The sequence below is a fragment of the Lepus europaeus genome, chromosome X, assembly GCF_033115175.1.
Source record: "Lepus europaeus isolate LE1 chromosome X, mLepTim1.pri, whole genome shotgun sequence".
In the NCBI taxonomy this organism is placed as follows: Eukaryota; Metazoa; Chordata; class Mammalia; order Lagomorpha; family Leporidae; genus Lepus; species Lepus europaeus.
Genome location: NC_084850.1, coordinates 101,224,471 through 101,347,962, shown reverse-complemented (window position 1 = coordinate 101,347,962; position 123,492 = coordinate 101,224,471). Strand labels below are relative to the sequence as shown.

At 50.9% G+C, this 123,492-nt stretch overlaps 5 protein-coding genes and 1 pseudogene across 9 annotated transcripts; all 6 read left to right on the top strand.

The window, feature by feature from the left end:
• The first annotated feature begins 21,968 nt into the window (after positions 1-21,968).
• On the top strand, positions 21,969-33,702 carry PORCN (porcupine O-acyltransferase). 2 transcript variants are annotated; one of them, XM_062183862.1, is made up of 13 exons: positions 21,969-22,069; positions 22,780-22,952; positions 24,160-24,352; positions 24,746-24,789; positions 25,153-25,334; positions 25,425-25,555; positions 27,016-27,141; positions 27,303-27,403; positions 28,442-28,518; positions 28,628-28,691; positions 28,817-28,902; positions 30,483-30,593; positions 33,289-33,702. In XM_062183862.1, the coding sequence occupies exons 2-13, from the start codon at positions 22,817-22,819 to the stop codon at positions 33,388-33,390; spliced, it is 1,353 nt and encodes a 450-aa protein (XP_062039846.1). In that variant the 5' UTR covers positions 21,969-22,069; positions 22,780-22,816; the 3' UTR covers positions 33,391-33,702. The 2 variants fall into 2 exon arrangements, with proteins under 2 accessions (XP_062039846.1, XP_062039847.1); XM_062183863.1 differs by lacking the exon at positions 21,969-22,069 and having other exon boundaries at positions 22,870-22,952; positions 24,231-24,352.
• Positions 33,703-34,585: 883 nt separating this feature from the next.
• EBP (EBP cholestenol delta-isomerase) lies at positions 34,586-40,077 on the top strand. The gene is made up of 5 exons (XM_062182945.1): positions 34,586-34,693; positions 35,790-36,154; positions 38,652-38,688; positions 38,813-38,943; positions 39,590-40,077. The coding sequence occupies exons 2-5, from the start codon at positions 35,851-35,853 to the stop codon at positions 39,811-39,813; spliced, it is 696 nt and encodes a 231-aa protein (XP_062038929.1). The 5' UTR covers positions 34,586-34,693; positions 35,790-35,850; the 3' UTR covers positions 39,814-40,077.
• Positions 40,078-48,281: 8,204 nt separating this feature from the next.
• TBC1D25 (TBC1 domain family member 25) lies at positions 48,282-70,215 on the top strand. The gene is made up of 6 exons (XM_062184076.1): positions 48,282-48,539; positions 50,776-50,885; positions 52,469-52,623; positions 68,053-68,180; positions 68,309-68,497; positions 68,733-70,215. The coding sequence occupies exons 1-6, from the start codon at positions 48,417-48,419 to the stop codon at positions 70,113-70,115; spliced, it is 2,088 nt and encodes a 695-aa protein (XP_062040060.1). The 5' UTR covers positions 48,282-48,416; the 3' UTR covers positions 70,116-70,215.
• Positions 70,216-79,030: 8,815 nt separating this feature from the next.
• Positions 79,031-81,988, top strand: RBM3 (RNA binding motif protein 3). 2 transcript variants are annotated; one of them, XM_062183886.1, is made up of 7 exons: positions 79,031-79,139; positions 79,694-79,813; positions 80,026-80,132; positions 80,779-80,884; positions 80,984-81,077; positions 81,476-81,558; positions 81,887-81,988. In XM_062183886.1, the coding sequence occupies exons 2-6, from the start codon at positions 79,711-79,713 to the stop codon at positions 81,531-81,533; spliced, it is 468 nt and encodes a 155-aa protein (XP_062039870.1). In that variant the 5' UTR covers positions 79,031-79,139; positions 79,694-79,710; the 3' UTR covers positions 81,534-81,558; positions 81,887-81,988. The 2 variants fall into 2 exon arrangements, with proteins under 2 accessions (XP_062039870.1, XP_062039869.1); XM_062183885.1 differs by having other exon boundaries at positions 81,473-81,558.
• Positions 81,989-102,418: 20,430 nt separating this feature from the next.
• WDR13 (WD repeat domain 13) lies at positions 102,419-113,347 on the top strand. Of its 3 annotated transcripts, none has more exons than XM_062182991.1 (10): positions 102,419-102,548; positions 102,893-102,972; positions 103,567-103,807; positions 104,788-104,897; positions 105,020-105,150; positions 105,780-106,087; positions 106,867-107,047; positions 107,128-107,269; positions 108,785-108,903; positions 109,200-113,347. In XM_062182991.1, exons 2-10 carry the CDS (start codon positions 102,932-102,934, stop codon positions 109,382-109,384), a joined length of 1,458 nt encoding a protein of 485 aa, XP_062038975.1. In that variant the 5' UTR covers positions 102,419-102,548; positions 102,893-102,931; the 3' UTR covers positions 109,385-113,347. The 3 variants fall into 3 exon arrangements, with proteins under 3 accessions (XP_062038975.1, XP_062038974.1, XP_062038976.1); XM_062182990.1 differs by lacking the exon at positions 102,419-102,548 and adding an exon at positions 102,740-102,758; XM_062182992.1 differs by lacking the exon at positions 102,419-102,548 and having other exon boundaries at positions 102,765-102,972; positions 103,601-103,807.
• LOC133753913 (small nucleolar RNA SNORA51) lies at positions 108,142-108,265 on the top strand (annotated as a pseudogene).
• Positions 113,348-123,492: the final 10,145 nt, after the last annotated feature.

Below are 123,492 nucleotides of genomic sequence, written 5' to 3'. Positions count from 1 at the left end.
GGAGACCCAGATGGAGTTCTGGGCTCCTGGCTTCCGCCTGGCCCAGCCCTGGCTGTTGTGGGCATGTGGGGAGTGAACCAGAGGCTAGAAGATCTTTCTCTGTGTCTTTGCCTATGAAATACATTTTTTGAAACAAGTTTTACAAAAAAGTGAGAAAGTGAGAGTTAGAGAGAGAGAGATGGAGAGAGAGAGAGAGAATCTTCTATCTGCTGGTTCACTTCCCCGGATGGCCACAACGCCTAGGACTGGGCCAGATGGAAGCCAGGAGCCAGGAACTTCATCAGGGTCTCCCACGTGGGTGGCAGTGGCCCAAACACTTTGGTCATTTTCCTCTGCTTTTCCCAGGCCATTAGCAGAGAGATGGATGGAAGAAGAGCAGCTGGGACACAAACTGGTGCCCTTATGAGATGTCAGCATCACAGGCGGCAGCTTTACCAGCTATGCTAAAATCCTGGCCCCCGTTTAAAAGAAGAATTTAAAGATGTTCTGGGAGCAACACTGTAGCACAGTGGGTTAGGCTGCAACTTGGGCTGCCTACGACCCCTATCAGAGTGCCTGAGATCAAGGCCTGCCTCCATTTCAGATCCAGAGCCCTGCTAATGCACATCCGGGGAGGCAGCAGATGATGGCCCAAGTATTTGGGTTTCTGCCACCCATGTGAGAGTCTCCCACTGAGTACCTGACTCCTGGCTTTGGCCTGGCCCAGTCCAGAGAGAGTCGTCTCAGGCACACACCTGAGCAAGAGGAGCTATACCATCCTGCCACTTCTCCGTGTAACTGTTCTTTGTTCCGGACCGAGTTGTGAATTTGTTTATATTCAAATGTTGGAGCCTTCACCTCCACTGTGACTCACAGCTGTCCCTTGGTGTCCTCAGGAGGTTGGCTCCAGGACCCCTCCCCCTTGGATGCCAAAATCCACAGATGTTCAAGTCCTTTCTATTACGTGGTGTCATATTTGCACAGAATCATGTATAGCCTCCCCTATACTTTAAAACCTGTCAATGAGGCCAGAACTGTGGCAATAATGTGTTAAGCCGCCGCCTGCAGTGCCAGCATCCCATATGGGCACAGGTTCAAGTCCTGGCTACTCCACTTCCGATCCAGCTCTCTGCTATGGCCTGGGAAAGCAGTGGAAGATGACCCAAGTCTTTGGGCCCCTGCACCCATGTGGGAGACCTGTAAGAAGCTCCTGGATCCTGGCTTTGAATTGGTACAGCTCCAGGCATAGCAGCCAACTGGGGAGTGAATCAGCAGATGAAAGACTCTCTCTCTCTCTCTCTCTCTCTCTCTCTCTCTCTCTCCCTCTCCCTCTCCCTCTCCCTCTCCCTCTCCCTCTCCCTCTCCCTCTCCTTCTCTCTCTGTGTAACTCTTTCAAATAAATAAATAAATCTTTAAAAAAACTGTCAAGATTACTTGTAATACCTAGTACCAGGTAAATGCTGTTTAAATAGTAGTCATACTGCATAGTTTAGAGGAAAAGACAAGGCGGGGTAGGGAGGAGGGGAAGCTGCCTGTAACATATTCGGTACAGGTGCAATTTTCTTTTTCTATTTTTGAAATATTTGTAGTCTTGGGGCCAGCACTGTGGCATAGTAGGTTAAGCCTCCGCCTTTGGTGCTGACATCCCATATGGCTACTTGTTCGAGTCCTGGCAGCTCCACTTCCAATCCAGCTCTCTGCTAATGACCTGGGAAAGCAGTGGAATATGGCCCAGGTGCTTGGGCCCCTGCACCCAAGTAGGAGACTCAAACGAAGTTTGCAGCTCCTGGCTTCGGATTGGCCCAGCTCCGGCCATTGCGGCCATTTGGGGAGTGAACCAAAGCATGAAAGACCTCTCCCTCTGTCTCTCCTTCTCTGTCTGTAATTCTGCCTCACAAATAAATAAACAAATCTTTTAAAAGAAAAAATATTTACAGTCTGTGGCTGGTTGAATCCACAGACATGGGACCAGCCAATAAAGAGGGCTGGCTATTGGATATAGGGCCTTTAGGGAGATAATTAAGGTTAAATGAGATCATAAGGGTAGGATCCTAACATGATAGGACTAGTGTCCTTATAAGAAGAGAAAGGGACACCTGAGCTTGCTTTCTCCACACACATGCACAGAGAAAAGACCATGTGAGGACACAACAAGAAGGCCACCATCACAAGTCACAAAAAGAGCCCTTACCAGAAACCAACCCTGTAGGCACCTTGACCTTGAACTTCCAACCTCCAGACCATGAGAAAATACGTGTCTGTTGTTGAGGGCACCCAGTCTGTGGTATTTAGTGACAGGAGCATGAGCAACTAATACTTGTATGCATAGATTTCACGATTATGTTTGGTGCCAAAAGAAGCATCCTTTAATTCCATTTGCCATGAACTTTTTGAAGCACCCTTATTCATTGCCTCTGTGTTTCGGGGTTGATTTCAGCAGGCTCATGTTGACCATGTGTGAGGGGAGACGGCGCATGCACAGTGAAAGAAGGCCAATTTAGCACACACCCCTTTTCAAGTTGAAGGTGGCTCTGGAACTAAGGCAGGGCATAAGTATCCCAGGGAAAGCCAGAGATGAAATCTACCAAGCAGCCACTGCTTGGTATGCCAGCATCCCATATTGGGTTTGAGTCATGGCTGCTCTGCTTCCGAGCAGGCTTCTGGCTAATGCATCCTGGAAAGCAGCAGAGGATGGCTCAAGTCCTTGGGCCCCTGCTATCAACGTGGGAGACCTGGATGGAGTTCCTGGCTCCCTGCTTCAGCATGGTCCAGACCTGGCTGTTTGGGGCATTTGGGAAGTGAATCAGCAGATGGAAGATCTTTCAAGAGATGAAAATAATAAACAAATAAACATGAAAGAAAGAAAGAAAGAAAGAAAGAAAGAAAGAAAGAAAGAAAGAAAGAAAGAAAGAAAGACAGACCATGGAGCTGTGCCCATGGATCATGCTTAGCCACGTTGCAGGATGAGTAATACTGGCTTGGGGAGCTTCCAGAACTGCCCTGACTCTCCCTCTAATGCTTCACCCCACCCTGGTTTTCAGGCCAGGCTCTTCGCCCACAGAACACATGTGCAGGAAGAGCCATAGAGGCCTTTGTTCAGAAGAGTGGGTGGGGTGGGGTGATCTCAAGCCCAGGGGCAGCCCCAGGTTTTGAAAGGGGGAGTGCCTGACTCTCTCTAGATGACACAGGGGCTGGGGGAAGCTCAGATGAATCATGGGTCACAGCCTGTGCCACAAAATTTCCACCAGATGCAGGAGAAAGGAGTCATTACCAGCCAGGCAAGGCTGGTGGATGGGAACCTCAAAGGATGATGAAAGGTGGGGCCAGTGTTGTGGTACAGCAGGTTAAGCCGCCGCCTAAGATGCTGGCATCTCATATGAACACCAGTTCAAGCCCTGGCTGCTCCACTTCCCATCCAGCTCCCTGCTAATGCACCTGGGAAGGCAGCTGAAGATGGCCCAAGTACTTGGACCCCTGTACCCCCTACCCACGTAGGGGACCAGATGGCGTTCCAGGTTCATGGCTTCTGCACGGCCCAGCCCTGATCATTGCAGCCATTTGGGGAGTGAACCAGTGGATGGAAGCGCTCTCTCTCTCTCTCTCTCTCAAATAAAATAAATCTTTTTTAAAAAGATGATGGGTACACACAGAGGTGTGTGCACAAACACGTGCATCCCAGCATATGTGTGTTACATGCGTTCATTCGCGGTATGCTGATGCCTGTGTGTGTGCAACACTGACGATGTTTTTGCACATGCATACATGGTGCAATTGTGTATGTTCAGATTTTGCTGTTTGAGATGCAGGCAGGATCGAATGTGCAAGTGTGTTACACAAGCACAAGTATGAGATGCCGGAGTGCAGATGTGCCCAGCAGGCACGTGGGGGCTCTTTATGAGACTCTTTATGAATCTGCATGAGGGTGTGCTGATGTGTGGGATTCCATGTGCAAATCCCTATGGCCATGGAAGCTAGCCTGTTTGTGGCTGTGTGTGTACATGTGTGTACCAGGGTGCACACACAAGGTTGTGTACGTGTGCATAGGTGCAGGGAAGCCCATTGGCCTGGGCTGATGTGTCTGCTGTCTATGCATGCATGTTCTTGGGCACCCGTGCCTGTGCAAGTGTGAGTGATTTCCATCAACCTGGGCCTGTGTGCCTGTGCATTTGGACCCTGAGGTGCCCATAAATATATGTGTGTGTGTGCGCGTGTGCCCCCAAGAGTCTGGCCTGTGGTGTCCTGGCGTGTGTGCCTCTGGGCACCATGCATATATGTACACATGAGTGCAGATGCACCCATGGATTCAGGTCTAGGTGTCTGGATACATGTATCCCATGGTACCCATAAGCGTGAGTCAGTGTGTGTGCATGGGTGCATATTTGTCTATAGGCCTGGGTCTGGGTGGGTGTGCACACACACCCTGTGTGAATGTGCATATGTGTGGGAATGTCAGCAGGTGTGCCATGGACCCTTGGGGTCTGTACACAGGTACTTCTGGGTGCTTATGCGTGTGTGTGTACACTAATGCAGATGTACCCAGAGGTCTAGGCCTGTGTGTGTCTGCATGTGTAACTCTAGGGGCCATGCATGTGTGTGCGTATAGTTTCACATATGGCCCTGGGCCTGGGTCTGTACATATGTGTTCGTGTACCCCTAGGGACCCATGCATGGGTACACTTTGTGTGTTCAGCTATGCCCATAGCTTGGATCTTGATATCTGAACATGTGCACCCTGGGGGGCCCACACATGGTACTTGTGCATGCATGTGTGGCCTAAACCTGGCTTGGGATCATAAAGGAAACCAAGGAGTGAGCTTCCTCTAGGAATTGAGGTGTCAGCAGAGCCTAGGGGGGTAAAATTCAGAACCGTTTGGCTTTTCTCAAACCTTGTTACTTAGGACAAAGCTGGTGCTCAGAAAATACCATTTCACTCTCTTCCCCTTGAGTTGGGCACTAGCTGAGCTCTCTGGCAACCCAGGGACAATGTGGCTGGACTCCAGAGGGCTAGGAAGACGTCAAAGGCCTGAGATGGGGATAGCAGCTATAATCTGGCTCTCTCATCCCTTGCAGCATCTGGGCCTGGGAGGAGCCTAGAGATGGACGGGAGTTTGTAGGAAGGGCTTCTATCTGCCCCTGGAACCACTTAGGCGTAAAGAGCTGCCCAGGATTCCACATGCTGCTGGGTCCTAGGATCAGCAGCCTGCCTTTCTGGGCCTCAGTATTGCCCACTGTCAAATGCCCTGTCTGTCTGCAGCCCCAGCCCAGCCTGCAAGAGCAGCCCACGTGCAGGGAGCAGGTGAGATTGGGCCCAGCATCTGCTCCTCTGTCACGTCCAAGTCCTTACACCCTGCCCCAGCAACAAAGCTTGGAATTGGGCTAAGGGGGCCAAGCCCCCAGGCCTGTCAGAATGGAGGAAGCCAGGACTGGTGGGGCTGCAACCCTTGGTGGACAGGGCCACCTCCACCGCCAGCCCTGGTCCCTCATCCACCCACCTGGGCATGGCAGAGGACACACAGGGACCCCTAGCCCTCCTCCTGGCCCTGGCTGGGGAAGGGCGACTGTTGTTGAAATCCACACCTGGCTCAGATGTAGAGCAAGTTTAGAGAAGGCAGAGGACTCTCCCCTTCTAGTCTCAGCACCCCAGCCCTAGCCAGCTTCCCCCCAAAACAGCTGTCAAGTGTAATGTCAAGAATTTCCAGGGGCTGACACTGTGGCATAGTGGGTAAAGCCATCATCTGTGACGCCAGCATCCCATATGGATTTGAGTCCTGGCTGCTCTACTTCAGATCCAGCTCCCTGCTGGTGGCCTGGGAAAGCAGAAGAGGATGACCCAAATGTTTAGGCCCCTGTACCCACTTGGGAGACCAGGATGAAGCTTCTGGGTCCTGGCTTTGGCCCTGGCCACTGCAGCCATTTGGGGAATAAACCAGTGGATAGAAGATTCTCATATTCTCTCTCTCTCTCTCCCTCTCTCCCTCTCTCCCTCTCTCCCTCTCTCCCTCTCTTCCTCCCTCTGTAACTCAGCCTTTCAATAAATTTTTAAAAAATAATTTCCTGTGTCCCCACCTCAACCTCAGCCACTGGCTTTCCTCTGGCTCTTCCAGGGGGTCGGACAGCAGCCAGCCAGTGTGCACAGTTGGGCAGGCTCTGCCCCCACCAAGGACCCCTAGGCAAGCAAGAATGTGGGGATGGAAATGTAGCCCAGACTCCTCTAGCACTCCTGGGTCCTGGCTTGGAGCAGACTCCATCAGGAGGAAGGGACGTCCTTTGCTAAAGTTCCCAAAGGCACTCCATGAGCTAGTGGTGTCCTTCAGCATCCAGATCCTTAAAGACAAAGGAAGTGTGGAAATGAGGCCGATGTGGACACAGCCAGAGGGCAGAGTCGTCCTCAGCCCGGAGGGTGTCTGGAAATCAGAACGATGCTCAGCCGTTGCCTGCCGCAGCCCTGTGTGCCGTCAGAAGAAAACATGCAAAGCTTTTCAATGGGGAAAATCACCACCAAGTGTCCTTTCAATGGAACACAGAGGGTTGGCCAGCAGATCCCTGGTGCTTATCTGATTTTATAGGGGCTACACCTTTGTCCGTGGCCAGTTCTAAACCACCTGCCCAGGAGCAAGGTGAGTTGTGTGTGGGTGTTGGTCAGATGTTCCACACTGTAGCAAAGTAGCCATGACAAGCTATTTGGGGGAAGAAAGGAGGTTTAATTTTGGCTCCTGGGTTTGGAAGTTTGCAGTCCAAGATTGGGTAGGATGCAGTGTTTCAGCCCTCTAGTGAGGCCAGAGGATGGCAATGGTGGGAAGTGTGTGGAGGAGCCCAGCAAAAAGAGATGGTAGCCAGCCTGATTCAGGCTTACTTGACCAATTCTGTCGTGAGAGCTACCCCCACTGACCTAAGGACCTCCTGCTAGGCCCATCTCCCAGATGCCATGACTGGATCAAGTCTCCATTCTCAATCTATTAACCATTAACATAGGACATTGGGTACTGAGCCTTTAACACGTGGGCCTTTGGAGGCACCTGAATGTATATAAACCATAGCAGTGTCATCAAGAGAAAATGCAAGTACGTGGTGCAGCAGTGTGGTGCAGCAGGTTAAGTCACTGCCTACGACTCTGGCATCCTATATGAGCGCTGGTTTGAGACCTGGCTGCTCCACTTCCCAGTGTCCACTTCCGAGTGCCTTCACTTCCGAGTGCTAGTTTGAGTCCCAGCTACTCTGAGACTTCCTATTAATGCATTCTGGAAGGTAGTACATGATGACCTAAGTGCTTGGGCCCCTGCAACCCATGATGGAGACTCTGATCGAGTTCCTGGCTCTTTGCTCCAGCCTGGCCCACCCTGACTGTTGCAGGCATTTGGGGAGTGAAATAGTAGATGGAAGATATTCTCTCTCTCTCTCTCTCTCTCTCTCTCTCTCTCTCTCTGAAACTCTGCTTTTCAAAAATAAATAGATAAATATTTTTAAAAAGAAAAAAAGGGGGTCAGTGCTGTGGCATAGCAGGTAAAGCTGCTGCCTGCAGTGCCAGCATCCCATATGTCTACTCACTCCAGTCCCGGCTGCTCCACTTCTAATCCAGCTCTCTGCTATGGCCTGGGATAGCAGTAGAAGATGGCCCAAGTCCTTGGGCCCCTGCACCCATGTGGGAGACCCAGAAGAAGCTCCTGGCTCCTGGCTTCGGATCGGCTCAGCTCCAGTCATTGCAGCCATTTAGGGAGTGAACCAAAGATGGAAGACTTTTCTCTCTCTACTTGCCTCTGCCTCTCTGTAACTCTGCCTTTCAAATAAATACATAGGGTCCGGCACTCTGGCGTAGCAGGTAAAGTCACCGCCTGCAGTGCCGGCATTCCATATGGGTGCTGGTTTGAGACCTGGCTGCTCCACTTCCGATCCAGTTCTCTGTTATGGCCTGGGAAAGCAGTGGAAGATGGCCCAAGTCCTTGGGCCCCTGCACCAGCATGAGAGACCTGGAGGAAGCTCCTGGCTCCTGGCTTCAGATCACCACAGCTCTGGCCGTTGTGGCCATTTGGGGGAGTGAACCAGTGGATGGAAGAATCTCTCTCTCTCTCTCTCTCTCTCTCTCTCTCTCTCTCTCTCTCTCTGCCTCTCCTTCTCTCTGTGTGTAACTCTGACTTTCAAATAAATAAATATTTTAAAAAATAAATAAATACATAAATCTTAAGAAGAAGGAGGGGTCGGCGCCTTGGCTCACTTCGTTAATCCTCCGCCTGCAGCGCCAGCATACCATATGGGTGCCGGTTCTGCCCCAGTTGCTCCTCTTCCAGTCCAGCTCTCTGCTGTGGCCCGGGAAGGCAGTGGAGGATGGCCCAAGTCCTTGAGCGCCTGCACCCGCATGGGAGACCAGGAGGAAGCACCTGGTTCCTGGCTTCAGATCAGCGCAGCTCTGGCCATGGCGGCCATTTGGGGAGTGAACCCACGGAAGGAAGACCTTTCTCTGTCTCTCTCTCTCTCTTCCTGTCTATAACTTTACCTGTCAAATAAATTTAAAAAATAAAAAATAGAAAGAAGAAGAAGAAGAAGAAGGAGAAGGAGAAGGAGAAGGAGAAGAGGAAGAAGAAAATGGAGAGTGGGTATTTGGGGCAGTGGTTCAGATTTGGCTTGGGGTGCCCACATCCCATTTGGAATCAGTGGGTTTCAGTTCTGGCTCCATCCCAGAACTGCTACTGCACACCCTGGGAGGCAGCAGATGACGGCTCAAGTACTTGGATCTCTGAGACCCACACTGGAAACTTGATTGGAGTTCCAGGCTCCTGGCTTCCACCTGTCCCAGTCCTGGCTATTGCAGGCATTTGGTGAGTAAAGCAGTAGATGGAGAATGTTTCTCTCTCTCTCTCTCTCTCTCTCTCTCTCTCTCTCTCTCTCTCTCTCTCTCCTAAATAAAAATTTTGAAAAAGAAAATGGAAGGTGGCATTTAATAGAAGAGGGAAGGAGTATAGAGTTACTAAAAAGAAAGGTAGGCGAACCCTGAGTCCTGGGGTAAAACCACAGACAGCCTTAGTCCCTCTCTGTTCACCATTTGGAGGTCCTCTGGTTTATGGAGTAGAGTTACCTCATCTCTCTTAGCCACCAGAAATTCCGCACCACCCCCGCCACCATGGCGTATTGAACGGTCACTTATCCTCAGATTTCTATGACTCCCAGAGGCTGTCGAACATGTTGGTGGCAGAGGCTGTCTGGAGAAGGAGAAGCCTCACTGGAAATGACTTAGTCTTCTGGTGGAATTGTGGGCATGGTGGCGAAAGGAAGGGGGAAGGACACTTGCTTCCCTTATCAGAACGCCAAGTCCAAGTCCCGGTTCCACTCCTGACCCCAGCTTCCTGCTAATGCACACCCTGGGGGGTAGCAGGTGATGGCTCAAGTATTTGGGTCCCTGCCATCCACATACATGGGAGACCCAGATGGAGTTCTTGACCCCTGACCTTGGCCTGGCTCAGCCCTAGTCATTGTGGGCATTTGGGAGATCTCTTTCTGCCTCTCTGCCTCTCAAATAAATGGAATAAATAAAGCGTTTTTTTTTTTTTTCAGGATGCAGGAAATCTCTGGGGAGGCTTCCAAGTACTCAACAGATCCAGCAGCTCAGAGGGGAGAGCCCAAGAGGGGCGAGCAGCCTCCTTCCTGTCCTGCGTCTCCACTCGCAGCAGATGGCCCTCCTTCCTCTGAGGGATCTCTCTGTCCCCCGTCAGCCGCTCAGTTCCGCTCAGCTCCCAAGCTGTTGTGTAGGTGTGTGCTCATCAAACATCAGCTTCTAACATTGCTTTTTTTCTTTGGAAGGGAGGGCGGGTCTGTTCTTTTGGCCCATTAAAGATGTGTGAGAGAGTTGGAGGGAAGGGTGGGGAAGCAGATGGCACAGCCAAGAACATTGGAAGAGTCATTAGCCCCCTCGCCCTCTCTTCCTTCCATCCACAATCCATGTACGCAACCATTCACTTAACCTTGCACCCACTCCTCCACCCATCATTCACTCATCTACCCACCATTCATTCATTGCCCTATCAACCCAGCCACACACAGGTGCACCCCCATAACTCATGACTACCAGGGAGCCAGCCTTAGGCTGGGCATGGGGAGCAGCGAGGTGAGTCATTGCCTCTCCCTACCCTTGTAGTCCTCACTCTAGCTGGATAAACAGCCACAGGCACACCTCACCACAGGATCCCATGATGGATGCTGTAAATAGCCCCAAGGAGGACTTGATGATGACAGCGACATCTTAACTGAGTGCTGACGGATATGTTGGTGTTTGCTGGGAGATGGGGCAGGGAAAGAAGGGCATTCCTGGAAGCGGAACAGCATGAGTAAGCCCTGGGAGATGTAAGAAAGCACGTGTGGGGTAAAAGCATAGGATGCACAGAGGAATAGAATGGAAGACACTGGGAAGCTCAGCAGTTGTCTTTAATTCCTGGCCCTGGGGAGCCATGGGTGGTTTTTCAACAACAGAATCAGCATCCAGAGAGTGTGACCAGAGACCCAGGATGGCCAGCCACTCTTGCTCCAGGCCCCAAGGAGACACAGGAAACAACCTGGAAAGGCAACAGATGGTGGACTGGGTACTTGGGCCCCTGCCACCCATTTAGCAGACCTGGGTGGAGTTCCTGGTCCCTGGCTTCTGCCTGGCCCAGCCCTAGCTCTTGGTGGAAATTTTGGGGACTGAACCAGTGGATGGAACTTACCTCTCTCTTGCTCTCTCTCTTTCTGTCTCTTCCTCTCTCTCTGTCACTCCACCCTACAAATAAATACATAGATGCAACTTTTTATTTAAAAGAATTTCCTTGAGGGCAGTGACTTCCAAATTTTGCTGAGTTTTTATTCTAGGAAACCATCCTAGGCCTGTGTCAGGAGCGCCGGGCACCATTAGCACTGTTGCAAGGAGTTCTTTCCCAGGGAGCAGGAGTTGGGAGGACAGTTGCTGCAGTCAGATTTGGAGAGTCAGAGGGACCCGGGACAGGAGACAGTGCTGCCAGAGGTCCTGGCATGCCAGGTCCTGCGGAGAGGGACCAGCTGGCTGTGGAGGGAAGGGGAATAGCAGCCTGCTGGTGAGGTGAGACAGAAAGCCAAGGGCAGGGGCTGGCGCTGTGGTGCAGCGGGTTAAAGCCCCAGCCTGCCGCGCCAGCATCCTATATGGGCACCAGTTCGAGTCTCGGCTGCTCCTCTTCCGATCCAGCTCTCTGCTATGGCCTGGGAAAGCAATGGAAGATGGCCCAAGTCCTTGGGCCCCTGCACCCATGTGGGAGACTGGGAAGAAGCTCCTGGCTCCTGGCTTCGGATCAGTGCAGCTCCGGCCACTGCGGCCATCTGGGGAGTGAACCATCAGAGGGAAGACCTCTCTCTCTCTCTGTCTCTGCCTCTCTGTAACTCTGTCCTTCAAATAAATCAAAATAAATTGTATGAAAAGAAATGAAAAGAAAGCTAAGGGCAATAAGCTGCAGGGTGAGGAGGGGCCTCAGTGCCCACCTCCAAAGCCAGGGAGTTCCGTAGCAGCCCCATTGCAAGCACTTGCCAAGGATGGGGAGGCCAGTAGCACCCACCCAGGCCCCACCCCTGCCGGTCAGCTGATTGATGGAGTCCTGTGATCAACAGTTGCCCGACATCACCTGGACGCCCAGTCCAGAGGTGGTTACTGCCTAGTGGGGAGACAGACACACTGCTATGTGATAAAGTCTGCAAGCCATGTCTGGGGCAAGGGGGTGGGGACTTGGAAGAAGTCAAAGAATCTGTCTAGATTTCACTTTGTCCATCTGTTTAGTGGCCCCTCTGATTGCTGTAAGTGCCAGACCACTTCATTAGGAGTCTGGGGACTAGGGAAATTCATATATGGGGTTCCAAAGAGCCCTTGAACTTGCCTGTGCCGTGAAAGCCCACAAGGCATAAAACACACCTGTGGTTGAATCACACTGTGAAAGGCGGACGTTTGGCATAGCAGTTAAGCTGCCTGCTGGAGCACCCACATGACAGATCAGAGTGCCTGGGTTCGAATCCCAGCTCCGCTCTCCATTCTGTCTTCCTGCTAAGGTACATCCTGCAAGGCACTTGTGATGGTTGAAGTGGTTGGTTCCCTGTCACCCACATGGGAGACCCAGGCAGAGTTCCTGGCTCCCAACTTTGTCCTGGAAAGCATTTGGGGAGTGAACTAGGGATGGGAGATCTCTCTGCATCTGTCTCTGTCTTTCATATTAAACAAATATATATATATATATATATATTCTTTTTTTACAAAGGGTGCTAGAAAGAACTATAGGGGGCCAGCAACGTGGCACAGTAGGTTAATCCTCCACAAGCAGTGTCGGCATCCCATATGGGTGCCGGTTCTAGTCCCAGCTGTCCCTCTTCCAATCCAGCTTTCTGCTATGGCCTGAGAAAAGCAGTAGAAGATGGCCCAAGTCCTTAGACCCCTGCACCTGCATGGGAGACCAGGAGGAAGCACCTGGCTCCTGGCTTCAGATTGGCACAGCTCTGACTGTTGTGGCCATCTGGGGAGTGAACCAATGGATGGAAGATCTCTCTCTCTCTCTCTGTCTCTCCCTCTCGCTGTCTGTAATTCAACCTCTCAAATAAATAAAATCTTAAAAAGAAAGAAAGAACGAACGAACTATAGGATTTTGGACCTCTGTTGTACATTGGAGGAGGATTTAAGGAAGCAGAGCATGACTCTGGAGAGGAAGTTGGAGGTAAGTGCAGCCCTGGGTGTCTCAATAAATCTTATCTAAAAGGATGGCATTTCAGAGTGGAGGTTAAAGCTGCAGTTGCTGAATCAGCAGCATTTTAGCCAGGTTATGGGGAAGATTTGGTCATTTTTGTGGCTTGGACAATGGTCATGTGCTTGGGCACAGAGAAGATTACAGACTGATCTTGGTTTTGTGTTGATCCATGTTGGTCACTGAGTGGCCATATCTGGTGTTCAAGTTCAACAGGACACCAAGGCCTTGCTGGTATGTGCCAGGCCAGCCTCCCGACGTCAGGGGTTACGGTTCTCTTTCTCGGTGACTGTTCCTAAGGAGAGGGCTCTAGTCTTGCATCGCATTTTTCTAGGAGATCTAGGACTCCCACAGGGAAACAAATGTGTCATCTCTAAAACTTCCCAGGCAGGCTATGGGGTCAGATGTCTGTCCGCAGATGCCCCGCTTGGGTTGCTTAGGACATCTTAGTCTCAGTTGCTGCCTCTGTAAAATGGGCAGCTCCCACAGCAGCTTGCAGTCCAATGTGAGAGGGTGTAGCTACCAGCAGAGACTCCAGTGATGGTGAAACGAAATCCCTCTGTAAAAACCAGTCTTTGTGAAATTAAATCCCTCAATCTTAAAACCAACACAGACTATCGGGTGGCAGCAAGAAAGACTGTTTGGTTTCTTTTATGAAAAGGAGCTTTTCTTTCTTCTTTGTGCTTTTTGAAAAGTCCTTTGTACAATCCCGATGGAGAGGGATTTTGCATCTAACAAAAATGCCATGTTTCTCTTTTGTCCTATCAATCCCACTTCCAGCAATTTACCCTGAAGATACACTTCCAAGGATATGAAAACACATATCCACAGGTTATTATTGTCTGGTTCATCTTTGGAAAATATTGGAAACCATATCAATTCCTAAAGCTAGGCAGAGACTGAGTAAACTGGTATATTCTCATGATGGAGTGCTGTGCAGCTATAAAATGATTGAGGACGCGCTCTATAGACTGCTGAGGAGTGATTTCCAGGACACCCTGTTGAGTGAACAAGGCAAAGCACCAAAAAGGATGTATACTACGGAAGCCTTTATGTAAGAAGTAAGATGATAGAAGAAAGCACTCGAAGAGCGCTCCCAAGTGTCATGCCAAGTGTGCATTAGGAAAAAAATCATGCATGCATTTCAAATATTTTGGCACTAAAATAAAACCAATCTTTTCAGCCTATTTCCCCCCCAATAACTGGGTAAAGCCCCCTCATGCACATTTTTGCTTAGCTTTACAACAAGAAACAGAGGAAAGCAAAATCAAAAGCTATTGAGATTAGTTGTCTAGAAGGAGCTGGTGGGTGCAGGGATAGAGAGAAGAAGAAAGGGATAGAGAAAAGTGACAAATTTCTGAAAATTCTTTCTGGTCTAGTTCTGACTTTTGAAGCTATCTTAATCTTGCACACACTTTTTTTTAAAGATTTATTTATTTATTTGAAAGTCAGAGTTACACAGAGGGAGGAGAGGCAGAGAGAGAGAGAGAGGTCTTCCATCTGATGGTTCACTCCCCAATTAACCGCAACAGCTGGAGCTGCGCTGATCTGAAGCCAGGAGCTTCTTCCGGGTCTCCCACGCAGGTGCAGTGGCCCAAGGACTTGGACCATTTTCCACTGCTTTCCCAGGCCACAGCAGGGAGCTGGATCAGAAGTGGAGCAGCTGAGTCTTGAACAGGCGTCTGTATGGGATGCCAGCGCTTCAGGCCAGGGCATTAACCCGCTGCGCCACAGCACTGGCCCCTTGCACATACTTATGAAGCAAATATAATTAACAAGGATGGGAGAAAGTCACTATTAAGGGGGATAGAATATGGTACAACAGTTGTGGGAAACAGTACGGACCTTCCTCCCAAAATTAAAAAACAGAGAGACCATATGATCCAGCCAACCCCCACTGGGTAAACATCCAAAAGAATTGAAAAAGCAGGGTCTCAAAGAGGTATTTGCAAAGCCACATTCATAGCAGCATGGTTCACAACAGCCAAAAGATGTAAGCAACCACTTGTGTCCCTGATGGATGAATGGAAAAGCAAAATGCAGCTTATACATACAGCGCAATGTTATTCAGCCTTGAAAAGAAAAAACAGGGGGAAGTGCTGTGGCATAGTGGGTAAAGCTGCCTGTGGTGCCAGCATCCCATATGGGTGCCGGTTCGAGACCTGGCTGCTCCTCTTCCGACCCAGCTCTCTGCTGTGGCCTGGGATAGCAGTAGAAGATGGCCCAAGTCCTTGGGCCCCTGCACCCATGTGGGAGACCTGGAAGAAACTCCTGGCTCCTGGTTTTGGATTGGCACAGCTCCAGCTGTTTTGGCCACCTGAGGAGTGAACCAGAGGATGGAAGACCTCTCTCCCTCTCTTCCTCTTTCTCTCTGTAGCTCTGCCTTTCAAATAAATAAATCTTGAAAGAGAGAGAGAAAGAGAGGGAGGGAGGGAGGAAAAGACAACACTGCAAGATAGACGAGCCTTCCATCACACTATAGAAAATACACCAATCTCCAAAGTACAAATACAAGATGATTCCAACTTATTCGGGGGTACTCAGAATAGTCAGATTCTTCGAGACAGAAAGTAGAATTGGGATTGCCAGGAGTTAGGGGGAGGTGGAAAAGCGGTATTAATGTTTAACGGATGTGGCGTTTCAGTAGGGGAAGATGAAAAGCAGTTCCAGAGATGGATGCTGGTGTTGGTTGCACAACAATGTAATTGTGCTTAATACCACTGAACTAGGTCCTTAAAAATGGCTAAGATGGCAATTTCACAGTACGTGTATTGCACTACAATTGAAAAAAAATTCTGGGCTGGCGCCGCGGCTCACTAGGCTAATCCTCCGCCTTGCGGCACCGGCACACCGGGTTCTAGTCCCGGTCGGGGCACCGATCCTGTCCCGGTTGCCCCTCTTCCAGGCCAGCTCTCTGCTGTGGCCAGGGAGTGCAGTGGAGGATGGCCCAAGTCATTGGGCCCTGCACCCCATGGGAGACCAGGAGAAGCACCCGGCTCCTGCCATCGGATCAGCGCGGTGCGCCGGCCGCAGCGCGCCTACCGCGGCGGCCATTGGAGGGTGAACCAACGGCAAAAGGAAGACCTTTCTCTCTGTCTCTCTCTCACTGTCCACTCTGCCTGTCAAAAAAAAATTCTGCTCAGTGAGAGAAAAAAAGACACAAAAGATCACATATTGTGTGATTCCATTTATAGGAAATGTCCAGAATAAGTAAATCTCTAGAGACACAAAGCCATTAGTGGTTGCTGGGAGCTACCACAGGGAAATGGGACTGACTGCTCAAGGGCATGAGTTTTCCTTTGTGGGTGATAGGAATGTCCTTTTGAGGTTGTGCTGAATTTTACAAGAGTCTGTAAATACACTAGCTACCATTGCATTGTGCGCCTAGCATGGATTTTAATCTGTAAATCAAAATCCGCGAGTCCCATACAGAAGGAGGAAGGAAGGAAGGGATGAAGGAAGGAGGGAGGGAGACAGAGGATAGAAGAAAAGAAAGAAACAGGGAAAGCTCTTCTTCACAGTAAAATCCCAGCTCTATGTGTAAAGTAAAATCATCATTTAGGGGTGGACATTTGGCCTAATGGTTAAGACCCCGTCTCCCATATCATGATGCCTAGTTTGTTTGTTTGTTTTTTTAAAAGATTTATTTGTTTATTTGAAAGAGTTACACAGAGAGAGAAGGAGGGGCAGATAAAGAGAGAAAGAGAGAGAGAGAGAGAGAGAGAGAGAGAGGTCTTCCATCTGCTGGTTCACTCCCCAGTTGGCTGCAATGGCCAGAGCTGGGCTGATCTGAAGCCAGGAGCTTCTTCCAAGTCTCCCACGTGGGTGCAGGGGCCCAAGGACTTGGGCCATCTTCTTACTGCTTCCCCAGGCCATAGCAGAGAGCTGGATTGGAAGTGAAGCAGCTGGGACTCAAATCGGCGCCCTTATGGGATGCCAGCACTGCAGGTGGCAGCTTTACCCGCTCCGCCACAGCGCTGTCCCCGAGTGCCTAGGTTTGATACTCAGCTCTGACTCCTGATTCTAGGTTCCTGCTAATGTAGACCATGGGAGGCAGTAGTGATGGCTCCCGTAGTTGGGCTCCTGCCACTCCCATGGGAGACCTGGGTTGAGTTCCCAGCTTCTGACTCTGGCCAGGCCCAGCTCCAGCCATCATGGACATTTGAGGAATAAATCAACTGTGCAAATGGGTATATGTGTGTGTGTGTGTCTGCCTCTCAAATAAAAATCAGAGCAAAAAAGTTTTTAAACAAGTAATATTAAAAATATGTACTGTTATTTGATTTCAAGAAGAGTAGTAATTGCTTCAGACAAGAATCACCAATGGAGGGGACAGCATTGTGGTACAGGGTATTAAGCCGCTACCCGTGACACCAGCATCGTATGTGGGCACCAGTTTGACACATGGCTGCTCCACTCCCTATGTGGCTCCCTGCTAATGGGCCTGGGAAAGCAACAGAAGATGGTCCAAGTCCTTGGATGCCTGCTACCCATGTGGGAGACCCGTATGGAGTTCCAGACTCCTAGCTTTGGTCTGGTCCACTCTGGCTGTTGCAACCATTTGAGGAGTGAAACAGCAGATGAAAGCGCTCTCTCTCTCTCTCTCTCTCTCTCTCTCTGTAACTCTGCATTTCAAATAAATAAATATTTTTTAAAAAAATCACCGGGGCACTGCACTGTGGTGCAGCAGGTTAAAGCCCTGGCCTGAAGTGCCGGCATCCCATATGGGCACCGGTTCTAGTCCTGGCTGCTCCTCTTCCCATCCAGCTCTTTGCTATGGCCTGGGAAAGCAGTGGAAGATGGCCCAAGTCCTTGGGCCCCTGCACCCACGTGGGAGACCCGGAAGAAGCTCCTGGCTTCGGATTGGTGCAGCTCCGGCCGTTGCGGCCATCTGGGGAGTGAATCAGTAAATGAAAGACCCCTCTATTTGTCTCTATCTCTCTCTCTGTAACTCTGTCTTTCAAATAAATAAATCTTTAAAAATAAATAAAGAAAGAATTACCATTGCATGCTAACTTGTGAGTGAAAGTTTGAAAAGAAAACAGAGTTGCATAGTCTCAAAGTATGGAAATAGTTCAAAAAGTTCATAGACAGATGCAAATAAAATGTTTATTTTGGTGCAAAAATTTGAAATCCATACAAAGTTGTTTCATAGTTTGCCTTTTCCATGGGCATTTTGAAGACCAATAATGTACATGGATTTCAAAATTTTTATTTTTTAATTTTTAAAATATTTATTTATTACTTATTTGAAAGGCATAGTTAAAGAGAGAGAGAGAGAGAGACAGAGAGACAGAGAGAGAGAGAGAGAGAGATTATCCACCTACCTGCTGGCTCACTCCCCAAAAGGCCACAACAGCCAGCACTGTGCCAGGCCAAAGCCAGGAGCTTGGAGCTTCTTCTGGATCTCCCACGTGGGTGGCAAGGGTCCAGGCTCTTGCACCATCTTCCATTGGTTTCCCAAGTGCATTAGCAGAGAGCTGGATCGGAAGTGGAGCAGCTGGCACCACAAACAGTAGCTTAACCTACTATGCCACAGCACCAGCCCCTCGAATTTTTTTTTTTTTTGCACCAAAGTAAACTTCTCTTTTAATTCCATGTTTCCACAAACTTTGCAAAATACCCTCCTATCTCTCTACAAGATACATATGATTTAAAAGGGGAAAATAGTCAACGTGGAGGTCCAAGCAATCCCTTTGCCTCTGGATACGTGAGAAATGCACAGCATCACTTCTGTGGAATTCCTGCCAAGAATGCACAATACAATCCTAATCATGAGGAGACATCAGACAAGCCCAAAGTGAAGGGCATTCTTCCAAAGAACAGGCCTGTGCTTTTAAATAAAAATCAAGATCATGAAAGTTAAGGGAAAACTGAGACTTTGTTTCAGATGGAAAGAGATGGAAAAGAACTGATAGCACAGGGTACCTCCCGACCTAGGCTTTCCTCTACCTGCAGAAGGGCACCGCTGATACGCACACAGGGTTGACACGCACACAGGGCTGGCTGCGGTGAAGAAGTGGCTAACACACACGAGGGAGGAAGTGGAGAAATTGGAACCCTCATGCTGTGCCGGTAGGACTGTAAGAAAATGTCTGTGTTCTTAGGAAATCCACAGCCCAGGGCTTAGCTCAAAGTGTGTCATGTCTGTAGCCACCATCAAGTCATTCAAAAGAAAAAAATTCGTATGTATGTGAAACTGTATGCTGGAGAGGATTCAAAGAACTCGTGGGAAATTTGCATTATCTTTTAATTGCATTTTGAAAGCTTTGTGTATGTGTGTGTGTGTGTGTGTGAGAGAGAGAGAGAGAGAGAGAGAGAGAGAGAGAGAGAGAGAGAGAGAGAGAGAGAGAGAGGCTCAGCACTTTTTGTTGCCAGTCCCATAAGTAACATATGATATCTCATTGCTTTAATTTGCATTTAGGAGAGACAGGGGCCGACACTGTGGTGCAGCAGGTTAAAGTCCTGGCCTGGAGCGCCAGCATCCCATATGGGCACCGGTTCTAGTCCTGGCTGCTCCTCTTCCCATCCAGCTCTTTGCTATGGCCTGGGAAAGCAGTGGAAGATGGTGCAAGTGCTTGGGCCCCTGCACCCGTGTGGGAGACCCAGAAGAAGCACCTGGCTCCTGGCTTCAGATCGGCTCAGCATTGGCCATTGTGGCCATTTGGGGAGTGAACCATCGGATGGAAGACCTCTCTCTCTGTATCTACCTCTCTCTGTAACTCTTTCAAATAAATAAAATAAATCTTTTTAAAAAAAGAGAGAGAGAGAGAGACAAAAATGCTCCCAGAAACCATAACCCAGAATGATCATAATGGCTATAAAATTTGACATTTATTGAGTGCCCATTCTCTATTAAGCTCCAGGTATAAAAATATGAAACACCACATCTGGGAGATGTGAAACAGTGTCTCACTGTTGTCTTAATTTTGCATTTCCCTGTTAACTAAAGAGACTGGATACCTTTTCATATATTACACACATTGGCCATTTCAGACACCTTCAGCTGTGATTATCTATTTGTATACCTGCTGTCCATGGCTAGTGTATTGTTTGTCTGTTTCTTCTTAACTCATAAATGTTCTGTTTATGTCCTACAATCTAAATACTAGTCCTATGTCACACACAGCAAAAGCTTAGATAAAAACAATCAAATTCATAAGGCTAAGAGCACACATAGTGAAGATCTTCTAGTTGGTTTTTTTTTTAAGGATTTATTTATTTGGAAGAGTTACAGAGACAGGGAGAGACAGAGAGAGGTCTTCCATCTGCTGGCTCACTCCCCAAGTGGCTGCAACAGCCAGGGCTCAGCCAAGGGGAAGCCAGGAGCTTTATCTGGGTCTCCCACACGGGTGCAGGGGCCCAAGCACTTGCACCATCTTCCATTGCTTTCCCCAGGCCATTAGTAGGGAGCTGGATTGGAAGTGTAGCAGCAGGGACATGAACCAGTGCCCATAAAGAATGCCGGTGACGCAGGTGGCGACTTTAGCCACAATGCCAGCCTCTAGTTGTTTATTTGTTTTTTTTGTTTTGTTTTTTTTTAAGTTTCGTCAGATAACTCTTTCGTTTTTGGAGGGAGAGACTAGGGGAGGCAGAAAGACAGATCCAGCTCCCACGTCCTGGTTCACTCCCAAAAGGTCCACAAAGATAAAGATTGGGGCAGGTCAAAGGTGAGAGCCAGGAACTCAATCTAGGTCTCCTATGCAGGTGGCAGGGACCCAACTACTTGAGCCATCATCTGCCCCTCCCAGCATATATTAGCAGGAAGCTGGAATCTGAAATGGAGCCCGGACTGGGACCCAGGCATTCTGACATGGAACACAGGTGTCCCAACTGGCAGCTTCACCACTGGATCAAATACCCAACTCTGAATCACCCACTTTTAAATGCCTGGTGGTGCAGCTAAGGGAACTCCTTCTGGTCGAGGTCGATTCTACTTGAGTGTGTTTGAAAACTGCACGAAGAATTAAAATGAAATCTAATTCATAAAGCCTGTGACCTGTACTGGGCTGTTACGGAAGGGAACGAGGATTTGTGTATCTAGCCTGTGTAATTACATTTTCTAAGATCGGTATTTTTCATATGTAACACACGCATATTAAACTAAAACTCCGATTAACTTCACGTTAACAATTGGTCTTAAAAAAGCGAGGTCTGCCTTTCAAATAAACATATAAATCTTTAAATAAAAAAAAAAAAGCGAGGCCAAGGTACATTTCCCTTGCATTGCATTGCACAGAGCCGCTAATCCCATTCTTTTGTTTAGCAGCCCAGGCCACGAAGGCAGGTGTTTATCTGATCAGAACCCCGTTTTCCTTTGCTCCCTAGGTCAGGGTGTAAGTCCACCTCCATCTGGGTTTGCGTCTGCCTTCCACGTCTTAGCTAAGCGTGCAGTAAGCGTCTAATAAGCGTACCTTTGGAAAAAAACAAGCCGTTTACCAGGCTAGGAACAAAGTAGAGTTGCCCTGAAGCTGCAGGGTTGGGTGAGACAGTAGGTGCTGCGTAAATCGTTAGTGTTGGTGCAGATCCAGCTCAACGAAACACTGCATTGGGGCCACGGGAAGTGCTTTATAAACGCTCCGTCTTTAAATGTTCCTTACAAACCTCCTCCTGGCTCACTGCAACACTTCACTAATTGTCGGGGTCACCTTCATTGCAGGGTCGAGTCCGTTGGGGGATTAAGCCGGTAAATCAGTTCAAGATAAGCCAAGTGCTCAGAGCTATCCCCCAGGGGAAGCGTAGGCGCCTAATTTTGGTCCTAGGTGACACATCATTGCCTATACATGTTCCTGGCCCCTCCCTGGGGTGTGGAGGGTTGAAAATTCCTTCAGTTCCCTGAAAGGATGGCAAAGGAGAGACCTCCGTTTATTTTCCGATCTGTGAAACGGAGACACAACCGTGTGGAAGGGGACGTGCTCGGGGGAGCCTTTGGAGGCTCCGAGGCTTGCCCCTATCCTCCCCATCCCGGCGTCCGAGGAGTAACAATTTGGGCATTCGGAAGTTTGTTCTGGAGCAGACAGCAAACCTCCCGACACCGACGTTCGGGGGCACTGGAAGGGTAACAGGCCGGAAAAGTGCGGGCGCGAGCGCTGCGCGCGCCGACGTCCTCCCGCGCCCCGCGCCCCTCAACCCGGCCGCTCCTCCTCCCCTCGTTCCTCACGCTCCCCTCCTCCCGGACCCCGCCCAGCTCCCGCTTTCCCATTGGCAGAGCCTGCTGCCCGGCCGCCCCGGGATTTAAAGGGCCCGCTCGCCGCGCCGCCCTGGGAGCCGCTGCTGGTCCCGGCCTTGCGGCCTGCGGGGGAGGCTGCCCGGAGGAGGCGGCGACGGTGGCAGCGGCGGCGCATCCCAGGCCCCCAAGAGCACGACTGCCTTTCTGCCAGGTAAGGCGCCAGGAGTGTGCGCACACGACTCCCTGGCTCCCGTCCCTTAGCCGGCCTCCCCGCGCGGACCTGAAGCGAGTGTCCTGGGACCCCGTCCCCATCACCTTTCTGACTCTCCCATGCTGTGTCCCCTGCCACCACCTCCACTTCCCTGCAGTCCCCCGGCCTGGGCCGGGCTTTGTTGGCGGCTTTTCGCCGGGTGGGGGTGTGATGGGGAGCGCGGGGGATACAGGACACCCCCCATATCCATACAAGGAGAGATGCACACGGCCCCCAAGTGTCACAGAATCCCTCTGTGTGCCCTCCTCACAGAGCTACTCTACCTTGGAAACCAGGAAGGCCCCCCCCTCGTATCCCACCCCCAGCCCCATCTGCTCTAGGGGCCTAGAATGTACACCATGGGATCATCATCGGACTGGACTGTTCACAGCATTCCCGAGACACAGGTCCCGCATTCACTGCAAGTCACAGCTGTGTGTGTGCGCGCGCGCGTGTGTGTGTGTGCATCCAGAGCCACCCCCCACCCCCACACACACCCACGCACAGCTGGTGGCTCCGTCTGATGCACCTGACGCTCACATCTTCCCCCAGACCCCCCAGCACCATCTGTGGGTTCCGCACCCGCAAACTGAAATCTTAAGCGCTCAAGTTCAGCCCTTGAGCAGGATCCTCGTGGACATCCTGTTCCCTCCGTGTTCCATCTTTGGCAGATCTATCCATCTGGCCATCCAGCCGCGGGGGTCCGCAATGGCTACCTTCAGCCGCCAGGAATTTTTCCAGCAGCTACTGCAGGGCTGTCTCCTGCCTACCGCCCAGCAGGGCCTTGATCAGATCTGGCTGCTCCTTGCCATCTGCCTCGCCTGCCGCCTCCTCTGGAGGCTTGGTAAGTGCCAGCCACCCCATGTGCCACCAGGCTAGACCATGCCACACCTGCCACATTCATCCATACCAAGCCACACCTTACCCTGCCACGTCCAACCATACCAAATGAGGTCCCAACATGTCTGGCCCTACCACATCCCACCAAGCCCTGTTCCAACACTCCACATCCTACTCTCTGCAGCCACCCCATTGCCACAGCACGCCAAGCCACATCCTGCCATAGCAGGCCATGCCCTTCAGTGTTCCTGGGGTCTTGGATTCTGAGAAGTTGAAGTCCTTGGATCTTGGGATCCTGAAATACCTCCATCTCCCATGGTGTAAGATTCCATAACAGGGTGATGGAGTCCCAAGGTACCCTGACCGTGTTGGGAGTTTCTGACAAACTGCAATTCTCACATTTTTGGCTTCCAGGATGTTGGCAATCTAGATTTCTGTAATCAGGGCATGATGAAATTTCTAGATTCTCGGATGTTTCGGCAATCATAAGCAGGCCTGTATCCAAATAAGATTTCAAGTCCCTGAGGTTCCTTCAGGATGCTGCAATTTCTGGAAATCTGAGATTCAAAGGTTCTATAGTTTGTTTTTATTTCATTTTAAATGGATGTTTTATTTTTTCCCAGGTCTATTATTTTGAAATATTTCAAAGCTACTGAAAAGTTGAAAAGTAGTATACTGACTACCCATATATGCATGACCAGATTCTCCAACTGTCAACATCTTGTCACAATAGCTCGTTCTTTCTGTCTGTCTGTCTGTCTAGCTATCTGTCTTCTTCCCGAATCACTTGAATAACCTGCTGACATCAACACTGCACCCCAAATCCTTCAGTGTGTGGCTCCCAAGACCAAGGACACCCTCCCCCACGACCACAGCCCCAGCTGTCACCCCCTAAGAAACGTCCTCTGAATGCAATAATGCTATCTGATGAAACTGACAGTTGTCTTTTTCCCATGGTTCCCTCAAATGTCTTTTAGAGAAGCCCAGACGCCCTCTGCAGCTCCCCACCCGCACTGCTCTGGGCCCCCCACCAGCCGCACCACGTCCGCACCACTAGGGCTTTGCCCCGGCTGTGCCCTATGCCCAGGCCATCCTCCCCTTCCTACCAGCCCACCAACCTTCCCTTTCTTGTTCTCTCTCTCGCCCTCTCTCTCTCTTTCCCTCTTTCCCTCTCTTCTCTCTTTCTCTTTCTCTCTCCCTCTCACCCGAAGGGCTGCCATCCTACCTGAAGCATGCAAGCACCGTGGCAGGCGGGTTCTTCAGCCTCTACCACTTCTTCCAGCTGCACATGGTTTGGGTCGTGCTGCTCAGCCTCCTGTGCTACCTCGTGCTGTTCCTCTGCCGGCATTCCTCTCACCGTGGCGTCTTCCTCTCCGTCACCATCCTCATCTACCTACTCATGGGGTACGGGCATTTTGTTGGCGGGTGGGTCCCCAAGGGTCCTGATGCGGTTGCCCAAGATGGTCGGGGGGGGGGGGGAGTGGGCATGAAGGGGTCCCAGGAGAAGGAAGGGAGTCTGGGAGGACCATTTTCCTATGGAGAGGTACGGAGTGGGGAGTGTGGTGTGGAACATTCCCGAAGAAGAGACAATGAAAGAGTTGCCTTTCACAAGTCTGCACGAGTCAAGGAGGGCGTGGGCTCCCCCTGGAGATGGGAACCTGTGAGCATTATTGCTCATGAACTTGTGCAGGGCCCTGGAAGGTAGAATCCTCTAAGCACCTGGGTCTCCCCAGGTGGTCTCAGTGGCCACGGGGGTCCTGGAGCCAAGAACCTGTTTTTTTCTCCCCTCCCCCTCAGTGAGATGCACATGGTAGATACCGTGACATGGCACAAGATGAGAGGTAGGTGGGCCAGCCCCTTCGCTGCCCCAGCCCTCCTGCCCCTTTCTCAGCTCCCTGCCGCCCCCACCCTGTGTCTTTCCTCCGCTTCTCTTCACCCACCCCTCTGGACATGGAGGCCTCACATTGCCCTAGCATCTGTGTCTCTCTCTACCATGCTTTCTCCCCCTGAGTCTGTCTGGCCCATCTCACATATGGGCCTGAGCTCTTGGCTAAGGGCGCCTGCCTGTCCTGGGTCCACTTCCCCACCTGCCTCTCTGACCTGTGCCCATCTAGCCATCATTGTACCCCCTTCCCCCTAACCGCCCCTCACCTGCTGCTTACCTGCTCTCTGCCCTTCTACTTGACCATGGATCCCACACATAGGGGCCCAGATGATCGTGGCCATGAAGGCGGTGTCTCTGGGCTTCGACCTGGACCGGGGCGAGGTGGGTGCGGTGCCCTCGCCTGTGGAGTTCATGGGCTACCTCTACTTCGTGGGCACCATCGTCTTTGGGCCCTGGATATCCTTCCACAGCTACCTACAGGCTGTCCAAGGCCGCCCACTGGTGAGGTCCTGGGTGGACAGGTGGGCAGGGATCGTGGGAGCTGCCAGGGGGCAATGCTCACAGAGTCTTGATCTCCCCCCAACCCCACAGAGCCGCCGATGGCTGCAAAAGGTGGCCCGGAGCCTGGCGCTGGCCCTGCTGTGCCTTGTGCTGTCCACTTGCGTGGGCCCCTACCTCTTCCCATACTTCATTCCCCTCGATGGTGACCGTCTCCTTCGCAAGTGAGCACAGCCTTTGAGGCCCCTGCCCGGCAGTCAGGGGGTTGGGTAGCGATCTGGGATCTCCCCAACTCTGAGCCTGTCTCTTAATGCTTCTGTCTGTCTTCTATTACTACAGCAAGAAACGCAAAGCCAGGTAAATGAGGGCAGATGCTGAGGGCAAGTGGAGCTGCCTGGGGGAAGGGGACCAGAGCCTATGACCAATGGCTTCTGGACGTCTGAGTCTGTCCATCTGTCTACCCCTGCCCCATGACTAAAAGGACACTGAGTGTCTCTCGGTGGCTGCCTGTTTGGCTCTGTGACTCCGTGTGTGACTGACATTCTGACACATTTTGTGTGGCTGGCTGTCCATCTGTTCAGCTGTTTCACCATGGAAACAGTGACGTGACCGTAATGGGGGAGGGACAAGTGACTAACCTGTCTGTGACTCTGGCTAGAGGGAGAGATTGCGGGTTGGCCCCCTGTTGGCCCCTGATGCCCTGAATGTGGGACCCTGAGTTCTGGTGGGTTGGCTGTGCCATTGTCAATGAAGGGATATGTGGCTATCCCTGGGTAACATACATCTGCATGGCCAAAGCTGGTGTGCCTAGAACTCTGGCCAGGAATGGGTCTGACCGTGGCTTCTCGAATAGCTGTCTGTGATAGACCCTGCTGTGTGTGTGTGTGCCTTCTCTGACTGCCTGGTGATGTCCTGCTCTGGGGCCACAACTGACTAAGTCCCTGTACCTATCGGCAGAACCGACTGTCTGCTTCTGCTTTGATTCCCTACTCACGGCTGCCAGTTATATGCGAGGCTGAATGAGTCTCCCAAAGGTCAAGGGACTTGACCGGTGTCACCCAGCCAAACAGCCCGGCACGAATCCCAGGACTAATTTCTGAACCGATGCTTTTCCCAGGGCGAGATGCTGCCTGTTTTTCACCATGTCTGATTGTGTGTGTGTGTGTGTGTACTGGTGTTTCATGATCTCGGTGCTCACGACAGGCTTTTTCGACTGTCTTATGGTCCCTGAGGCAGGTCAGAGAGCTGCGAGGTCTTTGTGTCTGGCTGTGTGGTTGTTCGAGGGTGCAGGGCTGCGAGACTGGGCCTGGCCCGAGCCGGGGCTGGCTGGCCGTACAAGGCTGCAGGACCATGCTGTATTATAGGACCGAGCAGGCATCTGTTTGAGCCGCATGGGACTAACAGCCGGGTGATGCGTGTCTGTGTGTGACCCTCATGGTCTACCCATTTGTGCCTCCGCATTTCTGTCTGTCTTGTCTGTGGCTAACTCAGGCCAGCCTCCATGGCCTCTCTCTGACTCTCTGTTCTTTCTTCTCTGCTGCCTTCCTGACCCCTGGGGACCCTAGGGGCACCATGGTAAGGTGAGTCTACAGGGGCAGAGCTGGGGATGCTGCCATGTGGTGGGGGGGGGGTCACTCCAGGGCCTGGGCATCATGCCCCCTCTCTCTTGCCCCTTCCTCCCCAGGTGGCTGCGAGCCTATGAGAGCGCCGTCTCCTTCCACTTCAGCAACTATTTTGTGGGCTTTCTGTCCGAGGCCACGGCCACGTTGGCAGGGGCTGGCTTCACCGAGGAGAAGGATCATCTGGAATGGTGGGGAAGGCTTGGGGGTCCCCTTTCCCCCCAGGGTACTGCCTACAGGAGGTGCAGGGAGGAGGGGGGTGCTCCCGTCAGGGGAAGGAATGGCCCAGACAAAAGTGTGGCAGTGAGATGGGTTGAGATGCCAACTCGGTTGGTATCTCTTTTGCCCACAGGGACCTGACAGTGTCCAAGCCAATAAATGTGGAGCTGCCACGGTCAATGGTGGAGGTTGTCACGAGCTGGAACCTGCCTATGTCTTATTGGCTGAATAACTGTGAGTCACCAAGTCACCACTCCAGGGCAGCTGGTAACCTAGGCCCTTTCCAACACTGACTGGGCACCTACTATATACTGGCCACTGGAGATGCAGCAGGGACCAAACACATCTCTGTCCTGGTGGAGCTTGCATTTTGGGCAGTGGAGGCATGGGGAGAGCAGATCATAAATGAGAGAACAAATGCACACTCGTTCAGGTGGTGATTGGTGGTGATGGTAAAAAAAAAAAAACAACTAATAATAGAACAGGTAAAAGTGATCTAGGAGTGTTGGCAGGAGTGGGGGCAATGGTGGCAAATTTAAGTGAATTTAGTTAGGGCAAGTCTCACTGAGGACGTGACATCTGAGCAAAGAGCTGAGGCAGGTGAGGGAGCAAGGAATGCAGCTAGGATGGAGAGAAGAGCGACAGATGGAGGGAACAGCAGGTGCGAAGGCCCCGAAGTAGGAGCTTGCTTGCTGTGCGTAACAGCAAGGTCAGTAGGGCAGGCATAGAGTGAGCAAAGGGACCAGGGATAGGCGGGAAGGTAAGTGAGGTCGTGTAGAGCCTTGTGGACTACAAACAGGACATTGACTTTTTTTTTTTTCTGAGATGGGAGCCACAGCTAGGCTCCGAGCAGAGGAGGGTCGTTGGGCTGATGTGGGTTGTAACAGGATCCCGCTGGCTGCTCTGAGGACAGAAGCAGCAAGGAGGCCTCTGCAGGAATTGAGGCCAGTGACGATGCTGGCCACAGTGCACATGGAGAGGAGAGGTCAGATCCTGCATAAATTCTACAGCAGGTGGAACTGACTTGATTGCTTCAGAGTCTGGATATGGGAGTGTGTGTGTGGGGGGGGGGGGTGACTCCAAGATTTTTGCCCTGAGGAAGTGGAAGAGTAGAGTTAACATTGAACTTGGGAGGAGCAGGTCGGGAGGGAAGCCACCTCAGGGCATGTGAGGCTGGGAGCGGCATAAGGGCTTTATCCTGGGGGTTCCCTAGCCCCGCCTGAGGCCCTCTGGGAGTGGCAGGGAAATCTTCATCGACATCTTCCTCTCCAGATGTTTTCAAGAATGCTCTCCGCCTAGGGACCTTCTCAGCAGTGCTGGTCACCTACGCAGCCAGTGCCCTCCTGCACGTGAGCCGGGCCGAGGGGGATCAGGGTGAAAGCTGGGAGGGGGTGGCCTCCTCTTCACTCGCCTCACTGCCCCTCCCCTGGACCTCCCTCCTGCCCCCTCCCCAACCAGGGCTTCAGCTTCCACCTGGCCGCAGTACTGCTGTCCCTGGCCTTTATCACCTACGTGGAACACGGTGAGTGAGCATGAGTGCAGGGATGGTGGGGTGGGTGGAGGGGGGCTGGAGGGTGTGTGGCTGGAGTCACCACTCTCTGAGGCTAACCTGAGGCCCTTCCCTCCCCATCCCACCGCCCACCATAGTCCTCCGGAAGCGCCTAGCTCGGATCCTCAGTGCCTGCGTCTTGTCTAAGCGGTGCCCGCCTGACTGTTCACACCGGCATCGCTTGGTGAGGGCTCAGCCCGGGGCCACTTTGTGCCCCACATGGCCCCTCAATAACATTAGGTAGCTTCCATTCATTGGGCACCTGCTGTCATCCACGTACTGGGCATTCACTCCTCCAGGGAGCACGCGTTGAGCACCTGCTGGTTCCAGGCACCTTTCTAGGTGCTGGAGACACAGTTGTGAACAAAACAGGCTCAAGTCCCAGCCCTGTGAGACAAACATCTTAACAGGAAAGACAGTGAACATAGGAAGTTCATAAATTCTTTTTAAAAAAAAAAAAAGATTTATTTATTTACTTGAAAGTCAGAGTTACACAAAGAAGGAGAGGCAGAGGGAGAGAGAGAGGTCTTCCCTCCGCTGGCTCACTCCCCAGATGGCCGCAACAGCCGGAGCTGTGCCAAGAGCCAGGAGCTTCTTCCGGGTCTCCCACGTGGGTGCAGGGGCCCAAGGATTTGGACCATCTTCCATGGCTTTCCCAGGCCATAGCAGAGAGCTGGATCAGAAGTGGAGCAGCCGAGATTTGAACTGGCGCCCATATGGGATGCCAGCACTGCAGGTGGTGGCTTTACCCGTTAGGCCACAGCGCCGCCCCTCCCGTAAACTCTAATACTAGTTTGTTCTATGGAGGAGAGCTACGAGAAAGTACATGGAAGAAAGGGGAGGATGGATAGGAGGGCTTCTGTTTTGAACAGGAAGGTCAGGGCTGGAGGTTTGGCTCAGTGGCTAAGACGAGATGGCCACGTCTCCTAAGTGGAGTCCCTGAGTTCCATACCCTGCTCTGCCCTTGACTCTAGCTGGAGGCGGCAGCGGCAGTTCAAGTGCTTGGGCCCCTATCACCCACATGGGAGACTTGGATTGACTTCTGGCTCCTGGTTTCAGCCCAGCCAGCTCAGCCCAGCCCTAGCTGTTGCAGGCGTTTGGGGAGTTAACTAGCAAGATATGATCTGCTATCTCTCTGTCTCCCTTTCCTCCTCCCTCTTCCCCCTCCCCTCCCCCTGTCCAGTGAGTAAGTAAATAAGTTCACTAGGGAGGTCAGTCTGGGAAGCCTTCCTGCTGACTTCTGAGTTGTTTTATTGAGGGGAGCACCCCAGGCAACAGGAACACCCAGTATAACACTGGCCTCCAAGTTTGGGCCCCTGTGGCATGAGAAGAGTGAGCGTAGTGGGAGGCATGAGCCCTCTAGGTCATTTGGGGATGGGTTTTTGTTTTGTTTTGTTCTTCCTGTTTGCCATAAAAAAAATAAAGACCACTTCGCATTTGTGTCCCACCTGACAATCAGAGGTCATCCCCATCCCCCCCAGCTGCCAGCCCCCACGGCTCTTGCTCCTCTGCCTGAACACGTGCCTCTCCCCCGAACCTGACCCTGACACCCTCATTGGTAACAGCACCCTCACTCTTGGGGACCTCTGAGCATCCCTAACAGGTTTCCTGAATCATCCTTTCCCCCTGGGTACCTGCATTCCTGGAACTCACTCTCACCTTGTGTGTGTGTGTGCGCACGCACTCGTGTGTGCTCCCTGTGCAGCTGGAGGGAGGGGCAGTCTATCATTCAGCCACCAAGTGTATCCAATCTGTCCCCCACAGGGTCTGGGGGTTCGAGGCCTAAACTTGCTCTTCGGGGCCCTGGCCATCTTCCACCTGGCCTACCTTGGCTCTCTGTTTGATGTCGATGTGGATGACACCACAGAGGAGCAGGTGAGGTGGGGCCCTGGACAGGGGGACATATCAGGGACATGCTACCGGCTCTTGGGGACCATGAAGACCAAGGTGGGGATAGGGAGGCCAGAGCTCCTGGGATCCTGGGATCGGGTCTCTCAGCCAGTGCACAAGGCTCCTCCCTTCCTGTTGTCCCTCTGGTTGAGCCACACTGCTAGGGTATTCTATTTGGGAGAAGTAAGCAAAATCTGTTTACTCGTTCTCCTTATATAATTCATCCAATAGAGAGGGAGTGCAAAATCCAGGCTTTCCTTCTTGTAAATTAAGTATGAGGGGACTTCAGAAAGTTCGTGGAAAATGCATATTATGAAAAAAAAACTGTACATGGATTGCACAACGTTTTTGCACCAAAATAAAATGCATTTTTAATCCCATTTCTCCACGCACTTTTTTAAATATCCTCATATTTTATTTCATTTTCACTTAGGGAGAATTGGCAAAATTTCTTTTTTAAAAAAGTTTTATTTGACTGAGGTTGAGGGTGCAAACTCTGGATTCTGCTACTTTAAATTTGTACATTAAAATCTCTACGCTATTTTTGCTCATCAAGTGTGCAAATTCCAGATCGTCCTCCTTTTTAGACTAAGAATACTTTTTTTTAAAGATTTTATTTATTTATTTGAGAGGCAGAGTTACAGACAGTGAGAGGGAGACACAGAGAAAAGGTCTTCTGTCCGTTGGTTCACTCCCCAGTGGCCGCAATGACCAGAGCTGCACCAATCCGAAGCCAGGAGCCAGGAGCTTCTTCCCGGTCTCACATGTGGGTGCAGGGGCCCAAGCGCTTGGCCCATCCTCTACTGCTTTCCCAAGCCACAGCAGAGAGCTGGATTGGAAGAGGAGCAGCCGGGATTAGAACCGGCACCCATATGGGATGCCGGCGGCACAGGCGGAGGATTAACCTGCTGCACCACAGCGCTGGCCCCTAACAATACTTTTTTTTTAAGAGTCAGAGTTACACATAGAGAGGAGAGACAGAGAGAGAGAGAGAGAGAGAGAGAGAGAGAGAGAGAGGTCTTCCATCCGATGGTTCACTCCCCAGTTGGCCACAATGGCTGGAACTGCACCGATCCGAAGCCAGGAGCCATGAGCCTCCTCTGGGTCTCCCACGAAGGTGCAGGGGCCCAAGGACTCAGGCCATTGTCCACTGCTATCCCAGGCCATAGCAGAGAGCTGGATCGGAAGTGGAGCAGCCGGGACTAGAACCGGCGCCCATATGGGATGCCAGCGCTTCAGGCCAGGGCGTCAACTCGCTGCACCACAGAGCCGGCCCCCCTAACAATACTTTTAAAAGTACAGTTTATGGCCGGTGCCGTGGCTCAACAGGCTAACCCTCCGCCTTGCGGCACCGGCACACTGGGTTCTAGTCCTGGTCGGGGCGCCGGATTCTGTCCCGGTTGCCCCTCTTCCAGGCCAGCTCTCTGCTATGGCCCGGGAGTGCAGTGGAGGATGGCTCAAGTGCTTGGGCCCTGCACCCCATGGGAGACCAGGAGAAGCACCTGGCTCCTGGCTTTGGATCAGCGCAGTGCGCTGGCCGCAGCACGCCAGCCGCGGCGGCCATTGGAGGGTGAACCAACGGCAAAGGAAGACCTTCCTCTTTGTCTCTCTCTCTCACTGTCCACTCTGCCTGTCAAAAATAAAAAAAAAATTTTTAAAAAGTACAGTTTATTCATGTGACTCTTGCAGAATCCATGGTTTGCTTCACCTCTGGTTAAGTTTTTCATTTTTAATTGAAAATTAAAACTTTATTTTAGCTTAATTCTATTCAGGTTGAGTGTGCAAAATCCGAGTGTTGCTTCTCTTAAAATAAAGTTTGGGTCCATTTTTATTAAAATATTTAAAATAGTTAATGCATGTCACATGATTAAAAAACCAAACAATATTCCAGATACTCAGAAAACAATGTTGTCCCCATGCGCTACCCCCTGCCTTTTTACGGGTAATCACTTTTATTCATTTTATAAAAATATCTTTCCAAAATTTAAGCATATCAAGCAAATATAAATTAATTAATTTATATTAATTAATTCCTCTCGTCCTGTGTTGACCTCAAAGGTAACACATGTGTGATAATTGTCCTGCAGTTCTTGGAAATCTTCCATTTCAGCTTGAAGAGCATCCTTGTTCTTTTTTTTTTTTTTCACTGTGAGGCTGTAGCACACCTTAAGTTGTCCCTTAGGGTGCATGCTCAGGTGATTGCCAGTCCTCACCTATTGCAAATTCCTTTGCAAAACGTGTGAACAGGCTTGTGCAATCACCAACACAACATGCCTTTCAAACCTCCTGGATATGTTCGCTCTTCTGTAGGCGGGAGATTATGAGTGAGGCTGAGCATTTTGTTGATGAGCTATTTGTTTTCCCATTAGTGGGATGGATGCCCTACTACGCCTTTGGTAATTTTTGCCCTTAAAAAAAAAAAACGATTTCTAGGAGCTCTTTATATATTAGGGAGATGACAGGTCAGAGAGTAGGATTGCCTTGTCTTCTTTTGAAAATGATTTTTAAAGAAGAAAGCAAAAACTATGTCTGATCACATTTCAGATGCACCCAGGTCCTTCTAGGGGGCCTTACCTAGGCTACTATGGAGTCACAAAAATGTCCCTGGGCAAAGGATGGGTTTTCCTGAGACCCTGTCTGTTCTTGCTGAGTGGAACCATGACCTCTTTCTTTCCCACAGGGCTACGGCATGGCATACACTGTCCACAAGTGGTCAGAGCTCAGCTGGGCCAGTCACTGGGTCACTTTTGGATGCTGGATCTTCTACCGTCTCATAGGCTAAGGCATACAATCCTCTTAGCACCCTCAAGACCCCTCCTTGGGGTGCCAGCTCTGATGGAGGATGCGGGAAGGCCCTCTCTACTCCCTTGACCCCACTCCACCCATGATCCCAAACACCCCTACACACACATCCACACACACACACACCATTCCCATGCCTGTCAATCCCCACTACACCATAAGGCGGGCAGGGGGCTGGCCCCTGCTGGGGCCTAGGGGTGGGGGATACTTGGGAAAGCAAAGAGGGGGAGATCCAGGGCCTCCCCGCCTACCTTCTCCTTTTTTATATTCAGTTTGTTATTGTCAAATAAAAGTAGGCAACATCAACAGGCTCTTTGTTCACTGCTCAGAGGGGAATAGCAGTAAGGAAGGGGTGGGGTGGGAGGGGAGCAGCATGGATAAAAGGCTGGGAACCGGAAGCCATGAAGAAGGAGCAGACTGTAATTGGTTCGTGGTTAATTTGTGATTTTTCATGGTTGGATGATGAGCCTGAGGATGGACAAGTCCTGATCCTGTTTGATTTGAGTGGCGTGGGAACAGATGGCGTCAGTGGATATCAGAGAGGCTTGGTACTAACTGGTGTGAAAAACAGAGATCCTCATTCAGACTGGGACAGGGAGGAGGGAAAGTAAGATATTGGTCCTGAGTCTTGTCGGCTGTAACTGGATGCCAGGGCTAGGATGGGGTTGGATTCTGATTGATTGTTCAGTCTGGGTGCCCACTGGTTTAGGGTTATGGCATTCTGATTGTTTCTTTAGAATTAGCACATTTGAGTCTCCATGCCGATTGGCCAGCGGGGCTGAAGGGCCTGGGATCTGATTGGTTTTCTGACTTCAAGTCGGGAGAGGTGAGGATGACTGCTGGTATTCGGACAGAGTTCTGAGTGCTGAACGACTTGGCGGGCTGCAGTGTACAGGATGTATGTGATCTGCCTGTAATATTAAGTTTCCTTGCATTAATCTGGGAACTGATGGGTTGCTCAGTGTAGAAAACAAAGGCAGAGTTGAAAGGACTGCGCCCGGCGAATTGACCAGCCCACCAGGTCCTGTCCCCGCCTCCATCCCGCTCCTGACTCGGTCTCAGCCAAAGGCGAAAATGGCACCACGCGCGAGGACGGGGCCGGCCGCTCCCATTGGTTAGGAGACGCACTGGCCGCCTTCCCCGCCTCTCCATTGGCCCGCTCCGTTGGGTGGGGGAGCCCAGGAGGGGACGGCCCGGAGAAGCAACGCCGCGGAACCTGCGAGCGAGCTCGCCGAGAGGGAGCCCAGAGCCCGCAGAAGCAGCCGCTGCCGTCGCCGGGCTGGGTGAGTGCCCTCCGCCAGGCTCGCTTCTCCATTTCCTAGCTCCTGACTGCCAGACCCTTTCCCCAGCGCCACCCCTTGCGCCTGCGCGGGATCCAGCTGCTGCGCGGTTTTCTGGACGACAGCGGGTCCCCCTTCTCATTGAGCCGCTGGACCAAAGGGTTCTAGCTCTGATTGGTGCGCTCCCTAATTGGCCCTCCTTTTTCTCCTTGGCGCCCTTGCGAGACCCCAGACTTTGGTGCTCGCAGGTGCAGGTTGGCGGCCTTGTTTGCTTTGTGGGAGAGACTCAGGCTTTCTGAGCTCTGGGCCTGAGAACTGTGGTCCCAATTGGTAATCTCGCTGACGCCCCCCAGCTGCACTTCCCAGGACTAAAGGCGAGGGAGTAGCTTTGCAAGAAAAGGTGCTAGACGCTGATCCTTGCCATGGGATCTGGCCTACTTCCTGTGTCGCCCACCAAACCGGGACCAGAGGGTTAGGAGGTGGCCTTGATCTTTGGACCTCTGAGGCCTGGGACCAGCTCTGGGTTCCAAGGCTGCCTCCTGAAGCCTGGGACTAGGCCTCCTGTTTCCTGTTTTAATTCTTTCACTGAAACTTTTTAAAATTATGTGTTTTTATTTTATCCAAAAGGCGGAGAGACAGAAATATTTTCTAAACACTGGGTCACTCCCCGAATCCCAGCAACAGTCAGGGCTGGGTCAGGCTGAAGCCAGGAGCTAGGAACTCAATCCAGCTTTTTAATGTGGGTGGCAGGGACCCAAGTCCTTGGGCCATCACCTGCTGCCTCCCAGGGTGTGCATTAGCATGAAGCTGGATCAGAAGCAGGAGTGGGGACTCTGATATGGAATTCAGGTGTCTTAACTGCTGAACCAAATGTCTGTCCTCTGCTACATCTTAATAGGACTGCCAAAGGGCTGGAACAAGTTTTCGGTCTTTCTCTGGCCTTTCATTTTAGTCGTGTTCTTAAAACAGTATATGTTTAGGTTATTTTTAATCCAGACTCACAGTCTGTTCAGGGATAAATCCGGTCTATTTGCATTTCTATGGTAATAAGCTATTTTGGCTTTGATTTTATTTCATTCTATGTTTTCTATTTGTCCAGGTTTTTCTGTTCTGCTTTTCTCCTCCCTGATTATCTGCACACAGCCATCAGCCCCCAAAGCATGATGACCACCAACGCCGGCCCCTTGCATCCGTATTGGCCTCGACACCTGAGGCTGGACAGCTTTGTACCTAATGACCGTCCCACCTGGCATATCCTGGCTGGCCTCTTCTCCGTCTCTGGGGTCCTGGTTGTGATCACGTGGCTGTTGTCGGCCCGTGCTGCCATTGTCCCACTGGGGACTTGGCGGCGACTGTCCCTGTGCTGGTTTGCAGTGTGTGCGTTCATTCACCTGGTGATTGAGGGCTGGTTCAGTCTCTACCATGAGGTCCTTCTTGGAGATCAAGCCTTCTTATCACAACTATGTGAGTCCTGAGTTCTTTCTTGTGCTTTCTGGGTGCGGGGTGGGGGGGGAGGCTTTTCTAGACGGGAGTTGACTTGGATTTTTAACCACCCACCAGATGGCCTACCACTAATTTATTTTGAAAACTTTAACATTGCTGCATGTAATGGTCCCATGGCTCAAAAACCAAACTACTTGGGTACTTAACGATACATTTACATTATATGAGAGTGTTTTCATCCACAATTCCTGGTTATAACTCCCCAAGATCAGAGAGCAGGTCATGAGCCTCTCTCACACCAGAGGGGTCCTGCCCCATGCCCTCAAAGAAAGAGTGCTGAAGAGCCTGGGCAGGCCAGGCTGGGTTTCCCCACCAAGTCTATTAGCAAGCGTGCATGTATAACGAAACCTCCATAAAAACCCCAGAAGACCGGGTTCAGAGCTTCCAAATAACATCCATACCCTTCTCTCATCGCTCGCCCTATACAACTCTTCCTCTGTGTGCTTGGTAATGAACTGGGAACTTCAAGAGTGTGTTTCCCTGAGTTTTGTGAGCCATTCAAGCACATTCATCAAGCCTAAGAAAGAGACTGGGGAGACCCCAGTTTATGACGAATGGGGCCAGACACACAGGTCAAGCTACTTGGGTCTTGTGATTGGCACCTCAAGGGGCAGGGAGTGCAGTGTTGGAGACTGAGCCCTCTACCTGTCTGAGGGCTCTGACAGGGTCTGAATTGAATGGGGATAGAGGAAACCCAGTCGTCGTCCCTTGCTACAGCTTTGCTTGCTGGCTGGCAGGGAGAAATCTCCACACATCTGGGGGTGGGGGCTGCGGTCACAGAAGCCTTCTGTGTTGATTGTTATGGTGTGAGAGCAAAGGAGACACAGCCTGGTTTTCCAAGTTTCCCCAAACTCTATTAGCTACGCCAAATCCTGGCTTAAGTCTCCTTCCAAGACCATTTACATATAAATTCATTTTAGTTTCATTCATTCTTATTTCATAAAGAGCTTTCAAAGTGTAGATGTTCATTTGTTTTTTTTTTTTTATTTGAAAGTCAGAGTTACACAGAAGAGAGGAGAGGCAGAGAGAAGTCTTCCGTCTGCTGGTTCACTCCCCAAATAGCCACAACGGCCAGAGCTGCACCAATCCAAAGCCAGGAGCCAGGTGCTTCTTCCTGGTCTCCCATGTGGGTGCAGGGGCCCAAGCACTTGGGCCATCTTCTACTACTTTCCCAGGCCACAGCAGAGAGCTGGATTGGAAGAGGGGCAGCCAGGACTAGAACCGGTGCCCATATGGGATGCCGGTGCCACAGGCAGAGGATTAGCCTACTGCACCACGGTGCCGGCCCCAGATGTTCATTTGACTCCGCAGGCACTGATGGGGATTTGATTTTCCCTGTCATATGCTGTTACAAACAGTACTCCTTCTTGGCCTCCTGAGTGGAGCTGCTGTGTGAGTGGACATCTGCTTTCATTCCTCTTGGTTCAATATGAAAGTCCTTCCAAAAGTTCATGGAAAACACAATGAAGAGATAAGTAATTTGGGGTGCAAATTTTTTTTTTTTTTGGAAATCCATGCATAGTTGTTTTCATAACATGCATTTTTCCATGAATATTTTGAGGTTCTCTTGTATGTAGGAGTTGAATGGCTGGGTCCTAGGGTAAATGTCTGTATAATTTTATGAAGATGAAAAATGACCATACAGGTTATACTGTTTTCCATTCCCACCAGCAGCCTAGAAGAGTTTTATTTCCTTTGTATTCTCACCAGGTATTTCTTAAATCTCAGTGGATATGAGTGATATCTCATCACGGTTTGAACTTGCTTTTCCCTTAATGACTAATGATCATTTGAGTGTTTTTCATGTATGTATTGGCCATTTGGAAACCCTCTTTTGTGAAGTCTTCTGCCTAATTTTATTTGGAGTGGGTTTTTTTTTTCTTCTCCATTCTCTGGTCACTCTTTGATTTACTCATCTGTTCACCTGCTTCCTCCCTCTCTCTCTCTCTCTCTCTCTCTCTCTCTCTCTCGTTGGCTATTTAACTCACTCCATCACCCCCACCTTCTGTTACACCACGAACATTTCTTGAGTAGCAAACAATCACAGCACCACTGTTCTGTGTCAGGCTTGGCACACATTCTCCCATTTTATATATACATGAGCTCACTTTGAAAAATTCATGGAAAGACAGAATGAAAAGTTCATTTTGGTGCACATTTTCTATAGACAAGAGACATTCAAGAGTTACAGAAAATGCATATTGTGACAGAACACATAGATTTCAAAATTCGTTTACACCAAAATGAACTTATCTTTTAATTCCATTTTCCCACAAACCTTTGCACATTACCTTCACATTCATGCCTAGAATCCAAATTGCTGTACCATTCACAGATGAGGAAACTGAGGCACAGAGAGTTATGAAGTCCGTCTTCTTAGAGGGGTCCCCAGCTCCCACAAACATGAGCTCCTTTTTTACTGTTTTTATCCTTCATGTTTCCACCTTGTTTGCTTCAGGGAAAGAATATGCCAAAGGAGACAGCCGATATATCCTGTAAGTGTTTGTCTCTGTCCTTGGAGACCTGCATTGGTGGGGTTGGGGGTAGGGGTGGGGGTGGCGGTCCTGGGGCACTCATGGCCTACCCTGATGCCAATGTCCACCGTCCTTTCTCCTGCAGGGATGACAACTTCACAGTGTGCATGGAGACCATCACAGCTTTCCTGTGGGGACCACTCAGCCTGTGGGTGGTGATCGCCTTTCTCCGCCAGCACCCCCTCCGCTTTGTCCTCCAGCTCGTGCTGTCTGTGGGTGAGGAGATGGCCTTCATGGGGCATGAGAAGGGTGGATGGGGGTGGGGGGAGGCCTGAGAGACACAGGTGCATCCCTGCAGGTGGGATGTCGCAATTGTGCCCATCCATAGGGGAGCCAGATTGAAGGACAAACTCCCTGAGGCCCTGGAATAGCCATGTGCCTGCCTCTCTGAGCCTACGCTCCCCAGCAAGGCGACTTCTATCTCTTCTTGCTCCGTTGCAGTCTCTTGTGAAGGTTCCATAGGAGGCCCTGCATCCTCCAGGGTCCGCACTCTGAGCTTCCTTCAGCTGAGATGCAGTCTTGTGTTCTTAAGTGGGTCGCTGTCTTTGGTCCTGGAAATATGAGTTCTTGTTAGTCCTGGAATCCTGGACTGTCTTGCATTCTGGGATTTTGAACTTCCTTCAATTCCAGAGATGTAAGATCTCCTGAATTCAGAAATGCTCACCTCCCTGATGTCTGGAATCCCCGCTTTTCCCAGTTTGCTCAGATTTCCAGCTCTATCCCTTCAGAATTCTCAGCTCTTTGAATTGGGGGTCCTGAGCGCCGAGGCTCTGAATGATAATTTGGAAAATGCCCTGGAATAGAGAGTCGGGGATAGCTTCCTCTTCCTCACAGGGGCTTCCTCTCCTCCTGCCTCCCACAGGCCAGATCTACGGGGATGTGCTGTACTTCCTGACGGAGCAACGGGACGGATTCCAGCATGGGGAGCTGGGCCACCCCCTCTACTTCTGGTTTTACTTTGTCTTCATGAATGCCCTGTGGCTGGTGCTGCCCGGAGTCCTTGTGCTTGACGCTGTGAAGCATCTTGCTCATGCTCAGAGCACGCTGGACGCCAAAGCCACAACAGCCAAGAGCAAGCGGAACTAATGAGCAGTGGCCTAGGGTGGAACTTGGGCTGGTGAGGCGCTCAGCAGAAGCATCCTGCCCTGCTCCCACAGGTTGGAGGGCCAAAGCTAATTAATCTATCACACTTGGGCTGATGGATGGGCACAGAAATGGCCAGAGACATGGAGGGTACAGGCTCTGTGGAGCTACTCCCAGGAGCCTTTGGAACAAAAGGTTAAAGAAAAGACAGAAAGGCCTGTGATGGTAGCAAATTTAAAATCAGGAAATAAACTATCTTGACTCTAACACTGAGAGACCTTGAATTACTAACCCCAGAGATGCCCCATAACTAACCACACAGACCCTCCATCACTCACTCATTGCCCAGACTCCCATCATCCTCAAATAGGCCTCCATCCACCTCTGACCTCAAATTCCCATCATTTACCACACTGACACCACAGGCTCCCAGGCTTCACCCTGGAGACCCTGTAACTCACCACATAGACTCCCCCTTCAAGGCCACCCCATCACTCTACCCACAGACCCCCACCACTGACCCTACAGTATCAGTGAGCTCAGGCTGCCATAACAAAATGCCACTGACTGGCTGGCTTAAGCCACAAGTGACTTCTTTTGTCGCAGTTCTAGGCAGTGGTCAAGATATTGGCAGGTTGACAAGTTTGGTTGCTTCTAAGAGCCCTCTTGGCTTGTAGGTGGCTGTGTTCTCACACTATCCTCATATGATCTTTTCTTTGTGCACTTACACTTCTGGTGTCTCTGTATCCAAAGTTCCTCTTACAAGGGCACCAGTCAGATTGGGTTAAGGCCCACCCTACTAGCCTCATTTTAACATAATCACTCTCCTAAGTAAGGCCCCAGCTCTAAATATAGTCAAATTCTGTGGTACTGGGGGGTTAGGGCTTCAACATGTGAATGTAGGCAGGACACAATTCAGTCCGTAGCATTCTTTTTTTTTTTTTTAAGATTTATTTCATTTATTTGAAAGGCAGTTACAGAGAAAGAGAGGGAGAGGTTGGTGCTGTGGCACAGCGGGTTAAAGCCCTGACCTCAAGCACTGGCATCCCATATGGGCGCCTGTTCTAGTCTCGGCTGCTCCTCTTCCCATCCTGCTTTCTGCTATGGCCTGGGAAAGCAGTAGAAGATGGCCCAAGTCCTTGGGCCCCTGTGTCCATTTGGAAGACCTGGAAGAAACTCCTGGCCTCTGGCTTCAGATCAGCATAGCTCTGGCCATAGCAGCCATCTGCGGAGTGAACCAGCGGATGGAAGACGTCTCTCTCTGTCTCTACCTCTCTCTGTAACTCTGTCTTTCAAATAAATAAATAAAACAAATCTTTTAAAAAGAGAGAGAGAGGGAGATATAGAGATATCTTCCATCACTGGTTCATTCCCCTAAATGGCTGCAAATGCCAGGGCTGTGTCAGGTCAAAGCCAGGATCCAGGGTGCCCTTATGGGATGCTGGAGTTACAGGTCGTGGCTTAACCCATTATGTCACAACGCCAGCCCCATAACATTCTTTTTGCAAGCAAAATACACCCACTTGCATCCTAACAGCCCAAAACTCTTATTCCACTCCAGCATTAGCTTTAAATCCCAATTCTCATCTAAATATCATCAAAATCAAGCGTGGGTGAGACTTGAGATGTGATTCATTCTAAGTCAAAAATTCCTCTCTAGCTGTGAAGCCATGAAATGAGATGAGTTATCTGTTACCAAAACGCAGTGGTAAGACAGGCACAAGATTGATATTCCCATTCTGGAAAGGAAAAATTGGGGAAAGAAGAAAGGGATCACAGGTCCCAAGTAAGTCAGAAACCTAACAGGGTCAGTCTCATTATTTTAGAGCTACAGAAAGATGCTCTTTGATTGAATGACCTGTTCTCTGGGCTCACCGAGTTGGAAGGCCCCATGTTCTGGACCCATTGGGATGGCAGTGTTGCTCCCTGAGCTGTGGGTGGCAGCCTGGCCCACTGATGCTGAGAAGGGGACAGCCTCACCTTTAGGATCACTCTTCCATTTTCTTGAAGGATCATGCATGTTCATAGCCAGAAAGCTCTATTGTCCTGTCCTGTAAAATCTCATACATTCAATAGCTTTTCTTCATTTTGGCCCATCTCTATCCCCTTTAGTCCCAGTCAGCATTGTTTCTGCTGGTATTATCCCACCTCTATTCCTGGCTTGTGCTGAAATTGCTGATTAGGTCAACATGTCATGCCCAAGATTTTTTATAGCATCTGTCCAGCCACACCCCAAGTAGTCTCTCCAGAACACATTTTCTCAGTGTTTGCAATATTGACTAGGCCAGCATTTTTCTGTATCTTCACATTCTAGTTACTTCTTGCCTATCAATTTCTTTTTCAATGCATCTGTCTCCTCTCACATTGTTCTATACCAGCAATGAGAAACCAGGCCATATCTTCAACACTTTGCTCAGCAAGCTCCTCAGGTTCCACAGAACACTAGAACACAACCAAGGTTTTTTGCCTTCTCTCTAGTTTCCACTAACATGATCCTCATTTCAATCAGGCCTCACCAGAAGCACTTTTAATGTCTATATTTCTACCAACAGTCTCTTCAAAGCAACTGTTTTAGTCTATTCAGGCTACTATAAAAAAAAAAACACCATGAATTGGGTAGCTTATAAGCAATTTATTTCTGACAGTTCTGGAGTCTGTGAAGTCCCAAGTCAAAGCACTGGAAGATTTGGTTTCTGGCGAGGGCCTGTTTCCCCATAGATGGTACCTTGCTATATGCACACATGGTGGAGGAGTTGAACTTTGGTCTCATCATCCCCTTGTGAGACCACTAATCCTATTCAAGAGGGCTCTACCCTCACTATCTAATCACTTCCCAAAGGTTGATACCACCACATTGGGTAGTAGTTTCACAGAGGAATTTTAATGATACAAACATTCAGACCATGGTAGCAATATGGGCTTTTTCTAACATGCACTTCAAAAGTCTTCCACATTCTACCTATTACCCAGTTCCAAAGCCATTTCCACATATTTAGTTATCTGTTTCAGCAGCACCTGTCTTCCTAGTTGCAAATCTGCATTAGTTTAGTGAGGATGCCGTAATAGAGATTTATTTTCTCAGTTCTAGAGTCTGAAAGTCCAAGTTCAAAGTGCCAACAGGTTTGGTTTCTCCCCATGGCTGCACATGGTCTTCCCTCTGTTCATGAACATGTTTGTGTCCTAATTTCTTATAAGGACATCAGACAATTTGGATTAGAGTAGCCTCATTTTAACTTGATTACCTCTTGAAAAACCCTAATCACCACATATAGTCACATTCTGAAGTACTGAGAGTTAGTGCTTCAACAGAATTTAGGGGGATGCAATTCAGTCCATAACACTCCTCTACACTCATCCTACTCAACACCCCAGTGCTTATCTTGCAGTCCTTCCACCCCTCAACCCTTAGCCTCCAATCACACCCCCAAAGATGCCCATCATGTATCATCCCTGCAAGTCCCTCATCACTAGTCCTGCAGACACATCTCTTACCCCACAAGCCCCAGCATTAGCCCTACATACTTCTGCCACTCCGTGGACCACACATCATTCATCTCACAGGCCCACGTTCTTCTCCCAGCAGGCTCCACCCCTCCATCATTCAGCTGTCACTCCACGATCACCCATCACTGACTCGACAGAGCTCTGCCACTCACCACACTGACCTGACCACTCACTTCACAGATGCCTCATCTCTTACACCACAAAGTCCCCATGACCCACCTTATAGAATAGTGTACCCGCGCCTCTAGAGATCCCCTATCCCTACTCTGCTGACCCATATCATTCACCCCATGACCACCCATAACTCAAGCCACAGAGCCTCATCAGTCACCTACAGATTCCCTCATCATTAATCCTACAGAATCCTGTCACCCCTCAATACCCTTTCATTTACCCAACACACTCCTCAACACTCAGCTTACTTAACTCAGAGCTCCATCATCCTGTGGACTCCATCACTAGCCTGCAGAGCCCATCACACCTAACAGAGACCCCATCACTAACCCCACATACCTCATCCTCCCCTGCATTAGCCAGCTGGGGCTTCAGTAATAAAATGCCACAGAGCAGGTAGCTTCAGAGGAATTTATGTTCTCAAAGTTCTGGAGGCTGGAAGCCCAAGCTCAAGGTGTCAACAGATTTGGTTTCTCCTAAGGCCTCTCTCCTTGGCTTGTAGATGGCTGCCTTCCCACTGTGTCTTCACATGGTTTGCAGCCCTTGTATCTCTTTCTCTTCATATAAGGACATTAGTGTCACTGGATTAGGGTCCCACCCTTCTGACTTCATTTTACCTGAATTACCTCCTTAAAGACCCTACCTCAAATAAGTCACATTGGATGGTAGTGCTTTAATATATGAATTGGTAGGGGGGCACAATTCAGTCTATAAAATTCCTTATCACCCATCATTGACTACACAGCCCCCATCAATCACCTCAGACTGCACATCCCACATTTCACAGAGCCTCCAACACTCAGGCCACACGCACACACATACACCCCTCATCACTCAACCTCTTGGCTCCTGATAAGTTTCCCCACAGACACTCCATCACTCATCCAACATACCCCATCATTAACCCCTAAGACACTCATCACTCTCCCTGCAAACTCTCTCACTTGCTCTATAGACTGCCTTTTATTCACCCCATGGAAACTCCAGAACTGACCCCACAGACCTCCATGATTGACAACACAGATCCCTATCACTTGTCCTACTAACCCCCCACTACTCACCTTCAAAATCTCCTTCATTCACCCTAAAAGCCCCATACTCACCCCACATCCCCCCCATCACTCATCGTACCAGTTCCTATCACTGACTACACAGACCCACCAATCACTCATCCTACAGATCCCTCATCATTCATCAGTAACCCTATAAACTCCCTCTAACTTACCTTACAGAATCCATCACTTATGCCACCAAGCCCGCCACCAGTCAATCCAAGGATTCGATCTCTTACCCCATAAACCCTTTCATTCCATCTCTCAACTCACAGCCATCCACCGTTCACCATATACACCCATTGCCCATCCAGAGACACCATCATTCACACTGACCACTGATCAGTCACTCCACAGACCTCTACTCACTTCCAATTCCCATCACTTTCCCTACAGACTTCCTATCACTCACCTCACAGATCCCCTCTCACAAGACATACCCTTATCACTGACCCTGAAGACCCCATCACTCAGCCCAGCTTCTGACATTACTTAACTTTATAGGCCCTCAGTCATTAAAAAAAAAAAAAAAATTGGCTACTTGAATTTTGAACACATGGCAAAGAATGAGTGAAACTACAGATACCCATGGACTGGCTTCAGGTGACCTGTGTAGAGCAGGCCTTCAATTCAAATTCTTTATTTATTTGAAAGGTGGAAAGCCAGAGTTACCAGCCACTAGTTGACACCACAAGTGTCTGCAATGGGCTGGGTCAGGGCCAAAGCCAGGAGCCAGGAACTCAATCCAGGTCTATGTGGGTGACAGGAACCCAATTACCTGAGCCATCACTGCTTCCTCCCAGGGTCTGCATTAGCAGGAAGCTGGAACCAGGCACTGAACCCAGATACTCCGACAGGGGATGCAGGCATCTTAACCGTTTTGAAGCCTACCTCCAGTTTAAATTATGAGTCTGCTCAGGGACATGGTATAGCTTTGGAGAGATGCCTCACTGTTAAGACCAAAGTCCTGCATGATCTCACCCTAATTACTTTCTCATCTGATACGTTATAACTCACTTCATTGCTTATTCTACTTAAAGACATACTGACCTACTTGCTCTTCCTCAAACACACCAGATTAAGCCTCACTTTCTGCTCACTGAACTGCCTAATTCCTCTGCCACTTATGACCCCTTTGCCTTTGAGCTTGTTTTCCCCTGGTCTTCCATGCTCTCATCTGTAAAAAGCTAATAATAATGACACCTACCTCACAGGGTTTTTATGCAGATTAAATGAATTAATATATGTAGACTGTCTAGCATATGCTTTATATTTGTTAAATGGAAGAATGAATAAACAAATGAAAGAAAAAGTTCTCCCCTGGACTATGGCAAAGATCTCCTTTTTGAACTTCTTCCTCCCAGTATCTTTCCATCCAAGGCTCTCTCCACAACCAAGGCAGAGGCATCTGACCACATCATGCCCCTGTCTAAAACCTGCACCCCACTACCACCAGGATAAACTGTAAGCACCAGGCTACTGGTTTGCTCATCTCATCCTATGATACCTTAAAAGAGAAGCCAGTTCTTAAACTTAGGAAATCCAGCAGGGCCACAGTTGCTTTTGACTCCATGCATATGGGACAAAGAGAGACATGCCAATAATCCTCTTCTGACTTTCTCTTTTTATCCCTATTGTGACTTTCAAAGAAAATTCCTTATTATTTATATTTTCCAAAAACTAGAGATGTGTATTTAATATTAATACCCAGGCAACAAATCATTTTAAAAGATATTGAAATGGAATTTCAGACTTGTCGACAAAGTCAACCACAAGGGCAGCATTCACAGAGCACTGCAACTTGTGGGAAAGAACAATTATGATGGCTGCAGTTTGGTCAATACAGACAGCAAAGTTTCTCTGTGAGCCTCAGATTATACTTTGACAGGCTACAAATTTACCTCACAGACATGAGTTCCTCCATTTTGAACAGATAAAGGATACTGTTTGGAAAGAATATGTTTATAAACCCCCAGATTGCTAGAATTTCCAATCCAGGGACTTCTGCTGATTTAGGAACTGTCTCAAAAGACTTATTGGGACCTGCACTGTGGCATAGGAGGTGGAGCCACCGCCTGCAGTTCCGGCATCCTATATGGGTGCCGGTTCAAGTCCCGGCTGCTCCAATTCTGATCCAGCTCCCTGCTATGTCCTGGGAAAGCAGTAGAAGATGGCCCAAGTCCTTGGGCCCCTGCACCCACGTGGGAGATCTGGAGGAAACTCCTGGCTCCTGGCTTTGGATCGGCATAGCTGTGGCTATTTTGGGAGAGAACCAGCGGATGGAAGACCTCTCTACCTCTCCTCTCTCTCTCTGTGTAACTGACTTTCAAATAAATAAATAAATCTTTAAAAAAAGACTTATTGCCTACTGATAACTCCCTCAAAATAGCACCACCACCTCAGCAACCAGTTATGTATAGCTAATGCATGGGCAGATCCTCAGCACCAATCTACATGCATTCAAAACAATTTGATTAACAGGGTCAGTCAAAAACTGTTCAAAACAAGTTACTACACCTCACCTTATTGTACTCCTTTTCCCCTTTAAAAATTCAGTCCTTTTGACCCTTGACAGAATACTTGTTTGGTTTCTAACTGAACCTTTGACTCCTGATTTGCCAATCTATTCTGCACTTGAATGAAACCTATCTTTGCTTGCATTTGAACCTAATCTATGATTCTTAAGCTACAAAGTCCAGGCATATTACAATTTCTTTTTTAGAAACAATATTTGTAAGGTCAAACTGTATTTTGTTCAAATCATATTGATGTTGTGCAATGAAATGGGAGGAATGCCTTTTTTACATTTTGCAATAAAAAGTTTCTCCAGAGTCTAAGATATGTCCAATCATTCAGCAGATTTTTAAAAAAAGTAGTATTTATTTATTTGAAAGGCAGGATGAAAGAGAGGGAGAGACAGAGAGATCTTCCATCTGCTGGTTCACTCCCCAGATGCTGGCATGGTCAAGTCTGAGCCAGGAACTCCATCCAGGTATTCTTCGTGGGTGGCAGGAACCCAAGTACTTGGATCATCATCTACTGCCTCCCAGCCACATTAAGCTGGAGCAGCTGGGACTTGAACCAGGCTCTTCCATACAGGATGCAGGTGTATCAAGCTGTACCACAATGCCAGCCGCCATTCAGCAAATATTTGGTGGATGCACACAGTTTAATAATAGGACCGACTTCAGCTTCAATGTGTTGAGAGGATTAAATAAAACAAAGACCCTCCAGACAGCATAAAAGTTACTTTTCGGAGTAAATTATTTAAGTATAACACGCATACAGAAAGTGCAAAAATCATAACCGTACAAGTCTATGAATTTTCATAATGTGTAAATTATTTTTTAAAAGACTGGAAAAATGATTTTTTCCCGTTCACCAGATTCACTTGAAACAAGGGACACAGGTATTTGAAATAGATGACATCATCTGTCAGCAGGGGATCGAGGCAGCCGGGGGTGGGGTGTAGAACGAACCTTGACATCATCACGCAGCGGCTTATTTTCCCCGCCCACTTCGATCTCCGGAATGTCCAGTTTAACACTTCACCTAGGTGAATCGGAACTAGACTGCCAAAACAACCAAACCGCGGAACGAGGGCAGGCGGGGCTTCGTTTGACGCCTGCGCATTGGCAGAAGTGAGGCAAAAATACCCGGATTTGGGGGCGGGACACCTGGCAACGGCATTCTAGGCGCATGAGCAGAGCTGACCTCCAGCCTGGGCCAGATGGGAGGGGCTGTGGTGGGCAGAATTGTGTGGCGCCCTCTGCGCCTGCGCCCCGGCACAAGGTGGGGCAGCGGGTGCCCGCACTGTAGGGTGCGCGCAGAGGTGGGGGGCAACGGCCAGCTGTCACACTAAGGGGCAGCGGCGGGATGGCAGCAACCTCCGGGTCCTCGGACTTGGCCGGCTCTGGAGCGCCCCCGCCTGGCGGGGGAGCCCAGGCGGCAGCGGCGGCGGAGGAGGAGGAGCGAGAGGTGGTACGGGTCCGAGTCAAGGTGAGGCTAGTGGCCGGTCGGCCGACGGGTTCGGACATCCCAGGGGAGGGGAAGGTGGTGGTATCCTTAGGATGGAGAGAAGAATGATGGGGGGTGGGGAGGGAGGGCTTGAAAACCCGGAGCCTTAGAGAAATATCCTATGGCCTGGGACTGATAATGGAATGATAGGGGCCTATGGAATAGAGGGGTGGGGCTTATGAGTAGAGGGGCGGGGCTGTAGAGTGGAGGGAGGGGCCGCAGTAGTTGAGGGGTGGGGCCCTGAGCCAGGAGGAATGTGCTGTTGCCCTCTGCCAGGAGAGCTCTGAAGTCAGTCAACACGTGTGTGTTTAGAGTGCACTTTTGTGCAGATCTCCACCCTTGATGAGCTGGCATACTCGTGGGGAGGGACGAACAGCTGGATAAATGGGAGGCTTTGGAGCCTGGTGACTGCCATGAGGAAATAATGCAAAAGGTTGTGAGCTAAGAAGTTACCTTGGCCAAGGTTGTACAGGGAAATCTCCAGAGAAGGTATTGAAGGAGCAGAGGTCAGAACACAAAGGGGTCAGCCGTGTGCATATCAGGCGGGGAAAAGTGTTGCAAGCACAGGGACCAGCAAGGGCAAAGGCGAAGAGGGGCAGGGGGACTGAGCTTGGCATGTTCTGTGGGTCCCCATGTCGCTGGGGTGGAGAGAGTGAGGAGAAAGGTAGGAGGTGAATTCAGGCTATAAAGGGAGGAACATGGTGGAGGCCTTTGGTGTATACTCTGAGGAAAAAAACTGTTGCAATGGTTCCAGCGAGCAGCAGTGATTGCTTGGACTCCTGTGGTGGCAATGGCAGTGGCAGTGGCCAGAAAAAGGTCAACAGATCCCTTCAGCATAACAGAGTTCCAAGGCAGGGGTTTGGGAATTCAGCAAGAGCTGATGCCTGAGCTGTAAAGGTGGTGCCTGAAGCTAGTGGGAAGGATGTTCCGGACAGGAGGATCAGCACGCACCAAAGGCTTGGGGCTAGGATGTGTTCAAGGTAACTTCCAACAGTCTGGAACTACGTTAATGTAAATAGAAAAACTGGAGCAAGACCACCCAGGGCCCTTGAGGCCCACCTGCTGGGGACCTAGGGTTGCCATCAAAGAGATTTTTTTTTTTTAAGATTTATTCATTTATTTGAAACTCAGAGTTACAGAGAGCTGGAGAGAGCGAACTTCCATCTGCTAGTTCACTCCCCAGATGGCCAAAATGGCCAGGGCTAGGTCAGGCCAAAGTCAGGAGTCAGCAGCTTCTTCCGGGTCTCTCACGTGGGTGGCAGGGGCCCAAGCCCTTGGGCCACTTTCCACTGCTTTTTCCCAGGCACATTAGCAGGGAGCTGACTTGGAAGTGGAGAAGCCAGGACTTGAACCAGCACGTGTATGGGATGCTGGTGGCACAGGCGGCGTCTTTACCCACTACGCCACAACGCCAGCCCCCATGGAAGAGATTGAAGCAGGGCAGGGTTGTAATAGATGAGCTGGATTGGTTGCAGCATGGAGGGCTGATTTAGTATGGGCCAGACTGCATGTGGGGATTCTGACAAGATAATTGGGGGGGATACCAAGAAGGATCTTGCCTGGACTATTGAAAGACCTCCCTCACTTGGACCCATCGCTTCCCTCCTCCCCCTTCCCCCAGCCCCCACAGTCTCTTTGCAGAGCAGCCAGAAAGATCCTGTTAAATCCTAAGTCACGCCGGTGCCATGGCTCAATAGGCTAATCCTCCGCCTTGCAGTGCCGGCACACCAGGTTCTAGTCCTGGTTGGGGCGCCGGATTCTGTCCTGGTTACCCCTCTTCCAGTCCAGCTCTCTGCTGTGGCCCGGGAAGGCAGTGGAGGATGGCCCAAGTGCTTGGGCCCTGCACCCGCATGGGAGACCAGGAGAAGTACCTGGCTCCTGGCTTCGGATCAGCGAGATGCACCGTCCACAGCGGCCATTGGAGGGTGAACCAAGGCAAAAAGGAAGACCTTTCTCTCTGTCTCTCTCTCTCTCACTGTCCACTCTGCCTGTCAAAAAAAAAAAAATCCTAAGTCACACCACATCCCTCCTCGCTCAGAAGCCTCCCAAAGCTGCCCCTCACTCAGAGCCAAAAGCCGGAGTCCTCACTACAGTCCAGATGGCCCGCCTCGATCTGGCCCCCCATGTCCTTGACCTTGCTTCTACCGCTCTGCACTTGCCACGCTCTTCAGCTTGCTGAACATGGCCCTGATGGTCTCGTCCTGTCTTCTCTCTCCAGAAACACGAGAATTTCCTGGCCCCTGAATTCCGCTCTTTCGCTGTCGACCCCCAGATCACCTCGCTGGACGTGTTACAACACATCCTCATTCGGGCCTTTGACTTGAACGGGTAAGTAGGAAGATGCCAGAGACTGGCCGCAGTGGCGAGTGCGGCTGGCTCACTGTTTGGTCACTGTTGTTTGTTTTGTATTATAAATAAGGCCACAGGGAACAGCCACGTGTGCGTATCTTAGCGTTTTGGGGGAAGTCTAAGGTTAGGATAAATTCCTAGCAGGGCTGTTGCTAGATTAAATGGATACTGCCAAAGTGCTCTCTGGGCATATCTTCCCAGTTGACAACTATACCAGCAGCATATAAAATGCCTATTTCTTTCTCCCCTCACAAACAGTGATTACCAGAAAACATTGTAAAATTTGCCAACCCAATAGGGGGAAAGTGTTGTCTCTTGGGAGCAAGTGTTATGGTTATATTTTGTTATGGTGGTGGTTTTAGAGGAATACAGACCCATGGTAACCCATTGAAACAGGACAGAATTGATGAATGTTTAGGATGTTTCCATGGTTAAGATTATTGCATAACATACCTCTTTGCACAGTTGCACAAGTATATCTGAAAAGAATTCCTTACATGTTGTTTGACTTTTTGGCATAAACTTTTGTTGCAAAAAATAAAAGTCATACAGATTGCTTTTTTAAAAAAAAGTTTTTATTTATTTGAGAGGTAGAGTTACAGACAGAGAGAGGGACAAAGAGAGCAAGAAAGTTCTTCCATCCACTGGTTCTGGCTGTAATGGCCAGACCTGAGCTGATCTGAAGCCAGGAGCTAGGAGCTTCTTCCAGGTCTCCCATGTGGGTGCAGGGACCCAAGCGCTTGGGCCATCCTCCACTGCTTTCCCAGGTCAGAGCAGAGAGCTGGATCGGAAGAGGAGTAGCCAGGACACAAATTGGTGCCCATAGGGGATGCTGGAGCTGCAGGTGGAGGCTTAGCCTACTATGCCACAGCACCGGTCCCCAGATTACTTTTTCTTTAAAAAAAAAAAAAGGTTTTTCAATGGGGAGGAGGAGCTAATATGATGGCTAATTTTTATCAAGAAAAAGAAGTCTTATAGCACATTTTAATTAAGTTAGTGCAGGGACTCAGCCACCGGGTGAGGCACCAGCTTATAATGGGTTCCACATTGTAAGTTAGGTCCATAGTTAGAGCATCGCTGGGTCACCTTTGTGCAGCCAGAACCAGATGACAGCACCATTGTGCTTTCGCAGATGCAGCCCACTCTTTGCTTGCTGGTGATGGAAGGAAGTAAATTACGGTCTTCCTTGGTGCCTAAAGCTGCCTTTGGGGGTAACATATTGTAGCTTTATTTATTATTATTATTTTTTTTACATCGTAAGAAGGCCCTGTGTCCTTCAACTACCTTATTACCGTTCCCAGGAGGGAGCAGCATTCCCCAGGTTCCAGTGTGCCCTCCAGACCTCAGCAGGTGTATATCTGTTTCTGTGTTGGTGTAGCATGGGGGCTGTAAACAGTGTGAGGTCCGACAGCCCACAGTCCCTGGCACAGTGCTCGGGACACAGTTGGATGTTGTTTCAGCACCTGCGATGTTATTCCTTTTGTTGTGCAAACTGATTCCCCCTCCCTTGAGGCTTCCAGGGCACTGGGGGCCCTGAGAGCTCCCTCACATCCTCTGTCCAGGAAGAAGAACTTTGGCATCAGCTACCTGGGCCGGGACCGGCTCGGACAGGAAGCTTACCTCTCCCTGCTGTCTGATTGGGACCTCAGCACAGCCTTCGCCACTGCCTCCAAACCTTACCTGCAGTTGCGGGTAGACATTCGGCCCTCAGAGGACAGTGAGTACCCCGTGCCCTGGGGCACAGCTCTGGAACCCACCTTTTCCCCTGTAGGATGACTCCATGCTCACGATAAACTTCTTTGTGGTGGGTAGGCAGCAAGGTGTCCTCAGTGTGCATGCTGGCATGGCCATGAATCTCAGTTTCTTCACCTGTAAAGTAGAGCTAATGGCATCTTAAGGCCACTGTGAGGTTTAATTAGGGAAATTCATATCAGATGCCCAGAACAGTGTGTGGCTACACAGCGAATGCTGGAAAAGTGGTAACTCTAATAATAATTAGTGTGCTATATTTGTCTTTTTAAAAAATATTTATTCATTTATTTGAAAGGCCGAGCTACAGAGAGGCAGAGGCAGAGAGAGAGAGAGAGAAGTCTGCCATCTTCCACTGCTTTCCAAGGCCACAGCAGAGAGATGGCTCAAAAGTGGAACAGTCAGGACTTGAACCAGCACTGGCACTGCGAGCGGCAGCTTTACCTGCTATGCCACAGCGCCAGCCCCATGTGCTATATTTTTCTAGCATACAGACTAATAATACAGGTTATCACTATATCATGCAATTTAACCATATAGCTGTAGTATTATATATTTCAATGATATTATTATCGGAACAATGCTTATCAAAATGTAGTTGTTTTCATTCATTCACTCATCCTGCACCCACATTCATTTGTGCTCTCGTTCACTCGTTTATTTTTGCCCTTGATCTTGTAGCCACTTTTTCTCATATGTGTTCTCCCACTTTTACCTATTCTGGTTCCTGTGAGCATGCAGATAAATTGATTATGGACCACACATTCAATCATATTTTCAATCGTATTTTATTGTTGTTAATTTTCTTGAGTGTGTGTCTTAGTCCTTTTGTGCTGCTACCAATCGAATACCCCAACTTGGGTAATATACAAAAACCAGAATGTTATTCCTTACAGGTCTCAAGGCTGGTAAGTCCAAGATCAAGGTACCAACACATTATGTGTCTGGTGAGGGCCCTCCTGCTACATCCTCACACGGCAGAGGGCGAGAAGGGCAGTGAAAAGAGGATGAACACTGCTCAGAAGAGAGCAAAGCCACTCCTTCAAGCCCTGTTTATAAGGACCCTAATCCCAGTCATGAAACTCTGCCTTTGTGACTTAACCACCTCCTCAAGGCCCTGCTTTTTAAAAATTTCCTTATTCAAATGGAAGACTGACAGAGAGAGAGAGAGAGAAGAGGAGAGAGATCTTCCATCTGCTGGTTCACTCCTCAAATACCCACAGTAGCCAGGGCTGAGCCAGGCAAAAGCCAGAAGCCAGGTAATCCATCCAGGTCTCTGTGCCACATGGGTGGCAGGAACCCAGACACTTGGGCCATCATCTGCTATCTGCCAGGCACATTGGCAGGAAGTTGGATCAGAAGCAGAATAGCTATGATTCAAACTGGCCCTCTGATACGAGATGTGGGCTTCTCAAGGACCTGCTTAAATCACTACACTACAACACCTTCCCCAAGGTTCTACTTCTTTTTTTTAAGATTTATTTATTTGTTTGAGAGGCAGAGAAAGAGAGAGAGAGAGAGAGAGGTCTTCCATTCACTGGTTCACCCCCAGATGACAGCAACAGACAGAGCTACACCGACCCAAAACCAGGAGCCAGGAGCTCAGTCCATCTTCCACTGCTTTCCCAGGCCATAGCAGAGAGCTGGATCAGAAGTGGAGCACGGGGCCAACGCTGTGGCTCAGCGGGTTAAAGCCCTGGCCTGAAGTGCCGACATCCCATATGGGCACTGATTCTAGTCCCAGCTGCTCCTCTTCCATCCAGCTCTCTGCTATGGCCAGTGGAAGATGGCCCAAGTCCTTGGGTCCCTGCACCCACGTGGGAGACCTGGAAGAAGCTCCTGGCTCCTGGCTTCAGATTGGCACAACTCCAGCAGTTGTGGTCATCTGGGGAGTGAACCAGTGGATGGAAGACCTCTCTGTCTCTACCTCTCTCTGTAACACTGTCTTTCAAATAAATTAAATAAATCTTTAAAAAAAAAAAGAAGTGGAGCCAGCTGGGACTCGAACTGATGCCCATATGGGATGCGGGCACCGCAGGCGGCAGCTTGACCTGCTACACCACAGGCGCCTGCCCCAAGGTCCTACTTCTTAAAACAGGTTGAGAATTCCTTATCTGAAATTCTTGGGACCAGAAATGTTGCAAATTTCAGAGTTTTTCAGATTTTAGAATATTTGCATAGACTCTATTAGTTGAGCATGTCTTACCCAAAATGCTCAAAATCCAAAATGCTCCAAATGTTGGGGCCAGCAATGTGGCGTGGTGCATTAAGCCTCGGCCTGCAGTGCTGCCATCCCATATGAGCACCGATTCGAATCCTGGCCACTCCACTTCCATGCTGGCTCCCTGCTAATGCACGTGGAGAAGCTGCAGAAGATGATCCAGGCGTTTGGGCCCTTACACCATGTGGAAAAACTCAGATGAAGCTCCTGGCTCTCCTGGCTCTCCTGGCTTCGGCCTGGCCCAGCCCTGGCCATGGCTGCCATTTGGAGAGTGAGCCAATGAATGGAAGATGTCTCTCTCTGCCTCTGCCTCTGCTTCTCCTCTCTGTAACTCTGCCTTTCAAATAAATAAATAAATCTTTAAAAGAAAAAGAAAGCTCTAAATCCAAAACTTTTTGAGTGTCACATCAACACTCACTCAAAAAGTCTTAGATTTCGGAGCATTCCGTGTTTCTGGTTTTGTTAGATTAAGGATGCTCGAGCTATACTATCACACTGGCTGAGTTTCAAGGAATGAATTTTGGAGGACATGTCGAAACCATAGCGGTGTGGCAATGTTATCCTGGTTGTTGAAGGAAAATGTCTTTGTCCTTGAGAAAAGCACAGTAAAGTATGAAAAGGTAAAATGTTGTGATGTTTGCAAACAATTTGATAAAAGGACTATCTTTATATACAGAGAAAGTAAGATGAGGCACACGTGGCAAAATCTGTTAATGGGGATCTAGCTGAAGGATGTGTGGGGTGTTCGGTATATTCTTCTTTTGACTCTGTTGTAGGTTTGAAACTTTTTGTTTAAAGATTTATTTATTTGTTTATTTATTTATTTGAAAGAGGGGCCGGCGCTGTGGCATAGCGAGTAAGGCCGCTGCCTGCAGTGCCAGCATCCCATATGGGGGCCGGTTCAAGACCTGGCTGCTCTGCTTCCAATCCAGCTCTCTGCTATGGCCTGGGAAAGCAGAGGAAGATGGCCCAAGTCCTTAGCCCCTGCACCCACATGGGAGACCTGGAAGAAGCTCCTGGCTGCTGGCTTCAGATCGGCACAGCTCCAGCTGTTGTGGCCAACTGGGGAGTGAACCAGCGGATGGAAGACCTCTCTCTTTCTCTCTCTCTGTGTGTGTGTGCATGTGTAACTCTGACTTTCAAAATAAATAAATAAATCTTAAAAAAAAGAAAGTTAGAGTTACACAGAGAGAAAAGGAGAGGCAGAGAGAGAGGTCTTCCATCCACTGGTTCACTCCCCAAGTGGCCACAGCAGCCAGAGGTGGCCCGATCCAAAGCCAGGACCCAAGAGCTTCTTCTAGGTCTCCCACGTGGGTGCAGGGCCCAAGGACTTGGACCATCTCCTTTTTTTTTTTTTAAAGATTTCTTTATTTATTTGAAAGTTAGAGTTACACAGATAGAGAAGAAGAGACAGAGAGACAGAGAGGTCTTCCATCTGCTGGTTCACTCCCCAGATGGCTGCAACGGCCTAAGCTACACTGATCCGAAGCCAGGAGCCAGGAGCTTCTTCTGGGTCTCCCACGCAGGTGCAGGGGCCCAAGGAGCTGGGCCATCTTCTACTGCTTTCCCGGGCCATAGCAGAGAGCTGGATCAGAAGAAGAGCAGCCAGGACACAAACTGGCACCCATATGGGATGCTGGCACTGCAGGTGGCTGCTTTACCTGTTATACCACAGTGCCGGCCCCTGAAATTTTTTAAAATAAAAAGTTTCAGAGTAGAAGACATGGTTCCTGGCTCCAGGTGCCCACATGCCCATTTGAGATGAGTGAAGCCTTCCATTGGCATAGTAATAACATATAAACAGCTATCATATATTGAAAATCAGGGACCATTTTGTGCATATAATATTCTGTTGAGTTATAAAAATAATGGCACAGGGTAGAGAATATTATGTTCGCCATGTCATAGATGAGAAAACCGAGGGTCAAAGAGGTGACAAGACCTATACAAGTAGCACAGACAGTAAGTGGAAGAGTAGAATTTGAAGCCGGGCAGTGACTGAATGGGCTCAAGAGTCCTTGTGCTTTACCATTGGACGATATTCTGGGCTTGGTAACATTGGCCGCCTTGGAACAGAGAGACAAAGAGAGAAACATGAGTCAGCGGGAAAGACAGAGACAGGTATGGAGACACACAGAAAAAGATAGGTAGCCAGCGACACAGGGACCTGGGCCACTGATTGGCCCTCCGAGAGGTCTTCCAGAAGTTCATGGCAAATGTGCATTCTGAACACACTGTGCATGGATTTCAAAACTGTTTTGTCTCAAAACAAACTTACATTTTAATTCCATTTTCCATGAACTTTGCGAAGTCTACTCGAGTACTCTTAGGTCAGTCAGTTAACTAATTCCCCAGGCCTCAGTTTTCTCGTCTGTAAAATAGACACAGTAGCACTATTTCAGGAGAGGAATCAAATCTGGGGTTGAGTGTTTTGTTTCGGTGGGCTAGGCCTCTGCTTGAGATGCAGCCATTTGGGGAATGAGTTGCTGGATGGAAGACCTCTTCCCCTCCAATAAGTAAATGAATCTTTTAAAAAAATCAAATCTGCCTTGCCAATATACATGTGAAGAAAACCCCAACTGCAGGGCAGGTGTTGTAGTGCAGTGGATTAGGCCACTACCTGGGACATCAGAATCCCATATCAGAATGTCAGTTTGGGGCCGGTGCTGTGGCATAGCGGGTAAGGCCACCATCTGCAGTGCCGGCATACCATGTGGGCACCGGTTCGAGTCCTGGTTGCTCCACTTCCCATCCAGCTCCCTGCTAATGTACCTGGGAAAGCAGCAGAAGATGGCCCAAGTCCTTGGGCCCCTGCACCCATGTGGGAGACCCAGAAGAAGCTCCTGGCTTCTGGCTTCAGATTGGCACAGCTCTGGCCATTGTAGCCAATTGGGGAGTGAAACAGCAGATGGAAGACCGACTGACCTCTCTCTCTCTCTCTCTCTCTCTGCCTCTTCTTCTCCCTCTGTGTAACTCTGACTTTCAAATAAAAAAAGAGAGAATATCAGTTTAAATGCCACATACTCTACACTTCTGATCCAGCTTCCTGCTTATGTGCCTGGGAGATAGTGGTTGATGGCCCACGTATGTGGGTTTCCTCCATCCATGTTGGAGACCCAGATGGAGTTCCTGGCTCCTGGCTTTGGCCTTGCCCAGCCCTGTGAGTATATGGGGAGTGAATCAGCAGACAGAAAGTATTTGTTCTTGTTCGTTTGAAAGGTGAATAAACAAAGACAAATAGCTCTTCCATCCATTGATTCATGCCCCAAATGCTCACAACAGCCAGGGCTGGGCCAGAAACTCAATCCGGGTCTCCCATGTGGGAGACAGGGAACTGAGTACTTGAGCCGTCATCTGCTGCCTCCCCAAGTGCGCGTTAGCAGGAAGCTGGATCAGAAGCCGAGCCAGTACTGAAACCCAGGCACTCTGATAGGGAATGTGGGCATCCAAAGTGGCATCTTTTTTTTAAGACTTATTTATTTATTTGAAAGACAGAGTTAGAGAGAAAGAGAGAGAGAGAGGTCTTCCATCCACTGGTTCACTCCCCAGATGGCCGCAAAGGCCGGAGCTGGGCCAATCCGAAGCCAGAAGCCATGAACTTCTTCTGGGTCTCCCACATGGGTGCAGGGGCCCAAGGACTTGGGCCATCTTCTGCTGCTTTCCCAGGTACATTAGCAGGGAGCTAGATGGGAAGTGGAGCAGCCAGGACTTGAACCAGAGCCCATATGGGATGCCGGTAATGTTTATTTTCACCTACTTGAAAGCTTAAAAGGCAAAGAGAGAAAGAGGGAATCTTCTTTTTTTTAAGATTTATTTATTTATTTATTTGAAAGTCAGAGTTACACAGAGAGAGGAGAGGCAGAGAGAGAGAGAGAGAGAGTGGCACAGTGGGTTACACCACCACCACCTGCAATGCCAGCATCCCATATCAGAGTGCGAGTCCTGACTATTCCACTTCCCATTGAGCTCCCTCATTTGGGGAGTAGACCCACAGATGAAGGATCTTTCTTTCTCTGCCTCTCTTTTTGTCACTCTACCTTTCCAATAAATAAAATATTCTTTTTCTTTCTAAAGATTTATTTTATTCATTTGAAAGATAGAGCCACAGAGAGAGGTAGAGAGGTAGAGAGAGAGAGGTCTTCCATCCACTGGGTCATTCCCCAGATGGCCACAATAGCTGGAGCTGAGCTGATCTGAAGCCAGGAGCCAGGAGCTTCTTCTCAGTCTCCCACGTGGGTGCAGAGGCCCAGGTGCTTGGCCCGTACTCCACTACTTTCCCAGGCTATTAGCAGGGAGCTAGATCAGAAGTGGAGCAGCCAGTACTGGAACTGGTGCCCATATGGGATGCTGGCACTGCAGGCTGGGACTTTAACTCTGTACCACAACATTTGCCCCAAAATAAATCTTAAGAAAAAAAAATTCTAAGTATTCAAGTATGCCAGCATCATTTATTAAAGAGTCACCTTTCCTATACTGATTTGAAATGCCACTTTTGTCATCTACTGAGTTCCCACATACACATACATGTATTTTTAGGCTTTCTGTTACTTTCCACTGACCAGCTCTGTTTGTGTGCTGCTGGGCTGGCACTATGTTATGTTTATGAAAGTGGTTTTGTGGTCAGTTTTCAGAAGGCAAACCTTTGCCATCCTCCCACGGTTCTTTTTTCTTAAGCTATTCTTACATGTGAATTCTTCCATATGAACCTTAAAATAATTTGTACCCAGTTCTAGGGGAAACCTTATTAGATATCTGGCTGGCATGGCCCTGAATTTATGTAGTCATTTAGGGTTTGGGAAGGTTGATGGCTGTGATAAGGACTGTAGCACGGATCTCATGCATTATGTAATACTGCAAGCAGGGTCTGGGCCAGCAGCCCGTAATGAAATGCTTGGATTTTTTTTTTTTCAGGAAATGTGTGCATATTCACACCGCGTGGGCTACAGAAAGACTATATATAGTCTCATGTCAGTTCAGGTCAGGTTTTTCCACTGGCTGAGTTTGTGCTTGTAGAAACTCTTTGCCTATTTTCATGGGTTTTTGTTTGTATCGTTTTTATTAGTATGTAAGGCCTACCTTTCCCTTTGAAATGCTTTTGGCCTTGAGTGGTGCTTTCTCTGACATTCACATTGCTGCTGTTGCCATTTCTTGGAGCCTGCCAGTTACGCCTTTATGTGTCTAGCATTTTCACCCTTTCTTTGGCACCTCATCTTAAATATGTTTCTCATAAAAGCTGCATCACTGCATTTATGCTTCTTTACACAATGGACAGTGAAATCGTGAGATCACTTCTTTTCCAGTCTCTCCTACCCTCCATCGCTCTTGACATGGACATTTGCAACACTTCTAATTATTCTCCCTAACTCCTAACTCCCTGACTCCTAACTTCTGAATCTTGCTTATACAGCTTCCATTCCCCACCCCCCTCTTTAAATTCCAGATTATCATTGTATTTTCTTACTAACATTCTCAGTTGCTTATGTTTCAGGAATTCTCAGGTAACCCATAATATTCCCAATCACATTTGCTTTATCATTTTATGTTTTACTGTACAGGTGCACGTTGCTTTACCATGAAGTTATGTCCTGAGACATTCAGCATTAGGCGATTTCCTTATTGCATGAACATCAGAGCATGTACTACACGAACCTAGATGGCATAGCCTAGTATACACCTAGGCTGTATGGGGTGTGTGGGGCTGGGGGCGGATACCTATTGCTCCTAGGGCCGTGATGAGCTAAACAGCACAAGATTAAGTCAAGCATAAGAGAAATTGACACAATCAAGAGACCCAGTAAATGCTGCTGCCAGAAAAAGATGACATACTGTTGTACAGTAAATTTTGATTTTTAAAATATGTTTATTTTGGCGGCCAGCACTGTGGTATAGCAGGTAAAGCTGTCACCTGCAGTGCAGTCATCCCATATTGGTATTGGTTCAAGTCCTGGCTGCTCCACTTCTGATCCAGCTCCCTGCTAACATGCCTGAGAAAGCAGTAGAAGATGGCCCAAGACCTTGGACCCCTGCACCCACATGGGAGACCTGGAAGAAGCTCCTGGCTCCTGGCTTTTGATCAGTGCAGCTCCAGCTGTTGCAGCCATTTGGGGAGTGAACCAGTGGATGAAAGACCTTTGTATTTCTCTGCCTCTGCCTGTCTGTAACTCTGCCTTTCAAATAAATAAATAAATCTTATAAAAAAAAAAAAACATGTGTTTAACCACTTTACTTTTTTGAAAGGCAGAATGATAGAAAGACAGAGAAATCTTCTATCTGCTTTTCACTCCCCAAATGCCCAGAACAGCTGGGGCTGGAGCAGGCCAAAGCCAGGAGCCAGGAACTCCATTCAGGTCTCCCATGTGGGTGGCAGGGACTCAGTGCTTGAGCCATTACTTGCTGCCTTCCAGGGTGTACATTAACAGGAAACTGGATTGGAAGCAGAGGAAGAGCTGGAACTCATCCCTGTGCATTCTGATGCAGGATGTGGGTGTCCCAAGTGGTGGCTTAACCTGCAGTGCCACACTGTCCACCCCTAAACTTTTTTTCTAGATTTTATTTATTTGAAAGACAAAGTTACAGGTGGGGAGAGGAGAGAGAGAGAGAGAAAGATCCACTCATTCACTCCCCAATGGCCACAATGGCCGAGGTTGGGCCAGGCCAAAGCCAGGAGCCAGGAGCTTCCTCCAGGTCTCCCACATGGTTACAGGGGCCCATGGACTTGGGCCATCTTCCACAGCTTTCTCAGATGCATTAGCACAGAGCTGGATCAGAAGTAGAGCAGCCAGGACTAAAACCAGCACCCATATAGGATGCCAGCATTGCAGGTGGAGTTTAACCTGCTGCACCATAGTGCCAGCTCCCCACCCCTAAACTTTTATTTTTAAATATGTACTTATTTATTTGAAAGGCAGAGTTCCAGAAGTAAAGGGAGAGGGAGAGGGAGAGGGAGGGAGGGAGGGAGAGAGAGAGAGAGAGAGAGAGAGAGGTCTTCTATCCACTGGTTCACTCCCCAAATGGCCACAATGGCCAGGGCTGGGCTGATCTGAAGCCAGGAGCTTCTTCTGGGTCTCCCACGCAGGTGCAGGGGCCCAAGGACTTGGACCATCTTCTAACTGCTTTCCCAGGCCATAGCAGAGAGCTGCATCAGAATTGGAGCATCTGGGACTCCAACTGGCACCCATATGGGATGCTGGCACTGCAGGTGGCAGCTTTACTCGCTACGCCACAGTGCCAGCCCTGCCCCTAAATCTTCTATAAGAGGAAGGAATATACTCTAAAGTAATGGTAAAAAGTATAGTATAACTGGCGCCGTGGCTCAATAGGCTAATCCTCCGCCTACGGTGCCAGCACACTGGGTTCTAGTCCCGGTCGGGGCACCGGATTCTGTCCCGGTTGCCCCTCTTCCAGGCCAGCTCTCTGCTGTGGCCTGGGAATGCAGTGTAGGATGGCCCAAGTGCTTGGGCCCTGCACCCCATGGGAGACCAGGAGAAGCACCTGGCTCCTGGCTTCGGATCAGCGCGGCAGCCATTGGAGGGTGAACCAACGGCAAAGGAAGACCTTTCTCTCTGTCTCTCTCTCTCACTGTCCACTCTGCCTGTCAAAAAAAAAGTATAGTATAATAAATACACAAACCAATAATGTAGTTGCTTACTATCATGAGCATGTATTCTGCACTGTACAGAACTGTGGATGCTAGACATTTATAGAACTGTAGGGGCTCAGTAAGTGTGTTCACACCAGCATCATGCAAACACGTGAACAGCGTGTTGCACTACATTATGCTGGCTAAGATGTCACTAGGCAATAGGAATGATTCCGCTTCATTATCATCTTGTGGGACCATCATAGTATCGGCAGTCCATCATGGACCCAGACAGCACTGTGCAGCACGTGGCTGCTAACTCACGGCCTGCTATCATTTTACCCTCTCCCTTACCTGCCTGGCTCTGGAGCCCTTGGTTCGTTCAGCAGCCATTTGCTCAGAGAGCACCTCTGTTCTCCTCCACTAGGGTATGTGAGTTGAATGCATTCTGATGGCCCAAAACATCTTTTCTTTGGTCAGATTTGTGCCCTCTTGGCTGGGTATGGGGCCCTTGGATCTCAGGCCTGGCTTCTCAGTGCCACGAAGCCACCATCTTCTCATGCCCAGAGCTGTGGAGCACAAGTCCATTGCCAGTCCGGCCTTCCTATTGTTAGCAGTCTGTTCTTTGTCCTTGGAAGCTGGCAAGAATATTTTATTCGTTCCTAGAATTTGGGTATTTTGACTCAGCACCTGAGTAGGGGTAGGGGAAGCCCATTGTACACGTTGTTTGTTCATTAATCCCATCTAAGACTTGATGAGCTGTTTCGGCCCAGGGAAATTTTCCTTCATAACTGTTTCCTGTTTAATCCTACCATCAATATCTCCATCGGATCCCTTTTCTCCTCTTGCATTTCCTAACGCTGCACATTAGGTCACCTGGACATAGCCTCTAGCTCTTTTTTTCTTTTTTTTTTTAAGATTTATTTATTTATTTGAAAGTCAGAGTTACACAAAGAGAGAAGGAGAGAGAGAGAGAGAGAGAGAGAGAGAGAGAGAGAGAGAAAGGTTTTCCATCCACTGGTTCACTCCCAATATGGCCGCAATGGTCAGAGCTGCGGGAATCCAAAGCCAGGAGCTTCTTCCAGGTCCCCCATGCGGGTACAGGGGCCCAAGGACTTGGGTCATCTTCTACTGCTTTCTCAGGCCATAGCAGAGAGCTGATTGAAAGTGGAGCAGCCAGGTCTCGAACCAGTGCCCATTTGGGATGCCGGCACTGCAGGCAGTGGCTTTACCTGCTATGCCATAGCACCAGCCCCTCTAGCTCTTTCTACCTTTTCACCCAAATCATTAAGCCCTAGCTCTGTGTCTTTTTTTTTAATTTCCTTGTTTTTTTGTAAATATTTATTTGTTTATTTGGAAAGCAGAGTTGCAGAGAGAGAGAGAGAGAGAGAGAGAGAGAGAAATATCTTCCATCCACTGGTTCACGCCCCAAATGGCTACAATAGCTAGGGCTGGACCAGGCTGAAGCCAGGAGCCAGGAGCTTCCTCCAGGTCTCCACTTGGGTGCAGGGGCCCAAGCACTTGGGCCATCACCCACTGTTTTCTCAGGTACATTAGCATGGAGCGGATCAGAAGTGGAGCAGCCAGGACTCGAACCAGCACCCATATGAGTTACCAGCACCTGCTTTATTGTACCAGCCCCAGCTCTTTGTCTTGAATTGGTTCTTCTATTTGATCCTCCAAACCATAGTTTTTCTTTTTACTTTTCTCTTTCCAGAGTTTTTTTTTAAAAGGATTTATTTATTTCTTTGAAAGGCAGAGTTACAGAGCCAGAGAGGGAGAAACAGAGAGAGAGATTTTCCACCAGTGGGTTCATTCCCCAAATGGCCACAACGACCAGGTCTGGGCCAGGCTGAAGTCAGGAGCCAGGAACTTCTTCCAGGTCTCCCACATGGGTGACAGGAGCTCAAGTATTTAGGCCATTATCTGTTGCCTTCCCAGGCACATTAGCAGGGTGCTGGATCAGAAATGGAACTGCTGGGACTCAAACTGGCACCCACATGAGATGCCAGCATCACATACCGTGGTTTAACCTGTTGCACTACAATGCCAGCCCCTAGCTTGATTTTCAAGTCGTATGACCTTCTTTGTGTCACCTGTTAAGCGTTTTAGAAAGAACACTTGGGTAGCTGTTGGGAGAGTGGAACGGAACCAATAGGAAGCAGGGACCTGTTAGGAGGCAGTTGCAGGTGAGAGAGGTGGTGGCTCACATGGGTGGAGATGAAAGAAGAGGTGGACTCGAAGTCACTTTTGCACACAGGCACCACAGGGCGTGGTGGTGGCTGACTCCAGGGAATTGGAGGATGGCAGGGACAAGGCTGTCTCCTGGGTTTCAGGCTTAAGCAGCTGAGCAGGTGAGGATGCTGTTCATTGTGATGAGGAACAAAGAAGGAGGCCGTGTCTGGGGCGGGTCTCGAGCTCTGCTTTTGGACGCTTTATGGTTTGCAGTGCCCCCGTGAGACATCCAGGGTACATCAGTCCATCCATACATGACCAAGGGTTTGCTCACCCTTCAGCAATGTGGGAGCAAGTATAGCGGACTCCATGGCAGAACTGCTTAGGCATAGCATTTCTTTAAAAGATTTAATCATTTTTATTTGAGAGGCAGAGTTACAGAGACAGAGAGAGGAGAGACAAAGAGAAATCCTCCATCCGCTGGTTCACTCCCCAAATGGCCATGCTGGCCCCATCCAAAACCAGGAGCTAGGAGCTTCGTCCAGGTTTCCCACGTGGGTGGCAGGGGCCCAAGTACCTGGGCCATTCTCAGCTGCTCTCCCAGACACATCAGCATGGAGCTGGATCAGAAGTGGGGCAACCAGGACTCGAACCAGCCCCCATATGGGATGCTGGCACTGCAGGTGGCGGCCCAACCAGCTATGCCCCAGCGTCAGCCCCAGGTGTAGCATTCGCCTGCAGGTGACAATGGCTTACCAGTAGAAATTGAGTCATTTCATATGATAGAGTTTGCAAGTTGACCCCTGGATGGTCCTCTGGTGGCATCAAGGCTGACATTTCTCCAACTTACCCGTAGGTGGCCACCGCTGCTTAAGCCCCCAGGTCACATTTGAGGTGGAAAGGATGGTGGGGAAGAGATAAGGAACCAATTTCTACTCGTGTTTCCAGGGCAAGAACAGGAGCAAGTCAAGCATGGCATGGTTTTGTTTGTCTCATGTACAAAGCATACCTATTCCATAGCTACTTTTTTTTCTTTTTTTTAAAGATTTATTTTCTTGAAAGAGTTACACAGAGAGAGAAGGAAAGGCAGAGAGAGAGAGAGACTGAGAGGTCTTCCATCCACTGGTTCACTCCCCAGTTGGCCGCAACAGCCAGAGCTGTGCCGATCTGAAGCCAGGAGCCAGGAGCTTCTTCCAGGTGTCCCACGCGGGTGCAGGGTCCCAAGGACTTGGGCCATCCTCTACTGCTTTCCCAGGCCAGAGCAGAGAGCTGGATTGGAAGCAGAGCAGCCAGGTCTTGAACCGGTACCCATGTGGGATGCTGGCACTGCAGGCAGCGGCCTTACCTGCTACTCCACAGCACCGGCCCCAATACTTTTTTCTAAAATACGCCTGGGCTTTGTAAGGTAAATGAGGTTCTGACCCCAGCCCTACCACTTTGTGGCTGTAGAATATTGGTACTTACTAATTGCTCTAAGCCTTTTTAGCATCATTTGAAACACCAGAGTGGTAATGGTTAGCCTGCTGTTTGTAGGAGGACAACCAGTGTGCATATGAGATTAGGAGTTTGGGTTCTCTAGCTTTGGGCCTGGGCTTTGAATTTTGGTTCTGTTTTTGTTTTTGTTTTCTAAGGCTCATTCAGGGGCCAGCACTGTGGTATAGCAGGTTAAGTTGCCACCTGCAATATCAGCATCCCATATGGGTGCAGATTCGTGTCCTGCCTGCTCCAATTCTGATCCAGCTCCTTGCTAATGCACCTGGGAAAGTAGCAGAAGATGGCCCAAGTGCCTGGGCCCCTGCACTCATGTGGGAGACTCAGAGGAAGCTCCTAGCTCCTGGCTTCAGCCCACCCAGCCCTGGCCATTGTGGCTATTTGGGGAGTAAACCAATGGATTGAAGATCTCTCTCTCTCTCTCTCTCTCTCTCTCTCTCTCTCTCTCTCTGCCTAATTTATTTGAAAGGCAGAGTGACAGAGAGAAAGAGGGAAAGACAAGCAGAAAAATCATGATCTTCCATCCACTGGTTCACTCCCCACATGCCTGCACATAGCCAGGGTTGGGCCAGGAACCCCATCCAGGTTTCCCATGAGGGTGGCAGGGGCCAAGGCACTCGGGCCATCATCTGCTATCTTCCCAGGCATATTAGCAGGGAGCTGGATTGGAGGCAGAGGAGCTGGAACTCCAACCAGCACTCAAGTATGAGATGTAGTCATCCCAAGAGTCGGCTTAACTTGCTGCACCACAATGTCCACCCCAAAATTTCAGTTTATTCATTCACTAGCTGTGGGCCTTGAGCAGGTATCTTATCCTGACTGTGCCTATTTCCTCATAGAAAAAACAGTGATAGAATTGATGTGAATCCTAAATGAGTCAATCTTTGCAAAGGGCTCAGAACAGTTCCTGCCACTTAGCACCATGGGAGTGCTAGCTGGTGTTATTATTTCTTAACTTAATGTTAAGCCCACATCTCAGTGCCTGGCACATAGTAAATGCTCAATAAAGTGTTCCTTAAAAATGTATTTATTTTCATTTTAATTGAAAGAAAGAGACCTTCCATCTGCTGGAACACTCCCCAGATGCCCCCAGTAGCCAAAGCCGGGCCAGGCTGAAACCAGAAGCCCAGAGCTATATCTGGTTCGCCCATGTAGTTGACAGGGGAACCCAAGTACTTGAGCCATCACCTTATGACCCCTAAGGTGTGAATTAACAGGAAGCTAAATCAGAGACAGCATAACCAGGACTAAATCAGACACTGTAATATAGGATGCAGGCATCCCAAGTGGCATCTCTTTTTTTTTTTTATTTTTTTTATTTTTGACAGGCAGAGTGGACAGTGAGAGAGAGACAGAGAGAAAGGTCTTCCTTTTTGCCGTTGGTTCACCCTCCAATGGCCGCCGCGGTAGCGCGCTGCGGCCGGCGCACCGCGCTGATCCGATGGCAGGAGCCAGGTGCTTCTCCTGGTCTCCCATGGGGTGCAGGGCCCAAGGACTTGGGCCATCCTCCACTGCACTCCCTGGCCACAGCAGAGAGCTGGCCTGGAAGAGGGGCAACCGGGACAGGATCGGTGCCCCGACCGGGACTAGAACCCGGTGTGCCGGCGCCGCAAGGCGGAGGATTAGCCTAGTGAGCCGCGGCGCCGGCCCCCAAGTGGCATCTCTTAACCACTGCACCGAATGCCTGCCCCGGGCATTGCTTTACATCATTGAAATATTAGAGGCTGCCCAGCCATTTTGTTTGTGAGACACGCAGCACAAAAGAATTGCTTGTGGTTTGATTTTGTTGCATGCTTTGGATGATGTGGGAAAGAGGGAATGGGAGTGGTGCGTTGCCCTGCAGTGGCCTGGCTTCAGTCGAAGGAGAGGAACCAGGCCTTGAGGTCAAGGTCTCGGCCCTGCTCTCATGGTGCTCCCCTGTGTGTGGCTAGGCCCGTTGCTGGAAGACTGGGACATAATCAGCCCCAAGGATGTCATTGGCTCCGACGTGCTGCTGGCTGAGAAACGGTCATCGCTGACGACAGCCGCCCTGCCCTTTACCCAGTCCATCCTGTCTCAGGTGCTCGCGGGGACCCTGGGAGCCCAGCTGGGGCTGGAGGGCGGGGCCTCCCCAGCACCCCTCATTCTAAGCATGTGCCCCTCACCTGTCCGGCTCACCAGCAACCTCTTCCCCTGCTTCTTTCACAGGTGGGCCGCACTTTGTCTAAGGTCCAGCAGGTGCTGAGCTGGTCGTATGGGGAAGATGCCAAGCCCTTCAAGCCGCCTCTGAGTGATGCCGAGTTTCACACGTACCTCAATCACGAGGGTCAGCTCTCCCGCCCCGAGGAGTTGCGCCTGCGCATCTACCATGGTGGTGTGGAGCCCTCATTACGGAAGGTGAGCTTCCGCAGTCACCCACTGGCCTCTCGAGGCTTGCACTTGTCAACAGCGCACCAGACACTTTTGTGGCCAGGGTGGAGGCACTCCAAGGCAGCAAGCCGCTTCCTGTTGTGGTGGGGGTGGGAAGAACACAGGCCCTTGTGCTGGCGGTGGGGGTGGGGGTGAGGTGGGGGGGCGGGGAAGGAGCAGGCAGGTAGGCAGCTTCGGCCTCATCCCTTTCCTCCCGGGCCAGGTGGTATGGCGGTACCTGCTGAACGTGTACCCAGACGGACTGACAGGCCGGGAGCGGATGGACTACATGAAACGCAAGAGCCGAGAGTATGAGCAGCTCAAGAGTGAGTGGGCGCAGCGAGCAAGCCCGGAGGACCTGGAATTCATCCGGAGCACGGTGCTCAAGGACGTGCTGCGCACCGACCGGGCCCACCCCTACTATGCAGGGCCCGAAGACGGCCCGCACTTGCGGGCGCTGCACGACCTGCTCACCACCTATGCTGTCACCCACCCCCAGGTCTCCTATTGCCAGGGCATGAGCGACCTCGCCTCGCCCATCCTTGCCGTCATGGACCACGAGGGACACGCCTTCGTCTGCTTTTGTGGCATCATGAAGCGCCTGGCCGCCAACTTCCACCCCGACGGCCGCGCCATGGCCACCAAGTTTGCCCACCTCAAGCTGCTGCTGCGACACGCTGACCCCGACTTTTACCAGTACCTGCAAGAAGCAGGCGCCGACGACCTCTTCTTCTGCTACCGCTGGCTGCTGCTCGAACTCAAGCGCGAGTTCGCCTTCGACGATGCCCTACGCATGCTTGAGGTCACCTGGAGTTCGCTGCCGCCCGATCCTCCTGAACACGAGGTGGAGCTCATCGGCCCCCCCAGCCAAGCGGCAGACCCTGGCTTCGGTGGCCACAGGGGGCGGCCTGTGCGGCAGAGGCACATGCTAAGGCCCGCAGGCGGAGGAGGCGGGGCCTTCGAAGATGCTGTCAACCGCTTGGCCAGCACCAGCCAGGGCCCTGGTGGCAGAAGTGGCGGCGGCGGGGGCCGTCTGCTGAGACAAGCCAGCCTGGACGGCCTCCAGCAACTCAGGGACAATATGAGCGCCCAGAGGGACCCTCTGGTCCAGCTTTCCCCACCAGCTGCCCTCATCAGCTCCAAATCCCTCTCTGAGCCCTTGCTGAACTCCCCGGACCCACTGCTCTCCTCCTCTTCCCACCCCGATTCCCCATCTTCCTCGTCTCCCCCCTCTACCCAGGAGGCCTCTCCCACCGGCGACTTGGCCGTGGGGTCCCCTTTCATGCCGGAGGTAGGCTCCCCACAGGACACTGGGAAGGCCCTGCCGCCGCAGCCGCCGCCACCAGGGGGCCTGCCGCCACCCCAGGAGTTCGGCCGAGGGAACCCCTTCATGCTCTTCCTCTGCCTGGCCATCCTGCTGGAACACCGTGACCACATCATGCGCAACGGGCTGGATTACAACGAGCTGGCCATGCACTTTGACCGCCTCGTGCGGAAACACCACTTGGGGCGCGTGCTGCGCCGGGCCAAGGCGCTTTTTGCCGATTACCTGCAGTCAGAGGTGTGGGACTCAGAGGAGGGGGCCGAGGCCACAGCTCCATCTTGACCAGGCCCCCTGAAGCACCTCCCCCCATCAACCCTGCCAGGTCATTCTTTGCCCTGAGGGCCTTCACATGAGACCCCACCCACCCCACCCCACCACCACCACCACCACCACCCTGCCTGCCAGTCCTTGACCTGTTGGAGAGCTAGGCCCTCTCTGCCCAGGTCTGAGTGTACTGGGCTCTGCTCCAGCACCACCCCCCACCCCCCACCCCTCCCCGAGGCCACAGCCTCTTCTTTCTGTTTCTGTGGTTTCCTTTTTAACTACACTTTGCACACAGGAAGCTCACTGTAGTCTGTGTATTTCTCTGGCTTGTCCCTGGATTCCGCAGGAAGTGGAGGCCGCAGGCACTCTTTGGCTGGTGGAACCAAGATCCTTCCCTTGGCACAGCGTAGGTCCTGCTTCCCCAGTGGCAGGGAAGGCAGGTGCTGATCGGTTCTAGAAGTTGAGCCCCGACCCCGAGACTGCTTGAGGAAAGCCTGTGTCTGCCCTCTGGCACATCTGTCCACGTGTGAGGGGCTGTCTCATGAATGCCCGTTTTCAGGAGAGATACCCCACACACACATACCAGAGGAGATGACAGTTCCTGGCTCACAAAAGGGTGTAATGTATTACAGAGACTGAGAAGTCTTGGGCTACTTTGAGAGGAACATTGCGTGAGCCACCCCTGGCAATGCACCTGTCACCTTGTCTAGCACTAATGCTGGCAGCCCGGGTCGCTGGCTTGGGAGCCTGGCTGAGGGACTGTAGCCTTGCCATGTGTCGCGCCCTTAACTGGGTTTCCCGCTTCACAGCCCCTGGTGTAACCATTTCAGCCACTACTGTTTACCTGGGCATTCATTTGCTTTCTCCATCCCACTGATAACGGAGAAATGCATCAAGCATTGGCAAAACTCGGGCCCTAAAAATAGCTGCCTACTTGTTGGGAAGAGAATGAGCAACTGCCCGGCCAGCAGTTGTTGCATTCAGCAATGCTGCCAGAGTGGAAGGGGGCATGGGGCAGCCATTCTCCTGTTTGTCTCCCCCCTCCACCAGGAATGCCATAGAAAGCTGGGGACGACCCGACAAAGGTTCCCACCGCCCTAGTGCAGAAGGGGAAGTGGACCGTTCCCTAGAGAAGGGCTCAATTACTTGAAGAAGAGGAGAGCATTGCTGTAGACAGGGCGTCTGGCCCCCTGAGGATCAGCGATCTTCCTGTCGTCAGAACCAGCTGGCCCCCGTGGGGTTCGGGGCTGTGGTTCGTGAGCTCTTGATTTGAAGGGTCATTCTGTGCGTGGCAGCTCCAAGGGCCAAAGAAGTCCTTTGTGTGACTTGCACACTTGGACACTCTGGGAGATGACAACCAGCACAAGCCAGGCGGGAGAAAGCCCAGAGAGAGACGTGGCCTCCAGAACACAAAACACAGCTCTGAGAGACGTGTGCACAAACGGAGGGCTGGCTTTACAACCAGGTGCGTTTTCCGGGCAGGTGGCCAGAGACAGCAAATTGGAGGAAAAAGAAGCAGATGTAAGTTCTGGCTCTTGGCTCTCATGCGACGCCTCGCTCCAGAAACCACCCAGACCACCAGTACGGGTGTTGGGGGTGGGGTGGGGGCTAGTTCAGGGCAGCCAGACCAGGCGGAATGACCCCCTACCCCGCGCCCCCTGCAGACACCTGGGGATTACACCTGGGGAAGCTGCCACCTCTTAAAGCTCTCTTCCTCTGAGGGCGTGAGAAATTATCCGGTCAGGTTGTGGAGCGGGGCGGGGTGAGAATTGCACATCTCTGGCACCTGGGACTGTCCAGCCGCTAGTTCCTCTCCCCACACAGCCCTCTACCCTCATACTGCAGGCAATTAAGCAGATAAGAGTATGGCCTTCAGCCTTTCCTCTACATTTCAACAGCCTGAGCAGCAGACAACTTCAAAGGGATCCAAGCTCGCCAGCCGCCAAAATGATGAAATACTAGGACAGTTTAACAACCGCCAGAGGACAGTAAACTGGATGTGTTGGTTATCTCTTGCTGTATAACAAATTACCTCTGGGGCCAATTGGGATGCCTGCATCCCATATCGCAAGGCCTGGGTTTGAGTCCTGATTCTGCTTCTGATTCCAGCTTCCTGATAATACACACCGTGGAATGCAGCAGGTGATGGCTCAAGATTGGAGTCCCAGGCTCCTGGCTTCAGCCTGGCCCAGTCCTGGCCATTGCAGCCATTTGGGGAGTGAACTAGAGGAGAATGGAAGAGGCTCTCTCTCTCTCTCTCTCTCCTCTCTCTCCTCTCTCTCTCTCTCTCTCTATATGTGTGTGTGTGTGTGTGTGTGAGTGATAGATATAGTGACTTTCAAATTAAAATTTTTAAAATATTTATTTGAAAGTTACACACAGAATCTTCCATCTATTGGTTCACTCCCCAAATGGCTGCAATGGCCAGGGCTGGGCCAGGCTGAAGCCAGGAGGTTAGAACTCCATCTAGTTCTCCAACATGGGTGGCAGCAGTCCAAGCACTTGGGCCATCTGCTGCTGCTTTCCCAGGTGCATTTGCAGACAGCTGGATGGCAAGTGGAGCAGCCAGGACTTGAGCCAGCGCCCATATAGGTTGCTGGCATTGTAGGCATCGGCTTGACCCGCTATGCCACAGCGCCAGCCTCAACAAATGAGTTTTAGAATAAACAAGTTACCTTCAGACTTAGAAGCTTAAAACAACAAAGACTTCTTAGAGTTTTTGAAGGTCAGGAATGGGAGCAGCTCCTCCGAGTAGGGGATTTTGACTCAGGATCCCCTCCTGTGGTTTCAGTCAAATTGCTCCACTGAGAGCTTGATGTGGCTCCTGGGCCCGCTTCCAACATGCTGTGCCCACAGGACTGCTGGCACGAGGCTTCCATTCCTTGCCACCTTCCATGGGGCTGCTCATGACACGTGATCCAAACGAGCAGGCCAGAGACCGTAACCCAGATGGCAGCCACATTGTCTATAACTTCATCTCAGAAATGACATGCCATCATTTCTGCTGCATGTGTTGGTCACTTAGACCAACCCTAGCACATGGGAGGGGACTACCTAGGGTGTGACTACCAAGAGGCAGGGATCTCTGGGCACTATAGTACAGGTGGATAAAGGAGACCAGCAGAAGCACAAGTCCCACGACCAATAGTTTTAAATATGTATAAGAGATAATATTAGGATATAAAACAGGAGCAAGGGGCTAGCATTGTAGCACAGTGGGTTAAGCTGCTTGGGACACCTGCATCCCATATGGCAACCCCAGTTTGAGCCCCAGTTACTCTGCTTCTGATCAAGCTTTCTTCTAATGCGCCTGGGAAGGCGGAGAAGGACGACCCAAGTACTGGGACCCCTGCCACCCACATGGGACACCTGGATGGAGTTCCTGGCTCCTGCCTTCTTCAGCCTGGTTCAAACCTGGCTCTTGTGGCCATGTAGGGAATGAACCAGCAGATGGAAAAATCTCTCCCTCCCTGTCTGTCTCTCTCCCTCCCTCTCTCTGCATCACTCTGCTTTCAAATAAATATTTTTTGAAAAAGGAACAAGATATAAAAAGGACCTCCCCAAAAAAATGTCAGATATGAGTATGATGGTAGAAAAAAGAAAAATATATACTGTAAATGGAGACTATGAAATGAGATGTCAGAATTAAGTCCTAATATAATTACAAAAATATTTAAACAGAGCCAACACTGTGAGATAGCTGGTTAAGCCATTGTCTCCAAAGCCAGCATCCCATATCTGAGCACCAGTTCCAGTCCCGACTGCTCCACTTCTGATCTAGCTCTCTGCTAATGTGCCTGGGAGAGCAGCAGAAGATGGCCCAAGTATTTGGGTCCCTGCCACCCACACAGAAGATCCATCGCTTTCCTAAGTGGATTAGTAGGGAGCTGGATCGGAAGCAAATGGGCCAGAATGCAAATTGGCACTCGGATATGAGATGCTGTCCTTGTAAGTAGTGGCTTAACCTGCTGAGTACAATACGGGCCCCTCCGAGAAGCAGCTTGTTCATTCATGTAGTACTTTTTCATCCTCTGGTGCACTTATTACCACACTTCTATTTCCTCCGTGACTCGGTCCTTTCAGTTTGTTCCTCTGCTCTTTTTCTAACTTAAAAAAATTTATTTTTATTTTTTAAAAAAGTAGTTATTTTTACTTTTTAAAGATATTTATTTATTTGGAAATCAGAGTTACACACAGAGAGAAGGAGAGGCAGAGAGACACAGAGAGAGGTCTTCCATCCGCTGGTTCACTCCCCAATTTGCCACAACGGCCGGAGCTGCGCCAATCCAAAGCCAGGAGCCAGGAGCATCTTCCGGCTCTCCCACGCAGGTGCAGGGGCCCAAGGACTTGGGCTGTAGCAGAGAACTGGATTGGAAGTGGAGCAGCCGGGACTCGAACCAGCGCCCATATGGGATGCCAGCACTGCAGGTGGCAGCTTTAACCCACTGTGCCACAGCACCAGCCCCAAATGTAGTTATTTTTAAAGGCAGAGAGACAGACAGACAAAAGGATCTCCTGTGTGCTGCTTTGGTCTCTAAATGCCCACGACAGCTGAGACTGGGCTAGGCTGAAACCAGGAACCTGGATCTCCATCCACATGGCTGGCAGGGACCCAGCTACATGAGCCAGCATCTGCTGCCATCAGGGTGTGCTTTAGCAAGAAGCTGGAATCAGGAGTGAAGCCAGGACTGAATCCCAGGCACCCCAACATGGGATGTGGGTGACCCACGTAGTGTCTTAACCGCTGTGCCAAGGGGCCACTCCTTTTCTTGTTCAATTTTAAATTAACATAAAAACTGTACATATCTTTGGGTGCCCCACCCCATGATTTCCATTTCGGGATTGGGGGGAGCTGCTCCCATCCACTGGTTCATTCCATGAATGCGCATGATGGCTAGGGCTTGGCTGAGGCCAAAATTGGGAACAAGGAATTTTTTTTTTTTTTTTTGGGACAGGCAGAGTGGATAGTGAGAGAGAGAGAGACAGAGAGAAAGGTCTTCCTTTTTGCCGTTGGTTCACCCTCAGCACATCGCACTGATCCGAAGCCAGGAGCCAGGTGCTTCTCCTGGTCTCCCATGCGGGTGCAGGGCCCAAGGACTCGGGCCATCCTCCACTGCCTTCCCGGGCCATAGCAGAGAGCTGGCCTGGAAGAGGGGCAACCGGGATAGAATCTGGCGCCCCGACCGGGACTAGGACCCGGTGTGCTGGCGCCGCAACCGGGATAGAATCCGGCACCCCAACCGGGACTAGAACCTGGTGTGCTGGCGCCGCAAGGCGGAGGATTAGCCTGTTAAGGCACGGTGCCGGCCGGGAACAAGGAATTTAATCTAGGTCTCCCACAATGGCTGCAATGGCTGGGGCTAGGTCAGGCTATGCCAGGAGCCTTGAGTTCCACACAGGTCACCCACGTGGGTGTAGGGGCCCAAGTGCTGGGCCATCCTTTGCTGCTTTCTCAGGCCATTAGCAGGGAACTAGATCCCAAGCAGAATAGCCAGGACTCAAAGTGGTGCTTATATGGGATGCTGGCATTGCAAGTGGCAGCTTAACCAGGTGTGCTACAATGCCAACCCCCTGTTTATGATATTAAATTTTTTTTAAAAAATGGGGCCAGTGCTGTGGTGTAGCAGGTAAAGTCACCACATGCAGTGCCGGCATCCCATATGGGCGCTGGTTCCAGGCCCGGCTGGTCCACTTCCCATCCAGCTCTCTGCTGTGGCCTGGGAAAGCAGTGGAAGATGGCCCAAGGCCTTGGACCCCTGCACCTGCGTGGGAGACCTGGAAGAAGCTCCTGGCTCCTGGCTTTGGATCAGCCCTAGTCTGGCAGTTGTGGCCATCTGGGGAGTGAACCAGCAGATAGAAGACCTCTCTCTCTCTCTCTCTCTCTCTCTCTCTCTCTCAATATATATATATATATATTTCTATCTCTATCTCTGCCTCTGTTTGTAATGCTGCCTTTCAAATAAATACATAAATCCTTTTAAAATGTGAAAAAAAATTTTTTTTGACAGGCAGAGTGGATAGTGAGAGAGAGAGAGACAGAGAGAAAGGTCTTCCTTTTTGCCGTTGGTTCACCCTCCAATGGCCGCTGCGGCCGGCGCATCATGCTGATCCGAAGCCAGGAGCCAGGTGTTCATCCTGGTCTCCCATGGGGTGCAGGGCCCAAGGACTTGGGCCATCCTCCACTGCCTTCCCGGGCCATAGCAGAGAGCTGGCCTGGAAGAGGGGCAACCGGGATAGAATCCGGCGCCCCGACCGGGACTAGGACCCGGTGTGCCGGCGCCGCAACCGGGATAGAATCCGGCACCCCAACTGGGACTAGAACCTGGTGTGCTGGTGCCGCAAGGCGGAGGATTAGCCTGTTAAGCCACGGCGCCGGCCAAAAATGTGAAAAATTTTTTAAAAATAAAGAAAAACTCTTAGCAGACAACAGAATGTCCTTAACTTGATAAAGGTTCTGTGGTAAAATCTGAGAGCAAAAATGCCCAATAAACTATTTTTTTTAATATTTGGTTATTTATTTGAACTATAGAGTTAGATGAGGGAGAGAGAGAGAGAGAGAGAGAGAGAGAGAACACTTCTATCCACTGGTTCACTTACTAAATGGCTGCAACAGCCAGGGCTGGACCAGGCTGAAGTCAGGAGCCAGGAGTTTCCTCCAAGTCTCCCACACGGTGCACGGTCCAAGCGCTTGGATCGTTTTCTGCTTGTTTTCCCAGGCACATTAGCAGGGAGCTGGATCAGAAGTGGAGCAGCTGGGACCTGAACTGGCACCCGTAGTGGATGCTGGCCTTGCAGGCAGCAGCTCTTCCCACTACTCCACAGTGCTGGCCCCGCCTAATAAACTGTAAATGCATTTTCCCTTTATCATCAGGAACAGGGCATGGGTGGTCATTCTCAAAACTAGTACCTGATATAAAACTGGCCGATGCTATCAGAAAGAAAAAGAAATGAAGTGTAAGTGGTGGAAGGAATTGCTAAAACTCATTTGCAAATGATATAAGTGACTACCTTAAAGAACCAATAAAGCGACCAGAAAAATGAATAGGATTGATTAGAGAGTTCAGGAAGGTTTCCAGATACAAGACCAACCTGTACAAGTCAAAAGCATTTCCCTACACCAGTCATAACAAATATGAAAATAGGGGCAGGCTTCTGGTACAACGGTCAAGGTGCTACTTGGGACACCTGCAGCCCATAGGGGAGTGCTTGGGTGTGAGCCCCGGCTCCTCTTCCAATTCCAGCTTCCTATGTGCATCCTGGGAAGCAGCAGGTGATGGCTCAAGTACTTGGGTCCCTGCCACCCATGTAGGAAACCAGGATTGAGCCCAGCCCTGGCTTTTGCAGGCATTTGGTGAGTGAACCAGCAGATGGAAGATATCTTTCTCTCCATCTATGTCATACTGCCTTCCAAATAAATAAATGAATGCCAAAAACTTTTGGTTAAATTCATTTGTAGGTACTTTATTTTCTTTTACAAAAATTTAATTTGACATATATATATGTGTGTATTTTATATATATGTATATATATATATATATATATATAGAGAGAGAGAGAGAGAGAGAGAGAGAGAGAGAGAGAGAGAGAATCTTCCAAGCAACAGCCAGGGCTGGGCCAGGCCAAAGCCAGGAGCCAGAAAGCCCATTAGCAGGAGGCTGGATTAGAAGTACACAGTAGGGGCTGGCACTGTGGCGCAGTAGGCTAAGCCTCTGTCCATGGCTCTGGCATCCCATATGGGTGCCGGTTCGTGTCCTGGCTGCTCCTCTTGTGATCCAGCTCCCTGCAAATGTACCTGAGAAAGCAGTGGGAGATGGCCCAAGTCCTTGGGCCCCTGCACCAGCATGGGAGACCTGGAAGAAGCTCCTGGCTCCTGGCTTCGGATCGGCACAGCTCCGTTGGAGTGAAACAGTGGATGGAAGACCTCTCTTTCTACCTCTCTGTAACTCTGCCCTTCAAATAAATGAAATAAAAATCTTTTTAAAAATATTTTATTTATTTATTTGAAAGAAGGAGAGAGAGAGAAAAAAATCTTCCATAGACAGAGAGAGGGAGAGAGAGGGAAAGGTCTTCCATCGCTGGTTCACTCCTCAAACTGCCGCAACAGCTGGAACTGGGCTGATCTGAAGCCAGGAGCTTCTTCCAGGTCTCCCATGCAGGTGCAGGGGCCCAAGAACTTGGACCATCTCCTACTGCTTTCCCAGGCCATAGCAGGGAGCTGGATCAGAAGAGGAGCACCCGGGACATCAAACAGTGCCCATACAGGACATCGGCACTGCAGACAGGCTTATCCTACTACACCACAGCACCTGCCCCCAGGCGTCATGTTTTGTGGAAAGCATCTCAGGCAGTTCCTGTAGAGCGTGGCTTTGTGGGCAAGCAGAGAGGATGAAGGCTGACGTCAGAGATACAAAGGAATGACGCCGGGGTAAAGGGTGCCAGGGCAGGCGGCTAAATGTGGGTCACACAGGAGAAACCTACGAGTTAGAAGCAGAAACTGAGAAAAGGTAGGGTCTAAGGCAAGAGTGATGGGAACGTCAGGCCCTTAAGGGATATGAGGGGAGGGGACTAGAAGATGACGGAGGCTGAGAGCAGAGCACGGCAAATACGTTGGCAGGGATGTTAGGAGGCTATCAGAGCCAAGTGGAAAAAATGACATCAAGGACAGTGAGGGTGATGTCAAGAACAGAAAGGGATGTGAGAGCTAAACGGTTTCCGCGCGCAAGGGAACCAAGTGTCTCAGACGCAGGCAGGAGGCTGCCGTTAGGGGGCACCAATTGCAAAAACGTGGGCTCCATTCCCGGGCGCGCGCGGAGAGGATTGTTCCCTTCGCTGTGCCATCCCTTCCTCTCCACCCTTCCTCTGGCCTCAGCCAGTGAACACGCACGCCAGAGCACGTTGACGGGGGGGGGGGGGCGAGAGGACGTCCCGTGACGTGCACCCTACGTATGCTTTATCAGGCGTCTTCGCGCACGGCTGCTTCCCTGTTCGCTCTGCTCCCGCGAGGTGGCCATTTGCCTGCCGCTTTTCCTTTTTAATTTCTAGGTAAGCAAAGTAAATCTTGCAGAACGACTGCCTTGGTATGCTGCGGCGGCCAGGAGGAAGGGGCGCGGGTGGGTGGGGAAAGGAGCCGCCGCTGACACGTATGCTTAGGCGTTGGTCGGGGTGGAGGGCGGGTTTCGTGCGTACACCTGAAACGTCTCCGTTGTTGGGAGTTTGGCGCGCTTTATCTAAGTGCAGAGACAGGCTGCCGGCGTCCGGGGCAGTAGTGACCACACGACGGCCGGGACTCTGGGACACCCCCCCCCCGCTTCCCACGTGACCGCCGCCATCTTGTGCGGGCGCGGAGGAAAGGCGCGAGTGTTCTGAGTCTGCGCAGCAGTACAAAATGACGGGCGTGGCGCCTGGGAGGTTGTGGGCATGCGCAATGGCGGCCTTCAAATGGCGACTCCTCTAAACCGGTAGATTTTCCTTCCCTTTCAGATTGCACCCATTCATTATTTTGTTCCCTTTTGTGTATTTTTTGTGTATCTCTTTAATCCTTGGTTTGCCTAACCTTTTTTATTTTTTTATCCCCTGGTCCATTCCCTTCCCCGCAGGACTCGAACTCACTGCCATGTCCTCTGAAGAAGGGAAGTTGTTCATTGGAGGGCTCAACTTTAACACCGATGAGCAAGCGCTGGAAGACCACTTCAGCAGCTTCGGGCCTATTTCTGAGGGTGAGACTTGGAGTCGGACCCGCGATAATGGGAGCAGGTCTGGGTCCTTGCATGTCAGGGAACGTTAAGTGAGGACCCAGACGTTCGATTTATCCTTCTCCATCGTTCCTAGGCCTGAGGTGTAAATTTCGGAGAACTCCGTGAGATTGTGTTGGTCCCTACTTTGCAGGCCACCCTCATCACCGTCTTTCCCCATCTCTCTCCTCCTGCAGTGGTGGTTGTCAAGGACCGGGAGACTCAGCGATCCCGGGGTTTTGGCTTCATCACCTTCACAAACCCAGAGCACGCCTCTGACGCCATGAGAGCCATGAATGGAGAGGTGAGGCCTTCTACCTGCAGAGGGGCCCTGTCCCCGTCTGCCACTCCTCCGTTCCTTCTGTTTTTCCCTCTGTGTCTGCTAGGGGCAGCGTGGCCACCAAGCCCCGCAGTGCCCACTCACAGGAGCGTGACTGCCTTCTGTTCTAGGGGGTGGAGGGCAGCGGCACACAGAGCCGGGCTGCCTGGGAGGCGACGACTGGTCCTGCATGAGGCCGAGAAGCCACCTGTGGATGGTTGACCTGCCCTGGGCTTAGGTAGTAGAGTCTGCAGACCTGTGGGCCTGGCCCGGAGAGGACCTCGTGAGTCTTCTGGGATGGACTCGGAAGCCTCAAACCAAGAGAGGTGTCTGTCTAGCCCTAATAGTCGGGCAGCTTAGAGGAGTGGGGAGGAGAACTCAGCCTGAGTTCAGTCAAGATGTAAGTAGTGGCAGGGGGAACACGGTGGATACAGGTCATTTTGTGGGATGCTGTAGCTCCTGATGAAGCCATTCTGGTCAAAGGAGCTTGTTCTGGAACATGGCACCCAGAACCTGGTGCCTAGCAGGCATTTCTGGGCTCTTGCGCCCACCTGCCCGTGCCCGCTCTGAGCTCGCCACTGCCCTGACTGACTGCCAATCCGCCCTCCTTGTGTCTCCCTGCCACGCCTAGTCCCTGGATGGTCGGCAGATCCGCGTGGACCACGCAGGCAAGTCTGCCCGGGGAACCAGAGGGGGTGCCTTTGGGGCCCATGGGCGTGGTCGCAGCTACTCCAGAGGTAAGTGTGTAGTCAGTTTGATCCTGGCGTGTGGGGCATCCACCTGTTAGTGCCGTGTGTCTGGGCAACTGCTGCTTAAATATTTCTCGCCCGCTGTAGGTGGTGGGGACCAGGGCTATGGGAGCGGCAGGTATGAATCGCGACCTGGAGGATATGGATACGGATATGGACGGTCCCGGGACTATGGTGGCAGGTTGGTAGTCGGGGTGGGGTGGGGTGGGGTGCTCTGCTCCTCTGTCCATAAGTGCTCAGCTGCCTGGGGATTCGCACGCCTGTCACACCTAGGTGTTACTAGTGTGCACTAAGGACGGGTATGAACTACAACATTTTGTGTTACGTAATACATTGTGTGGTCATTTGATTGCACCAGGACTGAGTGGTAATGCTTTTGTGTGGATTGTGCTGTGTTTGATTGGTGACTCTAGTGCACCAAGCGTGATAGAATTTAATACGGTAACTTGTATGCATGAAGCTGTGTTCCCTAGACATAAACTTCAAGTTGCTGTGTCCCGTTTTACGCATTCAAAGTTAACGTGACATACATAGCTGTGTATAATGTTCGTGTAAAGCTCACGTACTTTTCCCCAGAAGCCAGGGTGGTTACGACCGCTACTCAGGAGGAAACTACAGGGACAATTATGACAACTGAGATGCAGTGTGTGCCCATACCGTAGGTGAGGCCTGGACGTGGGCAGTGAGCAGACCTGCGTCTGTCGAACCCTGCTGTGCTTCTCTCTGCTTTCCTTCTAGACTGTTAGCATTTCTTCCCTCGCATCCCTCACCCACCCAGCATCTCTGGGCCTTTTTTGCTTGCAGTGCATGTCAGGGTTGGTCTGCTTTGGGGGAGATTCTGAACCCGTTTTAATCCTCTACTCTTGGGGTTGGGAGTAAGGGGTATGTCCCCAGTGTCCAGCCCTCAGCATCTTTATCACCTCTGGGAGGTGAGTATACTGTCAGCCTGCTGCTGCCAGAGATAATTCTCCCCCTTCTTACTGTTCTCAGATACACAAGGAATAACACTTCTGATCCAGGATCATCCTTCCAAACGTCTATTTATAACGATTTTTTTTTTTTTTTGGAGCTGCACTGAAACATCTTAGTATATCAACTTCTATTTTTGAATTGAGCTCCCAGGGTAGCTTGTTAAAGACCTTTTAGAAAGCTCCATGTTTTATTGTAAAAATTTTTTTCTCCCATTTAAAGATAATAGGACATTGGCAGGGCCTGAGTATTTTTCTTTTCACTACTTTATTAGTTTAGGCTCTCAGGATTATTGCTTCTGGCCAAAAAAAACCAATTTGGTCAGACTTTTATTTTTTTATTTGTATCTAAAAATGTTTTTAAAAATCTTATACAATGTTTATCATAGGAAGCAATTTCCAAACACTTAAGAAATCTGCATCAACATAATTTTAGGACCTTTTTTACGTTGCCAAGGTTATAGAGAAGAGCTTCTTCGAAATGTTGGTAAATGTCTTTTTTTTTTAAATGGTGGAAGAGAAAAAAAGTATTCTGTTGTGTCTCATGATGTTTAGGATGTTCTTCATTAAGATGAATAAAAGTTGAAACCTGAAAACAAATGCTGTTTCTTTATTCAGCCAAGTTTGTAATTTCAGAGCCGATCCAGGAGGAAGGAAACTTGGGGGGAAATTCGGTAGGCAAGTGAGCATGGACTACCAACAGGATAGAGACCTCAAGTTTAAGGTTTATTTTACTTGAAAGAGTTAAGAGGCAGAGACAGATCTACCATCCACTGGTTCACTCCCCAAATGGCAGCAGCAGTTGGAGCTGGGCAGATAGAAGCCAGGAGCCTTCTGCCAAGTCTGCCACGTGGATGCAGGGGCCCAAGCACTTGGGCCATCCTCCACTGCTTTCCCAGGTGCATCAGTAAGCTGGATCATGAGTGGAGCAGTGGGGGCTCACACATGGCTGCTGGTGCCAGAAGTGGCAGCACTGATAAGCCTGGGAAAGCAGCAGAAGGCCTGAGCATGTGGGCCCCTGCTGCCCACTTGGAAGACCCAGATGGAGTTTATATCTCCTGGCTTCAGCGCAGCCATCTGGGGAGTGAACCAGCAGATGGAAGATTCTGCCTTTGTCTAACTCTGCCTTTCAAATAAATCTTTTCTTAAAAAAAGTGTATACTTCCAAACACACAAGACTTACAATGTCTTAATTCTTGACACTATTCTGAATAGACTTTTTTTTTTTTGACAGAGTGGACAGTGAGAGACAGGTCTTCCTTTGGCATTGGTTCACCCTCCAATGGCCGCCGCGGCCAGCACACCACACTGATCAGGAGCCAGGTGCTTCTCCTGGTCTTCCATACTGGTGCAGGGCCCAAGCACTTGGGCCATCCTCCACTTGCACTCCCAGGCCACAGCAGAGAGTTGGCCTGGGAGAGGGGCAACCGGGACAGAATCCGGCGCACTGACCAGGAGTAGAACCTGGTGTGCTGGCACCGCATGGCAGAGGATTAGCCTATTGAGCCACGGTGCCGGCCTGAATAGACATTTCTAATATACCATTGAAGAGTCCTTTAAGTTCTTGCATCCTTTTACTCATACTGAAGGCTGGAAAACCAGCATGTGAGTTGAACTGTAAAGTAAAAAGTCAGCAGGTCCATCCTACCAAGAAAACATTTGGCAAAAAGGAAAGCAAGTGTAGCAGAGGGGTGTAGGGACAGGAATCCCCACATCAACTTGTGCCATCCAGAGGTCATGAGACCTGGTTGCTTTGGATGCTGCTTTGAACGCTACAATACCTGAAGTGCGCAGTGCACAAGACAGAATTTGCTACTTGCTTTACCAAAAGTGTTTTTGGGGCTGGTATGGGCCCGGTTCAAGTCCTGGCTGCTGCACTTCCAGACTGGCTCCTTACTAATGTGCTTGGGCCCCTGCACCCACGTGGGAGAACTGTAAAAAGCTTCTGGGTCATGGCTTCAGCCATTTGGGGAGTAAACCAGCAGATGGGAGATTCATTCTCCTGTCTTTCAAATAAATGAATATATATATTTTTGACAGAGTGGATAGAGAGAAAGGTCTTCCTTTTTGCTGTTGGTTCACCCTCCAATGGCCGCTGCTGCCGGCGTATCATACTGATCCAAAGCCAGGAGCCAGGTACTTCTCCTGGTCTCCCATGCGGGTGCAGGGCCCAAGGACTTGGGCCACCCTCCACTGCCTTCCCGGGCCACAGCAGAGAGCTGGCCTAGAAGAGGGGCAACCGGGATAGAATCCGGTGTGCCGGCGCCGCAAGGCGGAGGATTAGCCTGTTAAGCCACGGCGCCAGCCGATGAATAATTTTTAAACAGCCACTTTTCTGGGATATGCGAGGGCCCCCAGATGGATTTATTCCAAGGTGTAGGAAATGAATCCAGGGGCCGGTGCCTGCGGTACTGGCATCCCATATGGGCACTGGATCAAACCTGGCTGCTCCACTTCCGATCCAGCTTTGCTGTGGCCTGGGAAAGCAGTGGAAGATGGCCCAAGTCCTTGGGCCCCTGCACCCCTGCGGGAGACCCAGAAGAAGCTCCTGGCTTCGGATCAGCACAACTCTGGTGCAGCCATTTGAGCAGTGAACCAGCGGATGGAAGACCTCTCTCTGCCTGTCTCTGTGTAACTCAGACTTTCAAATCAATAAACCTTTTTAAAAAATGAATCCAAAGCAGACACATAAAGTGCAAGAATAAGAGCAAGGCTTATTTAAAGAGTACACACTCAACTAAATATGGGCAACCTTGGAGGAGGATCTTGCACCACCCCAGTTCAGTAATCCCCTTTATGTTGTAAGATGCAGTTCCCTAATTTAATATACAAAGGTGGTGGAATTTGGGTGGGGTTAAGTGCTCCTGGTGATCTCTGGGAAGGTTTTGTGGGTGGAGCTCAGCACGTGTTAATTATGGTGTCTTGTGTGATGGAGGTGGCTCAGGTATATCGTGGGAAAGTGGATATGCCGAATTTGCATGGAATGGGGTGGAGTTTTTCAGCAGTGCAGGGTCTATGTAGAGAGACTGCTGGAAGTCTTGGTGTCTTGTCGCTCACTGCCCATTCATCCCACATCATATACATTATCAATTTCCCTGACTGGTCCACTGAGGCTTAATTCCTACAGAAACGTTTACTTGGGGAATGTGCCTATTTGAGAATGCAAGTTTATCTACTCTTCACCCAGTAGACTTTTTTTTTTTTTCAGATTGATTTATTTGAAAGCTGGAGTGACAGAAATAGTTTCCCCAAACCAGTTCACTCCCCAAATGGCCACAACACCTAGAGCTGGACCAGGCTGAAGTCAGGAGTCAGGAACTCCATCTGGGTCTCCCACATAATCCGCAGGGGCCCATGGACTTGGGCTATCTTCTAGTGCCTTCTCCAGAGCGTTAGCAGGGAACTGGATTGGAAGTAGAGTAGGCAGGATTCGAACTGGCACTCTGATATGAGATGTGGGCATCCTTAGCAGTGACTTAGTTCACTGCACCACAACACCCACCCTTTATAAGACTTATTTATTTGAAATGCAGAGAGAGAGAGAGCTTCCATTCACTGGTTCAGTCCCCAAATGGTTTCAATGTCCGGGGCTGAGCCAGGCTGAAGCCAGAAGCCAAGACCTCCATCTGGATCGTCCACATGAGTGCAGGGGCCCAAGTAATTGGGCCATCTTCCACTGCTTTCTCAAGTACATTAGCAGCAAGCTGGATCTGAAATGGAGCATCCAGGTCTGGAACCAGCGCTCATATGGGATGTCGGTTTAACCTGCTGCACCACAATGCCAGCCCCCACCCTGCCTTTTGACTTTTTTAAACACAACTGTTGGAGCAGGCATGAGATGGCATGTCATGGTGGTTTTGATTTGCATTTCCCTAATAGTGATGTTGAGCGGCTTTGCATGTACTTGTTAGCCACTGGTATGTTTTTGGAGAAATGTCTATTAATGTCCCTTGCCTGTTTTTCAATCGGATCATTGTTGTATGGATGGATGATAGATGGATAGATGGAGTTCATAAGCCATGGTATTTACTAGTATAAGTTCCTTATATTTGGGGGGATATTAACCTCTTACCAGATAAGTAGCTTGCAGATGTTTTCTCCTATTCTGTAGGTTGCCTTTGCATTTTGTAGATTGTTTCCTTTGCTGGACAGGAACATTATTTGTATGCTCACTTAGGAGGTTTTGCTTTTATTACCTGTGCTTTTGGTGTCGTGTCCAAAAAAAAAATCATTACCAACACTAATGTCTTAAGAGCTTTTTGCCTTTTTTTTTTCCCCTGGAGGGAGACTTATGGTTTTTTTTTAAGTAAATTTTTATTTAATAAATATAAATTTTAAAAGTACAACTTTTGGATTATAGCGGATTTTCCCCCCATAACCACCCTCCCACCCACAAACCATCCCATCTGCTACTCCTTCTCCCATCCCATTCTTCATTAAGATTTTTTTTTTTTTGACAGGCAGAGTGGACAGAGAGCGAGAGAGACAGAAAGGTCTTCCTTTGCCTTTGGTTCACCCTCCAATGGCCGCCGAGGCCGGCGCACCACACTGAACCGAGAACCGAAGGCAGGAGCCAGGTGTTCATCCTGGTCTCCCATGGGGTGGAGGGCCCAAGGACTTGGGCCATCCTCCACTGTACTCCCGGGCCATAGCAGAGAGCTGGCCTGGAAGAGGGGCAATCGAGACAGAATCTGGCGCCCTGACCGGGACTAGAACCCGGTGTGCCAGCGCCGCAGGCAGAGGATTAGCCTAGTGAGCCGCGGCGCTGGCTCTAAGATTTATTTTTAAATATCTTTATATACAGATGATAGACTTAGTATATACCTCCCTCCCTCCCTCCCTCAATCCCTCCTCCCCTCCCACTGTGTCTTCTGCCTTTCAAATAAATAAAAATAAATTTGAAAAATTAAGTTATAGGGGCTGGCACTGTGGCACAGCGGGTTGAAGCCACAGCCTGCAATGTCAGCATCCCATGGGGCACAGGTTCAAGTCCTGGTTGTTCCACTTCCAATCCAGCTCCCTGCTAACTTGCCTGGGAACACAGCAGAAGATGGCCCAAGTGCTTAGGCCCCTGCACCCATATGGGAAACCCAGAAGTTCCAGACTCCTGGATTCAGCCTGGCCCAGAACCAACTGTTGCGGGCATTTGGGGAGTGAACCACAGAATGGAAGACAGATCTCTGTCTCTCCTCCTCTTTCTCTCTCTTTCTATAACTCCATCTTTGAAATAGATAAATTTTTTAATTGTGAAATCTGTTTTTTAAAAGATTTATTTATTTGAGAGACAGAGAGTTACAGAGAGGTGGAGGCAGAGAGAGAGAGTAGTCTTCTGTCTGCTGGTTCATTCCCCAAAAGGCTACAATAGCTGGAGCTGGGCCGATCGGAAGCCAGGAGCTTCTGAGTCTTCCCACATGGGTGCAGGGCCATCTTCCACTGCTTTCCCAGCCCATAGCAGAGAGCTGGATTGGAAGAGGAGCAGCCAGGACTCAAACCGGCACCATGTGGAGTGCCAGCACTGCAGGCGGTGGCTTTACCTGCTATGCCACAGCACTGGCCCCAAATAAATCCTTTTTAAAAATTAAATTATAGGGGCCGGCGCTGTGGTGTAGCAGGTAAAACTGCCACCTGCAGTGCCAGCATCCCATATGGACGCCGGTAGTCCTGGCTGCTCCTCTTCCAATCCAGCTCTCTGCTGTGGCCTGGGAAAGCAGTGGAAGATGGCCCACGTCCTTGGGCCCCTGCACCCACGTGGGAGACCCGGAAGAAGCTCCTGGCTCCTGGCTTCAGATCGGCGCAGCTCCAGCCATTGTGGCCCACAGGGGAGTGAACCAGCAGATGGAAGACATCTCTCTCTCTCTCTCTGCCTCTCCTTCTCTCTCTGTGTAACTCTGACTTTCAAATAAATAAATAAATCTTTAAAAAATTAACTTATAATAGAAAACTGTGAGTGGTGTAGTTTGTTCAGCTGCCACAGTGGCATGGGTGGGGCGCAGCTGTCAGCTCTGTCAGGTGACAGTCCACAGCTACAGGCAGTTCTACTTGAAAGGCCCCAGGAAACCCTGTTGTAAACATGTAGGCATCTACTTGACCTCTGACATTGATTGGTTCATTACGTTGGTATTTTCCACATACTGGTCCTGGAACCCCCCGCTCCCTGATTTCCCTCCCCAGTCACAGCCCTCTGTTTGCCCAGCAGCAGAAGTCACGCCTTCCCTTCTCTAAAACCTAGGACTTTGAAAAACCTTGGTCTCCTTGCCTGAAACACAGGGATGATAAAGGCGGCCCATGAAAGGAGCTATGCTGTGGGAAACAGCAGCACAGCGCCTGCTAGTGGTCATGGAGTAAATGGCAGCATGTGTTGTGTGTTGTCATGTCATACTACCAGGAACAGGGTGACACCTATGACAGCTCTTTCTCTCAGGATTCATGTATTGCTGGGGTCTACTTACAACAAACTAAAAGAAGGACCGGCGCTGTGGCGCAGCAGGTTAAAGCCCTGGCCTGAAGTGCCGGCATCCCATATGGGCACCAGTTCGAGTCCTGGCTGCTCCACTTCCCATCCAGGTCTCTGCCTATGGCCTGGGAAAGCAGTGGAGGACAGTCCAAGTGTTTGGGCCCCTGCACCCACATGGGAGACCTGGACACAGCTCCTGGCTCCTGGCTTTGGATCAGCGCATTTGGGGGGTGAGCCAGCAAAAGGAAGACCTCTCTCTCCCTCTCTATAACTCTGCCTTTCAAATAAATAAACGAGTCTTTAAAAGTAAAGAAAGTAAAAAGAAACCCAGTATAATGTAACACCGGGGAGTGGGCTGCCTCGAGGGAAATAGAGCAGCACGGAGCTGGTCTGAGGGAATGGCTCCAGTGTGGTGTCCTGGCTACCTTGTCTCCGCACAGGCCACGTAGATAAGCTCATCTCAGTGTTGGCAGGACACACTGTGCTCATCAGGACAGGCCGCAGCCTGTGAGGAGCCAGCGCGAGGCCGTTGGCCATTTGCCGTTCATCTCACATTTACCAAGGAGGCTGTCATGAGATGGTTCCCTCTCGCCTCCTAAGGTTCTGGGCAGGTCTGAGGTGTTCTGGTCGTCTTCGCCCCGACTCTGTGCTGGAGAAATGCGTAGCTGCAGCATGAACTTAGCTGCTTGGCAGACAATGTCCTAACATCTGCCATGCACTCCTTCAGCCCCTTTTATCGCCATGTTGGCTGACACAGGAGACATGAGCGGGAACCTCTCTGTTTTTGGTGCCTATGTAACATTTGACTATACCAAGGGCTCATTTTTTACATATTATTTATTTGAAAGGCAAACATACAGGGAGGGGGGAGATTTTCTATCCCACTGGTTCATTCCCCAAATGGTTGCAACATCCAGGGCTGCACCAGGCCAAAGTCAGGAGCCTGGAACCCCATCCAGTTCTCCCACGCAGGTAGCAAGCACCCAAGTACTTGGACCATTGTTTGCTGCTTTCCCAGGTGCACTAGCAGGGAGCTGGATGAGAAGCAGAGCAGCTGGGACTCAAACCACTGCTCATATGGGATGGTGGCATTGCAGGTGGGGGCCTAACATGTTACACCAGTGTGCTGATCTTAAGGGCTCATTTCTTTTCTGGTCATATCTGTCAACCTTAGCTTGCCTCAACACATGGGAAAAGAGAATTGTAGGCAGAAGGTAAAGCAAGTAGGTGCAAAGACTGAGGAAGGAGCTTGCTTGGTGTGTGTCAGGAATAACAGCAAGGAGGTCAGCAGGGCAGGTGCAGAGTGAGTGACAATGCTAGGGATAGGAGGGGAGGTTGGTGAGGTTCTGGAGGGCCTGTAGGCCATGGAGAAGAACCTGGCTTTTTCTCTGAGAGATGGGAGCCAAGCAGAGGGCTGTGGGTCAGCGTGGTTTGTACTAGATTCCTTCTGGCTGCCCAGAGGCAGATAGGGGAGCTGTGTCAGGACAGAAGTCAAGACCAGTGATGGCGATAGCCACAGTGCACATGGGAGAGGAGAGGTCAGGTTCTGGTATCTTCTGAAGGTGGAGTTGGCAGGGTTTGCTGAGGGGAGTTGGGGGACAGAAAGTACTTACTGTGATGTGCACTAGAGGGGCCCACACAAAGTAACTTGGTGGCAGGTGTCAGCGTAGGGGTTAAAGAGGAAGGATTGTGGAACCAGGTGGCCAGGCTGTGACTCTTCAAGTCCATTGCTTATCTGATGTGTGCGCATGGGCAGGTCGCATCACCACTCTGCCTGCATTTTCCCATCTACGACAACAGATGGTGATAGCACCAACTTCACAGGGTCATTGTGAGGATTCAACCAGGTTTTCTATTTGGATCAAGTGCTTAGAACAATGCTTGTTGTAGGTGTTCAAAGTGCTCGTTATTAGTCTATTTCCGCAGGGTCAGGAGACGTCAGTGAAGTGAGTGTGTAGGAGGCAGCAATCCAGATACCAGAAATACTGTGCAAGGTTCAAAGCATGAGACGGGAAGCCAGTGCAGCTAGAGCCTAGTCCAGTGGCCTGAGAGCACCACCAGATGGTGTCAGACAGAAGGCTGAAAGCCATTGCCAACTTCAGGGTGGAAATGCCAGTCTGGGAGGCCAGAAGGGAGCCAGGAGTAGAAACAGATTGGGGACTGAATGCCAGAGATGTACAGACCAAGGCAGGGGCTGGGCACTGCTGCCAGCACTGCCGACTGGTTACCAGTGGAGGTGGGGGGGGGGAGGTTCTGGCACTCAGGATAAGAAACTTATTCCAGTTCTACTTCCTGCCAAAGTCCAAATACTCATTCTAATGCTTTCTGCACCTCTGGCATGGGAAGTAAACCCTTCTACAGTTCACTTTCCTTATCTTCAAAATGGGGCTGTGATGCTTATGGAGGCTCAGTGTAGCAGGTGCTGAATAAATGCAGAGTGTCAGCGCACGCTTTGTAGCATACCACAGCCTACAAGCTAGTATTTCATATGGGCTGCTCTGCTTCCCGCCCAGCTCCCTGCTAATGCACCTGGGAAAGCAGCAGAGGATGGCTCAAGTGCTTGGGCCCCTGCACCCATGGGGAGACCAGGATGAAGCTCCCGACTTCAGCCTGGCCCAGCTCTGGCCAATTCAGCCATCTGGAGGAGTGAAACAGTGGATGGAAACCCCCCCCCCTTCTAACTCTGCCTTTCAAATAAAATAAATCTTTAAAAAAGTAAATTAATGTAAAGTGTCACCACAACCAGGTGGAGCCTCACCCAGGAAAGTAAGGGTGGCTGAACGTTTGAAAAGAGGAGATGTACTTCAATATATTAGCAGAAAAAAATAAGAATCAAAGGCTGGACACATTTGGGATGTAATGGCAGCATTTTAACTGCTGTACCAAATGCTCACCTCAATTTGATATCTTAATACCAGAGTGACCCCAGTCCTACCCCTCATGAATCCATGACTTCCTGCTGGTGATGAGCCTCATCAGCCAACTTATTCTCACACTCAGCAGTTGAGAGCATTGCATAGCTGGTTCCTTTTCATCCCCAGCTCACATTTATTTCTCAGCGCCCTCCCCCACTTACCGACACTAAGCAAACAGTAGGAACCAATTTCTGAAATTGTTTTCTCGGTGTTTGGCACCAGAATAGCAGCTCTATCATCTTCCTTGGCGCTGGCACATAGCAGGCACTGAAGACACCTCTCAGAAGGCTGGCTTGCTATTTCTGAGTGCTGGCGTTGCAAGAGTTCTGGTGTCGGTGTTGCAGGGGTAGTGGCAGGACACGTCTATGGCTCCAGTGGTTCTAGCCTGCATCTCATCCCTGAGAGGTGTGGCAGAATTCTCCTTTGCAGCAGAGTCTTCAGGAACAGCACAGCTTCCAGGTTCCAGCTCGGTGTGTTGCAGCTCTTCTCGGTGTTGTGGCTCTTTGTGTTCCAGCTCTCCATGCTGCAGTGTCTCCTGTTGGGTCACAGCTTCTCCTTTCTGCTGGGTTCATCGAGCATTGCAGTCCTCTGGATCACAGCTTCCCTCCTCTGCTGGATCCAGCAAGGAATACTGCAGCCTTCTGTGTTACAACTTCTCTTCTCTGCTGGGTTCTTTGTCTCGTGACCATGAGGAATGAGGCACACAAACAAGGAAGGGGTGAACAGAGTAAAGGATGTTTGTTGAAAGAAGTAGAGAAAGCTCTCCAGCAGCCTGGAGGGCCTGTCCTGCAGTTGCCTGTCCTGGAGGGCTACTTGCCCAGACCTGCTGCTCAAGAACGCCTGGCTCAGACTTTTATGTTTCTAAAGGAGGTTGACATGTATGCTCATGAGGCATTCAAGGTGAACCCATCAGAGTCTACTCAAAGTAGACTGTTTTCTATAGAAGTTTGCAGAGTGCTCAATCAGATCCATGAGGCAGACATGACAACATCTGAAGATTGCGTCTCCTCCTCCCTTGGGGCTCCTGAAGGGTTACATCATGTATATTTCTTCCTTTCCTTTCCAGGAGCCCCAAGAGCCCCTATCACTGGGAGCTACCCAAGGGGCTCGATGCAGCTTTTTCTGATTGCAGGAATCTCATTGCTAACTTGGATCATGGAGAGTTATGAAGTTCTAAGAACTTTGGCTTTGGGCCGGCGCCGTGGCTTAACAGGCTAATCCTCCGCCTTGCAGCGCCGGCACACCGGGTTCTAGTCCCGGTTGGGGCGCCGGATTCTATCCCGGTTGCCCCTCTTCCAGGCCAGCTCTCTGCTATGGCCCGGCAAGGCAATGGAGGATGGCCCAAGTGCTTGGGCCCTGCACCCCATGGGAGACCAGGAGAAGACCTGGCTCCTGGCTTCAGATCAGCACGATGCGCCGGCCGCAGCGGCCATTGGAGGGTGAACCAATGGCAAAAAGGAAGACCTTTCTCTCTTTCTCTCACTATCCACTCTGCCTGTCCAAAAAAAGGGGGGGGGGGCGCTTTGGAGACAAAGGTTTTCTTTTTTTTCCTTCTTAAGGATTTATTGAAAGAGAGGGAGAGAGAGAGAGCTATCTTCCATCTGCTGGATCACTCCCCAAAGGGCCTCCATAGCCAGGTCTGAGCGAGGCTTAAGCCAGGAGCACTGGAACTCCATCCACGTTTCCCATGTGGGTGGCTGGGATCCAAGCACTTGGTCCCTCCTCTGCTGCTGTCACAGACACATTACAATGGAGGTAGATCAGAAGTGGAGCAGGGGCCAGTGCTGTGGCATAGTGGATAAGGCTGTCACCTGCAGTGCTGGCATCCCATATGGGCAGCTGCTTTGCTTCCAATCCAGCTCTCTGCTATGGCTTAGGAAAGCAAGTCCTTGGGCCCCTGCACCCATGAGGGAGACCCAGAGGAAGCTCCTGGCTCCTGGCGCCTGGCTTCAGATTGGCCCAGCTCTGACCATTGCAGCCAGTTGGGGAGTGAACCAGCAGATGGAAGACCTCTCTCCCTCTTCCCCCCACCCTCTGCCTCTCCTTCTCTCTCTCTGTAACTCTTTCAAATAAATAAATAAATCTTAAGAAGTGGAGCAGCCAGGACTTGAACCAGCACTCCAATATGGCATTCCAGTATCTCACAGGCAGTGGCTTAACCCATTGTTCAAAATGCCAGCCCAAGGCAAGTGATTTCTCATCAGTAAAATTTAAGTTGTGCTCTCCCATCCCAATCCCCACTTGCACCATTTAGGAAGAAATTTCAGGAATGAGACAAGTGAATGAGGATTCCATATCTTCACTCCAATTATCCCTCAGCTCCAAGGCTCCTCCTATTTCCTAAGTGGCCTTGATTCTCAGTACATCCTGATCATCCCAAGCCACCTGGCTTCCCTCAAGTCATGCTCCATTTTGTCCTCTGAATTGGGCCCCACTTCCACCTGTGGTAGTCAGGAACCGCAGACGCAACCACTGTGGGCCCTGCTTTCCTTTGTGTTTCTTCCATCCACTGGCACATTCCCCAAATATCCACAAGGGCCGGGGGCAGGCCGATCCAAAGCCAGGAGCCTCTTCCAGGTCTCCCATGTGGGTACAGGGACCCAAGGTTTTGGGCCATCTTCCATTGCTTTCCCAGGTGCATTAGCAGGGACTTGTATTGGAAGTGGAGCAGCTGGGACTTGAACCAGCACCCATATAGGATGCCAGCCCCGGAGCCAGCCCCCTCCTTTGCGTTTCTAAACTCAGGGCATAGGGCCAGTGCCATGGCATAGAGGGCAAAGCTGCCACCTACAGTGCTGGCATTTCATGTGGGTACCAGTTCAAGTCCCAGATGATCCTCTTCTGATCCAGCTCTCTGCTATGGCCTGGGAAAGCAGTGGAAGATGGCCCAAGTGCTTGGACCCCTGCACCCACTTGGGAGACCTGGAAGAAGCTCCTGGCTTCCCACAGGCCCAGCTCCAGCCATTGCAGCCATCTGGGGAGTGAACCAGCGGGTGGAAGACTCTCGCTCTCACTCTGCCTCTGCTTCTCTGTAACTGCCTTTGAAATAAATCTTAAAAACACACACACACACACACACACAAAACGGCACCATGGTGTAGTAAGTTAATCCTCTGCCTGCAGAGCCAGCATCCCATAGGGGCACCGGGTTCTAGTCCCGGCTGCTCCTCTTCCAATCCAGCTCTCTGCTGTGGCCCAGGAAGGCAGTGGAGGATGACCCAAGTGCTTGGGCCCCTGCACCCGCATGGGAGACCAGGGGAAGCACCTGGCTCCTGGCTTCGGATTGGCACAGCTCTGGCCATGGCAGCCATTTGGGGAGTGAACCAGTGGAAGGAAGACCTTTCTGTCTGTCTCTCCCACTCATTGTCTGTAACTCTACCTGTCAAATAAATAAAGAAAATCTTAAAAAACAAACAAACAAACAAAACCTCAGGACAGGGCGGGGGCGGGGTGTAAATGGCAAGGGGCCTGGGAAGGAAGGACCAGTCTGGGAAAGACATGGCCCCTGCCCGTGTCCTCCACAGTTGGAGTTAACTGCAGTGACTAATATTATCTTCAAAGGCCAGGTAAGCACCTGGCTTTTCTGTCCAAATCTGCTTTTGATGCTTATTTGGCTGGGGCCCTTACCTATCACTCTGGCAGTGAAATAGCCCTGGATTCTGTTAGAATGAATGGGACTTGTGGTCCCCCATGGCTGAAGCTTTGTTTCTAGATGTCTTGATTGTAACCAAGGTCCCTCACAACCTGGAGAAGCTGCTTCTAGTGACTTGGCACCCCCCAGGCCTGTGAGCCACCTTCTGCCCCTCCATTGACCTGCTGTGTCTTTACTAAATCCATTTTCCTTTCCTTTTCCCCATTCTCAGTAACAAAAGCTAACTGCTGATCTTGTGACTAATAAAAGTGTCTGTTCAAGTCAACAGATAAATAATGCTTGTTTGAGAATTCCAGAAACTGGCCTTAAGAAAGCTGGCTAAGGTGCAAAGTAATCAGCCCAGCCCAGTCAGCAGGACCACAGGCTTGGATCTGGCACTGTAGAGAAAGACTGGCAGAAACAGCACACCCCAGATAAGGAAGAGCTTTACAACCACAGCCCAAACAACCAAGCTTCCTATCAGAGAGGCTCCACGGAATGGTGCCACAATGACGGGAAGAATTTCCTCTCCTGCGTACCTTTAACGTAGGGCAATCTGTAGTTCCTACAGAAGTTTTGATTTCCTTTCCTTTACTGGACTGGTTGGATGTCAAGGCATTAGCCTGCCACCTCCCAGGTTGCTAGCAGCCTGAGTAAACTTTTCTCCCCAAATCCTTGTCCTGATTTACGAGATTCTTTTTCTTTTAAAAAGATTTGTTTGAAAGGCAGAATGACAGAGGGAGAAACAGAGAAAGAGGTCTTCATCCTCTGGTTCACTCCCCAGATGGCTGCAAAGCCCAGGACTGGACCAGGCTGAAGCCAGGAAACAGGAATTCCATCTGGGTCTCCCATGTGGGTGGCAGGGGCCCAGTAATTGGGCCATCTTCTGCTGCTTTCCCAGGTGCATTAGCAGGCAGCTGGATAGAAAGCAGAGCAGCGGGGACTAACTGGCACTTAGATATAGGATGCTGGTGTCACAGGTGGCAGCTTAACTTGTTGTGCCACAGCATTGGCTCTAGTATCCTCTTTTTATAAAAAAAATTTATTATTCATTTTGAAAGAGTTACAGACAGAAAGGGAGAGACAGAGATCTTCCATCCACTGGCTCACTCCCCAGATGGTCATCTGGGGATCAGCCTGTGCTGGGCCAGACTGAAGGCAGGAGCCAGGAGTCCCACCTAGATCCCCAGCGTGCATGGCAGGGACCCAAACACTTGGGCCATCCTCCATGACCTTTCCCAGGGCATCATCAGGGAGCGGGGCTGGTAGCAGAGCAGCTGGGACATATCCCAGCAACCACTGGGGATGCTGGCATCATAGGTTTCTCCTGCTATGCCACAATACCAGCCCCATTAACCTTTTTTTTTAATAAGTTTTATTAGTACATTTTAGAATTATTTTTATTTAGTTATGTATTTATTTGAAAGGCAGAGAGAGATCTTTCCTCTGCTGGTTCATTCCCCAAATGGCCACAACGGGGGTTGGGCCAGGCAAAAGCCAGAAGCCAGGAACTCCATCTGGGTCTCCCATGTGGGTGTCAGAGGCCTAAGTACTTGGGCCATCCTCTGCTGCTTTCCTAGGAGCATTAGCAGGAAGCTGGATCAGAAATAGAGTAGCCAGGGCCAGCACTGTGGTATAGTTGGTAAAGTTTCTGCCTGCAATGCCGGCATCCCATATGGGTGCCGGTTCAAGTCCTGGCTGCTCCACTTCCGATCCAGCTCTCTGCTATGGTCTGGGAAGCAGCAGAAGATGGTCCAAGTGTTTGGGCTCCTGTACCCACGTGGGAGACCCAGAAGAAGCTCTTGGCTCCTGGCTTTGGATGGGCCCAGCTCCGGCAATTGGGACCATTTGGGGAGTGAACCAGCTGTTGGAAAACCTCTCTCTCTCTCTTCCTCCCTCCCTCCCTCTCTGCAACTCTGCCTTTAAAATAAATAAATAAATCTGTAAAAAAAAAAAATAGAGTAGCCAGGACTTGAACCATCCCTCTATGATATGGGATGCTGGCTTTCCAAGAGGCTTAACTCACTGTGCCAAAATGCAGCCAGCCTGCATTCTTTGGGACAATGAATTGGATGTGGGTTTGATAACACTGCCACTTACAAAGACAAATCTTCTCTTTCTCCAAAGCTCCCAGCTGAAAGTGCTTTCTGCTATCAGCTTATTGTTCAAACCCATTTTAATCTAATGAGAGTAGGCGAATGAGTTTAAAACCTGAACAATTCAAAGCATACAAGTGGTAGCTGTGGTCATTCTTAATTGCATGATTTCTGCACCAGAACTACCTCTGGGAGGTGAATATGTTTTGGGGGAGTTTCTTAAAAACTGGATAGTAGGCAACACTGACTGGGTATTTACTCTGTTCCCGATGCGAGACTAAGCTGTACATGACTAGCTCATTCAGTCTTCACGCCAACCCTATGAGATGCTTTTCTTTCAGATGAGAATCTGAGCCACAGCCAGATTATACGACTTACCTGAAGCCATATAACTCACCGTTGGCAAAGCCTTTGCCAGTGGCCAAGTTATACTGCCTCTGAAAACAGATTATATTGCTCTTAAAAACAGCAACGTTCGGCCGGCGCCGTGGCTTAACAGGCTAATCCCCCGCCTTGCGGCGCCGGCACACCGGGTTCTAGTCCTGGTTGGGGCGCCGGATTCTATCCTGGTTGCCCCTCTTCCAGGCCAGCTGTCTGCTATGGCCCGGCAAGGCAGTGGAGGATGGCCAAGTCCCTGGGCCCTGCACCCATATGGGAGACCAGGAGAAGCACCTGGCTCCTGGCTTCGGATCAGCGCGATGTGCTGGCCGCAGCGGCCATTGGAGGGTGAACCAACGGCAAAGGAAGACCTTTCTGTCTGTCTCTCACTATCCACTCTGCCTGTCAAAAAACAAACAGTAACGTTCACGCTACAGATGTAGTAAACATTTGGTGTGTGTTACTCATACTTACCCTTTCATTAGATTGTTTTCTATATAACATCTTACGGCCTTATAGGCTGAATTTTTAAAATAACATTTGAGGAGCAGGTATCTAGTGCAGCTGACTGGGACACCTGCATCCCATATCGGAGGGCTTCACTTCAAGCCCCGGCTCTGCTCTCTCATCCAGGTTCTTGTTAATGCACACGTGAAGGGCAGCAGGCAATGGTTCAAGTACTTAGGTCCCTGCCAACCATGTATGAGACCTGGATTGAGTTCCAGGATCCTGGCTTCAGCCTGGCCCAGACCTGGCTGTTGTGGGCACTTGCGGAATGAACCAGTGCATGGAAAATTTCTCTTTCTCTCTGCCTTTCAAACAATTAAAACAATTTAAAATAATGTTTCAGATGTTAATATATAAATATTGTAAAAACAACAACAAAAGATCTCATTCCAACAGTGAGACAGTAAATCCCTGGGGAATCTTGGACTCTCCTGTGATTTCCTCCCTTCCTCCCATCCTGTTGGAGGCAGACGGGGTGGAATGAAGGACACAGCTCTGTCCAGGGAGGGTAGAAATGAATGGAAAAGACATGTATCACATCCTTTTTGGTGGAAAAAGGACATGGAAATAAACCCAATGCTGATCACAAATATGGGACCAGTTTAGTGTCACCCTTGAACTCCCTGGCCTTTAGGTGTCCTCATCTGTAAAATGGGGTTAACAGTAGGCCCCACAACACTTATTAAAAGTAGATGCATCAGGGCCGGTGCTGTGGCTCAGCGGGTTAACGCCCTGGCCTGAAGCACCGGCATCCCACATGGGCGCTGGTTCAAGACCCAACTGCTCCACTTCCAATCCAGCTCTCTGCTGTGGCCTGGGAAAGCAGTAGAAGATGGCCCAAGTGTTTGGGCCCCTGCACCCATGTGGAAGACCCAGAAGAAGCTCCTGGCTCCTGGCTTCGGATTGGCACATCTCTGGCAGTTGCGGCCATCTGGGAAGTGAACCATTGGATGGAAGACCTCCCTCTCTGACGCTCCTCTCTGTGTAACTCTCACTTTCAAATAAATAAATAAATCTTTTTCTTTTCTTTTCTTTTTTTTTCTTTTTTTTTTTTTGACAGGCAGATTTAGACAGTGAGAGAGAGAGAGAGACAGAGAGAAAGGTCTTCCTTTACCGTTGGTTCACCCTCCAATAGCTGCTGCGGCCGGCGCGCTGCGGCTGGCGCATCGCTCTGATCCGAAGCCAGGAGCCAAGTGCTTATCCTGGTCTCCCATGCGGGTGCAGGGCCCAAGCACTTGGGCCATCCTCCACTGCACTCCCGGGCCATAGCAGAGAGCTGGCCTGGAAGAGGAGCAACCGGGACAGAATCCGGCGCCCCAACTGGGACTAGAACCCGGGGTGCTGGCGCTGCAGACAGAGGATTAGCCTACTGAGCCGCGGCGCCAGCTAAATAAATAAATCTTAAAAAAAAAAAAAAAGTAGATGCATCAGGGTCAGCGCTGTGGCACAGCGGGTTAAAGCCACAGCCTGCAGTGCTAGCATCCCATATAGGCGCCAGTTTGAGTCCTGGCTGCTCCACTTCTGATCCAGCTCTCTGCTATGACGTGGGCACGCAGTAGAAGATGGCCCAAGTCCTTGGACCCCTGCACCCACATGGGAGACCTGGAAGATACTCCTGGCTCCTGGCTTCGGATCAGCCCAGCTCCAGCCATTGTAGCCATTTGGAGAGCGAACCAGTGGATAGCAGATCCCTTTCTCTCTTTCTCTTTCTCTCTCTCTCTGCCTTTCAAATAAGTAATAAATCTGTTTTTTTTAAGTGCATGAGAAATGTATTGGGAATTTCAATTTAAAGAAAAAAGTAGATGTATTAGGTCCAGTGCTGTGGCGCAGCTGGTTAAGGCCCCGGCCTGTGGCACCAATATCCCATCTAGGTGCTGTTTCGGGTCCTGGCTGCTCCACTCCCAATCCAGTTCCCTGCTGATGCACATGGGAGGGCAGTGTAGGATGGCCCAGGTCCTTGGGCCCCTGCACCCATGTGGGAGACCCAGGGGAGGCTCCTCGCTTTGGATCAGTGCAGCTCCAGCTGTTGTGGCCCTTTGGGAAGTGACCCAGCAGATGGAAGACCCCTTTCTCTGTCTCTACCTCTCTCTGTGGCTCTGTCTTTCAAATAAATAAAATAAACCTTTTTTTTTAAAAAAAAAGGTGGATCAATGCATAGAAATCACCTTGGACAGTGCCTAGCACATTCATTACCCAATGTTAGTGGTTCTTGTGAAGGTTACACATTTACCTTGAAATACAGTTCATTCTTTAGCAACCATGTTACAGAAGACTATTTAATATTGCCGGCGCCGTGGCTTAACAGGCTAATCCTCCGCCTTGCGGCGCCGGCACACCGGGTTCTAGTCCGGGTCGGGGCACCGATCCTGTCCCAGTTGCCCCTCTTCCAGGCCAGCTCTCTGCTGTGGCCAGGGAGTGCAGTGGAGGATGGCCCAAGTGCTTGGGCCCTGCACCCCATGGGAGACCAGGAGAAGCACCTGACTCCTGCCATCGGAACAGTGCGGTGCTCCGGCTGCAGCGCGCCTACCGCGGCGGCCATTGGAGGGTGAACCAACGGCAAAAAGGAAGACCTTTCTCTCTATCTCCCTCTACTGTCCACTCTGCCTGTCAAAAAAAAAAAAAAAAAAAAGAAAAGAAAAAAAGAAAAGACAAGACAATGACTTACATAGACAAGGGAGATATCAATTCAATATATTGCAAGGTGATCTATTTTTGTTAGAACACAGAAAAAGGGTAACAACATTTTTGGATACATCTTCAGTTGGTGCTGTGGCGCAGCAGGTTAAAGCCCTGGCCAGAAGCGCCAGCCTCCCATATGAGCACCGGTTTGAGACCTCGCTACTTGACTTCTGATCCAGCTCTCTGCTATGGCCTGGGGAAGCAGTGGAAGATGGCCCAAGTCCTTGGGCACCTGTACCTGCGTGGGAGACCCAGAAGAAGATCCTGGATCCTGGCTTCAGATCAGCGAAGCTCCGGCCATTGTGGCCCATTGGGGAGTGAACCAGTGGATGGAAGACGCCCCATTCTCTCTCTGTGTAACTCTGACTTGCAAATAAGTAATTAAAAAACCCCATTCCAGTTAACTGTCTTCATTATACAAATAGTGGGAAAGGGGCAGTCATTTGGTGTAGTGGCTAAGATGCCAGGTGGGATGCCTGCGTCCCATACTGAAGTGACTGCAATGAGGTCCTGGCTCCCAATTCCAGCTTCTTGCTGATGTGCACCCTGGGAGGCAGCAGTGATGGCTCAAGTATTTGCACTTCTGCCACTCATACAGGAGACCTTGTCTGAGTTCCCAGTTCCCAGGTCCTGACCGAGCTGTTATGGGAATTTGGGGAGAGAGCAGATGAGCTAGCTCGCTCTGTCTCTCCTCTTCAAATTAAAAACAAACAAAAACAATTGTTAAAATTGTTTTGAAAATGTTGTCAGTTGATATTAAGACCCAATAACAAACTACTGTGAACACTGTATTTCTTTTTTTTTTTTGGACAGGCAGAGTTAGACAGAGCGAGACAGAGAGAAAGGTCTTCCTTTGCCGTTGGTTCACCCCCCAAATGGCCGCTACGGCCGGCGCACTACACCAATCTGAAGCCAGGAGCCACGTGCTTCCTCCTGGTCTCCTATGCAGGTGCAGGGCCCAAGCACCTGGGCCATCCTCCACTGCACTCCCGGGCCACAGCAGAGAGCTGGCCTGGAAGAGGAGCAACCAGGACAGAATCCGGCGCCCCAACCGGGACTAGAACCCCGGGTGCCAGCGCTGCAGGCAGAGGATTAGCCTAGTGAGCCGCGGCGCCGGCCTGTGAACACTGTATTTCTTTTTTTTTTTTATTTTTTTATTTTTTTTTTAATTTTTTTTGACAGGCAGAGTGGACAGTGAGAGAGAGACAGAGAGAAAGGTCTTCCTTTTGCCGTTGGTTCACCCTCCAATGGCCGCCGCGGTAGGCGCGCTGCGGCCGGCGCACCGCGCTTGAACACTGTATTTCAACCTTGTAAATTGTTTATTCTGATGATGTTAAGGTGAACAGTTTGAGATGCAGCTTTCTGTTGAAGGTGAAATGAAACCTCAGATAGCCTGCTTAGACTCAAACCCCAAAAACTGTTTTCAGGAAGTATTTCCCTGCCTTTAGAGGCAAGCCTCCAGCTGTCTGGAGGCATCCAAATCCAAGCACTCCCAGTTACACACACATAACCAGGGGTGGCCGGAGGCCCATCAGTCACTGCAGAACATTCCAGGAGAGCTTTCTAGGGATCTCGGCGTGTATGATTATGTTTTATTCTAATAGTCAGTTTTGCTTGGCCAAGATAACTACTCTTTGAAAAGCCGTTTCTTTTCAGATTGTTTCTGAAAGTCGTATTTCTGATTTACAGTGAGTAATTAACTGACTCACCCCTGTCGCTGTACCCTCGTCCCGGACATTATCCTTGGGTATACTCACACAAAAAGTGCCATTCCGGAGAGCTTAGAGCCCAAGGGGTGGAGTCTCAGTCCTTGTGCCTAAGCTACCGTCCCTCAGTGCGCGTGCGAGACTCCCACGCCCTGCAAAGGGTTCCCATCGATTAGCTCTGTGCTCGGCAGCTCTTTCTGATAGCAGGCGGCCATCTTGCCTGGAGCCTGAGAAAGGGAGACGAGAGACAGAAGGAACGGGTGACAGTGGTCTCAAGGCCGCCCCGGGGGGCCTCAAGAGCCGGAGGCAGCCCCGGAGGTGGTCCTCGATCCTGGGCTATTCTCTTGGACCCGAGAAGGGAAGGCGGAGGGCGGCGGGGGCAAGATGACTGGGAGCTGTCAAGCAAGCATTGCTAGGCGGGGGAGGGGCGTTGCTATGGCGACCGGGAGGGGCGGGGTCAGGTCTGAATCGCGGCTGTGAGTCACCCCGGCGCTCCCTGGGAAGGGCAGTGCTGGGGTGATGACCATGGTAACAGCCGGGTGGGATTTCGCGACCTCCCAGCGTGAAGGGCCCCGGTTTCTATGGCAACGCTCGCTTGGCGGAAGGGGCAGAACTAGATCTCTTCGCTTGGGACGCTGACATTCCAGACATTTGTCCTGCAGGCTCCCGCGGGCGGACACGCCAGAGGAGGAGGCCGGGGAATGGCCGCGGTGTGGCAGCAAGTCTTAGCAGTGGACGCGAGGTGAGGCGTGGGGTCGGAGCCCATGGGAGCGGAACTTACTGTGGTGCATGCGCAATGGCGATAAGTGAGGCTGGGCGGAGAACTTGCCTTATGCGGCTGCGTGGGCATGCCGGAGGTGAGCTTGCGCAGTAGCAGGGTGTGGGGCACGCCCGGAGGTGGCTGGAGAGGGTTCGAAGAGCATGCTGGGAAAGTGCGCTCAGAAGTGGGCATGGGCAAAGCGGCTGCCTTTGGGAGGGGAGGATGGAACTCAGGCTGAGACATCATTCCCTTGCAGAGTTCTCTTGTACCAGCACGACCCAGGCTGACTTCACCACCAGCCGCCACTAACCCCCATTGTCCTGTCAGCCTGACTTGTCTCTGCATACTGGTCCTGTGTCCCCTGACTCAGTCGCCCCCTAGTGGCCCCAGTGGGGATCGACCCTGTATTAACTTCACCGTGCCCACTATTAGTGCCATAGACTAGCTTGTATCACCGCTGCTGATCACTCCTGCCACCCTGACCCCAGTCACGCCTCATTTTCCTCCCCTGTCCCTTTAACTGATCAAGTCCCTGTGACCTGTGCCTGCTGTCCACCCTGCCACCTGACCTCACAGGTACAACGCGTACCGCACACCAACGTTTCCACAGTTTCGGACCCAGTATATCCGCCGGCGCAGCCAGCTGCTTCGGGAGAATGCCAAGGCTGGGCACCCCCCAGCACTGCGCAGGCAGTACCTGAGGCTGAGGGGACAGCTGTTGGGCCAACGCTACGGACCCCTCTCCGAGCCAGGCAGTGCTCGTGCTTATAGCAACAGCATCGTCCGCAGCAGCCGCACTACCCTTGACCGCATGGAGGTGAGCTCTTGGACACATTACCTGCCGTGGGTCCCACATGCATCCCATCCCACTCGTGGACTTTGTAAAGATTCCTTTTATTTATTTGACAGGCATAGAGAGGGGCAGAGAGAGAGAGAGAGAGAGAGAGAGAGAGATCTATCCACTGGTTTACTCCCCAAATGCCCAGGACAGCTAGGGCTGGGCTAGGCTGAAGCCAGGAGCCTGGAATTTCATCCTGGTCTCCCAGGTGTGTGGCAGGGACCATCTTTTGCTGCTTTCTCAGGTGCATTAGCAGGGAGGTGCATCAGAAAGGGAGCAGCCAGGCTGCAGACTGGTACTTATACGGGATGGCAGTGTTGCAGGTGGCAGGTTAGACCATTGCACTACAATGCTGCCCCCACCCACTCCAGGGTCTTTTGGCAAAGCACCTGTGATGTACAATGCACTGTTCCAGTCTCTTAGCATCGGCACAAGACAGAAAGAGCATACCCAGTTAGCCAGTAAACAGATGGTAAATATGATAAACGGGCAATAAATAAGATAAACAGGTCAATAAGCATATTGCAAGCCAGCTGAGCTATCGTGGCTAGCAGTGAGACATGCTAAGATAGAAAAATAAAGTGGACTTGGGAGATTAGAAAGAATGGTATAGGAGTCGGAAGGGAAGTATTTTTTGGTGGGGTGATGAGGGAAGGTGGCTCTGCGGAGGTAACAGAGTGAGATTCGCAGGAGGTGAGAGACAGAGGCGAGTGCTTTTCCGGGGAGAGCATGTCTGTTCTGTGTTCAGAGTACACACGTTGAGTAGCTGCCGCGCAAGGACAGGGCAGAAGCTGGAAAAGGAGCCAAGGAGGCTGTGCAGGAGTGCAGGCGGGCAGTGATGGTGGCGGCCGGGCCCTGCGGCGAGAAGGGATCGGGCTGTGGTTATAGTTCGAGGGCTCCCGACCTCCGAGGTTCCCTGGCTGTTTGAGCCGAGCCTGCCCCGCCCCCTCCCTTTACAGGACTTTGAGGACGACCCTCGGGCCCTAGGGGCCCGTGGGCACCGCCGCTCTGTCAGCCGGGGCTCCTACCAGCTACAAGCACAGATGAACCGCGCTGTCTATGAGGACAGGTAGGCACCAGAGGCAGCCAGGGGCTGGGGGGTTGGGGCCGGGGAGGGGTCGCCTTGGGGCAATAGCAGGCTGAACATTTACACTTCCCTCCCGTCACTTTCTACTTCCTATTGGGGCCCAGGCCCCCCGGCAGTGTGGTGCCCACGTCAGCGGCAGAGGCGAGTCGGGCCATGGCCGGGGACACGTCCCTGAGCGAGAACTATGCCTTTGCTGGCATGTACCATGTTTTTGACCAGCATGTGGATGAGGCAGGTAAGCCGGGGGGGGGGGGTGGGGGTGGAGGCAGGGCATCACTAGGCAGCTGCCCAAACTGTGACAGCCACTCAAGGCATCCTTATCCAGAATGCAAGACCCCCGGCGCCCCCTCCACAGAGGCAGGAATTTACCATCTGTAGAGCCTTCTTCAGCACCCCACCCCACCCAGCAAAGTGGCCTCCCGGGCCTCAGTATTCTGTGTGCCGTAAAGGGCCTGGGGAGCTTGAAGAGTACTTTGCAGCCAGCATTCCCTATGGGTGTGGGTTCGAGTCCCGGCTGCCCCACTTCCGATCCAGCTCTCTGCTATGGCCTGGGAAAGCAGTAGAAGATGGCCCAAGTCCTTGGGCCCCTGCACCCATGGGAGAGACCCGGAGGAGTCTACAGCCTTTGCTGACTTTGTCAATCTGTGAGGGAGCTCCTGCTAAGATCGGGGAGCTTTCGGTAGAGGGCCCTCTGCAGCTACAGCTCCCTTTGTCAGCCAAGGAAAGCCCCGTGCTGAGGCCACTGCGCTTGCGCAGTAGGATCCCAGGCCCGCTCCCCCACCCCATTGCACACCCAGGGCATTGTAGAATTGAAAAGTGCCCAGTGAGTGCGCTGACCGCCACAACTGCTCGTTGCCATTGCAGTCCCCAGGGTGCGCTTCGCCAATGACGACCGACACCGCCTAGCCTGCTGCTCACTGGACGGCAGCATCTCCCTGTGCCAGCTGGTACCCGCCCCACCCACCGTGCTCCGCGTGCTGCGGGGCCACACCCGCGGCGTCTCCGACTTTGCCTGGTCCCTCTCCAATGACATCCTTGTGTCCACCTCACTCGATGCCACCATGCGCATCTGGGCCTCTGAGGATGGCCGCTGCATCCGGGAAATCCCTGACCCCGATGGCGCCGAACTGCTCTGCTGCACCTTCCAGCCCGTCAACAACAACCTCACTGTGGTCAGGCTCCAGGGCACCCACTCACCCCAGGGCATTGGAGTCTTACGGGGGGGATGGCCTGGGGAGTCTAGGACCCCCGCATGCCTGTCACAGAAGGCCTGCTGTGGCCAGATTTAAAGGGAACAGGCCAGAGGTTGGGGGGAGGGGAGAGCAGTTGTCAGCGTGGGATGGCTTTGCTGGGCATGGCTCGGGGAGGGAGCAGGGATTGGTGGGAAGGGGCGTGGCGCAGGGACCCCTTTGGTCCCAGTGGTTGCAGCCCTACAGTTTTCCAGCTGCAGGCACTTGTGCTGGGGAGCAGGACACAGAGGCGGACACGTCATGCAGTCCCAGCGTGGTCCGACTCCAGGACAGATGGGTCAGAGGGCGGGGAAGGGAAATGCAGTCTGCCATCACCTGAGGTGGGGGTGGTGAAGCACAGGGGACTGGGCACGGGCGAGCGGCTGTTCACAGGGCCCTGTGCAGGGAAAAGCTAGAGGCCTTGTGGGGGACAGGGGGGTGCGTGCCTCTCAGACTGCGGGCGACTGAGCAAGGGGCAGCATGCTGGCTGTGAGGCCCCTCTGTGACAGGAGCAGCTGTCCTATGGTGGGCAGGCTGCTGCAGGGCTGGCCCGAGGGAGGCGTGAATGCCTGGGTCCCTTTCTGTTCTACCTGCCACATGCCCACTGTGATTGAACTCGAGTAGGGACCAGCCAGGCCCAATCAGCTGTAGCGCGGCTGTGGTCAGACTCAGGGAGGGACTGGCGTGAGAGCAGCATGATGGAATGTGCGCCGCACCCACAGGTGGGGAACGCCAAGCACAACGTGCACGTCGTGAACATCTCCACGGGCAAGAAAGTGAAGGGTGGCTCCAGCAAGCTGACAGGCCGCGTCCTTGCCCTCTCCTTCGATGCCCCTGGCCGGCTGCTCTGGGCGGGCGATGACCGCGGCAGCGTCTTCTCTTTCCTCTTCGACATGGCCACAGGTAGGCGGGCAGTGGGCCTGCGTCTTGGCGCAGCGCAGCCGGGGCCCCGACCTTTGCCTTCCCTTCCTCCGCTGCTGTAGGGAAGCTGACCAAGGCCAAGCGTCTGGTGGTGCATGAAGGCAGTCCCGTGACCAGCATCTCCGCCCGCTCCTGGGTCAGCCGCGAGGCCCGGGACCCCTCGCTGCTCATCAACGCTTGCCTCAACAAGCTGCTGCTCTACAGGTGCGTCCCCAGCAGCCACCCAGGGATACAGGCCCCGCCGCCTCCATCACATGGGGACGAGAGCCGGCCTCCTCCGTCAGATGTGTTTCGCTGAGGCTGGGGGTCTGGTCTCCGATGAACACGATGACAACAATGGTAACGTCAGTAGGAGTCATACTAATAAGCAGTAGCAAGCACCTGTATGGCAATTGCTGCGGACAGGCCATTTTCCAGACACTTCCTGCACATCACCTTATTTAATCCTCACTCCAACCAATAGCAGAGACCCTTAAAAAAAAAAGATTTGTTTTAACTTATTTGAAAGAATTACAGAGAGAGGTAGAGAGACGTCTTCCATCCACTGGTTCTCTCCCAAAATGGCTGCAATGGCCAGAGCTGAGCCGATCAGAAGTCAAGAACCAGGAGCTTCTTCCGGGTCTCCCATGTGGGTACAGGGGCCCAAGGACTTGGGCCGTCTTCCACTGCTTTCCCAGGCCATAGCAGAGAGCTGGATTGAAAGAAGAGCAGTCAGGACTTGAACTGGCGCCCATATGGGATGCCGGTGCTTCAAGCCAGGGAGTTAACCCCCTGTGCCCCAGCACCAGCCCCAGTAGAGACTCGTATTAGCTCCCATTACAATTAAGCCAGCTGAGCACAAACTAGGGAAGAACCCCCTTCCAGCACAGGCCTTTTTCCTCCCTCCCTCCCTCCCTCCCTCCCTCCCTTCCTTCCTTCCTTGGCATGGCTCACTCTCAGAACTCACACCTGCCCGTGTAGCCCCCGGGCCACACACTGGCATAACGTGATACGGCTTCACAAAGCCACAGGCGGGCTGCCCTCCAGGCCAGCAAATTCTGGGGCGGGAAGTTCCCTAGAATTCCCCACAGCCATTTGGCCTGGCTGGATCACTGGCCGTGTCCTCACACCGTGTAGCAAGAGGAGGCAGAGTAGACCTTCCCGGTGCGCACCCCAGCTCAGGCCTTGCGCTTGGTCTCTACTGTGAATGGGGGGGCATGGGGAAGAAAAAAATATTTATAATTTTAAGTTCTTGCTCCCCCACCCCCACCCTCGCCCTGCCCTCCCTCCCTCCTCCCTCCCTCCCTCGGCAGAGAAACAGGGTGACAGTGCACGTGTCCGTTTCCCGTCACTGTTCTCTGCCCTCCCGCCCTTGTCATGCACACGCACACGCACAACTCCGTTAGCTGTTGAGGGAGGGGCGCTGTTTTACAGAAACAGGCTCAGGGAAACCCCGGGTCAGCCGTCCTCGTCCGCCCTCCTCCGTGTGCCCGTGCAGTGCTGTGTCAGCTCCTCCCCTCACCCCGGGATCCCTGAGAGCCCCCTGCAGAAGAAGGAAACCAGTGCTGGACACCGCTGGGGCTCGCGTGTGTGGCAACAGGCACACCTTCTGAGCCATCACTCACGCAGGATGCCCACATGGCTCCCCGCAGGGGTGGGGGCGTGGCCTGGCTCACTGCGGGGCTGGGGGTGGGGGTGGGGGGCTTCTGCGGCTGAGGCTGCGCCCTGGGCCTCCCTCAGGGTGGTGGACAACGAGGGGACCCTGCAGCTGAAGAGGAGCTTCCCCATCGAGCAGAGCTCCCACCCCGTGCGCAGTATCTTCTGCCCCCTCATGTCCTTCCGCCAGGGAGCCTGCGTGGGTGAGTCCCCAGTGGGGCAGGGGGGTCTGGGCTGCTGCGGGGTGGGGGCAACCTTGCTCTGAGGCCGTGACACCCCGAAGCCCTGACTTCCTGGGCCTCACAGCAGCCTCAGAAACCTCCCGGAGGCGTGAGAGCCCCAGCCTGGCCCGGGGAGGGGGGGTGACCTCGCATCCAGCCCACGCGGCTCAGGCTTCCACAGGGCCGTGCTGGGGCCTCCCACGTCAGCCGCCTCAGGGACTCGGCACCCAGGGCGCCCCCAGCCGCCTCCTGATGGCCTCTCCCTCTCACCCGCACAGTGACGGGCAGTGAGGACATGTGCGTGCACTTCTTTGACGTGGAGCGGGCGGCCAAGGCCGCCGTCAACAAGCTCCAGGGCCACAGCGCGCCCGTGCTCGACGTCAGCTTCAACTGCGACGAGAGCCTGCTGGCTTCCAGTGACGCCAGGGGCATGGTCATCGTCTGGAGACGGGAGCAGAAGTAGGGGCCCTGCTGGCCCTGCCGCTGTCTCCCCACCCCCACCCCCACCCCAGCCCTCACCAGCCTCGTGTTGTAAATAAAGTGTCTGTGCTGGCGGGTGAGGCCCAGCTTCCGGGTGGGCCAGGGGGCTGTCCTGGGGGTTCATTTTCTCATCCATGCCTTCCCCACAGTGATGTGTTCACCCATCCAACAAGCACTGTTAGTGTTGGCCGTGTCACAGAGCTTGACCCAGCCACGCATTCAGCAGAGGCTACTGAGCACCGACTCGGAGCCAGGAGCCGCTCGAGCTGCCGGCCATACAGTGCGGTGTGCATCCCAGTGGAGACCAGTGGGCGGTAGCCAAGAAGGCAGGCATCCCTGTGAGGCTCGCCAGTGTCTGGACACGGCGACGGTGTGAAAGCGTACCCATACAGCCGTTCTGTTCGTCCTGTCCAGTACAGCATTTGACAAATCACCCGAGATTCTCAGCGCTTTTGCGTCAAGTAGGTGGCGTTAGCGGGCTTTGCCCATCTGTAGGTTAAGGAAGTGCTCTGAGCGCAGTTCACATCGGCTTGGCTAAGCCATGAGGTGCAGTAGGTTAGGGGGATAAAATGCAGTTCTAGGCTGTTGTCAGCGGTAAGCCCTCCGCAGGGCAGGCGCCTCTGTGGGGAGCAGGTCAGCACAAGGTGCATGGGGCGAGAAAAAAAAGGGTAGGGGCAGGAAATGGGTGCAGGGGGTTTGGCTTTTTTTGGTGACAGGGTGACATGTAAAGAGACCTGCATGAGGGGAGAGGCAGCCACAGGGTGTGGGGGGAGAATGTTCTAGACAGGATAGAGCCAGCACAGAGGCACTGAGGCTGGAGTGTGCCCGCAGGGCAGAGTGTGATGGTAGGTGAGGTCGGACCACATGCGATGGGGCTTTGAGGACCCACAGGAGGACTTTGCCTTTTTTTTTTCCTGAGTAAAGGAGCCTTCACTGGGAGGCTTTGACCAGAGGAGGGACAGGACTGGACCTGGCTGGGTCCTAACAGGCTCCCTCTAGCTGCTGTGGGGATGACAGGCCACAGGGGCAAGGGTGGGAGCAGGGGCCAGCGAAGAGACCACTGTTGAGCAGGGATGGGGACCGGCACCAAGGTGGTGGTGGCAGACCAGTTGGGTGGGCTGTGCTTGGTTCTGCCCCAGGGGCTTCCTTGTCAGAGGCTACAGGAGTCTGCTCAGGCGCCTAGGTGTCCCCCCCATCACAGCCCCCGCCAAGGCCCCATGGACCACACCCGTCCGTGCACTGTTGTCCACAAGCAGAGCACAGAGGTGTTGAGTATTTGGAGCTCGAAGCTGGTACAGGGACAACCACGTACCCCCAAGGTGGACTAGGGGCTCCCTCTATGGGGTACAGGCGATGAGGAAGCTTTCCATCCTCATCTCCTCCTGTGCCCACCCAGGGCCCACACTCCAGCCCTGGAACAACTCAGATCAAAAAGTGATGTTCAGTACAAGGGGACTTCAAAAAGTTCATGGAAACTGGAATTCAAAAGCAAGTTTATTTTGTGCACAAATGTTCTGAAAGTCATGCATACTTCCTCCATAATGGTGTTTTCCATAAGCTTTTTAATGAAAAAAAAAACTATGCATAGATTTCTTTATTTTCAAGATTTTATTTATTTATTTGAGAGGCAGAGTTCCAGACAGAGGGAGAGACAGAGACCTAGGTCTTCCACCCACTGGTTCACTCTCTAAATGCCACAGTGGCAGGAGATAGGCTGATCTAGAGCCAGGAGCTTCTTCCAGGTCTCCCATGTGGGTGCAGGGGCCCAAGCACTTGGATCATCTTCCACTGCTTTCCCAGGCCATAAGCAGAGAGCTGGATTGGAAGAGGAGCAGCTGGGACGTGAACCAGCCCCCATGTGGGATGCCAGCGCCACAGGCAGAAGCTTAGCCTACAGCGCCACAGCGCCGGTCCTATGCATAGACATTCAAAATGTTTTTGCACCAGAAGAAACTTGTCTTTTTATTTATTTATTATTTATTTATTTGAAAGGCAGAGAAACACAGAGAGGGAGAGACAAAGACAGATAGATCAGCCTGCTGGTTCATTCCCCAAATGATCACAACAGCCAGGGCTGGGCCAGGCCAAAACCAAGAGCCAGTAACTCCATCCTGGTCTCCCACATGGCTGGCAGGGTCCCAAGCACTTGGACCATCCTCTACTGCCTCCCAAGGCACATTAGCAGGATTGGAAATGGAGCAGAAAGGGACTCCGATCAGTGCTCCAATACGGGATGTTGGCATTGCAAGCAGCCAAGCAGCAGCTTGACCCATTGTGCAACAATGTCAGTCCCAAACTTACCTTTGATTTCCATTTTCCATGAGCTTTTTAAAATACCCTCATATTTGAAGAAAGACCTTAGTGAGGAGAGGATGCTTGGGTATTGATGGGGATTAACAGAATTCCCTTGTCAATGGCTCGAGTCACCAGAAAATGTCAGTTACCAAAATGCCCGAGGGTCTTGCTCCAGCTACTCCCCTCCAGCTCCCATGTGCTGGTACTATGTCTGACTAACATCTTGTGACCACCGGGGGGGGGGGCATTCCCCAGAGTCATAGAGACTCCAATCTGCTCTAACATGATTAAGCCGCTGAACTAACTCCTGCAGTTTGGCTGGGGGGAAAGAAAGAATCTCTTTCTCTAATGTACTGTTATTTGATAGTCTGGTTACTTGTAGCCAAAAGTATTTCTAACTTTGACTTCCATCTGCCAGACCCAGGGTAAATGGGGACGAGATAGGGCTATCAGTGAGCTGGATTGTTTTTATGATCACAATCATGTATGCATGTATTACAGTCCCCCAAACCAGCCTCAGGCTGATTTGCTGGGAGTCAAAAGACTTAGCATATGGTTGTGTTCATGGCTATGATTTATTATAACAGAAAGATACAGAGCAAAATCAGCAAAGAGAAATGGTGCATGGGACCATGTTCAGGGGAGGCCAGGCACACGTTTCTTAGGGTCCTCTCCCAGTGGACCATAATGGGTTTTGACAATGCATGCAAAATGTTGCCAACTAGGAAAGCTCATCAGATTCAGTGCCCAGGGATTTTACTGGGAACCGGTCACGTAGACAGCCCCTGCCTGGCACGTCCCCAAGTTCCAGACTCCCAGAAGGAAAGCAGGAATTCATCACGAATGACATTGTTTGTACAGTTTAGGCACAGTGAACACTCATTATTTGGGCATCACAGGAACCCTTCTGAAATATAAGTTTCCCAGTCGCCAGCCAAGAGCCGACCTTGACGCAAGCCTTTCCAAGGATAGCGGTTGAGGTTTGCTGTGTTAACTCTTAAACAATAGAGGTTTGTTTGGCTCATGGTTCTGGAGGCTGGGAAGTCCTAGACGAAGTTGCACCTGGTGAGGGCCTTCCTGTTGCATCATAACATGGTGGGAGGCTTCACATAGCAAGAGAGCATGAGAGAGGAGAAGCCAAGAGTGCAGGAAGAGGGGGCAACTGATCCTTTTATCAGGAACCCACTCCCCTGTGATGATGGCATTAATCCGCTCATGAGGGTGGAGCCCCTCAACCTAATTACCTCTTAAAGACCCCATCTCTTAATACTGTTAACAATGGGGATCACACTTAACAGCACATGAACTTCGGAGGACACATTTAAACCCTAACAGTATGAACACCAAATGGATACTCAGTTTCAACCATGGTATACAGATGGCAAGATAATTTGGGGGGCGGGGGCGGGGAACCTCATTTTTCTCCTAACACTTTCTTTGTTTTGTCACACTCTTCATGTCCTTTATTGAGTCTGATTCGAGATGATTGGTCATGAATATTGTTGTGCATGATTTTGGGGGTTTCCTTCTTGTGAAATGTTGAGGTGGCAGAGTGATATTCTATTTTAAATTCATCTTGGTGACACTTTTCTTGACTTACGACCTAAGAAGAAATAAAAGATGAGCAAATAAAGAATAAAAAATAATGTTATCAAGCTTGAGCCTCTGTTAACTTGTCCATCATCGGTCACTGTGCCTCTGGTCTGAAATCAGATCTGGAGCTCTGTAACCACTGGTGATTCATCAGTGCCACTCTAGTCTTGCCTCCATTAAGGGTTCCATGCCCTTTGTCTGCCTGTGTGTTTGTTAACTACTTCATCATCAAGAGCCTCACTGGTCTGAACCTGAAACTGGGTCTTTGTTACCCAACCACTTGAGTCATCACTACTGACTCCCAGGGTTTGCAGTAGCAGGAAGCTGGAGTCAGGAGCCAGAGCCAGAGCCAGGTATCAAACCTAGGTACTCTGCTGTGGGATGTGGGCATCTGAACTGGCACCCTGGTTGCCAGGCTAAGGCCCACGCCATCACTGTCTTTTTAGGCTGAACTCAAATCCGAGCATCTCAACATTTCCTCCACCAACACTATATCTAACATGACCTCAAACCCAGGCACTTTACACCATCACCCTCACTGTCCATCTGGTATACTCTCATACTTGCTCCTCTACTAATGCCTCCACAATCAAGATCTCTAGTTTTACTTGGAACTTCAGTCTTCTTAACTCTTTCATGCACATCTTTGTATTCTAAACTCCAACCCAAGACTCTCTGATTCCACCACCAGCAACTCTGCCAGACACTTGAATCCAGGTCTCAAGTTAATTCACTGTCAATGCTCCTCAAATCTGAAAATTGAACTTGAGCCTCTGTTAACTTTCCCATACTCAATTGCTCCTCTGGCCTGACCTCAATAAATTGTTACACTGTTCATAACCCTCTGATCTTCCAAAAAAACCCTGGCCTCTATTTACTGTTCCTTTATAACTGCTCCTCTGATATGACCTTGAGTCTTGGACACTTGTTCACACTTGTAGCATCAATTCCATCTGGGTCGGCCTCAGACCTAGGTATCTATTAACTATTCTATGATCTCTTCCATTCTGACCTGACCCCTCTGGTCTCATTTGGGACTGAAATTTTGTTGACTATCCTTTGGTCTAACCTTCAATCTGGACCTCTGGTTAATAGCCCACTATCTTCATTTTAGTGTATTAAGTGGAGGATATTCATATGTCTCATAAGTTTTAGTTATGCCTAAGTGCCCAACTCCATTGTTTGTTTTCTTAGGTGCTTACTCAATTCATAATAAAACTTGTTCTCAAGGGAAAAAAAGCCCACCATCACTGGTGTTCTGCTCTTTAAGCCTTAGAACCTTCAAGATATCAGTGGTCTGAACTTGAATCCAGACTGGTAGCTTTGACTCCATCACGACCCCATTTGAGCTGACATGACAGGCTCCTCATCCCCAGTCTTTTTATTTTAAGAGTTATTTATTTATTTGAAAGAGTTACATAGAGAAGGAGAAGCAAAGAGAGAGAGAGAGAGAGAGAGAGAGAGAGAGAGAGAGAGAGAGAGAGGTCTTCCATCCATTGGTACACTCCCCAGTTGGCTGCAATGGCCAGAGCTGCACTGATCTGAAGCCAGGAGCCAGGAGCCTCATCCTGGTCTCCCATGTGGGTGCAGGGGCTAAGGACTTGGGCCATCTTCCACTGCTTTCCCAGGCCACAGCAGAGAGCTGGATGGGAAGTGGAGCAGCCAGGACCCGAACCGGCCCCCATATGGGATGCTGGCACTGCAGGCAGCGGGTTTACCTGCTATGCCACAGCGCCGCCCCCCTCAAGTCTTAGCTGTTCCACTGCTGCTACCTGTCTCCCATGACCTGAAATCCAGACCTCTCTACCTTGTTCCTCTGTCATTGACCCCGTGTCTGACAGTGAGTGGAGATTTCTGTTAACTTCCAATAGGGGCGGGAGTTCCCAGCTCCTGGCCTAGACCTGGCCCAGCCCCAGCCATTGCAGGCATCTGAGGACTGAACCAGCAAGTGAGAGCTGTTTCTCTGGCTCTGAAAATTGGGGAAAAAAAATGCATGAAATTACCCTCAGGCTATGTGTATAAAGTGTATATGAAACAAATGAATTTGATGTTTAGACTTAGGTCCCATTCACAAAATATCTTATGTGTATGCAAATATTCCAAAATTTGAAAAAGATCTGAAATCCAAAAAACTTCTGGTCCCCAACATTTCAGATAAGGGATTCTCAACCTGTATTCATTCCTGCATCTGAGAGATGATTCATTCAGGTGTGAAATACCACGATGCCCAATTCTTTATTGCTGAGTTTTTTTCTTAAGTTAAAATAACTGGTGGGCCTGGCGCTGTGGTGTAGCGGGTAAAAGCCGCCGCCTGCAGTGCTGGCATCCCACGTGGGCACCAGTTCAGGTCCTGGCTGCTCCACTTCCGATCTGGCTCTCTGCTGTGGCCTGGGAAAGCAGTGGAAGATGGCCTGGGAAAGCAGTGGAAGATGGCCCGGGTCCTTGGGCCCCTGCACCCATGTGGGAGACCCGGAAGAGGCTGCTGGCTCCTGGCTTCAGATCTGCGCAGCTCCGGCCATTGAGGCCAACTGAGGAGTGAACCAGCAGATGGAAGGACAGCCCCCGCCCTGCCTCTCCTCTCTCTGTGTGTAACTCTGACTTTCAAACAAATAAATCTATCTTAAAAAAAACAAATGGTTGCACGATTCTCCAGCCACACCATGTGCCACATGTTTCAGGAGTACTGTGCAGAGTGGCTTCCCAGATCTGGAAACACGCAATCCCATCTGCTACTCTCTCGAGCTTTTTGATTCTCTCGGAACTGAATGGAAATGTGTTCTGAATAAAAAGCCAGTCCCGGGCTTTCTTGCCCTCTCTCACCTGCTTGGTTATGTTGAGCTGAGTTTTACAGAACCGAGGGTCAGTAACGTTTCCATGGTTACTCCCTGCACCTTTTTCCTTTGTGCTACGGTCCTCTGTCTCAGGTGAGTCTACTGACTCTTCCAGCTCCTTAAGTATCTCCATTCAGCTGATACGCAAGGTGGCCATTCCACTCCTCTCTTTCCCCAAACTGACAATTTCCTGGTGGATGCAGCGTGAGGGTCTCTGGTTTCACTAGGGCATTGCATTGAGCCTTTGCTGGACAGCCAGTGTCACGAGGAGTTGGGGTTACAAGATGTCTATTAGGAATCAGTTCCTGTGAAGGGGAAGGGGAGGAGGTGGGATCCAGCAGAGGGAGGGCTGAGCTGCCCTGCAGGCCACGCTACAGAGAGCCCGCTGGAAGCATTGGGGTGGGGGTGGCTGGGAGGGAAGGGTGGGCCTGGGAAGGGCATGGCCTCATGGCGATGGCTCTTTGCAGCTGGAGCCATCGGAGCTGCCAGCTGAATGCTGCCCGCCTGTCACTCTCCCTGCGGCTGCGCAGTGAGTCCTTCCTTCCAAGGGGGTCTGGGTGGCGCATGCGCTTATCTACAGCCGCCGGGAAACGCATGGGAGAGAGGCTGTGGGGGAAAAAGATGGGTAGCCCCTGAGTAAGCAGTTGGGGACCCAGGCAAAATCCTGGTTCTCCCCCATTATTCTGCCACGTGGCCCTGAGTCGGTCACTTCCCCGACTCTGCGCCCGCTGAGGGATGGAGAGGAAACACACTTTGGACTCACCGAGGAAGTCTCTACACGAGTCGGGCTCTACACAGTGAACAGAACAGACAAAGCCTCTGCCATCTGACCCCAACAATCCAGCCAATGACTCAGAGCCCAGGTCACCCCTGGCTTGCTTGTCGCGACTGGGACCCCCAAGGAGGGCCAGGGCCTCACTGCACATGCGGACAGATGGGGACTGGGTGTGGAGGCTAAGGACATAAGGAGCTGGGTCCATACAGTGACGGGAAGGAGGGAAGGAGGGAAGCAGTGTGGCCTCCGAGCAGCAGTATGAAGAGCTTAAGTGTGGAGTTTTAGGAGGGCTATGGCAGCAGCAGCGAACAGGAACAGAAATCTTTAGTGCCTATGTCCCTGCTTCTCGCACGGGTCACATAGGGCAAATGGGCACTGGAGGCCATGCCAGCCTGCCCTTCCATCCTTTGTTACATTTTTGTTTTGGTTCACTCCCCAAATACCTGCAACACCCAGGGGCTGGGCCAGCCCAAAACTCCCCCATATGGATGGCTTTCAAGGTTTTCTTTGCATCAAAATAAACCTATTTTAAAACTCGGTTTTCCATGAACTTTTTAAAGTGTCCTCGTGTTATTGTCAGAATCCTGGCGGTACTTTGCTTGATGATATCAGACAACAGCCATATAGGATTATCAGTCGTAAGATCCGTTATTTGGGGCCGGCGCTGTGGTGTAGAAAGTTAAGCCTCTGCCTGTGGCGCCAGCATCCCATAGGGGCCCCAGTTCGAGTCCCAGCTGTTCCACTTCCGATCCAGCTCTCTGTTGTGGCCTGGGAAAGCAGTAGAAGATGGCCCAGGTCCTTGGGCCCCTGCACCCACATGGGAGACCTGGAAGAGGCTCCTGGCTCTGGGCTTCGGATTGGCTCAGCTCTGGCTGTTGCAGCCATTTAGGGAGTGAACTAGTGGAATGAAGATCTCTCTCTCTCTCTCTCCCCCACCCTCTCCCTCTCCCTCTCCCTCTCCCTCTCCCTGTCCCTCTCCCTCTCCCTCTCTCCCTCTCTCTAACTCTGCCTTTCAAATAAATGAAACAAATCTTTAGGGGAAAAAAGCATAAGCATTTATTGTCTCGCGGTTTCTACTGGTCTGGAATGCGGGTGCCACTTAGCTCCATGGTTGTGGCTCCGGCTCTCTCAGGAGCTTGGATCTGCGGTTGTGAACATCTGAAGGCTTGAATGGGGCTGCGGGGCCCGTTTCCAAGAAGGCTTCGCTCACCGGCTGGCGCATGGTGTCACTCTGGACTGTAGGGAGCCCGCTCTGCTCCGTGTGGCCTCTCAACTCCAGCGCCTCTTTATTTCACGTGGCCATCCCCACAGGATGGCTGGGATCCCATGTGAGAAGGAGGCAGGGAGAGAGACAGCAAGCGAAGAGTTGGAGGCTGTAGTCTTTTATAAACTAACCTCACCCGTCTCAGCTCCTTGGTTCTGCCATATTCTGTTTGTTAGAAGTGAGTCACATGGGGCTGCCACTGTGATGTAGTTGGTAAAGCTGCTGCCTGCAGTGCCTCCATTCCATATGGGCTCCGGTTCAAGACCTGGCTGCTCTACTTGTGATCCAGCTCCCTGCTAATGCACCTGGGAAAGTAGCAGAACTCGGTCCAAGTGCTTGGGCCCCTGCACCCACGTGGAGGACCCAGAAGAGGCTCCTGGCTCTGGATCGGCCCAGCTCTAGCCGTTGAGTCCATCTGGGGAGTGAACCAGTGGATGGAAGACCTCTCTCTCTGCCTCAGCCTCTCTGTAACTTTGCCTTTCAAATAAATAGATAAATAAATCTTAAAAAAAAAAAGGAAGTGAGTCACCAAATCCAGGCCACGTTCAAGGGGGAGGGAATAACACAAAGGCACCAACACCAGAAGGTGGGCACCATCTCAGAGGCTGCCTATCACAGGGCCCCTGGTCACACGGGAAGAATCTTCATAGTCTGCAGGCCGCATCTCTTCCTGTTCACCTGTCATTTATATTCTTCACTGTCCAGTGTGTTGGCTCACTTCCTCTCTCTCACCACAGGGAGGGTAGCAACTCTGTTATTTCTCACGATGTCTGTCGTGGAGAAACACAGATCTTCTTCCCTCTGCAGGCTCTCATAGCACGAATTGACTGCTGTTTACATGGTTACCAGTGGTGACGCATCACCCCGTGGGCTGCCCGTGCATAATGGCTGCCAGTGACTTTCAGAATTGGTCACTGTGCTCTGTGGATAAGAAGCACAGAAGGCATAGAGCATGTTGGGAAATGGGAGCGCGAGCTCAGTTTCTGTGCTGGCGACATGTACTGGGTGACGCTCCTTAGCAGGCATGTGGAACAGCACATCTTCTACCCATGTCTGCTCACGCAGGACCCCTGTGTTCCCAGGATAAGATCTATTGCAAGCTTGGCCACCCTCCTGTATGCTGCACACCACCAAAGGGGGAAGAGAGGCAAGGGGCCCAGGGACAGAATGAGAAGTCCCTTTGGACAAAGAACGGCCACTCCTCATTAAGCATGGCCTCAGCCTGACCTGGGGCAGTAGGACGTCACTGCGTTGATGGGAGCCAAGGCAGGACATTGATTCTAAGGCATCCTGGGTGCTGGTGGCAGGAGATACGGCAGGGGAAAGGCACCTGCCACCATCTCCGCCACCTTTGGGCTGCCCCTCTGTTGGATGGATGAGAACTGATCCAGGGACCTACACGTGCAGCTCAAGCCCAAGGACCAGCAGTGGCTAGCTGGTGGCCTAATGCCCTGATCTTGTCCTGTAAACGACATGAGTAAGAGTCACTCAAAGTCACCATGTTGACATCATCCTGATGGCCAATCTCATGAAAGAAACACCGCACAGGGCAGAAGAAGGAGCAGTTCTCTTGCCAGATGGCAGGAGTCCTGGGAGATGATCGGACAGCTCTCGGACCCCACACATAGGGGAGAGGCTAAGAGAGGGAGATAAAGAGAAACTCCAAAATGGAGAGGCGAGGATTGGGACTCAAATAGGTTCTGCTCCAGACCTGAGGGACCTCACTCAGAGGGTCTGACCCTGGCCAGTCCCAGCCACCAGAGGGGGTTCCAGACGCTTCTGAGGAAGGTACTCCTGAGCGCAGGGTCAGGGCCCAGAGCAGGAGTCCTACTTGCGCTACCTGGGCCTTACTTAAAAAACATAGTAAGGTCAGTGTCCTTTTCCATTACAAACAAAACTAGTTATTACATTATGTGAATGCAGGGGCTTCACATTTCAGGACATTAGGCCATATAACATTACAGTTAGCTTGCGAGATGGTGAGATGTGGGTTTATAATCTGGCCACAGATTCCTTGGTACCCTTCCATTCATCCCCCGCCCCTTGAGAACTGCCTTGACCATTGTAACCCAGTGGCAATGACTGACAGCACACACCTTCCAAGACCAGGTCTTAAAAGGCTTTGCAGCTTCCTTCTTGTGCCTCAGATCAGCTGCCCTGGGGAAAGCCAGGTGACATGCTGTGAGGATGTATCCAGCAGCTCTTATGGAATGGCCCACATGGCGAGGAGCCCAAGCCTCCTGCCAACAGCCATGTGAGTGAGCTTAGATCCTCATGCGCCAGTGAGACTTCAAGTGGGACCAGAGCCCCAACGTCCATCCCAACTGCAGCCTCGCGGGAGAGCTTGCTACAGAACCGGCCAGACCAGGCACTCCCGGATGCCTGGCCCTCAGAGAATACGCAGGATGATCAATGCTGGCGGTTTCCACTCGCTAAGTTTTGTGGCTAATCTGTAACACCCCATAGATAACTAGTACAAATACCACTGGTTACAGGTAGTCGAGAAAACTTTATAAATGCAGGCCTCCTATCCATTGGTGGGGTGAAGTAGAGAAGAGAGAGGGCAGCAGGTTGGGGTTTCTGTAGCGGAAGGGCTTCACATTCAAGCTTGTCAACAGCCACTACTTGTCCAGTAGTCTCCGCCTGTCTGTGGAAGTTCAATTCCAAGACCCCCCCCTTCCAGGGAATTCCTGAAACCACAGACACTATACCTGTATATGCATAATCAAGTTTAATTGATAAATTAGGCAGTATTCATCACCAGAACTATGATAGCAACATAAATAATAAGATAGAGCAATTATAAAATTATTCTGTAATAAAATCACCAGCATCACTATGCTGGTGCCTTGGGACCATTATTAAATAAAATGAGGATTACCTGAACCCAAGCACTGCAATAGCATGATGGTCAGTCTGATAACCGAGACAGCTCGAAGGGACTAATGGGTAGGTAGTGTATGCAGCATGCATACACTGGACAATGGGATGACTCATATCCTGGGCTAGATGGCGTGGGGTGGTACAAGATTTCATAATGCTGCTCAAAACAGTGTGCAAAAACGTATGAATTGTTTATTTCTGGAACTTTCCATTTAATACTTTCAAGGTGCAATTGTCTGTAGGTAGCTGAAACTGCACAGAGTAAAACCCCGGAGAAGGTGAGACTACTGTGCATCAAAAGTTGTGAAAATTATAGGGGTGCATCATTTTAAAAGCTCGCCTAAGAGCTACTGGGTAATTCCCATTAACTATGAGTTCTTTGATATAATTAAAAGTATAAGGCACACGCCATTTGGGATGCCCGTATCCCATACCAGAGTGCCCGGGTTCAAGTTTTGGCTCTGCTCCTGTTTCTAGCTTCTTGCTAATGTACTCCTTGGGGGGCAGCAGGTGATGGCTCAAATACTTGGGGCTCTGCTACTCCTAATTATCAGAGTCCTTGGGGCAGTGAACCAGGAGATGGAAGATCTCTATCTGTTCCCATCTCTCTCTCTCTCTCTCTCTGCCTTTCAAATATGAATAAATACATTTTAGAAAAAAAGATGAAACTATGTCTTAAAATTAATTTTAAAAACATAATTAAACTTGCAGACAATTATACGTGTTTGTCTTCCAGCTGGGCTGGTTATATGTTTATTATTATTATTTGTGTACGTAGGCTGCTTTACTTTGACGTGCTTACAGACCGAGCAGGTAGGTTCCTGGGAGCCTACCCTGTGCCTGGCCTGGGGCTACAATGGTGACTAAGATAGGACCCTGCCCTGGAAGAGCCAGGGGTGGGGGGACATTGAAAACCCGTGGCACCCAACTGTACACCAGGGCAATTCCAGAAGTTCATGGCAAATGGAATTAAAAGGTAGGTTGATTTTGGTGCTAAGATCTTGGCCTTTCATTTTTATTTATTTGAGAGGGAGGGAGGGAGGGAGAAAGAGAGAGAGGGACAGAGACAGAGATACACAAGCTCTGGTTTGCTTCTCAAATACCTGCAACAGCCACCATCAGCTGGGGCCTAGACCTGGAATCACAATCCAGGTCTCTCATATGAGGGGCACGAACCCAAACTTGAGCCAGCACTGCTGTCTCTGAGTCTCCATTAGTGGGAAGCTGGAGTCAGGAGCTGGAACTGGACATCAAACGCAGGAACTCATATGGGACATAGTAATTGATCTTTTTTATTTTTTAAAAGATTCATTTATTGGCCGGCGCCATGGCTCAACAGGCTAATCCTCCGCCTAGCGGCGCCGGCACACCGGATTCTAGTCCCGGTCGGGGCTCCGGATTCTGTCCCGGTTGCCCCTCTTCCAGGCCAGCTCTCTGCTGTGGCCCAGGAGTGCAGTGGAGGATGGCCCAAGTGCTTGGGCCCTGCACCCCATGGGAGACCAGGAGAAGCACCTGGCTCCTGCCTTCGGATCAACCGCAGTGCGCCGGCCGCGGCGGCCATTGGAGGGTGAACCAACGGCAAAAAGGAAGACCTTTCTCTCTGTCTCTCTCTCTCACTGTCCACTCTGCCTGTCAAAAAAAATAAATAAATAAAAACAAAAGATTCATTTATTTATTTGAAAGGCAGAGTTACAGAGAGAGAGAAGGAGAAAGAGAATGTTCCATCTGCTGGTTTACTCCCCAAATGGCCACAATGGCTGGAGCTGGGCTGATCTGAAGCTAGGAGCCAGGAGCCAGCAGCTTCTTCCGGGTCTCCCATGTGGGTGCAAGGGCCCAAGGACTTGGGCCATATTCTATTGCTTTCCCAGGAGCATTAGCAGGGAGCTGGATGGGAAGTGGAGCAGCCAGGACTCAAACAGGTACCCATATGGGATACTGGCACCGCAGGCAGCGGCTTTGCCCACTACACAAAAACACCAGCCCCTAATTGACATCTTAACTGCTAGGCCAAATGCCTGCCCTAGTGGAAAAATCTTTGAGAGAAAGGTATTTGGCCTACAACTTAACCCACCAGTTACCATGCCTACTTCTTACACTGGAATACCTGGGTTCAATTCCCCACTCCTACTGAGACTCCAGCTTCCTCCTAATGCAGACCCTGGGAGGCAGCAGTCCTGGCTTAAATAATTGAGTTCCTACCACCCTACCACCCACATGGGAGACCTGGATTGAGTTCTGACTCCTGGCTTCAGCCACCCCAGCCATTGTGAGCATCTGAGAAGTAAACCAGCAGATGGCAGCTCGCTTGCTTGCTCTCTCTCTCTCTCTCTCTCTCTCCCTCTGCCACTCAAATAAAAATTTTTAAAAAACATGCCTAGGAGAAATTTTTCAAAAACTTGTACAAATGTGTATTATGAAAAAATACGGATTTCACTATCTTTTACAGCAAA

Coding starts and splice junctions, on each gene's coding strand:
- EBP (XM_062182945.1), top strand. CDS start 35,851: ATGATGACCACCAACGCCGGCCCCTTGCATCCGTATTGGCCTCGACAC. Junction 36,155..38,651: donor AGCCTTCTTATCACAACTAT/GTGAGTCCTGAG, acceptor TGTTTGCTTCAG/GGAAAGAATATGCCAAAGGA. Junction 38,689..38,812: donor GGAGACAGCCGATATATCCT/GTAAGTGTTTGT, acceptor TTTCTCCTGCAG/GGATGACAACTTCACAGTGT.
- RBM3 (XM_062183885.1), top strand. CDS start 79,711: ATGTCCTCTGAAGAAGGGAAGTTGTTCATTGGAGGGCTCAACTTTAAC. Junction 79,814..80,025: donor CTTCGGGCCTATTTCTGAGG/GTGAGACTTGGA, acceptor CTCCTCCTGCAG/TGGTGGTTGTCAAGGACCGG. Junction 81,078..81,472: donor TCCCGGGACTATGGTGGCAG/GTTGGTAGTCGG, acceptor ACTTTTCCCCAG/AAGCCAGGGTGGTTACGACC.
- WDR13 (XM_062182990.1), top strand. Junction 106,088..106,866: donor TCAACAACAACCTCACTGTG/GTCAGGCTCCAG, acceptor CCGCACCCACAG/GTGGGGAACGCCAAGCACAA. Junction 107,270..108,784: donor AACAAGCTGCTGCTCTACAG/GTGCGTCCCCAG, acceptor GGCCTCCCTCAG/GGTGGTGGACAACGAGGGGA.
- TBC1D25 (XM_062184076.1), top strand. CDS start 48,417: ATGGCAGCAACCTCCGGGTCCTCGGACTTGGCCGGCTCTGGAGCGCCC. Junction 68,181..68,308: donor CCCAGTCCATCCTGTCTCAG/GTGCTCGCGGGG, acceptor CTTCTTTCACAG/GTGGGCCGCACTTTGTCTAA. Junction 68,498..68,732: donor TGGAGCCCTCATTACGGAAG/GTGAGCTTCCGC, acceptor CTCCCGGGCCAG/GTGGTATGGCGGTACCTGCT.
- PORCN (XM_062183862.1), top strand. CDS start 22,817: ATGGCTACCTTCAGCCGCCAGGAATTTTTCCAGCAGCTACTGCAGGGC. Junction 28,692..28,816: donor TATCACCTACGTGGAACACG/GTGAGTGAGCAT, acceptor CGCCCACCATAG/TCCTCCGGAAGCGCCTAGCT. Junction 30,594..33,288: donor ATGACACCACAGAGGAGCAG/GTGAGGTGGGGC, acceptor TCTTTCCCACAG/GGCTACGGCATGGCATACAC.